This window comes from Mytilus edulis, chromosome 9, assembly GCF_963676685.1.
Source record: "Mytilus edulis chromosome 9, xbMytEdul2.2, whole genome shotgun sequence".
Taxonomy (NCBI): Eukaryota; Metazoa; Mollusca; class Bivalvia; order Mytilida; family Mytilidae; genus Mytilus; species Mytilus edulis.
In genome coordinates, this window is record NC_092352.1 from 24,794,483 (window position 1) to 24,938,661 (window position 144,179).

The 144,179-nt window shown below is 32.5% G+C and overlaps 6 protein-coding genes and 2 long non-coding RNA genes across 9 annotated transcripts; 2 read left to right on the forward strand and 6 right to left on the reverse strand.

The window, feature by feature from the left end:
• Positions 1-2,611: 2,611 nt before the first annotated feature.
• LOC139487876 (autocrine proliferation repressor protein A-like) lies at positions 2,612-13,318 on the reverse strand. The gene is made up of 14 exons (XM_071273042.1): positions 13,104-13,318; positions 12,710-12,824; positions 12,220-12,331; positions 11,617-11,733; positions 11,173-11,265; positions 10,467-10,556; positions 9,231-9,360; positions 8,672-8,792; positions 8,082-8,169; positions 6,392-6,430; positions 5,029-5,117; positions 4,128-4,221; positions 3,874-3,942; positions 2,612-2,865 (listed from the first exon to the last, which is right to left on the reverse strand). Exons 1-14 carry the CDS (start codon positions 13,279-13,281, stop codon positions 2,746-2,748), a joined length of 1,455 nt encoding a protein of 484 aa, XP_071129143.1. The 5' UTR covers positions 13,282-13,318; the 3' UTR covers positions 2,612-2,745.
• A 5,820-nt stretch (positions 13,319-19,138) lies between these two features.
• LOC139487875 (uncharacterized) lies at positions 19,139-32,133 on the reverse strand. 2 transcript variants are annotated; one of them, XR_011655895.1, is made up of 3 exons: positions 32,038-32,133; positions 22,694-28,563; positions 19,139-20,800 (listed from the first exon to the last, which is right to left on the reverse strand). XR_011655895.1 is itself a non-coding variant. In XM_071273041.1 (2 exons), exon 2 carries the CDS (start codon positions 28,553-28,555, stop codon positions 27,059-27,061), a length of 1,497 nt encoding a protein of 498 aa, XP_071129142.1. In that variant the 5' UTR covers positions 28,556-28,563; positions 32,038-32,133; the 3' UTR covers positions 22,693-27,058. The 2 variants fall into 2 exon arrangements, 1 of the variants encoding a protein (XP_071129142.1); XM_071273041.1 differs by lacking the exon at positions 19,139-20,800 and having other exon boundaries at positions 22,693-28,563.
• Positions 32,134-34,753: 2,620 nt separating this feature from the next.
• LOC139487877 (uncharacterized) lies at positions 34,754-40,019 on the reverse strand. The gene is made up of 3 exons (XM_071273043.1): positions 39,941-40,019; positions 36,211-38,964; positions 34,754-35,102 (listed from the first exon to the last, which is right to left on the reverse strand). The coding sequence occupies exon 2, from the start codon at positions 38,955-38,957 to the stop codon at positions 37,455-37,457; it is 1,503 nt and encodes a 500-aa protein (XP_071129144.1). The 5' UTR covers positions 38,958-38,964; positions 39,941-40,019; the 3' UTR covers positions 34,754-35,102; positions 36,211-37,454.
• Positions 40,020-52,205: 12,186 nt separating this feature from the next.
• Positions 52,206-61,243, reverse strand: LOC139487889 (uncharacterized). Its single transcript, XR_011655898.1, has 3 exons — positions 61,169-61,243; positions 53,090-54,642; positions 52,206-52,894 (listed from the first exon to the last, which is right to left on the reverse strand). It is a non-coding gene; the product is annotated as an uncharacterized lncRNA (long non-coding RNA).
• Positions 61,244-67,316: 6,073 nt separating this feature from the next.
• On the reverse strand, positions 67,317-69,890 carry LOC139487878 (uncharacterized). Its single transcript, XM_071273044.1, has one exon. The coding sequence runs from the start codon at positions 69,869-69,871 to the stop codon at positions 68,216-68,218; it is 1,656 nt and encodes a 551-aa protein (XP_071129145.1). The 5' UTR covers positions 69,872-69,890; the 3' UTR covers positions 67,317-68,215.
• A 2,060-nt stretch (positions 69,891-71,950) lies between these two features.
• LOC139487879 (uncharacterized) lies at positions 71,951-78,114 on the forward strand. The gene is made up of 2 exons (XM_071273045.1): positions 71,951-72,122; positions 76,580-78,114. The coding sequence occupies exons 1-2, from the start codon at positions 72,103-72,105 to the stop codon at positions 78,075-78,077; spliced, it is 1,518 nt and encodes a 505-aa protein (XP_071129146.1). The 5' UTR covers positions 71,951-72,102; the 3' UTR covers positions 78,078-78,114.
• Positions 78,115-81,285: 3,171 nt separating this feature from the next.
• Positions 81,286-105,287, forward strand: LOC139487880 (uncharacterized). Its single transcript, XR_011655896.1, has 5 exons — positions 81,286-81,395; positions 88,814-89,022; positions 94,885-95,123; positions 103,655-103,893; positions 104,709-105,287. It is a non-coding gene; the product is annotated as an uncharacterized lncRNA (long non-coding RNA).
• Positions 105,288-118,570: 13,283 nt separating this feature from the next.
• LOC139490279 (CD209 antigen-like protein C) lies at positions 118,571-133,605 on the reverse strand. Its single transcript, XM_071277123.1, has 5 exons — positions 133,173-133,605; positions 126,281-126,352; positions 123,980-124,065; positions 122,216-122,303; positions 118,571-119,094 (listed from the first exon to the last, which is right to left on the reverse strand). The coding sequence occupies exons 1-5, from the start codon at positions 133,552-133,554 to the stop codon at positions 118,937-118,939; spliced, it is 786 nt and encodes a 261-aa protein (XP_071133224.1). The 5' UTR covers positions 133,555-133,605; the 3' UTR covers positions 118,571-118,936.
• Between the last annotated feature and the right edge of the window lie 10,574 nt (positions 133,606-144,179).

Genomic DNA, 144,179 nt, shown 5'->3' on the forward strand with positions numbered 1-144,179 from the left:
TTGCCAACTTCTTAATATAAGTCAGACCGTACGCGTACGGTCCAAATACTCAGACGGTCTGGAACAGTAATAAATAAGTAAAAATATTTGGCAGTCTACCACATGTAGAGCCGTTCTAGAGCGTCATAAATGTTTGTGAAGAATAACCCCAACTTCCCAATTTCAGAAACTTTAGAAGTCGAACGTTAACTGTTTATACCCAGGGCCTAAACGAGAGGCCAATTTAGACGGATCTCAACCGTGCGACTAGGCAGCGGGAGTCTCATATAAGTGAAATGTGTTCTAAAGAGGGACACCAAACCAAACAGATCCGCCGAAATTAACAGCGATCGATGTTCAGATGTGTCACCAGGACACACGCTCCATTAGTACTTCACTACTGACCTCTATTTATACCGAAGAATGTTGTAGTACTTTCAGAGTGACGGTGAAAATAAATAAGATATATTGCAAAAAAATACGGAATAATTGTTTAAATAAAATACAAATGATCAATTCATATAGTACTCGTATTTTGTAATATCATTTTATGAAAGATTTTTTTTTTTTTTATAGAGAATACTATTTATATCGATATATTTGTAAACAAAACCAGAGTTACCTCCCTGTTAACATTTATAACACATTTAATACTTGTAAATATCGATTACCTCCCTGTTAACATTTATAACACATTTAAAACTTGTAAATATCGATTAATAAAGTAAGCGAAGTACAATGTATGAACATTTCAGTATTACAAAGTATTTATAAAACTATGTTATTAGAAGACTGGAACTAGCTACGATTTATTTACGGAATATCAAGGACGTATGTTAGTTATACGTCCTTGGGAATATTAAGCCAAAAAATAAACTTCGTATGTTTTTTTCGCAACTCTGATTAATTGTATTGTTATCTGATCAGTGCTGATAACATAAATCTATTTTCGTATGCTTCATGTAGAATGTTAGATTTTAGTATAAATAAATTTCAAATTTAATATTTGTATAAAAATCAAGATTGACTCGTCCCGAGATATATGTGTATATATATATATGCAACTCGTCTAAACATCAGCCCAACAATGTTAGATCTGTAAATTTGCTTTATTTTTTTGTTCTTCCCTCGCCGGGATTCGAAATCGTGCTTCTGAGATATCGTGACACCAATATATATACATGAGAGCGACTCTCTCGGGGTGGGGTAGGGGGTTGGGCGGGTGTCACTTCCTATATATACATGATATACATTGTGATAGGACGTGTCGATGAATCATAAATGAGGTAACTTTTTCCAGCTTGAAAATCTGAGAATAGGTGGGGGAAACACGATCAGAAATATATGATTTTAAAGGTCGATAAAGTTACAATTACTTGTATATGATGAGCCAAAAGGCCCGTCGTGGGTAAACCTGTATGCGTATCTAACTATTTAAGTTAAGTTTATTTTCCGAACGGACGGATTTGTCTGCATGTCCCGTGCGATGAATTAGCACTACGATGTCCTGCGATGTACTACGATTGGATAAATCAAGGATTTGTATAGTATACAAATCCTACTATACAAATCCTTGGATAACTTAACTTCAGTGGTTTTATGCATTTCAGCCCTGACACAAATTTAGTCAACAAAACTTAAACAGACATTGTGATTAAATTTCACGAACCAAAGTGAAATTTATTTTAAAATACCAGTAAAATCAAATGTTTGAAAGCCTTCAAAAAACAAGTGGTACTCAACTTTTAGTGATACTAGACTATTAAAAGATATGCTTTGTTTATAAAAGAGGGACGAAAGATACCAGAGAGACAGTCAAACTGATAAATCGAAAATAAGCTGACAACGCCATGGCTAAAAATGAAAAGACAAACAAACAAACAATACTACTCATGACACAACATAGAAAACTAAAGAATAAGCAACACGAACCCCACACTCCAGTAGACTATTGTTAACATCCGTTTGTGACATAAGATGACACAAGTATATAGTCTGTACAGTACGGGGAATCTGTATATGTCCGTGTTATTAAATATGAGTAATGGTATGCTATGTGATTACTTTTGGTGCATTTAACAATGTTATTTAAAAAGGTATGTTTCTCCTGTATCAACAGCTCCAGAAAGGACTTTGAAGTAAAGGGAAACAAGAATGTGTACCAAGTACACGGATGCCCCTTCCGCACTATCATTTTCTATGTTCAGTGGACAGTGAAAATGGAGTAAAAACTCTAATTTGGCTTTAAAATCAGAAAGATCATATCATAAGGAACATGTATGATACTTCATCAAAAACTACCCGACCAAAAACTTCAACCTGAAGCGGGACAGACAGACAAACAGACAAACGAACAGACGGACGGACGCACAGACCAGAAAACATAATGCCCATAAATGGGGCATAACAAATTAGGCATAAAAATTCTGAAACTCATTCAATGTATATCGAATTTTGGTATGACGATGTTGTTTCTTTGGCAAGTGTAGATATAATTTCTCCCTGTTCGTCATAGTAAGTCTCTTCTAGCTTTGTAACACACATGATTGTTTATTTGGTTGATATTAGAAAAGGTATGATCATAGAAATAGATGATATTAAATCCGATATTTCAATTTTAGTACAAAAGCAGTATATGTACAACGATTTATTATAAATATTCTAATCTAAAACTAGTAGCATAAATTATCAACAAATGAAATGAGCATTTTTTTTTAATTCTACAGTGTTATATAATATAACTGCATAGATATGACATGTTTCCCCTTAAACCAGTGTTCCTCGACAAGTCTTCCCAGAACAGTCCGGAAATGGAAAGGTGTCGGGTATGATCATGGTTTCTGTTGTATATTCATGAACTGATTCGTCTATTCCGTCAAATGTAGCCTATAGAAAACAGAAATAATTATATGGTAAAATGTTAACTGACTAATCCCACATTTATAGTTGTTTTTATTGTCTTATATTAAAAATAACACGTTGAGTACACATCAATAAGACAGCAACGTAATGACACTAAAAACAAAAAACACATGCATTTAGAGGTGAAAATTCGATTTAATAAAACCGGTTCGCCGATCTCAGAACAAATTAAAATTAATAAGTACAGGTTCACCGATCTCAGAATAAATTGAAAAAAGGCAACATGAAAAGGCTACCGAACACCTATCATCCAAGAACTTCTCGAAAGGATAAAACGTTAAGATAAAACAAAAGTAGTAAGTTCTTGATTTGACTCCGATGCACGGACATATTCCATACTAATGAATACAGTTCAGACAAACCGGGGTAATATACGTATAAAACAAAAACCGGACAGTTCATCGTTGATAAGGTCGGTAGTTAGCCTCAAACAACATTAAACTACTTAGTTTTATAGATATAGGAAGATGTGGTATGAGTGCCAATGAGACATCTCTCAATCCAAATAACAATTTATAAAAGTAAACCATTATAGGTCAAGGTACGGCCTTCAACACGGAGCCTTGGCTAACACCGAACAGCAAGATATAAAGGGCCCCAAAATTAGTAATGTAAAACCATTCAAACGGAAAAACCAACAGTCTAATTTATATAAAAACGAGAAACGAGAAACACGTATGAACTACACAAACAGACGACAACTACTGTACATCAGATTCCTGACATAGGACAGGTGCAAACATTTGTTTATAGCATGATTTCATAAGTTTCAAATTGTTATTTTCATTTATTAGCAATGGTTCCTGGTTCGATACTACTGCTGTTGGACTTTTAGTCCCCGAAAATAGTATCAACTCTGTAGTCATCAGCGCTTCGTTATTGTCATCATTTAAAACATACTTCTTTTAGTACATAAATGAATCTTTGCCACATGTAAAAATAAAATTCGAAATAATACATATACTACGGTACCTGAATAAAGAAAGCCAACCAGCGACCATTGGGTGGATTGGTAAATTCAGCCATGTAAGTGTTGTTACCCTAAATAATGAAAAAGTTAAATGTTGGTTGATGGTTAAAATAAGTCTTCTTGAAAATATTTTGCTATTGGGAAAGTTTTCTCAGCATTTGAATAATTTGAGATTTTATTAGTTTTCCTGTAATGTATGTTCTTTTGAAAATTATTGAATTATGTCAAGTGATAGAAGGTTAGCTAAAAGACTGACCATATCTTTTACATTTTCAGCAACCCATGGAACAATATGCGGAAAAGCTTTAGACGGATCACCAGGTTGTCCGATTACTAAACGGAAATCTCGCCTACAAAGAGAATTATCTTACTAAATATCATATCTAAATAATGATTACAAAAGAATCACCGAGTATTGATTGCATATAATTGAGAATAAAAGACACAACGAGAAAAAATAAATAAAAAAATATAAACGTAAATAGCCTTTATATTAAATGTGATGTCCTTTCAACAAATACATATCTACATGCAGATTCCATGTGGAGGACGAGTTAAACCACTTCTAATCTGCGAAAAGGTTTGATATCTCGCATCTAGAAACGCCATAAAAGTCGGGACTCAGTAGAGCATTTGTAAAAAAATAAACTTCGTTTGTTCGGTGACCTATAGTTGTTAATTTCTGTGTCATTTTGGTCTCTTGTGGAGAGTTGTCTCATTGGCAATCATACCACATCATTTTTTTAATTAATCATGTTATAATAATGACTTTCTATGTGAATGGAAATTTTTAACATACAGGTTACTGACCAGAAACATTTTTTGGTTTTATCAATACTTATACCAGTATAAGTCCTTAAAAAGATATATTGAGCTGACAGCTCTGTAACAATAACATCTCCATGCCTTATATATCATGTACTTTAGTACGCCGCTAGATTAAAACTGACGAGGAAAGGTAACACACGGCCACTGAAAGCTTTATTTTTGTAGAGCCCAGGTGGTCGTGTGGTCTAGCGGGACGGCTGCAGTGCAGGCGATTTGGTGTCACGATATCACAGTAGCATGGGTTCGAATCCCGGCGAGGGAAGAACTTTCGCAAATTTACAGATCTAACATTGTTGAGTTGATATATATAATGATAATGTTAGACATACCTTTTGTTATCAGTGGTTTTAGCGTGGTATGCCTGTACTGTTTTTGGTGTTCTGTCAGTTTTTAAGTATATTTTACCACCCGTAGGTGTCTGTAAATATGAAAAGGTAGAAATCAAACTAATGATTTCCTTGACTGTTATAAACCTCAACAGTAGCTATTAATTAAATGAAATAATAACTATCATTAGCAACATCGAACGTGTTCAATTTGTAAAGAAGACGTCCAAGGGATGGTTATATATCTGCCCCCAGTCAATCTTTTGGATTTCGGTCATTTTGACAAATGACAATGCAGTACTTATGAGAAGTTTTATTTTTAGAAATCCATGCAGATATATCATGCATGTAGCAATGCAGTTGAATTTTTGAACAAAACCGATCGACATTAAATTAAAAAAAGGTCACCCTAAATCTGAAGCGGTTGGCTTAATTGGAATTTACGGGTCAATTAAATTATAATGATGACATAAAATGGACATCTGTTATAATCAAAACTAGCTGTCTCATTGACACTCATTCCACATCGTCATATACCTGATCATTAGATAAGCTCTTCAAAACTCGTAAATGTAAAGCTCGTAAACCAAAGAAGTAAGAACTGAAAAGATGAGAATCTTATGTACACCACAAGGTCGCTCGTGCTTTTGATAATATCAAACAAGTGCAGGAGCAGTTGAAAATGCCTGTCTGTCCATCAACGGAGCTGTGTTGGACTAAAGATATAAACAGGTTTCAACCGATCATCGTCTTCATTTAATGAATACTGTAAATTTTATCTGGTAATTACCCTAAATTTTCCCTGAAAATCGTAATTACTCGAGATGTTTGACACATGTTTGAGTAGTATTTTGTATTTTTTCAAAATAAAGGATTTTGCACAATGAAATTCTCAGATTTTGGGTATCTTGAAGGTCCAAAGCCCCCGCACGAATAACTGTCTCCTCCATACCTATAAGCAGATAAGGATAGTTTATAGTCATGCCCTGGTTTGATGAAATTTAAAGTTACTAATATCCTTAATCAGTACTTCACACTCCTATGATGTGAAACATGTAATAGAGATTCAAATTTAAGTTTAAGTTTTATATAAATATAGCACTAGAGCAGCAAACACCTTCATTCAATCTGCAGTAAAAAAAAATAAAAAAATACATATAAAATAATTATGGGATTTTGCGATTCCAGTGATATTTTAGTAAAATTTAGCTTAATCTTTATTATTCTTCATCTCACTAGAAATGACTTGTATAACATAAAGGTTCATTTTTATTGTGACATTTGGACAGTTTCGTTTTTGTATATTTCAACCGAACAATTCTCCAAGACGTGTTTAACGTTATCTTTATTGAAATAAACTACTTACAAATTCTTTCTGCCAACCCATGCCTGGTAATGTTGTATTCTGTAATTAGAGTGATACCCAGTAAGGAATTTGTTTTAGCGACATAATTTACAATCATTTAATTAATGCCAAGTGCTAAAGGTTGCACTTTGTAAATACAGCTGTTTCTCAAAACACGCCTCTTTTGGGCTTGAATAGTCAAAGAAAATTAATTTTGTTTGCTCTCAGTTATGCTATCTGTGTTCCATCTCGCGGAGACATAATAACTTGGGAATGTTACCAGTAAATAAACATGTGCATATTGTTTACATTGAAATCTGTGGTAACGGTAAGATTTTTTTCAAAACTTCATAGTAAAATTGGTACAGTTTTTGCCGTAAAAGGAGTTCCTATGGGAAATTGCATTGTGAATATTTACAGAAATGCAACCTAAAAGTATTGTTCAGTTAAATGGCAAATTTGTTCTTGAGATAAACTATCTGTGGTAGCAGACCTGAGCTATCAATGAAGTGAGTATTGGTTTTTTTTTATGTTTCTGTGTTGATGGGCTCATTTGAACATTAAAATAAGGACCAACAATAAAAAACACTATTTTTTTGCTGTTGCTCTTCTTTTTATAGGTAAATTTTGAATCAAAGCTATCTATTATTTAAAAAAAATAAAACACACACAGTATATATATATATATTAATGTTTAAATGAAATTGATATAGAGTAATGAGATACAAACTTTATTTTATTATAACCATACCGTGATAACAGATAAGAAGAATGCCCTCAGGGAGAACAGTAGACCTATTTTATTATAACCATACCGTGATAACAGATAAGAAGAATGCCCTCAGGGAGAACAGTAGACCTATTTTATTATAACCATACCGTGATAACAGATAAGAAGAATGCCCTCAGGGAGAACAGTAGACCTATTTTATTATAACCATACCGTGATAACAGATAAGAAGAATGCCCTCAGGGAGAACAGTAGACCTATTTTATTATAACCATACCGTGATAACAGATAAGAAGAATGCCCTCAGGGAGAACAGTAGACCTATTTTATTATAACCATACCGTGATAACAGATAAGAAGAATGCCCTCAGGGAGAACAGTAGACCTATTTTATTATAACCATACCGTGATAACAGATAAGAAGAATGCCCTCAGGGAGAACAGTAGACCTATTTTATTATAACCATACCGTGATAACAGATAAGAAGAATGCCCTCAGGGAGAACAGTAGACCTATTTTATTATAACCATACCGTGATAACAGATAAGAAGAATGCCCTCAGGGAGAACAGTAGACCTATTTTATTATAACCATACCGTGATAACAGATAAGAAGAATGCCCTCAGGGAGAACAGTAGACCTATTTTATTATAACCATACCGTGATAACAGATAAGAAGAATGCCCTCAGGGAGAACAGTAGACCTATTTTATTATAACCATACCGTGATAACAGATAAGAAGAATGCCCTCAGGGAGAACAGTAGACCTATTTTATTATAACCATACCGTGATAACAGATAAGAAGAATGCCCTCAGGGAGAACAGTAGACCTATTTTATTATAAACATACCGTGATAACAGATAAGAAGAATGCCCTCAGGGAGAACAGTAGACCTATTTTATTATAACCATACCGTGATAACAGATAAGAAGAATGCCCTCAGGGAGAACAGTAGACCTATTTTATTATAACCATACCGTGATAACAGATAAGAAGAATGCCCTCAGGGAGAACAGTAGACCTATTTCATGACCAGCCATACTATGTTCAGCATTCGGCACTTTCCTAAAGGTAAACATTGTATATTTGTAATTCAAATAATAAATCTTTTATTCGTTAAGAACTCCAAGAACTTCATGATTTTTTGATATGTTCTGTTTCATTCCATCTGAAATAATTCACGAACACAGATATATTTCATTCAGTGAATAGTGAAAAATAAACATGCTTATAGTTCTGATAGTCAACCCTATTTTTAGTGAGGTGCAACAATTTGTGTTTATGAAGTAACTGTAATTCTTCAAATTTGGACGTTTCTAGATTACACTTCTTTTTTAAATTTCGTTTTATTTCCTACAGTGTAGTTTGCGCTGAGCATTTAACGTGTTTAACTAAATTAAAATTTATTGCATTTCTGTATTCGTTTTCTATTTTTATTTTCCAGATACTTGGAGTTGAAGTTTCATAACATGACAACTTTCATAATTAATCTTATAGTGGAAACAAAAACATCGTATTTGACTGATACGCTGTACTGGTAAAACTAAACAAAACCTTCTGTTTATACCTTAGCAGTTTAGGACCATCCAGCTCACCAAAGTAGTAATGAGAATCGTCAGGTATAAAGAACTCATCTCCGCCAGTTGTTACTATCATTTTGGGTATTGATGTGTACCTGCTATTATATGCTTGAAACAAACAAAAAAACAAAAATAATCATAATCATAATTATAATGATATAAAATTTTAAAACTTTCTTTTAAAATAATTATTTCGTTGAAAATGTCAACAGCTACAAAGCGGCAATTAAAACCCATAAGTCAATGGTATGTTTGAAACAAAAAACGATTATATAAATATGCACTTTGAAATTAAAATTATGATGAAAATGGGGAGAGGTATCCAAGGGGAATAAAAACTGACAAAAAGTCGACAAAAGACCGACAACGCAAAAAAAAATATATGAAGAGAACAACAGTAAATACAGCTTTACACTATATATTGTCAATTTGAGACTATGGACAATAATGCTACAAGTGGGTTTGGATAACTTCAGTCCTTGTTTTAAATCGTCAACATTTGGGAAAAAATAATGTAACTTATGTTGAAACATATGGAATACTTACAAATTGGATCAATATATGTGGCCATTTTAGTAGTGTTAGGATTATCCAGATCTTGAGTGAAATTTAAATGATAGTAGTCATCAAAGGCAAAAGTCCAACCACCTAAAGATCTGTAATGATGATGGAGACTCTATGGAAAGAAAACATACAATGTCATCTATTCCTGATTTCTTTATTTCTTATTTAAGTTATAGGTAATCCTCTTGGTATTTGCGCTGTGCAGGATTTATTGTGGTTTCGTTTTACAATAAATGGTATGGTTAAGCAAAAGCGATGGTATGTGTGCACTCGAAACTGACTTGGTCCCTACATATTGTGTGGATGTATCAAGTTATGCCGGCTATCTGAACCATTTGTTGTCCGTTGTTCTAATTTGTTTTATGTATGGTTGTTTTCCAGAAGGAATGGTGTGGTCTCTTTTACTGTGAATTTAGCGATTCATGTTATATTCATGTCATGTTTTGTAATAACATTAACGGTACCAATTTTCCTGCACCAGATGCGCATTTCGACAATACATGTCTCTTCAAAGGTGCTCGTGGCCAAAATATTTGAAATCCAAAGCTTATATAAAAGACGAAGAGCTATAATCCAAAAGGTCCAAAAGTATAGCCAAATCCGTGAAAGGAATCAGAGCTTTGCATGAGGGAGATGCATTCCTTAATTTATGATAATTTCTAACATTTTGTAACAGCAAATTTTAATAACACAAAAAAATCCGTATTGGGCTGGTGATACCCTCGGGGACTAACACTCCACCAGCAGAGGCATCGACCCAGTGGTAGTAATAACATTAACGGTACCAATTTACCTGCACAAGATGTGCATTTCGACAATACATGTCTTTTCAGTGATGCTCGTGGCCAAAATACTTAAAATCCAAAGCTTCGTTCGGATTATTGCATGATAAAAGTGCGCTAGATGAAAAAGGTAAAATTCCTTTGAGAAGAGGGAAATATTTTTGGTCTCTTTTACTGTGAATTTAGCGATTCATATTATATTCATGTCATGTTTTTTTTAACAGTTTTGTATACTTGGTTCGGATTATTTATTGCATGATAAAAGTGCGCTAGATGAAAAAGGTAAAATTCCTTTGAGAAGAGGGAAATATTTTTGGCCAAAAAATGTTTTGTTGTCTATCTATAAGAATGTTTAAAGTTTGTTTAACTTTAGTGCTTTTACAATACAGTAAAATATTTGTTATATATGTATTTGATACTTTTCAGTTATTCTTACCTTTTGCATGTTAAGAAGATCCATTACAAGCGGTGCCATAGCAACAACCCTCTTGTCAACTGCAGCTGTTGTCCATGTTGTCCAGCCTCTCTAGGAATAATTTATAAATTATAAATTAGTGTTGAATATTACCTGTTCACAATTTATTCAGAAACCATTTATAGGCTACATAAAAGGAAAACTGCTTTATTTTTGAACGATAAAAAAGAAAGCCCACATTTCATTGACTAAATAAAAAAATGTTTGTATTTTTGAGATAACTCATATTTCTGTTTCATCAGGAATAAAAAGTAAAATCACAAAAATACTGAACTTAGAGGAAAATTAATTCGGAAAGTCCATAATCACATAGCAAAATCAAATAACAAAACGCATAAAAACGAATGGACAAGAACTGCCATATTCCTGACTTGGTACAGGCATTTTCAAATGTAGAAAATGGTGGATTAAACCTGGTTTTATAGCGCTAAACCTCTCACTTTCTCATCAAATTCCGTTATATTTACATTGATTCGTTAACTAAATAGACACAATAAATAATGTTAGAGAGAAAACAAATCATATATTAAAGGTTTAACTATGGTAAAACATAATCTTATATACCTACATATATATACATTTTTCTGTGTTCTATAATGTAAATCACCAAAAAGTAAGACTAAATGGTTTGACTAAAAAAACGGGCTAAATTTTTGACTGATTTTACCTTAGATGCTCCAGCAATGAAAAATTTATTGATGACATTTCCAGTCTTTTGTTTTGAAATGGATGCTATGGTATCCATTCCCCTTACACTAGCCTGAAAATAATAGTTACTGTATAAGTGTTTAACAGAATGTGAACAAAAATAAAATGTATATTTAGTTTAACGAAATATGTTGTGGCAAATGGAACACTATACAGAGGTTTTACTATTATAAAAGACTGTCAATGTATTCCAATTAAAATATGCGGTTGTTTTCGCTAGTTTAACCCTCCAGTGGAAATTTTACATGTAAATCCATAGCTAATATAAATGTAGGTTTCTTTAATTAAAGATTTTATTTTGTATGGTTGGTGTGGAAGTTGATTATTTCATTCGAAAATTAAATAAGTCGTATTATTTGGTTACCAATAAAAGTTGTAGATAAGTGCAACTAATATAATATACCTTAGTCATAGGAAAACGTAATAAAAATTCTGGATCCGATGAATTCTTTTCAACAAATGTTTTCCATGTCCATGCGATAACAGCATCCTCTTTCCTCTTCTTCTGTTCTGGGTCATCCTGTTACAAGTCATACGACATTCACATGGGGAACATATTCATTTTCAAATTTATGCAAAGTGGTGCATTCAAATCAAAAGTTTCTATAACAGGATATTTATCTAAATTAAATTGAGGTAAACTAGAAATGTAACGGTGACTTGAAGTTGCTTAAACATTTGACCCTTGGTTTTTGTTGAATGCTTTTCTCATTTACAAGTACACCGCATATTCTTATTTTTGTATTGTCTTAAATTTAAGAAGGATCAGTTGACAAATCAAAATTTGTAATTTTACAAATTTTAAAATTGGAAAATTCATTCAATACTTAGTCCAAGAAAATAGACGGACAGACGTACAGATTCCTATCAACGCAAAAGCTCTTTTGTGGTAAAGATATAAGACCACTTTCATACTTCTATGAACATGTTTGTGTTTAAACTAGCCGAGCATCTGTTTCATCTGTCTAATCAAACACAATTTTTAATCTGAAACTAATTTGATTACCTTGAATACGATTGGTTGGTTAGGTATCATTTTCAAGTCAGCACCAATACAACCTGTCGACACAGCAAAGGCTATAGTCAGAGCCACAAAGTTATCACTTACAGTAGGTGGTCTATGGGAAGAAAAAAATCATAATGTTTAACTACTCAAAGAATGTGTCTTTAACTTTTTATTAAAGAATAAAATATCTTAATCTTTTATATAACAACTAACAATGTGTATATATGGATATAGAAAATACTGTAAACTGTTACAGGAAATATTATATGTATATGTATATGGTGACCAATCAAAATTCCATTGCACATTCAGTTCAGGGGTACTATGTTCTTGCATCAAGTTGTTGAAATAACCCGTTATATATCTTTTTTTTTTTTTTATAATTGAATAGATGCAATTAGTATAGTCACCAAACGTCTTTTTTGCTTCAGATCTTAGTTTTGGTAAGCGTATGTTTCTATGAGCTATTTATTCTCTTTTTGATACTCACGCATCGGTATTTGAGCCACCATCAATCAGCATGAAAGCAGCATCTTTATACACTATTTTGTCTGGTATTGTTATTGCTAAGTAATGCCACCATATCGGATGATCTAGTCTGTCCTCTAAAAAAGGCAACAAACATGATAAAAGATATTGTTAGATTAAACTGGCATTGCTATTTGTTAATTATACATCCAAGGAAATTGGTATAATAACACTAATAACATAAATGTTGACAATTTTGATTAATAATTTGAAACAGTCAGAATAAACTGTTTTGTTGAGTATTTCACAGTAAGCATCGTGCTTTGTTGATTGTTTTTATAAATGGTGAAAGATTATGAAAATAAATACTTAAAATTAAGTTACAGAAAAAAAAAAATGCATGTTAATATTTTTACCCGTTTTCCATTTTTGTGAAGTCATATTTATCATATACATGGTATATCCAGGCCCTGACTCTTTCCCAATCTCCTCAAACTTGTAATACGGGTCATTCCGATATACATAATCATCAAGAGCTGCTGGGAATGCTCCATGAATAAGAATGCCAAGCACAAATATACAGAACATGGTCATAGTCTTATTGTTCGGTACAGAAGCACGTGAAGTTGTATATCAAATTTAGATAATATTATTAGATAGGCGATCAGCTTTTATTATGTTTGTGTAATCAGTTATATTAAGATGTTACATTGACCTTTTTATTGTGATAATGGCATTAAACATTGATAACTGAAATATTTCAAACCCTGTTTTCTATTTCTGAGAGAGATGACTGAGTGCACACTTAAAAGTTTCGATAGTTGTGTTTCTGGTTATACCAGAGGATACTTTGTGGAGCCTTTAATGGTTTGACAAAACATTTTTTTTCAGATTGCCAATTTGCTTTTATTATGTTTGTGTAATCAGTTATATTAAGACGCTACATTGACCTTTTTACTGTGATATTAACCTTAAACATTGATAACTGAAATATTTCTAATGGTGATTTCTAGTTTAGAAAGAGACGATACTGTAGAATATTTCCACGTGCTTGTGATGTATGTCATTTTAGTTAGCAATAATTATGGGTTCCGTTTGCCTTTGAAATAGCTTTCCACGGTATAGGCTGTTCATATGATGAAATCATAATCTTTCAGTCAGTTTAATTGAAATCTGGAGCTGGCATGTCAGTTAACTGCTAGTAGTCTGTTGTTATTGATGTATTATTGTCATTTTGTTTATTTTCTTTGGTTACATCTTCTGACATCAGACTCGGACTTCTCTTGAACTGAATTTTAATGTGCGTATTGTTATGCGTTTACTTTTCTACATTGGTTATAGAGGTATAGGGGGAGGGTTGAGATCTCACAAACATGTTTAACCCCGCCGCATTTATGCGCCTGTCCCAAGTCAGGAGCCTCTGGCCTTTGTTAGTCTTGTATTATTTTAATTTTAGTTTCTTGTGTACAATTTGGAAATTAGTATAGCGTTCATTATCACTGAACTAGTATATATTTGTTTAGGGGCCAGTTGAAGGACGCCTCCGGGGGCGGGATTTTCTCGCTACATTGAAGACCTGTTGGTGACCTTCTGCTGTTGTTTTTTTCTATGGTCGGGTTGTTGTCTCTTTGGCACATTCCCCATTTCCATTCTCAATTTTATTTGTCCATTATTGAAGGCTGTAGGGTGACCTATAGTTGTTAATTTCTGTATCATTTGGTCTCTTGTGGAAAGTTGTCTCATTGGCAATTATACCACATCTTTTTTTTTTATTCATATGTTTATTATATATGTTAATTCAATATTATAGTGTATGGATGTAAACATACTCATCCACGCTTGCTAATACTTTTTACAAATTGGGTCTTAGATGGAGAGTTGTCTCAATCATACTAAAATTTCTTGGAATTTGAAGCGATTGTCATACAAGTGAGAGGTTTAGTATGCTTAAAAAACCAGGTGTAATCCTCCATTTTTTACATAACAAATATATGTACTAAGTCAGGAATATGACAGTTGTTATCCATTCGTTTGATGGGTTTGAGCTTTTGATTTTGCCATTTGATAAGGGACTTTCTTTTTTGAATTTTCCTCAGAGTTCAGTATTTTGTGATTTTATATTTTTTATATCTATTAAACATTCACAACTGAAATATTTCTAACCCTGTTTTCTATTTTAGAGAGAGATGAGTGAGTGCACCCTTGAAGGTTTCTGTAGTGATGTTCGAACCTTCTAGTTATGTCAGAGAATACTCTGTGGAGTCTTTTATGGTTTGACAACAGATATAATTTTTGATCAGATTGCCGATCAACTTTAATTATGTTTGTATAATCAGTTATATTAAGATGTAACATTGACCTTTCCATCTTTGATAATGACCTTAAATATTGATAACTAAGATATCACTAAGCTTGTTTGCTAATTTAGACTGAGATTAAAGATACCAAGAGGGATATTTAAACTCATATGTCGGCGACACGCAATGACATGGCAAAACGTGAAAAGCGATAACAGACAAACAGTTTCAAACACAAATCATAGCAATAAATACATAAATTTTAAATACGATTGAAAATAAAATATTTAAAAAAAAAAATATTCATTCATATTTTTTTTCAAATCTAGTGACCTCCATGGTGCGTCTTTGTTTTCAAACCACCAAAATGAAAGCTGTTGCCATTTCAATGTATACTATTGTGCTTCCCAACACCACATACATGAATGAATTCAAAACTAAAAATATAAAATAATTCATAGAATACTCGTGCTCAAAATGGTAGCAGTTGTCTTTTCAACAATGATTTTTTTTTATTATAATTGTCCAAGGGGCGTTCTACTTAATAAAGGACTACTAGCATCTTGTTTAGGCCTGTCAGATTTTCTTTCTCAGAAATATGATATCCACATACACATATAAAAATAAATACATATAATTTGTTTCGTATTGAACTCAGACCGACTATCTTAGTGAAAGCTAGAACCATCAATTTTATCGTACTTCAAGTTGGATGTGAAAACAGCTAGTAAGAACACCAACACTACCTAATATACTCTATCATATGCCCTAAGACCCATCGGCTTACTTAAGTTTAAAATCAAGTTCTCTTTGGTCGAAGGATGCTGTTCCTCGTCAGCTTAGTATATAGTTGTAGCACACTTCAACACGTATATGATGTCGGTAATTGTACATCATGCATGATTATATTGAAGGATGTGTTATACAGTGATATATGTATCACTACGACATATTATAATCTCCATTGAGAAGCCAAGCCGAATGAGTTCACTTTAGGTATTTCGACTCTTTTCAGTGATCCAGCAACAAATAAAAAACAAAAACAAAACAACAAAATTTGATTTTAGATTTCAAATAAACCGGCTGATAAAGCTGCTAATAATATCATTATTGTTTGACGTAAATTTTATATTGAGGTTCTGCAAAAGGAAATCACGAATTCACCAACATTCCAACTGACTTCATTTTCAGAAAATGACATCTTTTACAAACACAAACATTTAGCTACTTCTTTACAAGCAGAAGCAAATACAATGTACTGGCTTCTGAAGCTACACAAAAAACCTTACACATATAGATTTATTTCATCTTCAAGCCATTGTTCCACTACTAAATTGTATATTCTACTTACTGTACACTTGGTACAATAAAAAACCTGATAATAAATTGTTCAAATAAGGCCTTTGAAAATAGTGGAATTAATTACTTTTGGAGTGTTAAAAACTCGTTGAAAGTACTTGATAAATTGCATGCATATATTGATGATTTTTAATCTGTTCAAAGTTTTGATTTTTCTACCCTATATATCACTTTGCCTCATATTCTTATTAAGAAAAGTTCACATCCCTAATTAACTGGACATTTAAAAAGTCAGAATGCGAGTATATATGTTCAAACTCTTTTAGGTCATTTTTTAGTAGCAATAAGCAAAAGAACTATGTCAATTGGCCATGCTTTGATACTATATATGCGCTTGAATTTTTACTTGATAACATTTTTGTTCGCTTTGGAGATTCCGTATATCGTCAAGTTATTGGAATTGCAATGGGGACTTACTGTGCACCACTTATTGCGGATCTGTTTTTGTATTGTTATGAGTTGCAATTTATGACTAAAATTAACAAAGACCCATCGAAACAACATTTGATACAAAAATTTAACAACACTTTTAGATATTTGGATATATTGGCACTCAATAATGACGACTTCAGTATGTATACTAAAGAAATTAATCCTGTTGAACTTACTTTAAATAAAGCTAATACTAACAATTCCCACTGCCCTTTCCTCGATCTTGATATCTATATCATTAACAGGAAGCTTAATACAAAAGTTTATGATAAAAGAGATGATTTTTCATTTCCTATCGTTAATTATCCATTTTTAGATGGTGACGTTCCCTTGTCACCATCTTATGGTGTTTATATCTCTCGTACGATTCGTTCGTGTATGTAACAACGTATTAGATTTTAGCGAGAGAAATTTATGTATTACTGAAAAATTATTAATTTATAATATTACCAGGGTTTTCGATATCACAAACTAGTCAAAACATTTACTAAATTTTATCATCGGTATAAGGAAAAATTCGTAAATATAACTCAACATGCAGACATCTTATAAGTTCAGGTTTTTCACATCCAATCTTTTATGGTAATATTCTTTACAAAGCACAAAAATGTCAGTATTCACCTCAAAAGCTTACAACACCTTTAAACAGACTTATTAAGAAGGGATATAGTTACGATACTGTTGTCAGGTCATTAAAGATTGCATATTTTGGCGTTAATATTGATTCACTTATAGGGTCTTTGCATCTGAACTAAACACATTTATTTAAAAAAACAGTTGTTGGCATGACACGTGTTATGTTCTTCTCATATATTTTATAATAGTATGATACTAAACCCCTAACGGGAGGGATTGTGCCTGATATTCATATGATGAAGACATAATCTTTCCATCAGTTTAATTGAGGTCTGCAGCTGGCATGTCAGTTAACTGCTAGTAGTCTGTTGTTAATTATGTATTATGTCATTTTATTTATTTTCTTTTGTTACATCTTCTGACATCGGACTCGGACTTCTTTTGAACTGAGTTTTAATGTGCGTATTGTTATGCGTTTACTTTTCTACATTGGCTAGAGGTATAGGGGAGGGTTGAGATCTCATAAACATGTTTAACCCCGCCGAAATTTTGCGCCTGTCCCAAGTCAGGAGCCTCTGGCCTTTGTTAGTCTTGTATGATTTTTAATTTTAGTTTCTTGTGTATAATTCAGAGTTTAGTATGACGTCCATTATCCCTGTACTAGTATACATATTTTTTAAGGGGCCAGATGAGGGGCACTTACGGGTGCGGGAGTTTCTCGCTGCATTGAAGACCCAGTGGTGGCCTTCGGCTGTTGTCTGCTCTATGGTCGGGTTGTTGTCCCTTTGACACATTCCTCATTTCGTTTCTCAATTTTATGCATATATTGTGCATTCATTTATTTTCGTGGGTACCAATTTTCGTGGATTAAGGAAAACTTGCAGGTTCGTGGATATTAAATTTCGTGGTTTTGCCAGAGTCTGCATGCATGCCTACAGAAAATTTGTTATTCGTTGAATAATTGAATTTCGTGGTTCACCATTACCCACGAAAGCCACAAAAATTGGCATCCAACGGATAACAACGAATCCTCAGTACATCATTCGCTCCAGGAACGCCCATTGCCAACAACCTGATAGCAAGATGCATAAACACTGAGTCTGAGTCAAACCAGCAAAAAGGACATAATAGTACAAAGCCAAATATAGGGAAAAAACTCGATAAATAAGTATAACTATACCACGTAAACACCTAGAATCTAATACCCAAGAAAATCCTGTATTAATTGTGAAGTAGATACTAAATAATTCTTGGTATTTGACGACAAACTTTATAAGGAAATATAACAGGACGTTCTTCAACAAAATTCTGACTCATTAATGTTTGTCGAGAAACCGATGACGTGCGAAAAAGTCTGAGTACAATCAGCTGTAGGCTTTAGAATATCACATACGCGGGTGAAGTTTGAGTAAAAGACTCAAATTGGTGAAATATAATAAAAGGTACTAGAAATTTTTAGTTTTTTTAGCTGAATGACAATTATAAAAACGTCTATGTAATATGACAGTCTACTGTAGTGATATAAAGTTGTAAGAAAACGAAAAAGCGGAAGTTCACGCAGAACATAAATAAAAATGTATTCTGAACAGACTTTATCATAGAATTTGTCCTGTCTACTCCTTTGTATGGATGACAACGGTAAAGTATAGGTCATGTAGTGGTATTTCAATTTGATTCGATTAAACTGTAAATGTTTCAACATTTAATACACTATATTTTCAACAGGAAAAGTGTGAAACGGGTTGATATAACAGAATTTGAGAACGAAATATACAATACGATATGAAGACATAAAATTTTAACTTTTATTGAAATGAGAGAAGAACAATATGAAGAAACTTATCATCAATAGTCAGAATTTCATAGCAACAATGTCATTTTCTAAAGAAGTCATAAAATGAGATAAAACACTCGAAGTGGTAAAATATAATAAAAGGGAACCAGAAATGTTTAATTTTTAACCAGCTGGTAATTTCAAAAAAGTGTCTTTGCAATCTGACAGTATACTGTGGTGACATAAAGGTGTATGAAAACCAGAAACTGAAGTTTATGCAGCACATGAATAAAAATGTATTTTGTATAGACGTAATAGTGTTTGTTCTGTCTACTCGTTTGTACTGTTTCATTTGCAAAATAAATGACGTTTGCATAACAGTGCCAATCACACGGAAAATGGCATTAAGTATGATTTTTACCTCACCGTGGCGTAGATTCTCTACACATTCTGCTATAATATATCCACATGTAGCCATTGAACTAACTAAGATAATTACATGTTTCATATCCGTGACCGTTTGAACATTTGATTTAGGACGGAGTTGTGCAGAAAATGCGTAAAAACATTTTATGGTAAGCGGTATCCGAATGAAATTTCCACAAACATAAAACGCGAACGCTACGTGCAAGTAATTCTTTCTCAGTTGATCAATGTTAAGAAACAATGTCTGAATAACAAGAAATACAATCATATACAAGACACCAATAAACAAAACTATAATTGATTTTCTATTCCAAACTGTTCTAGTCGGAACATTGCTATTGCAACGTAATAACCACTGATGTTCTTCTGTTTCTTCCTTTGAAGAGGACTCCTGCAGTTGTCGACTTTGATGTTCGGGATATTTTGCTCTCGGCCACATCTCAGATAGGAGTATTACACACAAAAGACAATACTCTAAAGACACTGGATCTAAAAATGGTTTAAACTTCTCCATCGGAACAAAAGATTTTGTATCATTACATACATTTCCACTGATGTCACTGATGTTTAAAAATGATTTGGCTTCATGATATGTAAATATAGTTCGATGAGTCCACAGTGAAAAATTTGTGACAACCAGAACAAGAAATCCATAATAAAGGCACAGCACATTATTGAATATGAATTTGGAAAAGTAATGAAGGAAGAATGTTTGCAAAATTTGAAATATCCAAGTCGAAATGTAAAACAGTAGAACATCTGGAAGTTGGTCACATTTGCTATAAATTGCAAATTTCACTACTTCGAACGTAATATTGGCTACACAAAATAGCCAAAGGAATTTCAATTTCAAACTGTGACTACCTTTTGACCTTCTTGGCATTGTCCAGTGTTTATTCTTGCAAGCTGAAAGGCTCATTGAAATCAAGGTGAATATTGCAATGATCAACAAAACAGTCATGACTATTCGAGAAGTGGTTTTAGGGAAGAAAACCATAAGTTCAAATATCATGATAATAATTGTTGTCAAAATAACTACTCCAGCAATGCTGCCGTCATGTTTTGAAAAACCACCGTTACGATATTCTTTTATCAAACCAGTTGTCCATGGCATAACAAATGCAGCATGCAGGATTTTCTTCAAATTTTGTCTCATTTTGATGCTGTCGTCGTAAGATGGAAGTTGATCTTATAAAACGATTATTTAGTTATTGAGGTGACCATTGAACGGTGTCAATCATTTGTTTTCCTGAAATAGATAGTCACAGCACTTAATTTATAGGACAGTTATTACATATGTTCAAATGAGCTGATATCAGTCATTTGGAATTGATCAAGAATACCAACCATGCTTACCTGATCTGACTAATCAAAATGCTATAATCATACAAGAAAAACTTGAAATGATAATAGTTTTGATTATTCTGCTCTTTTCTTCCATTTACATATATGCATCGTTTGGAGTAAAATAATCAAAATATGCGTTTCACAACATCATTGTATCTAGTATGTTATTATGGCCATGGAATTGGCAGGTTGTGAAATTATTCGAAATAGTAAGTGTAATTCAAATTCACCGAGGGTATCACCAGCCCAGTAGTCAGCACTTCGGTGTTGATATGAATATCAATTCTATGGTCTTTATTTAATAAATTTCCTTTTACAAAACTTTGAATTTTTTGAAAAATTAAGGATTTTTTTATCCAAGGAATAGATTACCTTTAGGAATTTTGGGTCCTCAATGCTCTTCAACTTTGTACTTGTTTGGCTTTATAACAATTTTGATCTGAGCTTCACTGACGAGTCTTATGTACACGAAACGCGCGTCTGACGTACTGAATTATAATCCTGGTACCTTTGATAACTATTTTAGATTTAAAATGAATATTGATAGTTTTATCATGTATTGTTTTATAAACCAAAATGAGGAACGTGACGCGATTGGAATTATGTCAACTCTTTGTTTTGTTCACACATCGTTGTCAATATAATGGAATGTTACGCGACTGCTATACAAGTCAGAGGATTAGCTAGCTATAAAACCGGGTTTAACCCACCATTTTCTACATACAAAAGCCTGTACAAAGTCAGGAATATGACAGTTGATATCCGTTCGTTTTATGTGTTTAAGCTTTTGATTTTGCCATTTGATTACGGACTCTCCGTTTTTGAATTTTCCACGGAGTTCTGTATTTTTGTTATTTTACTTTTTTTATATCCATTTTTTAAGAGTGTTGCTCACCAAACGGACTCTTCAGGTGTATGTTTTTGAAAATATACCCAGAAGGTTATAGTTTCTGAAATGGTGAATATTGAGAACAAATGTTACTTTCATTTCTCGGTAGCAACATTCAAGCAGCGCCTGGATACGGAGTATATATCTCCCAATTGATATGATATTGCTGGGTTTGTGTTCCCTATCATGATTTCCTGATAGAGGATTGCTGCTCACAAGAAAGCTATTAAACCTAGAGTTCCAAAAATTGATGTTGAAATCACCCCTTCGTAAATTTTATGGACGACATCACGAGTTGGTTGACCGTTATGGAATTACAGTTTCACAGACGATATCTGATATGTTCCTTGTGTTCCCTTTTCACTTCTTATGTGACCTACCGAAATACTATTTATCGGATTTGTAATAACATGAACAACACGACGGGTGCTACATGTAGAGCAGGATCTGCTTACTCCTCCGGAGCACCCGGGATCACTCTCAGTTTTTGGTGGGGTTCGTGTTGTTTAATCTTTAGTTTTTTATGTTGTGTTTTCTGTACTATTATTTGTCTGTTTGTCTTTTTATTTTTTGGCCATGGCGTTGTCAGTTTATTTTCGACTAATGAATTAGACTGTCCCTCTGGTATCTTTCGCCCCTCTTTTTCTTAAGACAAGCTCATTTAGCAGCCATGTATAAAATACAGTTCGCAACCTTTGTCATTACAAAAATAGCACCATGGTAAATGTAAGTGGATTGAACCGGAACATTAATCTTCACTTCCTTTGTTAGATAAACCATGTTTAGACACTTTTGATATAAACAGATACAAAATAGAGATCATTACAATAAACAGGAAATACAATTATAATTTATTTTTCGTATAATATAACGCATCAAGATAATATGATACTTTAAAGTTCCTACCTTTTGTGTCGACTTTATAGTCTAGTTCTGTATAATCTCTATTGATATTTTTGTAGAAAAGTACGTTAAGCGATGAGTATTCTTCGCCTGTTTTATTGTGATTCACGGGAATTTTCGTTTGTATTTTGATCTTCAGTCATCATTATCTATATTGTTTCCTTGTGAATTAATCGAAACAGGAAGTTTTTAATAATTTTTACTCACGAGGACTTTTAAAAAATACGTGCAATGTGCAAAACTGTCGTTTATTAAATAAAGTAGAGTTGTTGATTTCTTTTACTTTTCAGTGAAAAGATATGTTCATTTTTTGTCTGATTATTAACCTCTTCTTCCACCACGTGTGTTTCTGTTTTTATTTCCCCAACATATCAATAAAACATTGGTGTATCATATTTAACAGCTAATCAGCTATTTTATTAAATTGTCAGTAACGTCTTGATGTCACACCAATATATTCGAATCGAAACGCTCTAGTTACCGTTTTATAAGTTGTGTCCCAAATATTCAAGTCAAGGTGTTTAGTAGGATAACTTCTTACCCAAACTTATATAATTAGCTATCAAAGGAAGCAGGGGCCTGGTTTCCGAAAGTATCATAAGATATGTCATAAGATATATCTTAGGACAGGACATATTTTATGATCATCTTATGACTATCATATGATATGTCATAAAATTGAGAATGGAAATGGGGAATGTGCCAAAGAGACAACAACCCGACCATAGAAAAAAACAACAGCAGAAGGTCACCAACAGGTCTTCAATGTAGCGAGAAATTCCCGCACCCGGAGGCGTCCTTCAACTGGCCCCTAAACAAATATATACTAGTTCAGTGATAATGAACGCCATACTAATTTCCAAATTGTACACAAGAAACTAAAATTAAAATAATACAAGACTAACAAAGGCCAGAGGCTCCTGACTTGGGACAGGCGCAAAAATGCGGCGGGGTTAAACATGTTTGTGAGATCTCAACCCTCCCCTATACCTCTAGCCAATGTAGAAAAGTAAACGCATAACAATACGCACATTAAAATTCAGTTCAAGAGAAGTCCGAGTCTGATGTCAGAAGATGTAACCAAAGAAAATAAACAAAATGACAATAATACATAAATAACAACAGACTACTAGCAGTTAACTGACATACCAGCTCCAGACTTCAATTAAACTGACTGAAAGATTATGATTTCATCATATGAACATCAGGCACAATCCTTCCCGTTAGGGGTTTAGTATCATACCATCATAACATATATGAGAAGAACATAACCCGTGTCATGCCAACAACTGGTTTTTGAATAAATGTGTTTAGTTCCGATGCAAAGACCCTATAAGTGAATCAATATTAACGCCAAAATATGCAATCTTTAATGACCTGACAACAGTATCGTAACTATATCCCTTCTTAATAAGTCTATTCAAAGGTTTTGTTAGTTTTTGAGGTGAATACTGACACCTTTGTGCTTTATAAAGAATATTTCCATAAAAAATTGGATGTGAAATACCTGAACGTATAAGAAGTCTGCATGTTGAGCTATATTTACGAATGATGTCCTTATACCGATGATAATATTTAGTAAATGTTTTGACTAGTTTGTGATATCGAAAACCCTGGTGTAATAACTTTTCAGTAATACATAAATTTCTCTCATAGGATGAGCTATGACGCTCTTATGTCTGTCGTAAGTGAACATTATGTTCAATTATTCTAAATAATGATTAAAAAGTGATAAATATAAAAATGAAAATGAAAGTTATGAACATATTAATTATTACCATTCTTAATATTTACGAATATTTTATTTATTTCATGTTAATGAACATGAAATTTTATACAAAAAGGAATTGAAATATGAGTTGATAATTTGTTTAAATTTAGTTTGTAATATATAATAAATCTTGAACTTCGCTTTCGTGTATTATCATAAATGCATTGTTATTTAACTGTGAATAATTTTTAGATTCGGTACATCGAGTACCCGCTTAACGAAATGCCCATGCACATACGTTAATACAGTACTATTTTAAATATACTAGGAACGAAATAATATGTATATTTATTATACAAAACCATGAGTTAGAAAAAGAAAATCCAAATTGTATGTCGCAGGAGATTCAAATTTTAATTAACGTAGTTGAGGAAAAAAAACTGTACTATTTAGCTAGCTGAGAAACACAACTAATATTTTTATTGCAATGAACATGAAATTATACATGAGAAGTAATTAAAATTTAAGTTGACAATCATATGACCATCATAAGTCATGCCGCCAGGGGTCTTAAGTTTACGACAAAAGTTATGACAAATCGGAACACTTTCGAAAACATATCTTACGTCTATGACATGTCCTAAGACCATCATAAGACATGTCTAAGTCATAAGATACTTTCAAAAACCAGGCCCCAGGCTTATAGTTGTGTGCCTTATTTCAAGCAAAGTAATTTGTCCTGAACTGTTTGAACTGTTTGAACATAATGTTTAATACATTGTAGTTCAGAATCAAATTAAAAGTTACATTATTGCATTAATAAAACAGATAAAATAATGTATAGTCTATCTACAAATATGCTTATTATTTACACAATTTATGTTCAAAGGGAAATAGCTCTAAATTATAAATAAATCATATTACTTGATCACTTCTTCCGATGAAAATTCTACAACTCAATAACGAGAACAGCTAAAGTCACGAAATTGAAATTGAACTACATTTCGTCGAACATGTCGAAGCAACATCTCCAAATTTATTAGTTTTCGAAATAGCGTTTTCATGTTAATAGACGGACACTGTTTGGCAGGCAAACGAATGTCCACCCGCCCCACCCGCCTGTCGTACATCCCCCAATCAATAACCGATCTTCCTTTAAAAATCCGGCTAAAAATAATTAAAGTTAAAGATTTGAAATTTAAATATCTTCAAGCAACCATAGACTACATGCAGTTCAAAGAATAATAATTTGATGATTTTTAGTTGAAAGCTTCTTATATCTAAGGGGCGTAAGCTCCGACGATATTGGAGGTTTCATCTGATTTACATAGAAGTGATAAATAAAGTCATATTTTCTCTAGTTTAAAAAGGCAATATTTTTGATAAAACAGAAATTGTCTCATCCCAACTGCGACAAGCGAACAATGGATAAAGACTAACAGACACATGGATGTGATATCTCACACTTCTTTTATTTCTTCCATATTGTAATCATAAGAAAAAAGCATTCAAACTGTGTCATCAAGATAAATATGAATTTATGAAAAAACAGAAAGACTAATGATCATTAATACAATGGCGAATTATAACTGTCATGTATTTATCAGATGCAGTAAAACTTTCAGAAGATGTTTAATTATAGCTATATTTTTCAGAATGACATCATAATTGTTTCTAAATTTCTGTCATTTAATTGATTCCTTATCATTGCTTTTGTATAGAACTGAGAAGCACTACCCTATCTTGTTTTCTTATTGGTTTAATTGCCAAAAACTGAACTTTAATTTCATAAAAGATCACACTTATATGTAAATATAGCCAAGGATAATGATCAACAATAATGAAATATTATAATGATGATGACTAGTTTGTGTTATGTACAAGTGTATTTACAATTTATAACAAATATCGGAACAATCAAAATGCCTTAGACATGACCTGTATTTGAGACAGTGAATCAAACTAATATCAAGACAAAAACATAAACAAAATAAGACAAACAAACAAACAAAAGAACAAGAACGAAAATGAAACAGAATAAAAGAAAAACAAAAAATGGTATTAACTTACAAAAAAAGTATATACACAAATATAACGAAAATATAAAAACCACAAAGAGGTGATTTTCAAAGATTCATATTTTAGCCAAAACTCGATATAAATGCAGAAAATAAATCACCGATATGTGCAATGAAAATGTAATTTCAATTAAACTGCTTCAATCATTTCCGTATGTTTAAGGTAGAAAGACGGTTAAAATGGGGTAATACGTTAAAGGGTGGAACTATCGAGCGCACTTACCAATGAAACGAAGTAAAAAAGTCACTACAGACAAACCCTGGTAATTCATCTAGTTATAGTTTCTTTGTGATCATTTTATTGGTGGGACCGGAATAAAATTGAAAGTATTAATATAAAATGCCAGAAAGTATATGTTCTATGAATTTATATTCACATTTCATGTGACATCCTTACTTATTGTAATACATTTTGTATTAATAGTAATAGATTTATTGCGTTGTGTCATTTAAACTGTAAAGAAACAAACTACGAAATGAATGCATACAATTAACATAGAATTTGGTAATATAATAATGACATGACAATGTTCAATGCATGTACGTTTGTTGTCATTTAAAAATCATACGAAATTTCCTTCACGCTCGAAAAAACTTGTAAAATGCGACAAAACATTCGAAATGATAGAATATTACAAATGGAAACCAAAAACTTTCCAATACAAAACTAGATTGTATCAAACGATATCTGGGATTAACAAAAGTGTAAGACATCCATATTCCAAGATTTACCAAGGACACAAACAAAAAAGTATTTTGAACTGAACAAAACGGCTTTTGGTTTCCTATCTTTTTGTAGTGTTTCATTTGCAAAATGAATAACGTTTGAAAAAGTGTAGCAAAAATACGGAGGACAGCATTGATTCGAAACAGGACTTCTAATGGTTTTGAATTTGGGTATACAACTCTGAAACAATCTGAAATATAATATCCACAAGTTGCAAAAGAACTTGTTATTATAACAAACTGATCTAGGCTCATCCCACTATAAGTTTCCTGTTTTGGCCATAATTGTCCGTTCATTGCATAGAAACACTTGATTATGAGTGGCGTTCGAACAAAGTTAGCACAAAAGAAGAGAATGTTCGAATATGTCCTGTAATCTGTCATTTGTTCCCTGGGTCCATATATGTAAATACATTGTAATAGCAGAAATGAAAAGTTGTACAGTAAACCAATCACGAGGACACGTACTGAATTTTTATGCCAGACACTACAGCGCGGCAGCAGTGGATGTTGTTCACTCTCCATGTCATCATTTTGTATCAATAATGTTTGATTTTCATCATCTGCGTCTGTTGAAAGAAAAATGTTGAGTCTCTCAAATTCAACCTTTTTCTTAGGCCACATTTCGGAAAGAAATATCAGACTTAGAAGAGAGTATTCTAGTAATACCGGTTGCAGATACGGAGTCAAATATTCTACTGCCTCAGAGAGTCCATCAACGTATAAACAATTTGAGACTGTGGTATTAATGAGATTGCTAATATTTATATCATGATTAATTCTATATGTATAGAAAGTTTGCTGTGACCACATTGAAATATTTGTCACAAATAACACCAATAAACCGTAATACAAACACAAAACATTAGCGAATTCAAATCTAGAAAAATAGTGTATGAAAACGGTTTGACATATCTGAAATGCCCAGGTGAACGCCCAAAATAGTGTGACTTGTAGATCGTATACCTTGCAAACGAGATGCATCGCTAGTTGCAATGCTTGATATATAATATTCCCGATACAAAACAACCACAGAAACTTCAGTTTCATTTTATCGCTAGGTTTTACAGTTTTTACTTCGACCCAATTAGAACGGCATCGAGCTGCAACACTGCACATCACTAGACAGATCAACGCCAGACCTGCAAGTCCTATCATCAACAATCTAGACTGATGCACTGGTAGTACAACTATTGTTTCAAATATGATGATCATAGCTGTGGTCAGTAGAACTATCCCTGCAATACTGCCGTCATGTATCGAAAATCCTCCATTCCGTCGTTCCTTTATCAAACCAGCAGAAAACGGAACGATGAATGTAGCACGCAAAATATTGCATAGCTGATTCATTTCACTTGCTGTAAAATAAATTATGTGGCTAAAAGTAGGACTACCTTTTGAATCATTTGTTAATTTCTTTGTTTTTTCTCACTGGATAAGAATTCATTATTTGACAATGAAAATAAATACTAGTAAGACAACTAACAATCAACCGTAAAATGTGTTTGCAGCCTGCTCATTGGGGTAACTTTCCGGATTTGTAATAACTTGAGCAACACGACGGGTGCCTCATGTGGAGTAGGATCTGCTTACCCTTCCGGAGCACCTGAGATCACCCACAGTTTTGGTGGGGTTCGTGTTGCTTAGCCTTTAGTTTTCTATGTTGTGTCTTGTGTACTATTACTTGTTTGTCTTGGTTTTTTTAAATTTTTTTAGTTATGCAATTTTCAATTTATTTTTCAATGTGCGTTTGACTGTCCCTCTGGTATCTTTTGCCCCTCTTTTGTAAGACGAAAACAAAATAGAACTATTTCTTTTTTGACAGTTTTAACAATATCCAGTAAACTGTAATATATTCAAAAGGCATGTCAACTCTCTACTGATGTATAACAGCCATGTGTACTTTGAGGGTCTTACATTATTGTGGTACAACAGATAACGAAGTTAAAATCGCCTCCAGATTAAATGAAAGCCACATTTTCAAAAACCTAATTTGATTATTTATCTAAAATGTGTATGATATTTAAAGTACATATTCAAAGAAAACCCAAGCCATTATATATAACTTCTGGATATAAATTAAATTAATTTTGGTTAGCGAGGTCTTTGATGCAAAATATTATAATAAAACATGTTTAATTGCAAAAGGGTACCAAAAAGGCTACAACAGATACATATATCACTGGAAAACATCTAGTCCTACAAGTTGAAACAAACAAAATCGTTGCCAAATGTTTTAAGTATATGATATATACCTTGATGTTCTACTGACAGTAATACATATATGGATTATACTTTTTGAATTTTCCTCGGAGTTCAGTATTTTAGCAAACAAATGCAGAATAGTTTTGCTCACCTTTTAGATAATAAGTAATTGCATTGTTATTGATGCGATTGCTAGTAAAATTCATTAAAATACTAACCTTATAATTCAATACGTCAGAAGAGCATGCGCCTAATTAAAAATCATCATTGGATCTCGAATATAACAGTTGGAAGCATACATCAGTAATGAAGTTGAAAACAATCAACAACAAAAAATTTGAAGAAGAAATTATGAGCCAATTTTGGCTCTTTATCTCTGGAGGGAGAACACTTAAGTGTTTAGAATAATTTGAATTTTTTTTTAAAATCGAATTTTCAGAAAATCAGTTATGTTCATGCATGAACATACGCGTCGATATGGGCTGGTTCTACCGTTCGAAACGAAATGCACCCAAACAGAACTGACTGTATTATTCCCCAGACGCCCAATACTTCGGTATTTGGTGAGTTAAACAAACATTATATTCGGTTTTTTTTCAACTAAAATTTTATGTTGTTATGATTACTTTAGGGTTCAACTCCTTAAACAAAATGACTATGAAGGTTCTCTTTTATCATCTATGGCAACTGTTTAAATATTGTTTAGCGAAATATTTAGCTTTTGGTAACGAAAGTAACTGAAGAATGCTATCCCAGCCTACGCGCAGAGTGCATATTAAAAAAAATAAATCTAATGGAGTATATAACCTACATCATAGTGCCCTAAATGAGTCAACTTTTTTAATGGCGATGGGTGATGATTTTCGTTGTCTGACTTTTAAGAACGTCATTATCGATATTGTGTAACGTAAAATCAATAACATGTGTTCAAAGGGAATTTCTCGAACTAAACTTTATAAATACGGATTTTTTAACCGGAATCGTAGCGAAGTTTAGCCATCGTTGATATCAACAAAAATGGCGAAGCACGGAAAAGAATTGTCAGATGACACCAAAACGGCTATCATAAGTTTAATTGAAAGTGGTCATCGACCAAGCACTGTTCAAAAACCTTAGGAATAGCTAAATCCCCAATTTCCAGGCTTTTGAAGCGTTGGCGGATGCGTGGTAATACCGAAAATGTTCCACGAAGCGGAAGGAGAAAAACTGTCACCAAACGGGCAGAAAACACTCTGTCACGGATTGTGAAAACGTCTCGCCGTTCAACCCTAAAGTATATCACCAAGGAATTTAACACTCGCACACCTGCTAAAGTGTCTAACGAGCTGTTCAACGAAAATTGCATGAATTAGGGTACACCAGACGATCTGTTCGGAAGAAAATCAGGATTGTAAAAAAAAAAAAAAAAGAGTGGTTTATTGTAGGAGTAAACTTCATTGGACTGTGAACAATCAGTGGAAAAAAGTCATATTTACAGATGAGATGATGATGGTGATCAAACCTGACGAAACACTTAAAGTTTGGAGGAAGACAAATGAAATTTGGAGACCCGAGTGTTTGGTAAATGTTGCACAGCGACCGTCCATCAATTTTAAAATTATGGTCTGGGGATGTATAACATATTATGGAGTTGGTACTTTAGCTATGATAAATGGTAATACGAACTCTGTCAAGTATATAGAAACACTGGACGATACTTTATGGCAAGTTGTAACCAAATATTTTGTCAATGAACCTTATCTTTTTCAAGATGATAATGCACCCTGTCATCGGTCAAGGGTTGTAGAAGAATGAAAAAGGCAAAACCAGATACCGCAACTTACCTGGCCTGCACAATTACCAGATGTGAGCCCAATCGAAAATGTTTGGCTTCTGATGAAGAATAAAATAAGAAAATAGACTTTATCTTAAGACCTGAATTACTGCGTGCCTGGTTAGAAGTGCCATTACTTTATATTTTTAGGAACTTTATTCAAGCCTCCTACGTCGTTGCAGACAAGTTCTAGTTCAGAAGGGTGGCATAACAAAATATTAAAAGTATAAAGCTTGTTTTGTGAGGTTAGTTTATATTCAAAGTTTATTCAACATTTTTGTTATTTTTAGCATCCATTAAAAATATTGACTCATTTATGGCGCTATGCTGTATTATAACCATCCAAATTAAACATTTAAATAATATCAAATAAGTGCACAAAGGTTTTGAACTTAACCTACCAGCAACGTTATGCTTGTTTACACTTTAAAAAAGATGTCATCTATTAATAAATTTCTTTTGACAACAAATATTCGGCCTTGGTAATCGACACAACACTATTGACTTTAATAGATTACAATTGAAAAGTAGATACATAGATTTGTGTTTAATTTCTTACCTTTTTGCATAAAAAGCAGTTACATATATAGCTTGATTAGAATTACTTCCTAGTATTAGTAATTCATTTATTTAAAATATTTTTCCAAGCAGAAGTAATTGATTTTATTTTAAATTTGATCATGACATATTGTCAACGTCTAATCAAAAACCAATGATATTTCAACGTTATCAAAAATGAACTAATACATATTCTTTGTAAACTTAGTTTGTTAACAATGTAATGCTTAATGTCTTATTGTCTTTGTTTACTTACTGTTGGTAGTGTTGAATATTCTTTCGATGTATTCAGAACGATGCGACACATTCGTAATATGGATAGTTGACCTTTATATCGACAAGTTCTATTGACATATATTTATATATATTCCTTATATTAATAGATTGTCGCGACATCACTTAAACCCCGGAGAAAACTAATTTGACTATGACTCATCATCGTGTTTATCAGTTTCCTTAATCGAACTTTTCTGCTGTAGTATATTTTTTTATTAAATTTTCAAATTGCTGCAAAGGTGTTGTGTCATTATAACTACTTACTTCGGTTGTTTAATTCTAGTTGTTTATCCAACTTGGGTACAATTCAACGAACATGCAATGCAAGATGATGTTAGGTTCTTGTTTTTTATTTTATCGAAAATCAAAAGCTATATTCATTCATCTACCAAAAAACATCCTTCAGATATTTAAAAGACACACGACTGCTGGATATAAGTATTTATATTTTTAAATTTTGTCTTACGTATTCTCACTTAAGTTTCAACTTCTTATATTTTGTACAAAACAGCAAAAACTGCCAAATAAAGGCAACAGTAGTATTCCGCTGTTCGAAAGTCATAAACCGATTGCGAGAAAACAAATATGAGTTACAAACTAAGACCGAGGAAAACATATCAACTATAAGAGGAAGACAACGAAACAACAGAAACACTGAAGTGCAACAAAACAAACGACAATGTAACACACTCAGAAAAGAAATATAAGATAACAACTGAGATTTTCCTGACTTGGTACAGGTCATTTTAAGGCAAAGTGGTGGGTTCAATCTGGTTTTGTGGCTAGCCAAACCTCGACAATATTAAATATAATGAAAACATTACATGATAGGACTACAGTAAAAATAAATTCAGTACAGAGAAAAACACAAATAAACAAAACAATAGTACATTTCGACACGCTATTGCTTATCAAATGTACCAGTCTTACAATTTAATACACCAGACGCGCGTTTGGTCAGCATAAGACTCATCAGTGAGGCTCAGTTCAAAATAGTAAGAAAGTACAAATTTAAAGAGCATTGATGATCCAAAATTTCAAAATAGTTGTGTCTAATACGGTTAAGGTTATTTATGCCTGGGATTAGAAATTCTTAAGTATTTTAAAATTCTTACTTTTGCAAACAGTAATTTTATAGAAATGACCATATAATTCATATTTATGTCAACACCAAAGTGCTGACTAACCACAGAATAAAAACTAATACGTAAAACAACATAGGACAGCACATAAAAACAGCACAACAGATCCACACATTGTCTGTCACACGACTGTCACACATATATATTTTATTATTACTATTTTGTTTGTACATGTGATTATTTTTGCATGCCATAAATAAACTCATCATAGATACCTGGATAAAAATAAGTACTTAAGACGCGCGTTTTGTCTACAAAAGATTCGTTAATGCCGCTCGAATAAAAAAAAACATGTTTGAAAGTAAGGTGTTTGTTCCGCTTTGATTATAGCTTAAGTTTTATACATTGTTTGAACCTTTGTTAGTTCACTGGTTGCTTGTCTTGTTTTGGAATTTTTGTCAGATGTTTGGAATCCTGTGGTTTTGCCCATTTGAATGCCTTAAACAATTTTTTTGTCTTTTTATAAATATTTTATATGTATAATGATAAGCCATCTGTGAAAGTCGTATAAAATTTTAATTATATTTTAATTTTTTGAGAACTTAAACTTTTCAATGACAAAGCATTGAATGATAAAAGTCAAAAGAGAACATTTTTCGCCAAAATTGCAATGGCTAATATCTCGAAAACAAGCACATTGGCCTATATATATATTTTTTTTGCTCTTATGATTCCTTTATTAATCCCCTATCAATATATACAAGTATTTTGAAAAGCTTATTTATTTTAAACTGAGAAGCGAACTCCCTGAAAAGGAGTGAAGATTCTGATCTGAACCTAAAAAATACTTTAACCCTACTGTATGGTTAAATAAACTCATCACAGATTCCAGGACCAAATTATATAATCACGCCAGACTCGCGCTTCGTCTACAAAAGACCCACCAGTGACGCTCGAATAACAAAAACATAAATAGGCCAAATAAAGTACAAATTAAAGAGCACCAAGGACCAGAATTCCTAAACGTTTTGCCAAATACTGATTAGGTAATCTATTCCTAAAAATGACTGTCCCAAGTTAGAAATTTCAAAAAATGCTTTAGATAGATATGGTTTAACCGTTACTTCAATAGTAATTTAAAACGCATGCTATATATTTAAATCTGTTTATTGCTATAAACAAGGTTAACAATTCTTAAATATAGGCAAAAGTAGTTAATCCGATGTCTAAATTTGATAAAACTGGATAAAAGTACAGACCAAAATTGTGGGAATCGCATAGTTCCTTAAAGTAGCGAAACAGGTTGCTACGACAGGGTAAGCTTATCCTGCTATGTTTGTATCCCCTGTCATGTGAAACATTCGGTTATAGTAAACAATCTAAGATAAAGACGACCAGTTTTATATATTTACAGCATAAGTAATTGGAATATTGATCAACTAAACTACACCTTTTGTGTACATTATAACACAGGTATCCTTACAATTAAAAAGGTTTTTTGATGATATTTGTTTTGTTTTGTTTGTTTTTATGTTTTGATTTTGAGGACAATTACTCGAAAGGAGAGGTAAGATAAAGATACTGTTAACCGATTAAAACAAAAATCAAATCAAACACGTGTAATAGTTATGTATTTACTTGATTTGATTAAATACAAAATAGAAATAATACAAGATGGCTAGTTGTTTTATAAATCTCCTTCAACTAATTGTGCATAGAGGTGAATGTTGTTAACATTTAAAATAGGAATATAGTTACTCCGACAAAGTCTAATAGATTAGAAAAAGTAAACTATCCAGAGCAAATTCACTTTTCTTATGACAGAGTAGAGAAAGTCAATAATAAAACAAGACCGTTGACGATACAGGTTAAAAGTTATTTCTAAATAATAATTGTACATTTCAAAAGTGCCAATCTTTGCTGCATATCAATCGATTCCTTTGTAAATTTTTTCAAGACTTTTCTGACATATGCAACTATTACAGTCATAATAACGTTCGATAACTCTGCATGTTACTGGTTCAATTAGGATTATGTAAAATTTACTGGTTACCTGATGAATGATTTAAAGAAAATTGAAAAATATATAATTATTTCGCCTCGGCTTATAACCATTCGAGGTCTTCTTTTATAAATATGAAATAATATCACAATGAATTTCATTGAGAATGGGACAACACTAACCTGCATAGATATTGTCAAAACTTAAATCTACATAGGTATTGTCAAAACTTACATCGTGATTAGGTGCCATGTTTGTTTTCTTTGATCACGTTGATGTTATGAAATAATTAATATCTCCTTAATTTGGCTATGTGCAAGGCTATTATCATAGTGACAATAACGTGTCATATTTAATTGCAATATAAACAGTGAAATTAAATTGATTTATGTGCATGGACAAAATAAGTGTCGAACATCCTCTACGTTTGAAAATTATATAGTCGCCATTTTTCAAAATGTTCTAAAAATAACAACAGCATGTTTAAGTTTAATCAAAAGGAACCCATGTTCGATTATATGCTGCTTAAAGGTAAGACAATGACTGAAAACGCGAGCATCCAACAGTTATTTCATTTTCATTGTAAAAATCTTACAAATTATATTTTTACCATGTCGCCCCACGCTGTCAATGTGGTCGCTTTCTTGAAAAATAATACCAGATTTTCTGAAAATAGCTTATTTTCAAATCAATTTGGAAGGGACATACTAGAAAATTAAACTATTCCATATACGATATTTCAAATATTTATGAATATAATAATAAGCATATATTCTCACAATTATTCCATCTGTTTTGTTTAAATAGCAATTTAAGGTTAAACACGACAGAAAATCAAATATTTATCGTAGTTGTATGATTTAATAGTGTGAACTATCGAGGCAACAAGACAAATTTTCAAAAGCATTTGGAACGGAGAAGATCAAAATTTAAACTTTTCCAAAAGGCATATTTATATTTCTAAATATATGAGGAATTACTATATATTCCCACACTTTTTGTATCATGAACTTAAAGTAATGTATTTTATCGATTCCAGAAAGCCACTATGCATTTCTATACATTTTACTTGGGCTGTATACATATACGAAAAATAGGCCTGTTCCAGAGAGGTAAACAGATAGTGAAAATAAAATTGAAGTTGGTACTCCAGAAATTTATTCTCATAGCAATATTTTTACCCCATGCATCTAAAGCGTAATGTACTCGTCGTTTAATACATAAAAAGGAAAATAATAAAATTGAGTGGAAGTTTTATTTTTATTTCAAATTATTTCTATTTTAACTATTTACATGAAAGTTATTCCGTTTAGTCACTAAATTTCCCATTTTATAAGAATAACAAATAATGAGCTTAAATGACGTCTTCATCCCAGAAAATCTAATACATTCACATGCATCTGTTGAAACAGTATATTAACAATGATAACACATCGTATTTATAACTTTCCTAATAATGAACACTTTATTAATATGCCTTAAATGAAGTCCTTAATCTATACAAATACTCGTCTCGCATCTCAGAACATACTTCTGTTCACATCTATTAGATACTCAAATCAGACAAACATTTTTGAAAGCTAATACTTGTCCTATTTAGAATTTAGGAAACATGAAACAGTCCATCTTTTCATTGACGAAACAATTCATTGACACAAGGTAAATTTGTATAATGACTCTTTGCCTGTCTCATCAAAACAAATGAGTATTCTGTTTAAAATATATTGATAGTAACTTTCGTAAAAAAAATATAGAATGAAATACATTTAAAAAACAGTATTTTTTGGTGGCGAGGTTTCTTTGTATAGTGATGGAAGGTGAATATTCAAACGTCTTTGTTTTTTCTGTTGAAATTTGTTCTGCGTCAAATGGCAATTTTACTGGACTTAACAAAGGGAAAAGTTAAATGCTTATTTGATATTTCTGTTTGATTCCCCAGCTTTTTAACAAAAGATCGGTCACTAAAATGATCATTCATAGATGAGAAAAGCAAGCAATGTGATTACTACATATGACGAGGAATATATAAATACAATGAGGATCGAATACATATCGAATGTAAGGTCAATGCATCCAGGGTAAAGGTCATAGAAGCTAAAATGAAAATAAATCAGTGTAGAAAATGGTTAACAAATGATACTTAGGGTTAATACTTTGCATTAGAACCAAAGTAGGATATACAGTCACACATTATTATTATATAACAGATTTATTTGGAGGTAAAAAATTCCAATTTTGAGTACACGGATTCCCAAACAAATCGATAACAATACAGGTATTTGGTTTTGTCCTTTGTTGAAAACACAATAAAAATCATGCTCGAAAAAATTTGTAAAATGCGACAAAACATTCGAAGTGATAGAATAAAACAAACGGAAACCAAAAACTTTCTAGTAAAAAACTTGATTGTGTCAGACGATATCTGGGATTAACAAAAGTGTATGACATCCATATTCCAAGATTTACCAATGATACAAACAAAAAAGTATTTTGTATAGAACAAAAAGGCTTTTGGTCTCCTATTTTTTTGTAGTGTTTCATTTGCAAAATGAATAATGTTTGAAAAAGCGTAGCAACAACACGAAAGAATGCATTAACTTTAAACAGAATATCTCCTGAATCGGTATTTGATGGTGACTCACTGAAACAATCTGAAATATAGTATCCACAAGTCGCAAACGAACTTATTATTATAACAAACTGGTCTAAACTCATTCCACTATTAGTTTCCTGTTTTGGTCTTAATTGTCCGTGCAATGCATAGAAGCACTTGATTATAAGCGGCGTTCGTACTAAATTAGCACAAAAGAAGACAATGTAGGAAACCGTCCTGTAATCTGTCATTGTTTTACTTGGTCTATTATATATGTATATACATTGAATGATCATGAATAAGAAATTATAAAGAAACCCTATCACCAGGACGCATACTGAATTTTTATGCCAGACATTACAGCGCGGCAGTAGTGGATGTTGTTCACTATCCAGAACATCATTTTGTACTAGTAATGTCTGGTTTTCATCGTCTATTTCTCTTGAAAGAAAATTGTTTTGTGTTTCAAATTCGACCTTCTTTTTTGGCCACATTTCGGAAAGAAATATCAAACTTAAAAGAGAATATTCTAGAAGTACAGGTTGTAAGTATGGATTCAAGTATACAAGTGCTGTTGCAAGTCCATCAGCGTAAAAACAGTTCGAGGCTGTGTTATTAATGATATTGGTAATATTTATCTCGTGTCTTATTCTGTTCGTATAGAACGTTTGCTGTGTCCACATTGAAATATTTGTCACACAGAGAACCAATAAACCGTAATACAAACACAGAGCATTTGCAAATCTAAATCTAGAAAAATAGTGAATGAACGCAGTTTGACATATCTGAAATGTCCAAGTGAATGTCCAAAATAATATGACTTGTAGGTTATAAATCTTACAAACGAGATGCATTGCTAGTTGTAGTGCTTGATAAGTGATATTCCCGATACAAAATAGCCATAGAAATTTTAGTTTCAATTGATCGCTCGGTTTCACAGTCTTTTCTTCCAGCCAGTTAGAACGGCATCGAACGACAATACTACACAATGCAAGACAGATTAACGCCAGACCTGCAAGCCCTACCATCAGCAATCGAGACTGTTTTACTGGTAATACAACTATGATTTCAAAGATAATAATCATGGCTGTGGTCAAAAGAACTACTCCGGCAATACTACCATCATGTACTGAAAATCCTCCATTTCTTCGCTCCTTAATGAGACCAGCAGAAAAAGGAACGATGAAAGTAGCACGCAAAATATCACACAGTAGAGTCGTCATTATTTTGCTGCAAATAAAATAAAATGACTTGAAGTATGGCTAACCGCTGAATTTTTATTAATTGAATATGCTTCCCAGAGATGTTTTATTTTTTAAAATAACAAGTTAGCAAACACCAAGCTATCAATTGTTGAATATACATTCACCCTAAACAATGGAAAATCAGGTAAACCGAGAACTATATAGTAAAGAGACTCATTTTTGAATTCATTGTTACCCGATTCTCTTCCTAAATATGCATGACATTAAATTCTCGACATCAAATTCTCCAAATAACGAAAAGTATTAAAATATGACACAAGACTACAGCACTTACCTACAGTAAGGTAATTAATCATTTGCGTATCTTGATTTTCTCTCGGTTATATTAAACAATAAGCAGCAAAGAAAAACGTTATGTTATAATCATATCAGTACAATAAATAGTTATTCATTTCATGAGTCAGACGCGTTTTTCAAGGTTTAAATTCACTAGGAACGCTCAAAACCAAATATTTGAAAGCCGGTGATGTATACATAAGGACGGAAACAGTTGAAGAGCAATATGACTAAACGTACTAACAAAATAGCCAAATCCATCTATGCTCAACTTTGCTTGAGGGAGTTGAAAAATAGAATAATTTCAAAATTTATAAACGTGAAGTTTTAGAAATGTTTGATATAAATCATGTCGGTACATAAGTAATCTATTATGACTACTGAGCAGATGATACCTTTGGTGAACGATAATAACTAATTTAAAACAAAGTTTGTGTGTTTGTCATAAGCAGTTGTATACATCATATTTTTTAAAATACTTTTCGTTTTTTGGAGAAATAGATGTTTAATAAAATGTGTCATGTTCTATGAAATTTTAAATGAATCTGGATCTCCTATCATATGCAAACTTGAAAGTCGTTTTCATAAATATGATGAAACAATTGGTCTTATATGAAAAGTAAGCACTTGACAGTTTAATATATATATGCGTTAAACTTTCTTACCTTATTGCGTATATTATAGTTAAAAATATGGGTTTATTTGAAATACTTCCTTCCAATTGATATTCATTTGATTATAAAAATTTACCATGACCTTTTGAACACGAGTTTAAAGTCAAATATAGTAAATTGTTATGAAATTTCCAGTACAGCATTTTTTGCAGACTTCGTTTGCTTCAATTATATGAATCAACTCACTATTCACTTTAATAATTACTTGGTGTACTTACGTTTGGGGTTTTATACACTATTTCGAAGTAATGTATTGATAACAATCAGACGAATTCGTAAAACTGATGATTTACCTTTTTCGATACATTCTTAAGATAAATATATAATTATTTTTAAAAGATTGTGGTGACAGTATATTACCTTTGTGGAAAACCAGGGTAATTGGTGTGATATGTGTATATATTTCATCAAAAAGATTTTTCTTTTTATTAACATATAAATTATATTGAAAATTGTGTGTTAAAGTTTAACTAAATAGCTAGGGTGTAAAAACTCTAACACAAAATATACAGACGCGCGTTTCGTCTCATCAGTGGCGTTCGAATCAAAATAATCAACAGACCAAATCAAATACTAAGTTGAAGAACATTTTCGGAAATTTAAGTTCGTGTAAGTTACAATAAATTCAAATTCTCTATTAACTTTACGGCTCATCAGTCATTAAATACATGTACAGTGTATATGTTACAGTAAATAGGTGAAATAAGGCATTAAATGTTATTACTAAAATTTAGGAATTACATGTAATTCCTGATGCACTTAGTAAATACAAGTAATTCTAAAATGAATTTTTACACCTATTTACTAACTGTTAAAACAATGTTGTAATATGGTCAACTGATCAAAAGGTATGGTAATACTAACTAGAAAATCAGTGAGTAAAACAGTGATGAGCCTAAAATGTACCTTTTTGCTGTAGGTGCTTTAGCTACGAGATTTAAAAAATATATGATTTAGGCTGTTTTTAAATCATTAATCAAGATGATAATTATATAGTTAAATTAAGCAGCCTATCTGTTTTTATTTTTTTGAAAAAGCTGAGAAACATGGTTGATGAGTTTTGCACTAGTCTTGCACGTTAATAATTGAACCTCATTGAATACATAACGGTATTCATTTGACCTTCAATTAAACCCCTAGCTGGAGAAGGGTTACCGATGTATTCAGCTATCATAATTGAAAGGGTTTCGCAGAATCCAGTGTCTCGCCTACTTTTGCTGTGACTTGCAGGCCAAACAAAAATATTATTCATGTTTTTTTTTCTAGATATTATCTTTTGACTAGTTCTGGAAGAAGCTTCTTTCCAAATTACTTCTTGAAATTTATTTTTTGATCATAAACAAGCTTCTGTTCAAGTTTGGTTGAATCCAGGATAATTTATGAAAGTTTTCAAAATTTAAAAAAACTTAATGCGGGGTTCACACATTGCCGATTATTGCTCTCGTTTGAGATCAGACAGCGATAGGACACGAAAAGTGAAAAAGTCGGATTAGTATCCTCAATTATCTGGAATGTCCTCTTATTGTCTGAACGCATGCGTTTTAGTTCGTAACAGATTCCTACTGGTCGGGAAGGGTCCGAATAGTTCGGCAAGGCACCCCGACAGTTAGATGCGTCCCGTAACATTCGGGGAAACTCAGCCGATTTTGTCTAGTCGGACTACAATCGTGCCTATATCGTGACAGATTCTGCTGTATCGGATCGAATTCCTAACAATGTTCTGTGTATTCGGGACGGTGTCCTGAGGAACGGGAATGATCTGGAGAAATTTTTCAACGCTGTTTTTCTGCCGATTAAGTCCAAATTGCACCCAGATTTTGTCGATTGCGAACCGTTTTTGCCGAAACCGTTCCGAAACAGTCCCGTTATTAATTCTAAATTCGTCAATGATACCCACGTCAGAGTCCCAATACGACTGAGACCAGACAAAGCCGTTTGCAATGCGATATAGCAGACCGTGATAGGATTACGTTCCGACAGTACCTGATCATCCCGAGTATGCCAAAAGTTTTCGAACGGATAACTTCCGTCAGAGTAGCTTCACTGTCTTGTCACTATCTGATCTCTGTCGGATTACATTCGGTAGAATCGGGACGCAGTCGTGACAGACTCGGTCGAATTTTACCTGACGAAAGATACAAATCGGATTAGAAGCGGATTTAGAACGGGATTATCGGGATAAATTCGCTTGGAACGGTTGAATATCGACAATTCCTGAACAATATCTGATATTGTTGTCGTGATTAAATTATTTTTTTTTACAAATTTTAATTAAAGTTTGAATTTCCTTCCACGATTCATAGGATTTTGATCAGACGTTTAATAAATTTTAATCGGGAATGGTCCTGTTAAGGAAGCACAATACAAAGATTTTGTCACTCCCAATCCGATAACTTTAAACTGATGTAATTCATTTCATCCTTCTTTATATTTTATAAATGAGGTACCAAAAGAAAGAAGAAAGATTAATCTTTCAAATTGTGATAATTTCATTATGACATAATTATTACATAATCAATTGATATGTAATTAGTTGCTATATTGTGATATCTACACTTGAATGAATTTAGCGTCTTTATTTTTCATAGCATTCCAAAATATTTTATAGATTCTTGTACAACACAGCTTGACCTCCAAAACTGTGTCTCAAATTTCCAAAAAACATCAATAGAACAAATTTTATACCCAATTGAATTTAGTGATCTCTTATGAATTGATGTTGCAAACTTCATTGAAGATTTATGAGAGAATGAAATACAATAGGAAAAATCTGAGACACAGTTTGGGAGGTCAAACTGTGTCGTGCAAGAATCTATAAAATATTTTGGGATGCTATGAATAACAAAGAAGCTAAATTCATTCAAGTATGGACATCACAATATAGCAACTAATTACATAACAATTAATTATATAATAATTATGTCATAATGAAATTATCACAATTTGAAAGATTAATCATTCTTCTTTCTTTTGGTACCTCATTTATAAAATTTAAAGAAGGATGAGTGGAATAACATCAGTTTAAAGATGTCTGATTGGGGATGAAAAATCTTTGTATTGTGCTACCTTAAGGACGGCAGTAAAAATCGTGAATGTGTGACCCCAGCTTAAACGACCGATTGAATATTTGTGGACGTGGCTGACGACGGAATAAAGTTTAGTTCGCTATGTCTCACTTTTGCGACAAAAGTCGCATGCTCGACGAAAAGAAAAAGAATGTTAACATTGAAAGTAAAAGAAAAGAGATAGACCATTTCGTTGACTTATTTAATCCACAAAAAAATCATTCTTATACAAGTAGAAACGATGATAAAATTTTGTTGCAGGTATGTAAGCTTCAGTTTAAAGGTCTTGAAAAACTTATAAAAAAGAGAAACACAGAAACACGGAAATATGAAAACGCCATCAATTTGTATAAATTTGTTTGTGAAGAATGTCAGTTTCATCACAAATGTCTGACAAAAGAAGTCGTAGTTAAAACTACTTTGTAAAAGGAATTTAAGTTATGCCATTGGCCAAGTTGATATGCAAAGTATGCGTGATGGAGATTTTAATTTTAAAAAGTTATGAGATTTTGAGATTTATCAAGATAATTTAACCAAATTCAGCATAATCTACTGTCTATCTAAAAAAAAAAAAGAGCTGGCTAAGTTGCTTATAAAATTCTCAAAAATGCATTTTTCAATTTTGGATTGATATCATTGTCTTGCATGCTGAAAATGATTTTTAGGGGTTTTCAAAACTTATAAAACAACAATTGTCCAGTTTCAATTCACAAACACTAAAGAGTATGCACTTTTAATGTGCCTTATTATCCTTAATCCTTACGAATGCTCTAAAAATCCATACTCCTTTACTTTCTTATTTGATATCTTGAATTATGTCTTTAATTTTTAAACAAAAATATCAAGTTAGTAAATAGCTGTAAAAATGAACAAAAAAATCAGTTAATACCAGAAATCACTGAAACAACTAGTAAATACATGTAATTACTAAATTGACTAGTAATTACAGGTATTTACTGAAATGTTTAGTAACATATACATATGGTATACTAAAATATTAGCAATATGTATAATCATTACAAAATATCTTTTATAACAAATAACTAATTCTTAATTTTAAAAAGTTACAAAGCTTTTTTTGTTGTCACCACACAATGATTTTATTAATTTAAAAGTTGATGGCTAGACCAGTTATATTTTTTTATATATTGTTTTCGCAAATCAATATAGCTGCTTCATTGTAGGATGAAATGAAATTCATTCTCTATTACTCCTAAATCACAAAATAATACAATTTCTTTCATTTCTATAAGTACTAAAATAACGTCCAGTTTCAATAAAAAGGTTATGTGAAGACAAACGAATCAGTGTTATATATTTACGAAAATGTATAGGAATGCATTTCTGTAAATAAAATGGCAAAACTACATAAGTTACCGTATACTTATTCGATCTACACTTTGCTGAAGAATCTAATAGAAATGGAGCTCTTTGTTAGCCTGATCAAACAAACACTGTCTTTTCAAAGGTTAATATCAGCTGTCTACATTCAACAACCTCTGATTATCCCACAAATTTATCATACCAAGACTAGTATATATCAATCTTTTTACATATTTTGCCCAGTTCATACATTTTGAACAATAAAACACAAGCTCTTAATATACATTTGTCACTAACTAAAATGTTGAACCAAAATGTAATGATATAATAAAATATGATCACTTCGGTGCTTTATTCATGATCGTTCATCCTAATTACCTTAATGAACATTTAAAGTAAAACGAAGCAAACTTGCTACATTTGATTAGAATAGATATTATAATTACTTTTAACTTAGCTTTTAAATATACGGAAATGAAAGAAATGATTTCATAAAAAAGTACTGCCAATAGTTGATCTTCGCTTAGTTTGGCTACACATATTAAAAGTCACACACATCACATGTACAAAAAAATCCCAAATTTACAACGATGCAACAGTTAGTTTTAGTGGAATATCTTACTATGAATTCGTAAGAAACTGTGTGAGACAAACTTCAGATATATTAGAATTGATAACTAGTAGAACGTAAATACTATGTATTGTAGACACACGGAACAACAAATATTCCACTGAAACGACATGCTACAAGATTAGCAAGATAATGTCGGTATGAGAACCAAATAATTGAACATCAATTCGGACTTTTAATTTATTATTACGTCAGATTGGACCTTGATTTCAGCTACAGACGTCTTCGCATACAACCACTTTTAACTTTTAGATTAAAACTGAATGTTTCATTGATTATATTTGTATCCTTTAATTTCAAATGTTGATCACTAGCAATTAAAAGCTACAAATATTACCAATTTATCGTAGCTTTGTGCATTTTTCCTTTGATCTTTTTTGTGATAATTTTTCCTATCATGCTACTGGCTTGAGATGGAAAATTATCGCTAGAAACTAAGGAGGCACGTGGCGTTGCAAATGAAATTGACATGAAATTGACAACGTCGTCATAGGTAAAATAGCGATAAACAGATTATCATTTGTCATCTCAACTCGATTGCCTTTCTCGCTTTTGTCGTACCGGCTCAAGCGAGAAAGTCAATCTCGTTAAGATGATCAACGATAATCTATAAATATAAAACATCGTTCGTCGATATCATGCTGTACCCTCGATACTAGCGACATAAACATGATAAGTATAATAGTTAACAATAGAAATCATTTGAGTATCGTCGAATGGAGGTAAGCTTAATACCAAAATTTATGATAAAAGAGGTGATTTTTCATTTCCTATTGTTATTTATCCATTTGTTGTTGCTGTAGTTCAGTTGTCACCATCTTGTGGTGTTTATATATCTCAATTTGTTCAATTCGCTAGTGTAACAACGTGTTTGATTTTAACGAAAGAAATATCTGTATTACTGAAAAATAATTACACCAGGGTTTTCGATATCACAAACTAGTCAAAACATTTACTTTATTTTAATATCATTGATACAAGGACATCATTTGTAAATATAGATCAACATGCACACATCTAATACGTTCAGGTATTTTACATCCAAAAGTGTATGGTACATGAAAAATTGTTTACAAAGCACAAAAAATATCGGCATTAACCTCAAAAGCTAATGAAACCTTTAAACAGAAATATTCGGAAAAGACATAGTTACGATACTGTTGTTAGGTCATTGAAGAATTGCATATTTTGTTATTAATATTGATTCACTCGTAGGGTATTTGCATCGGAAATAAACACATTTATTCTAAAACAAGTTGTTGACATGATACGGGTTAAGTTCTTCTCATATATGTTATGATGGAATGATACTAAACCCCTAACGGGTGGGATTGTACATGATTTGCATAGATGAAGATATAATCTTTCAATCAATTTACTTGAGGTCTTGAGCTGGCATGTCAGTAAATGTTTGTTGATTTATGTATCATTGTCATTTTGCTTAGTTTCTATTCTGACATCAGACTCAGAATTCTTTCAACTGAGTTTTACTGTGCATATTGCTGTTTGTTTTCTTTTCTACATTGGCTTTTTGTTAGTTTTTTTTTTTTTTTTTAAATGTTGGTTCATTTATATGTTTTGGAGTCTAGTGTGACGTACATTTTCAATGAACTAGTACACAATTTTATTTAGGAGCCAGATGAGGGATTTTCTCGCTGCGTTAAAGATCCGTTGGTGACCTTCGGCTGTTGTCTGCTCTTTTGTTGGGTAATTGTCTCTCAGACATATTCCCTATTTCCTTTCTCAAATTTATTCCAGTATTTTGTTTTTAGTTTGGCCAATGATATGGTGCGTCATTTTGGTAAACATATTGTGAAACTATTAGAGTGTCAGCCGCCCATGAGCACACATTCATAAAAGACATTAATAAACAAGTGTATTCAACAGACGTCCACGAGGATATATTAAAAGCCTTCGAATATTTTTTCATTTGTAAGATGAAAACTGTTTAGAAATAAGCTGCGATAATATCAATAACAAGTTTATAAAAACCTATAGCATATGTAGCTTCAGAATTGACATTGTAAATATTTGACATAAGTTTTACTGTGTAATATGATATTGCTGCAACTGCACTTGCAATTAGGATGTAATCACCAGAATCAAAAGAGGGACGAAAGATACCAAAGGGACAGTCAAACTCATAAATCTAAAACAAAATGACAACGCCATGGCTAAAAATGAAAAAAGACAAACAGAAAAACAATAGTTCACACGACACAACATAGAAAACTAAAGAATAAACAACACGAACCCCACCAAAAACTAGGGGTGATCTCAGGTTCTCCGGAAGGGTAAGCAGATCCTGCTCCACATGTGGCACCCGTCGTGTTGCTTATGTGATTACAAATCCGGTTAATAGTCTAATTCGGTAGGTCATATTCATGAAAGGGAAGGGGATTGTAGTTACGACGTAAGGAACATATCCGATATCATTTGTGAAACGGTTATTCCATAACGGTCAACCAACTCGTGATGGCGTCCGTAAAATTTACGAAGGGATGATTTCAACTTCACCATTTGGAACTCTTGGTTTAATAGCTTCCTTGTGAGCAGCAAACCTCTATCAAGAAAATCATGATAGGAAATGCAAGCACGGGAATATCGTATCAATTAGGAGATATATACCCCGTATGCAGGTGCTGCTCGAATGTTGCTACTTAGAAATGGAAAGTTCACAATTGGAAAGCTGAAATCATCTCTTTTGTCGTATAGTTTTGTTTTGTTTTCAAATCAAGAGAGGAACATTCCTTTTGTTGAAAGGTTGACATTGCGTCTGAAGAGAGTAAAAACATTTCACGTACAAAAGCAGCTCAATGGTATCTCCTAAAGCAATTGATATTGTTAAGCTTAAATGTACAGATGGTATTTTTGAAATGTGTAAACAGTATAATATTACTGACGGCAGATATAAAAGAATAGGAAAAGATATGCTTATAAATCTTCTAATACGGTGTTGTCTGTAGTTTGTTGTGCTTTCAGGGTTGTCTAATAAAGGAATGCGCTCATTATTCCGCCTGCTATTTGTCGAATCTGACCTACCATTTATCGACCCTCTTAAATTGCTCGTCGACTCTGACGTTTCTCTGTTTACGTCAAGTGAAATATCATCAAGCACAAATTCGTCATTTTTTAATCCAAATTTTGGCCACATATTCATAATAAATGTTATTGAAACAAGCGAATATTCACAAAATGCCGGTAGCAAGAAAGGATCAATCTTCATCAATACCGCGTACATACTTGACTTGTAGAAAGATGTATTACTCGGAGTATGTTGGGTATTTGTCGTCAAATTAAAAATGTCAACCATGTCAACTTCCTTGGGTTTAAAAGTAAAAGCCAAGGCATAACATATTACAGAAATATTTGTCAGGAATATAATAAGTAATCCATAATAAATACCAAGATGTCTGGTAAATCGCGAATGCGAAAAATATGTTATGAATGCAGTTTGTACAACGTAAAATACTATACAGACGAGATCATACACTAAATTGTCAACTGTAAATTTCAATGTCATTGAGTTAGTTAGACAATCAATATAAAAATTCATGTCCAATGTTATCGAAATAATACAGCTGAAACAAAAAATCGACAAAAACCTTAGTCTTATTGTATTACATGTGTTCCATGGTAAAATACGAAACACACTGTTCCCTTTTGATGACACGTATAAACTGATACATACGCAAAGTACAATCGCTAGAGCAGATAGAAACGATAAGACTGCTAGTCCAACGCTGAATTTAGACGAAATAGTCTCGTTAGTTGAAAACCCAATCATCAGTATCTCAGAAAGGATAGCGATTGAAGTAGTCATAAGTAAAAGTCCTGCCAGGCTGCCGTCGTGTGAACCATTCTCCTCGTCTACATTACCGGCCGAAAACGGTAAAACAAATGCTGCTCGAAATTACTACTCTTTTTAAGAAATCCATACTTTCCTTTCTAATGTGAAAAGAAACTAGCAAGTTATTATTTTTGTTCTGTAGCGAAAAATATGATCCATTGAAAAATAAACTTTTTTTAGCACATTTGTTAATTTAAACTCATTTTAAAATTATGATCTAACAACTAAAAAAGCATAAACACGCATTGTTAGTAAAAAAAATTAATCATACAACCGGAAGCTTATTTGTCAAGTCATTTCTTTTTTTCAAATCACCTGTCAATATGCGGAACTTAACAAGCAAGGAAATATTAAAAGTCAAAACTATGTTAAAAGTGGCTGGCTGACCTGGAACAGAGGCCAAAATGACAATTTAATCTCTTCTATCAATAAAAAGAGACATTGTTGATGTATTGCAAATTAAAAAAAAAGTATAATATTTTATTTCTTTAAAAGGCAATTTAGTTTACCATCCTATTATATTCAAACAAGTAATTTTAAAGTCATATGAAATATGCATATATTTTTTTTAATAACAAAATGGATAGTTGTCATTATTAAACTTGTGTACAAATATTTTTTTCTGAAGAAAATCCTTTAATTTGTCCACAATTCTTTTAACCCTGTATACCAACATTACCCATGTGAAATTATTGAAAAAACATTGAACGGCAAAATTATTTTATATTTTTCCCTATGTGACGTTTAGTTTGTTACCCCGATTTTGTTTTTGTCCCTGGATTTATTAGTTTTGAACAGCGGTATACTACTGTTGCCTTTATTTACATTTTATTATCGCTATAAAACCAGGTTCAATCCACCATTTTCTACTTAAGGAAATGCCTGTACCAAGTCAGTAATATGACAGTTGTTATCCACTCGTTTGATGTGTTTGAATTTAGATTTTGCCATTTGATTAGGGACTTATATCTAGAAATTGACTATGAAGGTCGTTGGAAAACAAAACTTTACGACAAAAGAGATTATTTCAGCTTCCCAATTGTTACCTTTATTTCTTAACCAAGAGATCCAAATGTTGTAGTTGTTTTCGTCACTTCGTAAATATTACGGACGCCATCACGAGTTGGTTGAACGTTATGAAATTTTCGGTATACAGATTTTATCAGATATGTTCCTTATGTCGTAACTACAATCCCCTTCCCTTTTCACGAATGTGACCTACTGAATTAGACTATTTACCGATTTTGTAACAACATGAGCAACACGACCTGTTTCCCCTGCCATAGCACCTAATATCATCCCTAGTTTTTGGTGGAGTCCGTGTTGTTTTTGTATCCCTGTTTCTGACATTTTGTTTATGCATCATTGTCAATATAATGGAAATTGGTACGACTCTCGTACACGTGAGAGGTTTAGCGCTATAAAAGCAATTCACCATTTTCTACATTTGAAAATGCCTGTACCAAGTCAGGAATATGACAGTTGTTGCCCATTCGTTTGATGTGTTTTATCATTTTACTTTGCCATTTGATTAAGGACTTTCCATTTTGAATTAAGTATGTTTGTGATTTTTCTTTTCACATAAACCGATTAAAAGACATATCAAAGTCTATTCAAAAACTGCAGAATTCGCATTAATTCCAAAAGGAGCAAGATAGGTTGCGTCGATATGATAAGCATATCCTGCTATGCTTGTATTACCTGCAGTGCGATCCACACCAATTATAAATGGAATGTCACAATCGGGAAATTTACACAATCTGAAAAAATACCGATTAGTTGAATGTTTACACTTCCATGTCTGCAGACATATACCGTTACTGAGTTTATACACAATTATTGATTGTTACAGTAAATCATATGTAGTTTAAATTTCAGCCCAGTAGTCAATAATTCGGTGTTGACATGAATATCAATAATGTGGTCATTTTTATAAATTTCCTGTTTACAAAACTTTAAATTGTTCGAAAAACTAAGGATTTTCTTATCCTAGACATAGATTACCTTAGCCGTATTTGGTACAACTTTTAGGAATTTTGGATCCTCAATGCTTTTCAACTTTGTACTTGTTTGGCTTAATAAATATTTTGGTATGAGCGTCACTAATGAGTCTTATGTAGACGAAACGCGTGTTTGGCGCACTAAATTATAATCCTGGAACCTTTGATAACTATTTACACCACTGGGTTGATGCCACTTCTGGTGGACGTTTCGTCCCCAAGTGGATCACCATACCAGTTGTGATCAATACTTCGGTGTTGACATGAATATCAGTAATGTGGTCATTTTTATAAATTTCCTGTTTACAAAACTTTCAATTTTTCGAAAAACTAAGGATTTTCTTATCTCAGGCATAGATTATCTTAGCCGTATTTGGCACAACTTTTAGGAATTTTGGATCCTCAATGCTCTTTAACTTTGTACTTGTTTGACTTTATAAATATTTTGATACGAGCGTCACTGATGAGTCTCATGAAGACGAAACGCGAGTCTGGCGGACTAAATTATAATCCTGGTACCTTTGATAACTATAATCAGAGAGTTTGGTACGTTTTCTATTTTTCCTATTGATCCATTTGTTTTCACTCATTTTATTGTTGATATACTTTTTGTATGTTTTGGAAAAATATCCCATGTATCTTTTTCATGCATGCTTTCAATATCCGAATTCAAATTTTTTGAACGTTATTCACCTTTTTTTTTACAATACACATTATCGCTACTCATTCAAATTCGAATAAGTTTTGAAATCACACAACCAGTTCATTCAGTTAAAGTTTCCTGGGGCCCTGTGTTAAACAATGTAAGAGATAAGAAACATGTTAAACCATCGAAAACACTAAAAAAGGCATTTGTTTGATTTTAATATGTGTTTATAAAAAATTTTAAAAAGTGGATAAAAGTTTCACAATGTTCGCTTTCTGTAGTTTTCCCTCACTCATCATAAAAGATGACTTTTTTGTTTGAATAGTTCGATACATGTATTGGAGACAAATTGTAATGATTGTTTATTACTTGTATGTACATTGATTCCACAGCTCCACCTATAACATATAATCAGTCACTAACGTGTATACTGATAGAAAGAGAAGCTAAGTTACACATCAATATAACGAGGAAGACATCTCGTATCGAGTGTTAAATCAACATTTCAAAAGGTAAAGGTCATAGAAGGTAATATTAATAAAACTAAATCTGTAGAGAAATGGGTTAATGGATGGTACTTTGAATGTAAATAGTTTCAAATTGTAAGTTCAACATATAGTAAAAACAATGCAGAAATGTGTTCTCCGAATGATAGTTCACAACAAGAAGATTGTAACCCTTGCATAATCGAATACCGTTTTCACGAAAAAAAAATTATACATGCAATTATAAAAAAAAATGTTAGTGTAAAAGGATAGTTTTATTCTACAATAAAGAGATTGGTCCTTAAACAGAAAATAGTGGACTTCTGCATAAGGACCAATGTTACAAGTACAAATGTATGTGCAAAATTCAAAATGATTGGTCTATAAAATATTAACAATACTTACATATGTTTAAAGATGCATTCAGTTGTATCTGAAAAAATTCACTAACAAAATGATATACGTGTGTAATTGGACCAATCAAACCTAGTTAATATGTTTTTCCAAAGACAGACAGTGTATTTTGCATTTGACGTCATAACTACTAAAAATGTACAGTCAATTATCATTTATAAATTGAGTTTTATTTTGACATCAAATCACCACTTCTAAATCTAAGATATAACGATTCACAATCAAAAGCTGCGTCCTTTTTATTTAATGGAAAAAGAAAACAAAATAATCCATATATAACCTATATAAAATTCGATAATATAATGATGCTTGCGAAATTATTCTTACAGTTATTTTTATATCTATATGTTACACGTTCAAACATTTCTATCACCCAAAACGTTACCAACTCCCGATCAAGTGTCTACTTCGCCTAAATGTGTCCGTTTAATCCCAATATCACCAGAATTTATAAGTGTTAGATAAACATGTATAACAAATAATGGATTATCCGATTGCTACTTAAAATTTAGAGAATTATTTCATGAATGTCTAGGACAAAAGATTGATTGATTATTGGATGCTTAGAGTCTAGTGGCAAATATTTCCTACATGTTTAGTACGACATCAAATTTACAAAATATTCGTTAGGTAGGACACGCCTGGGCGTTTTTTTGGTGTTTTTTTTTTTAAATATGAATACCATTGATTGTTAACAGAAAGGAGACGTTTAGATTTCAATAAGACAAGTTTGGGAATGGAACATTTTCTTATCGTTACATATATGTTACAATTATACTCGAAAAAACTTGTAGAATGCGACAAAACATTCGAAATGATAAAATAAAACAAATGGAAACCAAAAGCTTTCCAATAAAAAGCTAGAGTGTGTCAACCGATATCTGGGTGTAACAAAAGTGTAAGACATCCATATGCCAAGATTAACTAGGGAAAGGAACAAAAATGTATTTTGAATTGAACAAAAAGGCTTTTGATCTCCAATTTTGTTGTAGTGTTTCATTTGCAAAATGAATAATGTTTGAAAAACTGTAGCAACAACTCTGAGGATAACATTGCTTTTAAACAGAATTTCTCCTAGAGTGGTACTTGTTGGTGCATCACTCACTCTGAAACAATCTGCTATATATAACCCACAAGTTGCAAAGGAACTAGTGATTATAACAAACTGATCTAGGCTCATTCCTGTATGTGATTCTTGTTTTGGTCGTAGTTGTCCATTTAAGGCATAGAAGCATTTGATTATAAGCGGTGTTCGTACTATATTAGCACAAAAGAAGATATCAAAGGAAACTTTCCTGTAATCTGTCATTTTTTCCCTCGGTCCATAAATGTAAATGCATTGAATTAGCATGAACGAGAAGTTATATAGAAATCCAATCAAAAGGACACATAACGAATTTTTGTGCCAGACACTACAGCGCGGCAGTGGTTGATCACCATCTTGGTTACTGTTTCGTACCAGTAATGTCTCATATTCGTCGTCTGTGTCTCCTGAAATGGAATTGTTGATCCTCTCAAATTCAGCATTCTTTTTGGGCCACATTTCAGACAGAAAAATCAAACTTAGAAGTGAATATTCTAGAAGTACAGGCTGCAAATACGGATTCAAAAATTCAACTACCGTTGCAAGTCCATCACCGTATAAACAGTTTGCGACTGTGCTATTAATGAGGTTGCTTATATTTATCTCGAGCCTAATTCTGTTCGTATAGAAAGTTTGCTGTGTCCACATTGAAATATTTGTCACACAGAGAACCAATAAACCGTAATACAAACACAGAGCATTTGCAAATCTAAATCTAGAAAAGTAGTGAATGAAGACAGTTTGACATATCTGAAATATCCAGGTGAACGCCCAAAACAGTGTGACTTGGAGGTTGTAGATTTTACAAAGAAGATGCATTGCTAGTTGTAAGGCTTGGTACGTGATATTACCGATACAAAATAACCACAGAAATTTTAGTTTCATTTGATCGCTCGGTTTCACAGTCTTTACTTCAACCCAGTTAGACCGGCATCGAACAACAATGCTACACAACACTAGACAGATTAACGCCAGACCTGACAGTCCTACCATCAACATTCGAGACTGTTTCACAGGTAATACAACTATAACTTCAAAGATAATAATCATGGCTGTGGTCAAAAGAACTACTCCAGCTATACTGCCGTCATGTACTGAAAATCCTCTATTTCTTCGCTCCTTAATGAGACCAGCAGAAAAAGGAACGATGAAAGTAGCACGCAAAATATTACACAGTAGAGTCGTCATTATTTTACTGCAAAAAAATGAAATAACTTGAAGTATAGCTATTTGTTGATGTTTTATTACCTGAATCTTCTTCCTAAAGATGTGTTATATTTTTTTACAAGAATAAGTTAGCAAACACCAATCTATCAATTGTTAAATATATATTCAACCTAAAGATAAAAGATGAGGTAAGCCGAGAACATAGTAAATTTATTCATTTTAGCATTTATTGTAACTTGTTTTTTCCCCTGAATATGCATGACATCAAAATTTAATTCTCCTAATATCGAAAAGTATTAAAATATGACATATGTCTACAACACTTATTACTACAGTACAGTAAGAATTTTTTTTTGCGGATATAGAGTTTCTATCAGATTTTTTTCTCTGATGTTTTTAACAATAAGCAGGAAAGAATGAATCTTTTTTATCATATCAGAGGGTATTGATGGGGGGTCTGTTATTCTGTAAACATTTAATTTTCACCCCATTTTTCTCTAATCTTTAAAAAAATAACCCCTTTTTTCTCTAATCTTCCAAAAATTAACCCTTTTATTCTCTAATCTTCTATTTTTTGGCTCATTATTCTCTAATCTTCATTTTTTAAGGGCATTATTCTTTAATCATTTAACCCCATCCAAACCCTCATATCAGTGAGACTTATTGAACAAACATTTTCATATGCTTGTTCCAATTAAGCAGTTGTATATGTCATATCTTTTAAAAAATACTTTTCGTTATTTTAAGAAATGGATGAAAATATGGATTCACAGTTTTTTAATGCCACGCGACGATTTACAGCTTGGCATAAAGAATGTCTCCTGCATTTGTGTAGTCACCAATCCATTTTACCCTCCGCCAAGTCATGCATTCTTCGGTATTGATATGATGAAAACAGTAAATTTTGTTTCAATTAAAAGTAAGATGAATGGATATCTAAGTATTATTGGCATAGCTTCTGTGACCTTTAACATGGCTTTTTATAATATAAATAAAATGAATGAGAGCTTGAATTAATATTAAAAATTGGTCATGATACCGATTTTTTATTGTGATGGTAGCTCCATGTTGGTAGCTCGTGGAAGTTGCTTTTGGTCTTGGAATATTATTACATTGTGTCCAATATTTGACTTACAACGGTGAACTGGCAAGTATGCTGATCTTTAGCAAGCAGATGCGGATCCTAGAATTGGAGAAATTTGGAGGGCACACTAATAGATTTGATTCTGAGTGGAACATATAAAAATATTTGCATTATTCGTATATGCAGCTTCATAAAAAGGAGGTTTAGGTTACCTGTCTCCCTAAACCGTCTTCTGATAAGGATATTAATCATTATTTTAATGACGAAAAGTTTGGTTATATTGTGAGATTTGAAGATACTATACTTATATTTTTATTTTACAGTTTTATTTCATTTGAATTTGAAATGTGTGTGAATTTTTATTTTATTTTTTCGTACAAACGGCTTGTTATTTTAATTGATTGAGTAACTTAACTACGCAAGCATTTACAAGAACATAAAATAGATTTAAAATTTAGCGAAAATTTTAACCACATATTTATTCATCATTTCAAAACTACTATAGGATATTAAGTTTTTTTTAATCTTTTGTAATGTTGGTTAATAAGTGGCAAAGTTTACAAAAATTTTACAAATAGATTTTTCTCTCGTTTATATTAGTTCAGCTTCCTAAATAATTGAGAGGAGGATATATTTCAGAAAATAATGATAACAAAAATACATAACCCTAAAAACAAATAAAAAAAGAAGCATCTTACAGAACAATTGAAAAACAAATGCCATATTCATGACTTGGTCGGGCTTTTAGAAAATGGGCTGAAGCTTCAGCCATGGCATAAAATCAACACGAAGTTTGATATGTTGTATCATAGCCAAGCTCTCCCTACTTTCCTCTAGATTCTTGTTTCGTGTCTCATTATAATAATAATAAATAAACCAGGGCTTTTCCATTACACACCTTGTAAGCAACCTACTTCATTTAACCATCCAAAGAGAAAAAAAATAATCTGATAATCCTGTCTAGTAGTTGGTTCTTCGTTATTAAATGATTTAAGGAAGCACAATACTCCAACCTTTAATATACTGCTATTTTCTTAAGACTGCATATAAATTAATAAAAGAGGTATATATAGATAGATAAAAGATTAATCTTTTAAATGAACGCAATATTTTTGTTATGCGATCATTATGTAATCAATTATAATGCAATTAATGGCAACATCTTAGTCAGTTCACTTGAATGAATTTAGCTGATTCATTTCTATAACTATACAGGAAATTTAACGAAATATCAACCAACACAGCAGGAGCTACAAAAGGGTGTCTCAAATTATCGCTATCGTATTCCATTCTCTCATACATCTCTAATTAGTATAAATTTTAACATCCTTACCCCATAAAAGTAGATAATATTTGATTAGGTGTAAAATTTTATCTATACGTTCTATTCAAAATCTGAGACACGTTTTTGAAGATAATGGCCCTAGGAACAACATATAATAAAATCAACCCTGTCGGAATATCCATGAAGAAGCTAATTTCACGAACGCCATCACGAATTGGTTGGCCGTTATGGAATAACCGTTTCAGAAATGATATCGGATATGTTCCTTACGTCGTAACTACAATACCCTCCCCTTCATGAATGTGACCTACCAAATAAGACTATTTACCAGATTTGTTATCAAATAAGCAACACGACGGGTGCCACATGTGGAGAAGGATCTGCTTATCCTTACGGAGCACCTGAGATCACCCCTAATTTTTGGTGGGGTTCGTGTTGCTTATTCTTTAGTTTTCTTTGTTTTGTCATGTGTAATTTTGTTTGTCTGTTTGTCTTTTTTATTTTTAGCTATGGCATTGTCAGTTTATTTTCGATTTATGAGTTTGACTGTCCCTCTGGTATCTTTCGTTCCTCCTTTTCAATTGAAAGTGGAAATTTCTTGTAAAACATTGTAGACACAATGAACAATATAATTGATTACATAATTGTTGTATAATACTAATATTGCATTAATATAAAATAGTAATCTGTTAGCTATCCATAAATACCACTTTTATAAATTTTCAAGCATTATAAAGAAAGTTACAGCATTTTAAAACTAGGGAATTGGAGGTATACAATTCATTATTAGGTCTTTCCACCTTTCCGTGGAAAGACCTATTGAATTTGTTCTGATTATTAGGTCTTTCCACCTTTCCGTGGAAAGACCTATTGAATTTGTTCTGATTATTATTAGGTCTTTCCACCTTTCGTGTGGAAAGACCTATTGATTTTGTTCTGATTAATTTTTTTTTCTTCCGCCTAATTTTTTTCTTGCGGTGTAAAAATGTTTCAAAAGATGTCGCTTAGTTTTTTTGTATATGAGATCATACAGTCTATACGCTTTTGAAACTCACCCTGTTTAACCGAACACTTTTCTTTGTAAGAGTTATCTCCCCAAACACTGTTTTTCTTGTTATCAGATCTCCTCCGCAACCGTAAAAGAAAGCGACAAATTTATTTTTCCAAATTGCTCGTTATATCCTCAGAATGTTACGTTTTATTTTGACCGAAGCTTTACGAAGACCCCATATGAGAGTAATTTCCCCTTTTGTATTGAATTAAGTGAAATAAATTTGTAACTGGAAAACCATAAGTGATAGAGGCCTAGGGTCTTTTGATTTGAGGCCCTTGCTCAAAAAGTATGAAAATGAGGTCAAGGTCAAAGGTCAAGGTCATGTTCAAATTTTTGATTTTGGCTTGTTATCTCTTATTTTCAGAAATCATACAAGATATCGACAAAATATTTTCACACAATTGTTAGTTACGACATGTCGTAACACATGAATTTTAGTTGAAAGGGTACGAAGACATTTGACGCGAGTTTTCCCCCTTTTTATATCTTATATCATACGTATGGTAATATAACTCATTAACAATATAAAGTAGAGGACTAGAGTCTTTTGATTTGAGGTCCTTGGTTTATGACCTTGAAATTGAGCTCAAGGTCATATGCTAATTAAACGTTCTAGATTTTGACCTTTGCTTTTACCTCATATGTACACATGATAAAGCCATGGGACTTTTTGCATTAAGTTGTATTAGCAATGTGACCTTAAAAAACACAACCGGAAGTGACCTTTTGTAAACCGGAAGTAGCTATTTTTTGTACTAAATCAATGTTAAAGTATATAGAACCATATATTTTTGGAATCAGTGTCAAGTAAACTATCAAACAATACCGGAAGTAAACTTTTTAAACCGGAAGTAAAAGATTATCTCCCTTTAATATATATTTTTTTTTTATAGAAACCATATATTTTTTTAATAAGCTTTCAAAAAGCTGTCATTTGGCGCTAAAATTGACATTTAAAGCTAAATTTTAATATTTTCATTTAAAAAAAGGTCTTAACTGGTGGAAAGACCATCAATGGTTCTCTGAACAATTGGTTTTTAATTATTTTTTTTTCTTCCGCCTAAATTTTGTTCTTGCGTAGTATTGATGTTTCAAAAGATGTCGCTTAGATATTTGGAATATGATGTCGTATAGTTTATTCGCTTTAAAAATTTACAACTGCGTAACAAAATACTTTACATTGTAAGAGTTATCTCCCCAAACACTGTTTTTCTTGTGGCCACTACTCCTTCGCAACCGTAAAAGATTACGACAAATTTATTTTAACAAATTGCTCGTTACTTCTTCAGGATTAGGATATTCATTTGGACCGAAGTTATCCGGAGACTCCATATGAGAGTTATTTCCCCTTATGCATTTGATATAAGTGATATGCGTTTCTTACTGGTAAACCATCAGTGATATAGGCCTAGAGTCTTTGGATTTAAGTTCCTTGGTCCATAAAAATGAAAATGAGGTCAAAGTCAAAGGTCAAGGTCATATTCTAAATTTTGATTTCGGCTTATTTTCTCTTATTTTCAACAACCGTGAAAGATATTGACAAATTATTCTTACTAAATTGTGAGTTGCGACATGTTGTAACTTATAAATTTTGGTTGGAAGGGTGCGTAAACAATAAATGAGAGTTTTCCCCCATCTTATATTTATATCATGCCTAAAGTGATATAACTCATTAATCATACATATTACAGACCTATGGTCTTTTTATTTGAGGTCCTTGGTTGGTGACCTTGAAATTGAGGTCAAGGTCAAAGGTTAATAGGACGTTGTAGATTTTGACCTTTGCTTTAAATTCATATTTATACATTATAAAGTCATAGGAACTGACATTCTAGATTGATTTTTAATATTTTGATAATAAAATAGATCTTTACTTGTGGAAAGACCTTCAATTGTTCTTTGAACAATTGGTTTTTAATTATTATTTTTTTTTTTATTCTTCCGCCTAAATTTTTTCTTGCGTATTGTTGATGTTTCAAAAGATGTCGCTTAGATATTTGGAATATTATATCGTATAGTTTATATGCTTTAAAAATTTTCAACCGCATAACAAAATACTTTACGTTGTAAGTTATCTCCCCAAACACTGTTTTTCTTGTGGCCACTACTCCTTTGCAACCATAAAAGATTGCGACAAATTTATTTTACCAAATTGCTTGTTACATCTTCAGGATTAGGCAATTTATTTGGACCGAAGCTTTCCAGAGACTCCATATGAGAGTTATTTCCCCTTATGTAAATGATATAAGTATTATGCATTTCTAACTGGTAAACCATAAGTGATAGAGACCTAGGGTTTTCAGATTTGAGGTCCTTGGTCCAAAAAAATGAAAATGAGGTCAAGGTCAAAGGTCAAGGTCATGTTCAAAATTTTTGATTTTTGCTTATTTTCACTGATTTTCAAATACCGTATGACATATCGACAAATAAATTTTCATAAATTGTTAGTTGCGACATGTCCTTACTTGTATATTTTGGGTGAAAGGGTGCGCAGACAATAAATGGGAGTTTTTGCCCATCTTATATTTAGGTTTACCCGTAAAGTGATATTACTCTTTAACCAAACATATTAAAGACCTAGGGTCTTTTGATTTAAGATCCTTGGTATGTGACCTTGAAATTGAGGTCAAGGTCATAGGTTAATAGGACGTTCTAGATTTTGACCTTTGCTTTAAATCGATATTAATACACCATAAAGCCATAGGAACTAACATTTTAAACTGATTTTTCATATTTCAATATCAAAATAGATCTTTACTAGTGGAAAGACCTTCAATTGTTCTCTGAACAATTGGTTTTTAATATGTAACTGTATTCAATCTTTAGTTGTTACTCTCTTAGGCAAAGTTGATCTGATGTTTTTGATTGTTCATTATAAAATAAATGTTCCTTAAATTTCTGCTAAAATTTCTACCATCATTTACACGCATTTTTGGACTTTCCGTTTTTAATTTTCCTCGGAGTTCAGTATTTTTTGTAATTTCACTTTTTTCAAAAGATGTCATGTAATATGAAATTCTAAATGAATCTGGATATAATATTTAACCTTGGAAGTCGTTTCCGTAAATTTGACGAAACAATATTGACCAATTTGAAAAGTAAGCATTTATTTATTTGTTAAATTTTCTTACCTATTGCGTATGTTGAAGTGACATTTATGGGTTTGTTTGAAATACTTCCTTCTTATTGTAATTCATTTGATTAAATAATAGTTTTACCATGACCTTTTGAACACGAATTTAAATTCAAATATAGCTTTAAATTGTTATGAAATTTCCGCTACAGCATATTTTGCACACTTATAGTTTGCTTACAATTTTTTGCTTTAACTCACTATTTAGTTATTCACTTTGTGTACTTACGTTTGGAGTTGTGTAGAGTCACTATTTCGAAGTATTGGTAACAATCAGACGCATTCGTCAAACTGATGATTTATCTTTTGCGAAACATTCTAAAGATAAATGTATTTATAGCTTAAGTTCTTATTATTAAAGATTGTGGCGACACTACTTTTAACTGTTTGGAAAACCCAAATAGTTGATGTGATTAGTGTACTTGTATATAACTCAACAACGTGAGTTTGAGATTCTCTTAGTTACATATAGAAAATATTGGCAAATATGTGTTGAAGTATACTCAATTTGGGTGTAAAAACTCAAGTCTCAACAGTTCAACAATAAGATAAAAGAGGGACGAAAGATACCAGAGGGTCAGTCAAACTCATAAATCGAAAATAAACTGAAAACGCCATGGCTTAAAATGAAAAAGACAAACAGACAAACAATAGTACACATGACACAACATAGTATGGGAACATTCTAAATACATGAATTTGCATTAATGCAAATGAAAAAAATATGTTCAACTCAATAATTTGACTTGTCAACTTTAGTTCTTAATAGTTTCAACCTAAACGAGTATCGCACTCGGTAAAAGAGGACTGCAAAATATTAAAAAGGGATACAATCTCCGGCGAGTTGATATCCGTTCCATATATGCTCCGAAATACTGCGTAGTGTTTCGAAGTATTGAACGGAACGGATATAATCTTTGCGCCGGAAGTTGAAAGGGATATTCAAACTCATATAAGTCGAAGACAACGATGTACATAACATAAAAAAACTAGTGACCGCATTGGAAATTCGGAAGTGAAATCAGATGTTCCGTGAAGCATATACTCTCCACATTTAGCATTCGATGGTTTACACCGGAGGTGAGTCATTTGTGAGAATTAAGTCAACAATTTGATGATATACATGTATCTCTTTTCAATTAAAGAGAAGACTAAATGGTAAGGCACCAGTATCATTTTCACCATGAATGAAAATAAAAGATAAAGCGGGAAATACAACAATGCGGTAGCAAACAAAGTTGAACAATACATTCAAGATTAATAGTGTGTTGTCCAATCTTGTTGTTGTTGATCTTCACAGGAAGATTCAAATATAACAGTTTTCAAGTTGCCTTTACTCAGATTGAAGGGCTGTCTTTATGATTAATTTTATATTATTTGTTTGCCTGGCTGCTTAATCTCGGGGAATCGTAGCTGTATAAATAAAAGTGTATATTTTTTATTACTAGTAGATTAAAAAAACTAGAGGCTCTAAAGAGCCTGTGTCGCTCACCTTGGTCTATGTGCATATCAAACAAAGGACACAAATGGATTCATGACAAAATTGTATTTTGGTGATGGTGATGTGTTTGAAGTTCTTACTTTACTGAACGATTTTGCTTCTTACAATTATATCTATAATGAACTTTGCCCATTAGTAACAGAGAACTATATTTGGTAAAAATTTACATAAATTTACCAAATTAATGAAAATTGTTAAAAATTGACTATAAAGGGCAATAACTCCTTAAGGGGTCAATTGACCATTTAGGTCATGCTGACTTATTTGTTGATCTTACTTTGCTGAACATTATTGCTGTTTACAGTTTATCGCTATCTATAATAGTATTCAAGATAACCAAAAACGGCAAAATTTCTTTAAAAATTACCAATTGGAGGGCAGCAACCCAACAACCAGTTGTCCAATTTATCTGAAAAATTTAGGGCAGATAAATATTGACTTGATTAACAATTTAACTTCATGTCAGATTTGCTCTAAATGCTTTGGTTTCATAGTTATAAGCCAAAAACTGCATTTTACCCCTATGTTCTATTTTTAGCCGTGGCGGCCATCTTGGTTGAATGGCCAGGTCATCGGACACATTTTTCAAACTAGATACCCCAAAGATGATTGTGGCCTAGTAGTTTCAGTGGAGATTTTGTAAAAGATTACTTAGATTTATGAAAAATGGTTAAAAATTGACTATAAAGGGCAGTAACTCCTAAATGGGTCAATTGACCATTTTGGTCATGTTGACTTATTTGTAAATCTAACTTTGCTGAACATTATAGCTGTTTACAGTTTATCTCTATCTATAATAATATTCAAGATAATAACCAAAAACAGCAAAATTTCCTCAAAATTACCAATTCAGGGGCAGCAACCCAACAACCGATTGACTGATTCATCTGAAAATTTCAGGGCAGATAGATCTTGACCTGATAAACATTTTCAACCCATGTCAGATTTCCTCAAAATGCTTTGGTTTTTGAGTTATAAGCCAAAAACTGCATTTTACCCCTATGTTCTATTTTTAACCGTGGCGGCCATCTTGGTTTGTTGACCGGGTCACGCCACACATTTTTTTTAACTAGATACCCCAAAGATGATTGTGGCCAAGTTTGGATTAATTTGGCCCAGTAGTTTCAGAGGAGAAGATTTTTGTAAAAGATTACTTTAATTTACGAAAAATGGTTAAAAATTGACTATAAAGGGCAATAACTCCTAAACGGGTCAACTGACCATTTTGGTCATGTTGACTTATTTGTAAATCTAACTTTGCTGAACATTATTGCTGTTTACAGTTTATCTCTATCTATAATAATATTCAAGATAATAACCAAAAACAGCAAAATTTCCTCAAAATTACCAATTCAGGGGCAGCAACCAAACAACGGGTTGACTGATTCAACTGAAAATTTCAGGGCAGATAGATCTTGACCTGATAAACATTTTTATCCCCATGTCAGATTTCCTCAAAATGCTTTGGTTTTTGAGTAATAAGCCAAAAACTGCATTTTACCCCTATGTTCTATTTTTAGCTGTGGCGTCCATCTTAGTTGGTTGACCGGGTCACGCCACACATTTTTTTTAACTAGATACCCCAAAGATGATTGTGGCCAAGTTTGGATTAATTTGGCCCAGTAATTTCAGAGGAGAAGATTTTTGTAAAAGATTACTTTAATTTACGAAAAATGGTTAAAAATTGACTATAAAGGGCAATAACTCCTAAACGGGTCAACTGACCATTTTGGTCATGTTGACTTATTTGTAAATATAACTTTGCTGAACATTATTGCTGTTTACAGTTTATCTCTATCTATAATAATATTCAAGATAATAACCAAAAACAGCAAAATTTCCTCAAAATTACCAATTCAGGGGCAGCAACCCAACAACCGATTGACCGATTTATCTGAAAATTTCAGGGCAGATAGATCTTGACCTGATAAACATTTTTATCCCTGTCAGATTTCCTCAAAATGCTTTGGTTTTTGAGTTATAAGCCAAAAACTGCATTTTACCCCTTTGTCCTATTTTTAGCTGTGGCGTCCATCTTAGTTGGTTGACTAGGTCACGCCACACATTTTTTAAACTAGATACCCCAAAGATGATTGTGGCCAAGTTTGGATTAATTTGGCCCAGTAGTTTCAGAGGAGAAGATTTTTGTAAAAGATTACTTTAATTTACGAAAAATGGTTAAAAATTGACTATAAAGGTCAATAACTCCTAAACGGGTCAACTGAACATTTTGGTCATGATGACTTATTTGTAGATCTTACTTTGCTGAACATTATTGCTGTTTACAGTTTATCTCTATCTTTAATAACATTCAAGATAATAACCAAAAACAGCAAAATTTCCTCAAAATTACCAATTCAGGGGCAGCAACCCAACAACCGATTGACCGATTCATCTGAAAATTTCAGGGCAGATAGATCTTAACCTGATAATCATTTTCAACCAATGTCAGATTTCCTCAAAATGCTTTGGTTTTTGAGTTATAAGCCAAAAACTGCATTTTACCCCTATGTTCTATTTTTAGCCGTGGCGGCCATCTTGGTTGGTTGACCAAGTCACGCCACACAGATACCCCAAAGATGATTGTGGCCAAGTTTGGATTAATTTGGCCCAGTAGTTTCAGAGGAGAAGATTTTTGTAAAAGATTACTTTAATTTACGAAAAATGGTTAAAAATTTACTATAAAGGGCAATAACTCCTAAACGGGTCAAATGACCATTTTGGTCATGTTGACTTATTTGTAGATCTTACTTTGCTGCACATTATTGCTGTTACAGTTTATCTCAATCTATAATAATATTCAAGATAATAACCAAAAACAGCAAAATTTCCTCAAAATTACCAATTCAGGGGCAGCAACCCAACAACCGATTGACCGATTCATCTGAAAATTTCAGGGCAGATAGATCTTGACCTGATAAACATTTTCAACCCTGTCAGATTTTCTCTAAATGCTTTGGTTTTTGAGTTATAAGCCAAAAACTGCATTTTACCCCTATGTTCTATTTTTAGCCATGGCGGCCATCTTGGTTGGTTGACCGGGTCACGCCACACATTTTTTAAACTAGATACCCAAATGATGATTGTGGCCAAGTTTGGTTTGATTTGGCCCAGTAGTTTCAGAGGAGAAGATTTTTGTAAAAGCTAACGCCGGACGACGACGGACGACGGACGCCGGACGCAAAGTGATGAGAAAAGCTCACTTGGTCCTTTGGGCCAGGTGAGCTAAAAACAGCAAAATTTCCTCAAAATTACCAATTCAGGGCCAGCAACCTAACAACCGATTATCCGATTCATCTAAAAAATTCCAGGTCAGATAGATCGTGAACTGATCAACAATTTTACTTCCTGTCAGATTTGCTCTAAATGCTTTGGTTTTTGAGTTATAAGCCAAAAACTGCATTTTACCCCCATGTTCTATTTTTAGCCATGACGGCCATCTTGGTTTGTTGGCCGAGTTACCGGACACATTTTATTAACTAGATACCCCAATGATGATTATGGCTAAGTTTGGTTAAATTTGGCCCAGTAGTTTCAGAGGAGAAGATTTTTCTAAAAGATTACTAAGATTTACGAAAAATGGTTAAAAATTGACTATAAAGGGTAATAACTCCTAAAGTGGTCAACTGACCATTTTGGTCGTGGTGACTTATTTGTAGATCTTACTTTTCTGAACATTATTGCTGTTTACAGTTTATCTCTATCTATAATGATATTCAAGATAATAACCAAAAACAGCAAAATGACCTTAAAATTACCATTTCAGGGGCAGCAACCCAACAACGGAATGTCCGATTAATCTGAAAATTTCAGGGCAGATAGATCTTGACCTGATGAACAATTTTATCGCTGTCAGATTTGCTTTAAATGCTTTGGTTTTTGAGTTATAATCCAAAAACTGCATTTTACCCCTATGTTCTATTTTTAGCCATGGCGGCCATCTTGGTTAGTTGGCCGGGTCACCGGACACATTTTTTAAACTAGATACCCCAATGATGATTGTGGCCAAGTTTGGTTAAATTTGGCCCAGTAGTTTCAGAGGAGAAGATTTTTGTAAAAGTTAACGACGACGGACGACGGACGCCAAGTGATGAGAAAAGCTCACTTGGCCCTTTGGGCCAGGTGAGCTAAAAATTGATTAAGCCATGGGTTACAAAGAAAAGGAAATATAGACAAATAATAGTACACAATATACAACTTAAAAACTAAAGACTAAGCAACACGAACCCCACCAAATACTGGGGGTGATCTAAGGTGCTCCGGAAGGATAAGCAGATCCTGCTGATACAGTGTCGAGAACAGAAGCATGTTAACGCACAACACTACTTTTCACTTTGGGACAAAAACTCATAGTTTGAATGAATCATTTGCGAATAAAAGATACAAATATGTGTCCAGCATTGTTCGTCGATGTCTAGGTGTACGCTCGAAACTACATACACAAACTTGATAGGTGCAATAGTTGAATATAGAGCTCTAACAGTACGTCCCCTTGGAATGTACATTTTGAGTATCGTCTGTACGGAGTTTTTGCTATACCGATTTTTTTTTTAAAGATTAGCCAATATTTTCAATTTGTTACTATTAACGTGCTATTTTCAAACAATTACAAAAATACTAAACGGGAGAATATAAATGGAGTTAGTATTTATTAATATCATGAGAATACAAAAAAACATAAACATAGAATATTCAAATCAATTTCAAATTATACATATTTTTAATATATTACACACAATAAAAACACTGTGCTCCCGATTAACATCCAAATATGACATCCATCACAATTAATATATATGAATGTTAAAGGAGTTTATAGGAATGTTAGTGTATCACAGTCATAGCTTTTATTGATGCAAACACATGCAAATGAAGCTTCATTCTTTTCATAATTTCTTGTTAGGTAAAAATACAATCTAATTAAAAACCGATCTCTCATCGCTCCTGTTTCTGATATGTCGCGTGGGAGATCTAACGAAACCCGCTTTGAGGTCACATGTGAGTGACCTCGTAGGTGTGTCTTTTTCGACCAATGAAATTGAGTCTTCCACGATCTTGGAAGTTTAACGTAAGGCAAAGGGATGTAACTCATTTTATTTACGACGAAATCGTCAGTCAAAATAATTCATAAACTTTTTTGATTGGCTTATTAATAGGTCGTCAACTCATTTGCATATCTTTATAAATTCATAACTTTTAGTTCACTCACATGTGACCTCAAAGCCGGTTTCGTTAGATCTCCCACGCGACATATCAGAAACAGGAGCGATGAGAGATAGGTTTTTAATTAGATTGGTAAAAATAGGACCTCAGGATCAACATACCCTTCTTCACATAGACAAAGAGTGAATATAATTTAAGAACACTCGTGTCATGAGTCAGTCGAAAGTCCTTAATGAATGCGATAAAAGTCCGTCCATTATTTTTTGTCATTCCTGGTATTCATCCTTTTAATGTTTGACTTTGTAAATTTATCTTTTTTCAAACGTTGATAAAACCAAGTATTTATGTCATCAAATTGTGCCGCCTTCTATTTAAGTCAAGTTAACGTTTCAATCTATCATACAAACCATAAAAGGATACGAAAGCATTGAATCTGTAAAAGATCACAAATGGGTACAAAAATCCAAAGATTTCTGTCCAGTCAGATGACCCAAAGAAATGATATGGTGCGTCATTCTGATAAACATATTGTGAAACTATTAGAGTATCAGCCGCCCACGAGCATAAATTCATAAAAGACATTAATAAACATGTATATTCAACAGACGCCCATGAGGAAATATTAAAAGCCTTCGCATATTTTTTCATTTGTAAGATGAAAACTGTTTGGAAATAAGCGGCGATAATATCAATAACAAGTTTATAAAAACCTATAGCATATGTAGCTTCAGAGTTGACATTGTAAATATTTGACATAAGTTTTACCGTGTAATATGATATTGCTGCAACCGCACTTGCAATAAGAATGTAATCACCAGAATCAAGAGATGTACATTCCTTTTGTTTCAAGGGTTTACATTGCGTCTGAAGAGAGTAAAAACATTTCACGTACAAAAGCAGCTCAATAGTATCTCCTACAGCAATTGACATTGTTAAGCCTAAATGTACAGATGGTACTTTTGAAATGTGTAAACAGTATAATATAACTGACGGCAGATAAAGAAGAATAGGAACAGATATGCTTATAAATCTTCTTATACGGTGTTGTCTGTAGTTTGTTGAGCTTTCAGAGTTGTCTAATAAAGGAATGCGCTCATTATTCCGCCTGCTATTTGTCGAATCTGACCTACCATTTATCGACCCTCTTAAATTGCTCGTCGACTCTGACGTTTCTCTGTTTACGTCAAGTGAAATATCATCAAGCACAAATTCGTCATTTTTCAATCCAAATTTTGGCCACATATTCATAATAAATGTTATTGAAACAAGCGAATATTCACAAAATGCCGGTAGCAAGAAAGGATCAATCTTCATCAATACCGCGTACATACTTGACTTGTAGCAAGAAGTATTACTCGAAGTGTGATGGCTAATGGTCGTCAAATTCAAAATGTCAACCATGTCAACTTCCTTGGGTTTAAAAGTAAAAGCCAAGGCATAACATATTACAGAAATATTTGTCAGGAATATAATAAGTAATCCATAATAAATACCAAGATGTCTGGTAAATCGCGAATGCGAAAAATATGTTATGAATGCAGTTTGTACAACGTAAAATACTATACAGACGAGATCATATACTATATTGTCTTCTGTAAATTTTAATGTCATTGAGTTAGTTAGACAATCAATATAAAAAGTCATGTCCAATGTTCTTGAAATAATACAGCTGAAACAAAAAATCCACAAAAACCTGAGTCTTATTGTATTACATGTATTCCATGGTAAAATACGAAACACACTGTTCCCTTTTGATGACACGTATAAACTTATACACACGCAAAGTACAATCGCTAGAGCAGATAGAAATGATAAGACTGCTAGTCCAACGCTGAATTTAGACGAAATAGTCTCGTTAGTTGAAAACCCAATCATCAATATCTCAGAAAGGATAGCGATTGAAGTAGTCATCAGTAAAAGTCCTGCCAGGCTGCCGTCGTGTGAACCATTCTTCTCGTCTACATTACCGGCCGAAAACGGTAAAACAAATGCTGCTCGAAATACTCCTTTAAAGAAATCCATACTTTCCCTTCTCATGTAAAAAGAAATCTAGCAAGTTATTATTTTTGTTCTGTACCGAAAAATATGAGCCATTGAAAAATAAACTTTCTTAGCACATTTGTTAATTGAAACTCATTTTAAAATTATGATCTAACAACTAAAAAAAGCATAAACACGCATTGTTAGTAAAAAAAATTAATCATACAACCGGAAGCTTATTCGTCAAGTCATTTCTTTATTCAAATCACCTGTCAATATGCGGAACTTAACAAGCAAGGAAATATTAAAGTCAAAACTATGTTGAAAGTGTTTAGCTCACCTGGAACAGAGGCCAAAATGAACAAAATGTAATTTCTATCAATAAAAAGAGACATTGTTGATGTATTGCAAATTAAAAAAAAGTATAATATTTTATTTTTTTAAAAGGCAATTTAGTTTTACATCCTATTATATTCAAACAAGTAATTTTAAAGTCATATGAAATCTAAAATTAAAAAAAAATTATGCATATATTTTTTTTATAACAAAATGGATAGTTGTCATTATTAAACTTATGTACAAATATTTTTTTCTGCTTTAATTTGTCCACAATTTGAAGAAGTTAACTTTTTTTTATAATTGCTATATATTTTTCGTATTCAAAGTGACCTTAGTGTGACCCTCTCGTAAAAATCCGGTGAGCGCAATACGCACGGATCTGTCACTGAAATAAACTATTATCTGATTGTACATGTTATGCTCAATTTCCATGCTTCTTTGTTGATTGTTTACTAAAAGATGACAATCGGTAAATAACGGATTCAAAACACGACAATTAATGAGTGGCCATATTTTCCCTTCATAATAGACCGAGAGAAAAACAAAATGACGATTATACGATATTTTTGCGTAAAAAATTATAAAATCGTGCACAGAAGACAAGTTTATGATATATACATGCATTGGTTCAAGAATTGGATAAATATAAATTTTTCACCAGTAACCCGTTTCATATAACTTTAACTATATGGTACTCTTGTATGAATATAAATTGAAAAAAAGAGTTTTACACTCGATTCACTAAGTGCGTGACACATTGTACACTGTATCAACACTTGTCCGTTGTTAAATACCTTGTGCGGACCTCTAACATTCTTTTGTAGAAAGTTTTCTTAGTGAAATCGACGTCAGGTATATACAATGTCAGGTAAGCAACCAGAATGTGTTCCAATTGAAAATTTGGACCAATAACTCATAATTTCTTGGTCAGATATGAAAATAAAATAAAATAAAAACGCCCTATTTGGACAAAAATTCTGATCTGATGAGTTAAGCCTTTTCAACTGATTTTTATAGTTTGTTCTCATGTTATACTGTTACACCACAGTCCCATGATAGGGGAGGGTTGAGCGCTTACAAACGTGTTTACCCCCGCCACATTCTTTATGTGCATGTCGAATGTCAGGATCCTTGTATTCCAGTTGTTGTCGTTGGTTCACGTCTTACATATTTGTTTTTCGTATGTTGATTTCTCAGGCCATTAGTTTTCTCAATTGAATTGTTTTATCTTATTCATGTCGGGGTCTTTTATAGCAGAGTATACGGAATAAGTTTTTCTGATAGTTGAAGGTCGTATGGTGTCTATAGTTGCTTTCGTTAATCTCATTTGAACTTTGGTGAATAGTTGTCTCATTGGCATTTATACCACATCTCCATTTTTATATTCTACCGCCGAATAATAGGAACGAATTGTCGTGATTTTTTATTATTTTTTTTAAATGTGATATTCAAATGCGAAATATTGTGTATCTACCAAGTAAGATGCATTTTGGTGCATTAACAAATTCGAAAATGTATTTTATACTCATGAACGTGACTTGTATTTGTACCATAATTTTAGCCACATTCTTTACAGAGTGTTCTTGTTGTTAACTTGTGTTTTAATATGATGTATATTTTATATGTACATGTAACAAGTGGTGGTGAGGCTTTAATGAGGTATTTGTCTTGTCTTGCATAAGATTCATCAAAATTTTAAATTATTTATGTAAGGACAATTGAAGATTTAAGAGAAAATACTGTCTTAATTTCCTCGTATTAGAAATAAAGTACATTCACACCTATTTCCACAGTTTTATTATGATAAAGTAATTAATGCTATAATGAGGAAACATGTGCATTGTTCAAATGAAAATTGAGAAATGAATTGAAATTTAGGGAAATATTTTATTGTTTTGTCCAAACAACTTTTATTTAATCATGATAAAGAGAGGAAAACACTAGTTCTTATGAGCATACTGAACTATCGGTAAGTTTTGATTTCGGTTATTATGGGGGGAGGGGAAGGGAATCAACAGAAGGCACATACCGCAATACCTGTGGAAATGTAAGACATGAATGCATTTGTACAAAAAGGGAAAAAACCGAATTCAAGATTGAAATTACATTTACGGTGACACGTTTACTGCAGCATGATGCGCATTTCGACAACTAGTGTCTTTTGAAAATCCAAAACCTAATCCTCAAAAAATCGATAAGAACCAATAGTAAATCCAAACAAAGACAATACATCAGCGATATTTAAGAGGGAGATACATACCTTAATCTAACATGAATGACTTGAAAGTTACTAGCGCAATGTTATATATTTTTTTTGGTGTATTAAATAAGAACAAAGATTTGGGATTTCTTAAGAGAATGATTACATTTTTCACGTGGATCAAAATACTGTTTCAGAGAGTCGGTTTTGGATTTCAATTGATCAAAATGAAATTATTTAAAAAACAATTGAAATTGTAACACAAAACTATCTATCTTACCACTTTAAGATGTGCAACAAGTGCTAGTCGAAAAGGGGAATATTATCAAAGGTTATAATTAGACGGAAAATACTCTCTATATATTTAAACTATAAAATATTTGTAGGTTGCTTTTAAGAGATATTGAGTTTTAAGATTTTTTTCTCTCCATTGCTTAACAATATGCAACTTTTCAATGATCTAATATACATGTATAACACGAAATAAAACAAAAAAGAAAATATAACACGCCAATATACAAAAAAAAAATATATTAACAACAATATCGAACTTCTAGGAAAATCTAAAACGGAAAGTCTTAAATGGCAATATCAAAATCTCAAACAACTGTCATGTTGCTGAAGTATGGTCATTTGGTCTCCTTCCGATCGGCAGTAAAACGCTTGCCAAAAATGTGGCGTCCGTTTGGTCTGCAGGATATACAAGTATTTAACCACGTCCGGTCAGAATGGGAACTTTAAATCCGATGCCTCGTAAAAAGATAGTGCCGTACGCTCTGAACGTTAAGAACCATTGCAACAATATTTTGAGGGATCCGTATGTGGCCTGTTGCAAGGCAAAATTTCTGTCCCTACCCAATGTGTCCTAATTTTTCAGTGGCAGTCCAAATTTCCTCGACCTTCATCCCGGATGGTCTCTTTTACGACCTACCTATTGTTCTCGTCCTGAACATGCATGTAATATTTGCCACTGTACGTTAAGCAACCAACAATCAATCAAGAAATAACGAGTTATCATTATTAAAAACTAGAAAAGACAATCTTCCCCAAATGAAGTAAAATTTTCAGTTACGGTATAACTTCTTATTTAAAACAGACAGTTACCGTTCTTTAAAAGGGTATTTGAGAGGATACAGTTTGAAACAAATCATTCACTGGTAATCGTTATAAATCGTATTCAGTTTAAACTCCTCAGAGTTTAAATATGCAGCAGGAATCCTGTAAGAGAAGACTTTAGAGTCTGTATACAAACGGAAAACTCATAACCTTCGCATTATAAGTAGGCTGTATGAGAAATGTGACGAGGAAATAATTCTTTTTAAACTTTGTTGTTTATAAATTAGTTCGAAATACAACATTAAAACTAGTTTCATTTTACAGAAAGTGAGTATAAATAAAATTTGCTTTTGAAAAATAAGGAAATGAAAATAAATAATTCCTTTCAAAATAATTAGGTCTTTCCACTTTTCTGTGGAAAGACCTATTGTTTTTCTTCTGATTATTTTTTTTTTCTTCCGCCTAATTTTGTTCTTGCGATAAACATTTGTTTCGCAATATGTCGCTTAGATATTTTGTATATGATATCGAACAGTTTATGCGCTTTTGAAATTTACCCTGCGTAAACGAATACTTTTCTTTGTAGGAGTTATCTCCCCAAACACTGTTTTCCTTGTTATGGCATCTCCTTCGCAACCGTTAAAGATTATGACAAATTTATTTTACAAAATTGTTCGTTACATCCTCAGTAATTTTTGGCGTATTTGGATCGAAGCGATTCGAAGAAATTTTATAGGAGTTATCTATCTTTTCAGAATAAATTTGTCGGTATGTTTTTTTAACTCATAAACCGTTAACCGTATAACCCTGGAATGTTTTTATTTGAGTCCCCTGATTCCTAACTTAGAAAATTAGGTCAAGGTCAAAGGTCAAGGTCATATTTTAGATTTTCATATGTCTTTGATTTCCCTATAACTCTTGAACGGTTATAGATACAAAAAAATTAAGCAGTGAAAAATGCTTGGTACTTCAAGGGGCAACTTTTTTTACATTATGACTATATTGATTTTACCATCATGTAAGGGACATAACTCCCATCGATGGTTTTTAAAAGGCCATTTTTAGGCAAAACTCTTAAACAAAAGGTCCTTGACCCATAGGGTCTTTTGCAATGACCTTGTGGAGCAATGACCTTGACGAAGGTTACAAGGTCAAAGGTCAAGGTCATCAAATTATGTGGTTTTGGCACTATTTAAACAGTTTTATGTGTGTTTGAATTTCAACCAACCAACCAACCAACCAACCAACCAATCAATCAATCAATCAATCATGATCATGATCAATCAACCAATAATGATCATGATCAATCAATCAATCATGTTTCCGTCTCATGTGTTTCTTATAGGGTTCAACCAACCAACCAACCAATCAACCAATCAATCAATCAATCAATCATGATCATGATCAACCAATCATGTTTCCGTCTCATGTGTTTAAATATAGGGTCCAAGATCTTCTTTGTGTCTTTTTCCGTGTTTCAATTGACCCTATCCAATGTGTTTAACCAACCAACCAACCAACCAACTAATCAATCAATCAATCAATCAATCAATCAATCATGATCATGATCAATCAATCATGTTTCCGTCTCATGTGTTTAATATAGGGTCCAAGATCTTCTTTGTTTCTTTTTCCGTGTTTCAATTGACCCTATCCAACGTGTTTAACCAACCAACCAACCAACCAACCAACTAATTAATCAATCAATCAATCAATCAATCAATCAATCATGATCATGATCAATCAATCATGTTTCCGTCTCATGTGTTTAATATAGGGTCCAAGATCTTCTTTGTTTCTTTTTCCGTGTTTCAATTGACCCTATCCAACGTGTTTAACCAACCAACCAACCAACTAATCAATTAATCAATCAATCAACTAATCAATCAATCATGATCATGATCAATCAATCATGTTTCCGTCTCATGTGTTTAATATAGGGTCCAAGATCTTCTTTGTTTCTTTTTCCGTGTTTCAATTGACCCTATCCAACGTGTTTAACCAACCAACCAATCAACCAACCAACCAACCAACTAACCAACTTATCAATCAATCAATCAATCAATCAATCTGTATGACTGTTTAATCATGACAGTTTATTGAAGGAACAAACTCTCAATTATTCAAGAAAAATTGAAATTTAATATTGTTCTTACGTCACTTCTGAAAAAAAAATCCACATGTTCTCTGAAACTACAAGTACAATCGACCTCAAAATTTGCAGTCAGCAGGGCATACATGTACTAAACGTTTATAAAAAAACTTGGTGCAGATATCTCTCAAAGCTTTTCCTAGAGAAAAGAAATGGCAATGCCGTAAAAATAGCTTGCTAGGTCCGTAAATCTCAGTAAAAACCTACAATAAAATGTCCGCTCCGAGTTTGAAATACTAATCTGTGTTACAAACAGGTGCTGAAAAATGTACATTATCAGAAAATAATCAATAAATGTGTTTTAAAGTTACACCGGATCAATTAAATCCAAAACATGCACTACTTGTGAACTGTCATCAAAATGTCAATTTCCTACAATGACAAAAGAAATTACATTGTGTACATTCCATCTCTATAGATGTTGTCTGTTTAACGTCCCCACCTAAAAAGAAATAAAAAGACGATCTTTTCGTTATTATAAACCCGTGTCACGTGATGTGGCGCGCGCGCTGTACCTAAAATAAAAGAAAAACTTTCCAAACTAAACATGAAACTTCTCCGGTAACAATAATATAGACCCCATACAGAAACAAACAAACAAACAAACAAACAAACACCCCCCAATTCAATTAATTTTACAGGGGGAAAGACCCCCTACAATTGCTTTTTTAAAGCAATTGATTTATATTTGTTAATTGTTTTTTTTGTTGTTCAATTACGATAATTTCCGAAACACGGAAGTACTTATGTATAGCCACATTCCGTCTTTTTTTCTCTAGCACCCCATGTTATTCTCGGTTTCAATTAACAGACTCTCATTCAACCGCATAAAAGTTTTTATAGATTAAAAATCTAGTGGGGAAATGTTTAATTTACTGCGAAACCATATGCAATGATAGTTGCACAAGAACTTAATTGAAAAAAAAACCGAAACAATTTATTCAATATTTCTAAGGATTTTCTTTAAAGTTTAAGAAGCAAATAATTTTGAATTCAATGATTTGTTTTCTACATGCAGATACATCACGCCACCAGATATGCTACGAAGGGTTTTACATGCTGCACTGTTAATGCCTTTTACAGCAGGACTAGTGACTAAGCGGGAAAATGGCGGATTTTCGGTTCATGATGCAAGTATATCCGGACTTGTACTATTAACTACCCTAGTTATAGCAATTCTTGAAGTGATGTTGATATTTCCAACCAAACATTCTAGATGGTTAATAGTTGGATTACTAGCTCTTGCCATATGTTTGTTAATCGCTTGTAGCTTACTAGTTCACATAAAAAGTCATTGGAAGGTTTTTCATAGACGACAAGTTACACACAAACTGAAATTAGCGTTTTTGTGGCTCTTTTGCTTCGGAAATATCGTATCACAGGCAATGAAATTATCTCTTCATATTCAATGTAATATACGCGAGTCATTATCACAGAAAGCAGTCTTCTATATAATTACTTGGCTTTTCGATCTAGGACAAACCATATTCATTGTATATTTCTCAAAATTCAGATTTGCAAATATTAAGTGTTTCTATTATATACTGATGTTTTTGTTTGTTGCAAATATTTCTTTGTGGACACATAAAAATGTAGACTTGTACTTTGAAGACAAAAATGACATTCTGAATACATCTGGACACCTATGCAACAACGCAACAACTCTGTATAAAGCAGAAAGAATACTTAAGCCATTTCTGGATCCAGTGTTACTTGAATATTGTCTGTTAAGTATGATATTCATTTCTCAAATGTGGCCAAAGCAGAAAGTGGCACTTGACACTATGAATTTATTAGATTCTTCTTCCTTTTCTCAGGAAACTGGAGAACATTTCCAACTTTTATCGGGACATATAACAGTTCGTAACAGGCATATGAATAGAAAGTCGAAGTGTATAGTCGGACTTGGTATATTATTTTGTTTATCTTTCATCATAATCCAGTGTATTTTAATGTACATTCCAAAGTATAACCAAGCTGGTGGTCCGAATACATACTATCTTGTCGGAAACATTTTGCGAATACCGCTCACAATAAAGTGCTTTCATGCATTAGCTGGAGAACTACAACCAAAGGAAAGGCCACGGAAAATAATCAACATTCAACATTTTATAATCCTTTCAACATCTCTTGCTACTTGTGGTTATTATATTCTGGAAAGTCTCGGAAGTCGTAATCGCGCACAGTTTCACGACATCAGAATCCATCTGAATACAGTTGTTAGAGTAATTGTCACGATTTTACAGACAACTTTTATCCTACAGATGAAGCAATATCGGAAGTTCAGCAGTTCTAATTCTGTATTATCAATCAGAAACATTTTTCTTGTAATGTGTTTTGTAAATTTCAACACTTGGTTTTCGTATACCTTTATTTCTGTACCTTACCATGCTTACACTAATCAACCAGTTTTTAACAGTAATACTTGGCTGAAATTTAAGCATTTCTGGGTTCCGTTTGTTATGTTCTATCATTTTGAATGCTTTATAATGTTTTATCATTTTTACAAAGAATGAGATTTCACGATTTGAAATAAAATTTAAATGAATAGTCTACATTTCTTGGCAACAATTCACATTGTGTGTCCAAGCTATTATGAAAATTTCATTGTCAAGAAAATATATTGAGATAAATGTTAAGTGTACCTATACTAAGTATTGTCAAACAACTATCATAAACTGTTATCTCAGAATATATATATATTGTTGGGTTGATGTTTAGACGAGTTGTATATACATTATGTACACAGCCATGTATCACCATCATTGATGGCGATCCGATGGATACATCTGTTGTAGAGTTGTCACTGACTCAGACGTACTTATAAATATAATTATTCTCTGTGACTGTATATGACATTACTTTGTAGGATCCTTTACTATAGATAATTTAGCTGATCTGTAACAATAACATCTTCATGCCTTATATATCATGTACTGTAGTACGCCGCTAGATTAAAACTGACGAGGAAAGGTAACACACGGCCAGCGAAAGCTCTTTTTATGAGAGCCCAGGTGGTCGTGTGGTCTAGCGGGACGGCTGCAGTGCAGGCGATTTGGCGTCACGATATCACAGTAGCATGGGTTCGAATCCCGGCGAGGGAAGAGCCACAAATTTGCGAAAGCAAATTTACAGATCTAACATTGTTGGGTTGATGTTTAGACGAGTTGTATATATATATATATATATATATATATCAATTAGATACTTCATTGTCTCAAGTCGCCATCCAGGTAAAATGTAATTTTAATATTTATTTTTCGATTTTATGAATTAAATAATTCTATAAAAGAACATATTTGTTCGTTAAAATAAGAGAAAAACATCCAAATTGTTTCAAAACTCACCACATTTACCAAGTTTAAAATAGTTTAGACAAGACGCGCGTTTAATCTTCAAATTACTCATCAGTCAGTGGCTGGAATCAAAAAAGCAAAACTTAGCAGGCATCACAAAATTAAAGAATTTACTAGTTTAAGAGTGTTCAAAATAACTCACTACTAGTCAAAATAAAATCACAAAAATACTCCGATGAAAATTCAGAACGGAAAGTCCCTAATCAGATGGCAAAACCAAACGCTCAAACACATTAAGGAAACTTGATTGTCATGTTTAGATTTTTTTGTCAGATTTTCGAAATCCTCTGGTTTTATCCATTTGAAGCTTGAAAAAATTTGGCCGGTGACCCCATTTTTCTTTTTGTAAGTCTTTACATGTATAATGATAAGCCATCTGTAAAAGTCTTATAAAATTTTAATTCCTTTTTAACAGTTTTTGAGAACTTCGACTTGTCAATAATGAAGCTATGAAAAGTCAAGAGAAAAAATTTTTCCCGCCAAAATTTCAATAGCTAATATCTCGAAAACAAGCACGGTGACCTATATTTGTTTTTGCTCTTTGGATTCCTTTATTAATCCCCTATCTATATAAACTAGTGTTTTGAAAAGTTGATTACTTTGAAACTGAGAAGCGAACTCCCTTAAACGAATGTATAACAACTGTCATATTCCTGATTTGGTACAGGCATTTTTTAATAGTAAATGTTGGATAAAACCTGGTCTTAAAACTAGCTAATTTAACAACGATGTGTATTCAAAACAAACAGAAATGAAATGGAAAAATGTCTCAAATAGGGAAACAGCAGTCAACATTGTGTTATAATCTTAATAACTATAAACACAAACAAATGTGTAACAAAGAAGCCCAATAAGGCATGTAGACAACATTTACAAAAGCACAATAACGGGATGTAAAAGTACAGATCAACGTCATATGTATCAAAGAAACACAAAAAGGCGTATAAACAAAGTACATAAGCAAAACTAAAGACAAAAATTATCGTATGACAATAACACTTTGAGGGATGTATAAGTACAGAGCCACGTCATATGTTTAAAAGAAACACACAAAGGCGTATAGACAAAGCACATTAGAAATATCAAGTCAATATCCGAACACGATTAAATTAATGGACAACGACTCCAAAAAAGAGTATTTATTCATTTGACAATTCTTATGTCCAATGCTTTTTTTCATTGCACTTTATCCAAGCCAGATTTGAATGTGTTTTCAATACGCCTGTTCCAGGTTACGGTAGTAAATTTAATATGACATGTGACTTCCATCAACACGTGACAAAAATGTAGACATCCTCACTTCCTACACATGTTGAGAGAACGAAAGGAAAATTTTGATCTTTAACTGCATGGAATATTGGATATTTAAAATTTCATAAGCTAGTCACCCTTTTTATTCGTACGGGAATTGAGATAACGTCACTGCGGAACAAAAATTATTATATACTAGTACTACCCTACAGAATGACGATTCTGAAAGTGCTTGAAACTTTAACAGAGCAGGGATACAGGCGGAAGATGTATCTGGTAAAAGACGTCATAAAGGCGTGCAAAATTGACGATATTTTCCAGTAAAAGAAATGAAGGCATCATACCCTTATGTTATGTCTTAGTCATTGCGGTTATGATGACAGATAAACAGCAAAATAATGCATAGTCTTTTTGACGACAGTGATAGATAAGACTTTTTTTGTTTATTCCACTTCGTTATGTTCTTACAGGGTAAAGATACAGTTTAGTTAGAGAACATCGTCTATATAGCAGAAAGAACATCGTCTATATAGCAGAAAGTAAAGGTAAAGGATATTGCTACCTTCTTTTGTTTAATCCTAAGAAGTTCCTGTATGAAGTCAGCCTCATACAGTCATTGTCATTATAGATTGAGTTTAGAGTATGAACATTCGGGCACAAACATTTCAAGTTTTCAAATTGTTCTCTGAACGAGTCCTATTGAACGCATTCTTTCTCTGGAAGATGCATTGTATTTTAAAAGTTTGAAAGACTAATTGAATGTGGCCTAGGAGCGAAATAAGTTCAAAACAAAATTGCATTCAATATTAACGTTATTTCAGGACTGTTTTACCCGATTTCTGTATCAAGAGAGACAACTGTCATTTTCTGGCGTTTAAATTGTATACTAGTTTACTTTTCCCACATACTGTTAATTGTCAAGTCAATTGATAGTTTATCATTTATGTAATATATACGTCACACGAGTTGATTAACTATATAAATTGGGTAAGTACTGTATTTAATACACATGCAAGTTTAAAGGTTTATACAATAGTTCAGTTGAATAGGATATTATATGCATTTCAATGTTTGCATATATCCAAACAGGTATGCACCTTGATAAACTACATATAATATTTCCTTTTAAATTGATCCTCATAGTGTAATACCATAATGGTATTTTTAGAAAATATAGCAAAAGATAAAGGCAGTAGGAACGGTGGTGACTTCAAGACACCCATATCGGTAAGCTATTTCATCGGATTAATTGAGTGTGAATTAAATAGGTAAGGGATACATTTTTACTTAGGGACATTTTGAATATATGCATGCGAGGAGGTGTGGGTTAGTGTCAACGGCACATAACAAAACAAATTCTTAAGACTTATGAGGCTAACTTCATACAGGAACTTCTTGGAAGAAAAAAACAGAAGTTAGCAATATCTTTTAAAATTACTTCCCGCTATATAGATGATGTTCTCTTAAATAATTCAAAATTTGGTGACTACGTTGAACTCATCTATCCCATCGAACTAGAGATAAAGGATACAACAAATACAGTTAAGTTTGCCTCATATCTTGACATACATTAAGAAATGGACAATGAGGGTCGGTTGAAAACAAAACTTTTCGACAAAAGAGATGATTTCAGCTTCCAAATTGTGAACTTGCCATTTCTATGTAGCAACATGCCAGCAGCGGCTGCATACGAAATACATATCTTCCAATTGATACGATATTCCCGGGCTTGTATTTCCTTGATAGGGGGTTGCTATTAAACCAACCGTTCCAAGAGGTGAAGTTAAAATCATCCCATGGTAAATATTTCGGACGCCATCACGAGTTGGTTGACCGCTATAAAATAGCCGTTTCACAGACGATATCGGATATGCAGATTTGTTTTTGTATTCCTATGAAGCAGAATTTATCCAAGAATTGTACAGAAAGGAAAAAAGAAATTAGCCCATTCTTTTAATTTCACCTTTCGGTATATTGATGATGTACTGTCTGTTAATAATAATAGATTCAGTGATCACCTACATTTAATATATCTAAGTGAACTTGAAATTAAAGATACTACCGACACAGATAAATCTGCTTCATATTTAGACCTTTTTCTCAAAATGACTACTGATGGTAGGTTAAATACCAAAATTTATGACAAACGTTATGATTTTAATTTTCCTATAGTCAACTTTCCTTTTCTGTGTAGCAACATCCCAGCGGCAACAGCATATGGAGTATATGTTTCTCAATTTATACGTTACTCTAGAGGTAGCTCAAAGTTGTTGATTTTGTTGAAGGAGGAATACTGCTTTCTCAAAAGTTGCTAAGACAGGGCTATGAATCAATCAAATTAAGGTCATCACTCAAGAAATTTTACGGTCGCCATCATGAGCTGATTGGCCATTATGACAAAAGTGTGTCAGAAATCATATTTGATATTCTTCCTCAGTCATAATAACCTTCCATCATTACCGAACTGAACAAAGAAATAACACGACGGGTGCCGTACAAGGTGCAGGAAATACGTACCCCTTCCGGAGCACCTGATTTCACTCCCGGTTTTTAGTGGAGTTCGTGTTGTTTCTTATTTATTATATGTAACTGTTGATGCAAATGTCTTTTGGTTTTATGAGTCGTTGTTTACTCCTTGGTTTTGATTGTTATTGTCTTCCTTATGTCGTTACTACAATCCTATTACTTTAACTGTTTTACTATTGCTTAGTCTTTAGTTTTCCATTGTAATGTCTTGTTTACTATTATTTGTATGTTTGTCTTTATCTTTGATAGTCTTGGCTTTGTCAGTTTATTTTGGATCTATGAGTTAGAATGTCCCTCTGGTATCTTTCGCCACTCTTTTAAGACTAAAACTGCTATCTGTGCACTTTGATATATTCTTGGTTACTCATCAGGGGTTGCATTAAACACTCCAGGTAAATAAGAAAATGGAAGGATTTTGTAAATGATGCACATATTGTGACAAATCTGGACTTATTATTGTTATTATTTAACGTATTATTTATTGTATATGACATATATTTATTTGAATATTGCCGGGTGGTCAACTTCTCGGGAGTGCACAAACACTGATAAATGCATTGACTTTCATACTCATGATTTAAACTATTTGTACTTTGCAAGTGATAAGGGTCAGTTTTATATGTATATCTTGGTAATGTTTACCTATGTAATACTTTGATTATCCCGTCATGTAGTGATTTATTTTGACAAATATCGTCGTGAAATTCAACTTGTTTACATCTGCCATGACACCGTTCTGTACTTTCACTTTGCGATCTCATATTATTATTTGTTTAAGTTAACACTTTATCAATGCATGTGAATTGCGTATTTATTATGTTTGTGCCTCCCTTTTCATTAACATTGTCTTTATTTATGATAGAACAGGGTTTTCATTGATCTCATTTGAGTGTAAATTCACATTGCGATAAGACGTGTCACGGTACTTGTCTATCCCAAATTCATGTATTTGGTTTTGATGTTATATATATATGTTATATTTGTTATTCTCGTGGGATTTTGTCTATATGTGTTACATTTTAGTGTTATGTCGTTGTTCTCCTCTTATATTTAATGCGTTTCCCTCGGTTTTAGTTTGTTATCCCGATTTTGTTTTTTGTCCATGGATTTATGAGTTTTGAACAGCGGTATACTACTGTTGCCTTTATTTATTAAGCATTATATCTAATGCGTAAGGTTATGTAAATTACACCCAAGTTCATACGCCGTAGTGAGAAAGGAATTTACTGTCCGTTTAATTATAGCATTATATAGAAATGTCCTTTTGGTTTTATTTGCTTTTAAAAATAATTCGGACAAGAAGGACAAAATGAGGACAACTCAATAATGAGTATTTATTTAATAATAACGAAATCTGATTGTCCTCTTGAACATTTCAAGCCACAAGACGTAAGAAACGTTGCTTTTGATTGGATGATTTGATGTTTACTCTAACGTCATAGTAAGTGCCAAAAGACATAAATAGGAGTCTGTTGACAGACTTGTCATTCTGAATCAATCTCTAGAACCGTCAACTACCTTTTATATTGACCACCCGATTTATTGCTTTATCTGTTGAATGATGAATGTGTATTTGATGTTTATTATATTGAAAGAAGAAGTCAAAATACTACTAAAATAAATATCATTGTTATGTTTATTACAAATCTGTTTCTCCACAATGCCGCCACTGGACGTTAAGCAACAATCAATCAATCAATCAATCTCCACAATGCCGTTGATTCCACTCCTCCTGAATGATGGTTAAACAGTTTATAGTAACCCTAGGTTTGTTACAGTTTGGTGTCAGAAGTGGGATGACAAACATAACTGTCATCCAGTGATCGAATACCTCGCCTGTGATTTTTAAGTTTGATTAGAATATTAAATTTTCAACGATTTTAGTGAACTAGTAATAATTTTCAATGTCTGACGAATCTGATTCAGAAATCGAGTTTAATATGGATAAACGTGAAACGGTCGAGAAAAATAATGAAGACTCTGCATTAAATACAACAAAACAGGGACAAGGTGATATGGAAAGTGAATTTAATGACAACGTACGAGACGATATGGTTAGACAGAGAAATACAGTCGAGACGGAACGAAATTTTGAAGTTAATCCAGGTGTTTGGTATTTTGAAAATAATAGCGGTCATGAACGAAAATTGGGAAATGCACCACGATTTTGCCGTGAACAGTTGCCGATTGCTGGACATCCTGCTACAATTCGCCCAGATGCTTATAGTGGATCAGATGACTGGGAAGAATATTTTTCGCATTTTCAAGATTGTGCAGAACTAGGCAGATGGAGTATGGAAGATAGAGTATTGACACTTGCTGCAAGTTTAAAGGGCCCTGCGAGAACTTTTTATATGAGTATTCCTTCACATGAACGCCGAACTTACAGTATCCTTGTTCGACGCTTAGAAGAAAGATTCGGAAGTGCACGTCAACAAAACCGATGGTTATCACGTTTTGAAATGAGAACGCGAAATTCCGGTGAAACAGTTGCTGCTCTCGGTGATTACCTCCGACAGATGGTACAAAAGGCTTATTGTAATTTAGATTCATTGGCACAAGAAGTGTTGGCGCTCAATCAGTTATACAAGTCGATTCCTATAGAAATGAAATGTCGATGTGTAGATCGAGAATGTAAAACGGTCGCTGACGCTGTAGATATAATTGAAAGATATGAGGCTCTTTTGGGGGAGTCAAGTCAAAAGAAAACTAGTGTCCGCTCAGTATCCTATGAAAATTGTAGTGAAAATAACTTAGATATGGAATGGCAAAATAATGGTGACCCAAATGTCAGATTAATTTCCCAACAGCCAAATAATGACAAAACCATTCAAATGCTTTTAAGTAGAATGGATAAGTTAGAAAATCAGATTCGGAATACGAACAACCGATCCAACTTTAGATTTGGCCGCAACAATTACCAAAACGGGAGTAATACACAGAATCAAAGGACCTGCTTCATTTGTGACTCGCCTGATCATTTTTATAGACAATGTACTATGTCTAATGGTCATGAATTTAGGGAGAATAAACCCCCGAATTCACAGAATTTTAGAAATGTCAGACCAAATACAACTATGGAAACGGTTCAGTGAGACAACCGTCCGTTTATTCAATAGGTCGGGAGTTGACGGTTACAGAAGTCGTATTTTATGTTAATTAAATGATTTTTAAGATGTTGGAAATGAAATTCAGACTCAAATTATAAATAGCAGAATAAATCAAATAGGGTGTCAAGAAAAATAACAGATAATGGATTCTATATGCATGGTTCAGTTTATGGACAAACATAAGAGAACTCTGGAAAAATATGTTTTATGAAAATAATGTGATTATTTGTGATATTACCTTGATAAAATGTTGGAACAAGATTCATTATTTAAATTCGTACAGTACCAGTAAATTATCGAATATTAAAGTGACTAAGAAGGCAGGAAAAGTATTTCATATAGATAGACTCGCAGAATATAATGGAAACAGTTTAAAGTGACAAAAGAAAGTGTCTCATAATCTAACAAGAAGTAAAGTTAAAACCAAAGAAGAGGACAAGACGCCATTCAAAATTTATTGTGCTTATGTGTTTAAATGTGTATCGCTCGTTATTTTTTATTTTTTATGAATAAGATTATTCATGTGTTGAGATATAGTGTATATGAAGAAGTATTGGTGCAGTGTTGTGAATGCATCCAGTTGTTATGTGATATTTCTAGAAACGTAGCCCAGATTTGCCTATAGGGACTGATCACCCCAGAGTTGGTTGAAAAGAGGGGGTTTTCTAGAAAATTTGGTGGAATATTGTGATATTTCCAAGGTAGTTAATAATTATAGTTGCAGCGTCAACAAAAATTATTATTTGATGTTAAAGTGATACTGTGTTTTTGTAGATAAGTGGAAGAAATTCGTGAATGGCTCTAGTGTTTCTCTATGGTATTTAAAATGTGTCCGATGTCTTATCAGAAATTGCTATGAGTGTAATAGTGAAAATTATCTACAGATGACAGAAAGATGATTTCTCTGAAGACACAGAAGTGTGGATGATATAATTAAACAGTGTGAATATATTCCATTGAAGATTGAAGAGCATAGAGACTATAAGTGAAGAATAAAAGTACTGGTATACTGTTACCCCCAGAAAATACAGGAGTATTTTAAGACTTGGGTGGGGGAAATTGTGACAAATCTGGACTTATTATTGTTATTATTTAACGTATTATTTATTGTATATGACATATATTTATTTGAATATTGCCGGGTGGTCAACTTCTCGGGAGTGCACAAACACTGATAAATGCATTGACTTTCATACTCATGATTTAAACTATTTGTACTTTGCAAGTGATAAGGGTCAGTTTTATATGTATATCTTGGTAATGTTTACCTATGTAATACTTTGATTATCCCGTCATGTAGTGATTTATTTTGACAAATATCGTCGTGAAATTCAACTTGTTTACATCTGCCATGACACCGTTCTGTACTTTCACTTTGCGATCTCATATTATTATTTGTTTAAGTTAACACTTTATCAATGCATGTGAATTGCGTATTTATTATGTTTGTGCCTCCCTTTTCATTAACATTGTCTTTATTTATGATAGAACAGGGTTTTCATTGATCTCATTTGAGTGTAAATTCACATTGCGATAAGACGTGTCACGGTACTTGTCTATCCCAAATTCATGTATTTGGTTTTGATGTTATATATATATGTTATATTTGTTATTCTCGTGGGATTTTGTCTATATGTGTTACATTTTAGTGTTATGTCGTTGTTCTCCTCTTATATTTAATGCGTTTCCCTCGGTTTTAGTTTGTTATCCCGATTTTGTTTTTTGTCCATGGATTTATGAGTTTTGAACAGCGGTATACTACTGTTGCCTTTATTTATTAAGCATTATATCTAATGCGTAAGGTTATGTAAATTACACCCAAGTTCATACGCCGTAGTGAGAAAGGAATTTACTGTCCGTTTAATTATAGCATTATATAGAAATGTCCTTTTGGTTTTATTTGCTTTTAAAAATAATTCGGACAAGAAGGACAAAATGAGGACAACTCAATAATGAGTATTTATTTAATAATAACGAAATCTGATTGTCCTCTTGAACATTTCAAGCCAAAAGACGTAAGAAACGTTGCTTTTGATTGGATGATTTGATGTTTACTCTAACGTCATAGTAAGTGCCAAAAGACATAAATAGGAGTCTGTTGACAGACTTGTCATTCTGAATCAATCTCTAGAACCGTCAACTACCTTTTATATTGACCACCCGATTTATTGCTTTATCTGTTGAATGATGAATGTGTATTTGATGTTTATTATATTGAAAGAAGAAGTCAAAATACTACTAAAATAAATATCATTGTTATGTTTATTACAAATCTGTTTCTCCACAATGCCGCCACTGGACGTTAAGCAACAATCAATCAATCAATCAATCTCCACAATGCCGTTGATTCCACTCCTCCTGAATGATGGTTAAACAGTTTATAGTAACCCTAGGTTTGTTACAATATGTTAAATGCCGGTCCTAAGAGCGGAATTGTGTGTCAGTTGGTGTATATCTTAAATTAATGTTAAAGACCACTTAAACAGATACCAGACATCACCCCTGAGATTGTTTACTGCGATATAGTACATGTACACTGATCTCCAAACACCGCTTACTCCGAGATGTACAAACAAAGATATACAACAAAAGTAATGTTCAGATGGCTTGGCATAGTATAGCCAAATAAATGTTTTAAGCTTGCACTTCAAGTACAAATAAACTTAAGTGTATCCGTGCTTTGTGTTCAAATGTATTTTGCAATCTGTGCATGTTGTAGTCTTTTACGATTCTTTATCCCCTTTATCATTCCGAAACTAATGGAACATATTGCTGGTCTTCTGATAAATTTATTTTGTAATATCTTCTTCTGAACGTATACAGCTTACTAAAATGGCTTACGTAAATATTTTAAAGTGGACGGTTAAGTATAAACGGAAGATGACGTAATTCATGAAATAAAAAAAATGATCAATTAGTATAATTTCCTTATGTTATCCATTGTATTAGATTAAATTCAAATCGAAGTTTTTATTATAACTCTAAATTATAAGAATATATTTCTTTCAGGCTTCATCAAAAGCCATTTATGGAAATTTCTGTAATATGTCAAGACGTTATGACCGATGAAACAGTCTGTATACCATGTGGTCACAAGTTTTGTAATAGTTGTATTATAGAATGGAATCTACAAAACAACACATGTCCAAATTGTAGAACTCGTGTGATCTCACTCTTATTATCTGTCAGTATATATAACTGGTTAAGACGTACATTAAGTAAGTTTATTATTAATCATTGCTTTCATGTTGCTATGCAATTAAATTGCAACCTCACACATTTAGTAGATAGTTTGATTAGGCATGCTAGAGTAATCCCTCTACGTCTGTAATTGTAGTTGAACTTGGATCCTGAACAATTAAATCTTGCAAAATAGTTTCCACGACAAGTATGGTTAACTATATGCACATATGTTTGTTATTTGAATATCTGAGTATATATATAGTTACAAAGTAATAAAATAGCTTAGACTGCAGTGGCGGATCCAGGAGTAGGGTTCAAACCCCCTTTTTTGGAAGATCAATGCATTTGAATGGGGACATATAGTTGGAACCCCCTTTTTTGTCCTGAATTGGAAGTCGCCCTTTTACATGTAGTAATTTGCTTTTTCGAATCATGTAACAGGATATTTTTTTTAAATGATTGATGTTTTTCCGAATAACACTCCTTAGGTTTGTTGAAAAAAACGACCGGAGTGTACATAAACCAGAAAAACAAAACTCAATGTCAAATAAGGCTGAGAGAGTTGCAGGTTCACTTTTATCGCAAAAAAGGTTATTAACTGGATTTTACAGTCAAAATAAACTGAAACTGGCACCCTTTTTTTTTTTAAGTGGTCAAAATAATTGTAAACATTTGCTTAGAGGAACAAAATGATACGTAATACAATTGTTAATTCTTTCTTACCTGTATTATTCTGTTATAATTTATGGTGGAATGATATCCTAAATCTAACTTATAATAATGATAATGATCTTGACCTTTGATTAAGAACTGAAAAAAGATTCACTTCAACAATCAAATTAAGGGAATACTTTCAAAAAAAAATTCTTTGATATGTAAAATTTTATCTGTATCCTTTACTCATAAGGCTTCTTCTCTTTCCGTACATCATCCATTGGTATTGATAGTTTCGTTACAATCAAGGAAGGGAGCATTAATGGACAAAAGCATTCATTTAAATCATTTTATTATGGTTCAAAAATATCTGACGCAATCTTGTGTGAGAATCCGAAAACTGTTTTTGTTCTTTACCTTTTTAACCTTTTGTCCTCGAATCTGCATCGAATTAGACTTCTTTATATAGTGTTCACACACATACACTTGTTTTTATCTTTTTCAGACATGGTTTATCGACGTCATCATGCCAATGAATCTGTAATTAGTAATCCGGCCATCATATGTTTTATTACATGCGCTGTTCCATTTATCTTAGTATATGGTGATATGGGCATCCGATACATGTATTCCCCAATATCCAAAGGATTTCAGTATACACTTCAAACGACGAGAAACGTAACATTTGAGAAAACAGGAATGCTGTTCAATGTAACACTCGTTTCGGTACAAATATATCCGGTTTTACAAAATGCGGTTGAATGTTTTGAAATATATTTCCACGAAGAGTTAAGTGTATTTTTTTCCGTTTTGAAATTTATTCAAGAACTCTACCACGTGCTCTTACAAATTGCCAAACTAATAACAGATGGAGTCTTCAATGAATTGTTACAACTATATGAATTACTATCTCTTATTGCAACTGATATGTATCACTGTTTAAAAGAAATAATATCTTATGTGGTTTACCTAGTGGTTGACGTGGTTTATGGATTATGGGATGTTATAAAAGTACTATGGGAATTTGTGAAAAATGTTACTCCAGTACTTGGCGGGTTTATAGTTCATGCTTGCATGGTTGGATTACGCATGCTGATTTATTACAACATAACGCATTTGGTATTAAACTAATAGATTATATACTTTAGTTAATTCGTACATTATTATGAATATTGTTCATTAATAAGACCTTACAACTGGTTATTGTGCAGCAATGAAGTAGGGTATATTTTCGAGGAAACGGACACCGTTAATCCTAAACCAGGATCCTTGTCTACTTCAACGATCGCGTAGGTTCTATCTACACTAACAGTGATCAGAATTCGTAAAACCATGTGATAACCAAGGATGGGAGTTCGAATAAAAATTCCGAATGCATGTTCCATGTAAATGCCATATACATGTATATAAATATAATAAACATATTTATATATAGTAGTAATAAAGGTATAATCATTAAGATTCACCGACTACTGTTTTTGTTTTTTTCGATATTTCTCGATGTATTGAGTGATGTGTAAATATGGTTAATTAAATTGCATCTGTCTTGGTACTGTTTTATTTTTCCTACTACATGTAGTATGTGTCACAGGGAATGTATGACACAGGGAATGTGATATATTTTAACTACTCGATAGTCGTTTCGGGAGAGTAATTCCGTACGTTCTCATGTTATATTCTTGCAGTTGTAATCACTTGAAATGTGTTCTTGCTACCATTGCTGTCTGTATTCATGCATGCTACACACACAAAGTCATTATTTCTGTTAATAATTTCCATTTCACTCTAGAGAATTTATTATGTATTGAACAATAACTCCAATCTAACTGGAATGTTTAGTTCTTTCCCTAATGCTTATGAAATTGTCATAATGCACACTCACTTCCGTCTTTTCCCTTATATTACTACTATCGCAAGACTCTTTTAAAATAATAGCTACTCGTAATTGTTTCAGTTCCCTGATTATACAATGAGCGTACAATCAATTTCTTATATAAGTTTTTGAGGTCTTGACTCACAACAGACATAACGAGGAAAAGCTTGAATAAACGAATTTTAGCTTCTATAGGCACTACTCTAATATAAAAAAGTACATATACGCCTTGTCAAATTTCTATGTTGGTCTCTTTGGTAAAGCCTATGTAAAATCCACTCCAGAATTTGTTAAGGGGATACTTCCTGTAATCTGATATACAGTTAAGATCGGCTGCATGAAAAGTACGATTTTCCAATATCTTTGCAGCAAATAACGCATGTTGTGAAGAATATCTTGACAAATCATCGTGTTGTTGGTATCCAAATATTTTGTGTAATGGAAGTAAGTGACCGTAACATTAACTCATATACAAAGGAATTGTTGATGTTTGTCAAAGCCGTCAGTTTAGTTAACGAATGATTTGCGTGTTGTAGATTCAGCAATGTTCTGGAGTCTACAATGCTTGAGTTGGGAATCATCTCGTTACATTTGATATGACCAAAATGCGTCTATGAAAATTTCTCATTGTCAAACTAGAAAAACGTTGTACGTTAATGTGTAGTGCTATTTGAAGACATTACATTTCATCTGCAAGTGTAGACTCCGAACACTCCGATTCAAGTATTAACTGCTTGCTGTTTTAATTGCAATATACAATAACATCTTGCAATCCCTTAATCCTACCTATATTGTATCCAAATTCAATTCATACGTATGATGTAGATATTTGTTTTGTTTCGTGAGTCTCTATCTCTATCGTAATATATACATGTTTCAAACTTTGAATAATTATTATATTTTTAAAATGAAATACAGTAAAAAATACAGTGTGTGTAAATACAATATCAAACACAAAGGTTAAGGTTCATTCATTATCTGCCTTTCTCGTACTTTCTGTTTACATGTAGATATTTAAATAAACTAAAAACAGTATTCACGTTTACGTTTACCTTTAATACCTATTTCTGGAAAATACAGGACAGATCGAAGTCCCAAGCAACACTGGTATTTGATAAATCGCACATCTGTAAGTTATTCTACAGGAATTATTCTGTGTTTTCATAAATTACGTAAGGATTGCACCGTTTTAACTTTTTTGGACTTGGAAAGTTGAATAGTTTTCCACGAGTATTCAAAACGTAAATATATGTGTGTGCTGCGCTTCTTTTTTTAGCTTAATTATACTTATGTATCACCTTTTAAAGAAACGAGAATAACAGGATCACAACGGGAAAAAATATATAATTCCTAACCAATGTTATCTGCAATTTTTATTTTGATTGATTAGTGTGTCCTTGTTAATAAATTTAACATCTGCATTATTAAAAACATCCGGTTTGAATAAGGCGGATTCGGTATACTCAAAAGCAAGTATTTTAAGCTAATGTGTAAATGCATGTACAAATGCTTATTGTTTTAGCACACGTTTAAAATCATGTACCAATGATAGTGCTTTTTTCGCAATATGAACAAACGGTCATGTTTAACTGCATGTGCAGAATCTAATTTTTTGTCAAGTATGAGTATTCACGTTTTTAACAGTCTGAACCAATGCTAATCTATGTCAAGTATTGATATCAAAAAAAGAAGATGTAATATAATTTACAATGAGACAACTCTCCTCAAGAGACTAAATGACACAGAAACGAAAAAGCACATGTTTAGCATCATATACCAAGGGTATATTTTTGTTAAGTATGAAAAAGCATAGGTTTAACTGCCTCCACTAAGGGTAGTTCTTTGTCAAGTATGAGCAAGCACATGGTTACCCGTATGGGCCTAAAGAAATCTTTGTCGAGTATAAAAAGTTATACGCCAAACTACCTATATATACAAAGGCAAATTCTTTCTCAGTTACGGTCTTTGTTTATTTTCATAATATCTCACAAATATAACAGTAACGACTCAAATATTGAACAGTAAACACATCAGTCAAATAGACTACACTACAGACATATCTGAGACAAAGAAAAACAACAACAGTAAATAACACATGGTCGATTTAGTCTAACTTGGTAGCTTCACAACATTTGGCGGGATTAACCACGTTTACCATTTGCATTGACTTCTCCTTTGCATATGTAGATCGTATATATAGTAAATCAATAAGAAAAAACAAAAACGTGCATAGTGAAAATAAAAATGAGAAAGGAAATGTGGAGTGCATTTACCAAAAGAATTACCACGAGCTTAAACAAGGAAATAAAAAGGCTCATAATTTTGAAACAGTTATGAAAAACAGTATTTATAGTTTTGATGATATATTGTGTATTTAGCTCACCTAGCAATAAAGACCGAGTGAGCTTTTCTAATTACTTGCCGTGACACATGACCCCCTCTGACACTACTGGGACATATTTCACTAAACTTTGCCACAATCATAGGGTATCTAGTTGAACAAATTGTGTTCGATGTCCAAACCTGCCAACTATCACGGCCGACATGGCTCAAACAGAACAAAGGGATAACATGCAAGTTTGGCCCATAAACGGCTATATATATATTATTAGTGATAATCTGAAAGCAATCAGAAATGTTCAAAAGATGAGGTCTACCAAGTGTCTATTTTCTGCAAAACTTTCAGACGACTTTTTATAGAAATGATGAAGTTTACTGATAATGGTCTTTTTCCAATAAAAACTAAAATAGATAAAACAAAAATTTAATTAACAAATAATAATCGTTTGGATTGATGTTAGTTGGTGCAGATCTAACTCTGTATGAGCATTTTATGTGACAGTAAATGTTATCTTTCATGAAAGACACAGAAGTGGACATAATCTCTTTAGACATGCATAATTATCTACACTAACACGGGTAGGAATGTGTACTTTGTCACTCAAATTTTATTCATATATACTTAAATCATGACCGATGTCAGTACTTCTTGTAAGGATATATTTTGCTATCTAATGAAATATATAACTCATAGAATGAAAGCGTATTTTATTGCTGGTTTTTCGTATTCATGGTTAGAAGATAAAAATTTTCATTAATCGTTTCGAAACATGTGCTAATATAAAGGTCTTTGAATATATCATCTTTGAACCTATTTTAAGCAACAGACTTTAACAACCAAGATAACTTTACAAACTATACTACAAGATAACTTTACCAACTGAGTTGATGATCAACACTATATGTGTTACTAGATCATTATTTAAATTGTGGATAAGTTTTAAAAAAAATTGTAGATCAGGTTTTTTTTTTAATTTAATTGTTTGTATTTTAAAATATGAGGCTATGTACTTAGTACATTCTCTTTCAGGCTTCAGCATTTGGGATTTATGGCAACATGTGTAATATGTCCTGAGACCATCACAAATAAAACAGTCTGTATTCCATGTTATCACGAGTTTTGCAGCAGTTGTATCCTAGAATGGAATCTCCAAAACAACACCTGCCCACTTTGTCGTACAAATGTGGTTAATGTACAAATAGTTCCATCTTTACTCTCTGAAAGTAATCAATATTTAAATAATATATTGAGACGTTTACGAAATTTTAGTAAGTATATATTACTATTATGGAAAAGATTGTTCGGTAGTCTTAATATGCCGACAAATAATATATTTGTAATTGTATTTTGACTAAAGGGACATATTAAGATAGCTAATATCTGAGCTAGTTAATGAAGCGCTTTGGTTCTACTTATAAGTTCTACAGCTCCGTAAATTTTTATGACAACGTAGTAATTGCTTCTCTTATCAGTCTTAACATTAATTCCGTTCCTGTTGAATTTATTGTTGTCTACAATATTTTGTCATTTGATGATATTATGAAATGTTAAAGAAATTACATCCTCAAGAGGAGCAAACATTTTGAAATAATCAATAAAACTCAAGCCTGATTTTTATCATGCAAGTTCACATGGTAGAAAGACATGTAAAAACCCAAGACGCGTACATCTTATTCCAACCCGACCAGTCTTTTCCTGAACTACTTAAAGCTGTGTCCTTAAGTAAAAGGCCAGTCTTTTGTTTGACCGGCCAATTATTTCAACAGCAACCAATTCTGAGGCAGTTCAAATTCATTAAACAAAAGTATGAAAATATCTGTAGTCGACAAAATAACTTTAAAATGAACTGCGGTGCGGATTAATATTATTATGAATGTATACTATTTTGAATTTTTTCCAAGAAAATAATAAAAACGCATAACATTTAAAATCTACTGTGGTGTTTTCCTTTTTTAATGCATTGTTATATTTGTTTGTTTTATAGTGATTAAGATAATAACACAATGTTGGATTGCAGTACCCTTATTTTTGACATTTTTATCCATTTTGTCTGTTTGTTCGCACATCGTTGTTAATATGATGGAATTTTAAGCGACTGTCATACAAGTGACATGTTGCGCTAGCTAAAAACCCAGGTTTAACACAACATTTTCTACATTAGAAAATGCTGGTTTCCTAGTCAGGAATATAACAGTTGTCCATTCGTCTGATGAGTTTGAGCTTGTGATTTTGACATTTGATTAGGGAATTTCCCTCGGAGTTAAGTATTTTTGTGATTTTACTTTTAACTCTTTCAAGTCGAACTTATTAGTTTATAATTCTTCAAACAGTTTGTTTAGATTTTCCAAAACAGGATATGAAAAAAAGGAAAATATACATAGAAAAAAAGGAACAAATACATAAAAAAAAATGTTTGTCTGCCTTTTTATTTCACGCTAAAGACCAATTGATATAACTCTCGATAAACCGAATCACCTTCTTTAAAGAAACACTAGGTCTTTTCAGACACAGCTTTCATTCATCAATATCAGTACCATTTAAGAATGAGCGATGATTCAGCCATCGAATATGTTATTATTTTCGCTTTAATTCCATTTATCTTAGTTTATGGAAACATGGGCGTCAGATATATGTATGAACCTATTTCCACATGTTTTCATTATGGGTTTGAATCAACGAAAAACTTTTAAAACACACGGAACAGCAAATTTGTTTTTCAATGTGACCAATATTATGAATCAGCTAAATCAGGGTTTTCAGAATGTTGAAGAATGGGTAGAAACATTTTTTCAAGCGGAATTTTGTGTGTTATCTTCCTTTTTCAAACTTGTTCAAGAAATGTACATTTTACTGCTACGAATCGCAAATTTGTATACAGATGGAGTCCAGAACCTAGTGTTTAATTTCATGAACGGAATATGGGATGTCTTAAAAGAAGTATGGGAATTCATGAACAAAGTTTTACTAGAAGTTGGCTGGTTTGTAAGCAATGCTTGCCGGGTAGTATTACGAATGGTGCTTTATTTCAATATAAATCGTTTAGTAATTTATCTCTGTAAATAGAAAATAGAAATGTACATTTGGTGTAAGTATGTTCCGTACGCAAAAGTATAAAAATGTTTATTTTTAAAATTGAGATCAAGTGGTTTTTTTTTTAACATGCACATATCTTTTTATTAGTTGTTTGTTCTGCGGTTTACATGTTGTTATGTACTTTATATTTTTATTTATGCATTTCTTTGTGCTGAGTGTTCTTGTGTTTGTTTTTTGTTTTGTATTTCTGTCAAATAGTGTTGTCATTTAACATTGCCATATTATTTTGAGCTTTGCATTGGCTGTCCATAAAACTAGTGTTACGAATTTACAGTTTATGAATATTGTAATATTTTTTCAGTTATGTATTTTTCAATGTATCTCTGAATTTACCCATTTGACCCTCTTATCGTTGAAAACATCATTGGAAATCATCCCTTTATCACAGGTTGTTATAAGACGCTTCAAATAAAATGTTTTTGTTAGGGTGCTATATTCGAGGTTATAGTTCCTAGTATAAATCAGTCATTTCAAAATAAAGTACAGTATAATCTAAAAGTCCGCAGATAGTCTGTATGTTAAAAAAAAACCATCACATTTCTTATTTTCTAAACTCTCAAAAAATGTTTGTCAGCAAAAATCTACTAGTATGTCCCTTGTCAGTGATATGAAATGAAAACTTAGCCAAATGATCAATTATGTTCATAGTCAAAATTATTTTACACATTTTTGGGCAACATGAACGCGAAATGGCAGTAACAGGTAAGCCAAGGAAGTAACAGTTGAGACTCAAATACTTGGTCACACAAATCTATAAAAAAAAGTTTTAGTATTTCATAGGGATACAAACCAGAATATATGTATTGTAACATTGTATATGTACCATACATTCATGTATCATCTTCCGTTTCCTCGCTTACCCTGAAGTACGGGCAATATCTAGTTGACCCGAAGTCATAAAAATGGGTATAAGTCAGATGTCATTTCATTATGTGAGTTAGTCCTTTTACGATTGTGCTAAGAATGTTGGTTTTTATCTCGTTGTCATATTCTCGTCCAAATATACATTTAAATTGCAACTGGGCGATTACCAATCACCAATCCCACCTTCCGTCATACCATTTTAGATAAGGTTAACATTGTAGGAATGAAGAGCAAAACCAATTTTATCTGTTAAACCCTTAGTGAAACATTTTAAAAGAACACAACAATACATTTGAACAATAAGCGAAAAGAATATTTTCAATTGTCAATGATTAATACTGTAGTCTTGCCAAGGTTTTTGACCACATGTCCGTTTCCACTTCATAATTACTCGGAAGAGTCTTTGATTTTGTTTTGCTTAGGAATGATAGCCAATATTCTGCAGTGGTTGTACTAGCATTTGTTCTTTAGTGATTTTAATCAATCAAAGTTATTGTTCTTTACATCTCCTTCAATTCTATGCATGCACACTGCATATAAATCTGAGGAATCTTTCATATATCCTGAATATGTTTTGCTCTCATAATCTACAATGACGTACTTGTGAAGACAGATTCAGGGATGATTTCATGCTCTATATCAAGTTCTCCTTAGTTTTTATTCCTTTTCAGCAGGCTTAAGCTTGTTTTTTCCAATAAGGACACAAAATGGTTTGAAACCCAGAAGGCATAGTTCACATCGAAGCGAGTTGAGATCAACCTCATGAACAACGGACGACCGGAATCTTTTCCAATGACTCAATTCTCCAATGAAGATCTTTCCGTACATAACATGCATAAGGATTCCTTTTTTTGGGATACATTGACACTATTGGTCATCTGCCAAATGCCCATGCATGTTTTGAAATTTCTTATCTGCACTATTGAGGGTGTATTCATCCGAATACGTTTCAAAACTTTTCAAAATGTTTTTTATTCTGGCTTATTTTAAAAGCCTTTCACGAGTAGTTTTTATCTAGATTTTTTTGTTTATTTAGAGCTAGCTTTTTTTCTAATATAAAACCTGTTTGGTTGTCATCAGTAGGAATATGCCGTCATTACTATAATCGTGTCAGGTTGGTAAATTAGTTCAACATATTTGCTATCAAACTTTTGAAAGTCTCGGTAGAGTTTAGCCATTGAATTGCAATGCTGTTATACGACACAAATATCCATTCTCGGATAACTAACAGGTGAATGAAGCCGGCAAACTCATCATGTGCCGATGAGTGCCGTCATTAGATCTTCATCTGTTGATATAATAGTAGTTCTCTTAAGTGAATTTATATCGAGGAATGATGATAATCATTGCATTTTCCATTTCCACGGGTAAATCTATGCTTGTAGTCTTTTTCCGTTCTCTTGATTTGTTTGAGCTTTTGATTTTGCCATTTGATTAAAGACTTTCCGTTTGGAATTTCCGTCGAGTTTAGTATTATTGTGAATTTACTTTTTAAAATGGGGAATCGGTTAGTCCATTCAAAATTAGATTAACATAAGTCATGTTTGTTTTTTTTTTTGCACTAATTGTCACCGGATTAAGTAAACCAAATGGGTCGTATTATCTTTTATCAATATTTACGTTTGGTTGCATTTTAGAATAGTCCAATCTCATTTGTTAAAGTGTATAGAGATACCTCAGATGGTTTTCAAAATAGACAGCCTCTACTGACACAAATAAAATTGCATCTAATGATGTCTGTAAATTAACTTATAATGATTAATGAATAAATTAAAAAAATATGTATTTTGAGAACAACACACTATATACTTATGTAAACAATGTAGTCTAAACTGATAGCACCACTGTGGACGGGGCTTATTAATATGTTCATTATTTTAAATATTGTGAACTAATTAAAGAACATGCATTGCTGAAATACTATTGAAAAGGACTCTAGAGTGAGAAAAAAGATCAGAGGAAATTAGCCATGTTTAAATTTGTTACGTGTTTACGAACAGGATCTTAAGCGTCGATGTATTACAGTATTAAAATATTGAAATGTAAAATTAGACGTTTTTTTGGTTAGTACTTTCTTTATAAGAACGTTTTTGTTGGGGTATTTGTGAGTTTGTCTGTTTTAGTTTTTTAAATTTGGTCTTGTTCTATATCTATATGATGTATGTATCTAACATTTTGTTATTGAGTCCCAATTATTGTCACTTCAAGAATACTTCTGTTTGGGTTTGTCAACCTAATGAAACTATAAACAACTGTCATACAAGTGGAAGGTTGATACAGCCGAACATTTAGTTTTGTCAGTTAAAATGGACTTCCCCCTTTTTGAATTTACCTTGAAGTTCGGTATTTTCAATACTGTTTTCATAATATATAACAAACGTCATGTAGATTACATGTGTTCTATTTAACAGTCCAACTCATGACTTAATTTCAAGATTGGGAGAAAACATTTCCTAAATCCCTTTTGTATAAGTTATATTATAATGCAATTCTTACGTATACGGTACATTAATATTTTCTCATGTTCTTTCTCTCTCTCGATTTTGGTATTTGATGAGGGACTTTCCGTTTGAAATTTTCTTAGGAGTTCGGTGATTTTACTTTCTGTATTGTGTGAATCAAGTAATCTGTTTGCATCAAACTTTGATTGAATATAAATGAAATCATCATAGATACCAGGATTATTATAATATATATCAGAAATGAATATATATCTAATCGTTGTGGGTAAACACAGAAATTATTTACAAAGTTTCGAAGTTCATTCATTATCTGCCTTGCTTGTAATTTATCATTTTTAAAAAGGCTACTGTTTGCATGTGTACATGTAATAATATTTACAAACAGAACAATTTCCAGAAAATATAGGAAAGATTGAAATCCAAGGCAACATTGCTATTTTCATAAATCAATTGTCCGTCGTTAGCTATCGAACGGAATAATTCTGAGTTTATACATAGGTAAGGATCTCACTTATTAATGTTTATGGGACTGGCACAGTTGAATACACTTTCACAAGTAATTACTGTTTACAATTTTTATTTAATACCACATTTAACATAAGCCAAGTTTTATGTGTACAGAAATTTGAAAAGATTTTGATTTGACTGAAATAGAACGAAATGTATAGATAATCTTTGAAGAAGTACAAATAAGAACAGATATGCGTATACGTCAACGAGACGTTAACATAGCTACACAAATAATTCAAAAGTATAACAGGATTTTCCAAAATCATTTGACAGTTACACAAACCTAATCACCGACTCCTCTCAGACAATGAAACACAAATAAAACAGCGAAAAAGACATGCATGGCCAATGTTGGCTTACTTTAGTATAGGAAATAAGGTGGAAAAAAAGTCCATATTATAATGCATTTACTTTTCTTTTGTGTATCTAGACCATATTTTGTTAAAGTATAATACATTATAAAAACGTACATAGTGCAGACATGTGTTTGTTTTATAATGATAAAGATTATAGCAAAATGTTGACTGCTATACCCCTATTTTTAACGTTTGTACCGATTATATGTTTAGCTGACACATCTTTGTAATGAATTTTATGCCACTGTCGTCCAAGTGAAAGGTTTAGCTAGCTTTAAAACAAGGTTCAATCCACCATTTTCTGCAGAAGACAATGTCTGTACCAAGTTAAGATAATATTCAATTGTTATCCATTCGTTTGATGTGTTTGAGCTTTTGATTTTGTTATTTGATTGTGGACTTTTTGTTTTGAATTTTCCTCTGAATTCGGTAATTTGTATTTTATTTCTTCTAAGATGATGACCACTAGAATTAAAAAGCAGAGAAGTTATGAAAAGCACTCCTAAAGTTTTGATAAGATATCGAGTATTTGTCTCTACACACTTTATAACATGACATAAAGCATGGCTGACTGTCGTTAATTGTGGAACGTCCAGTGGAATTACTTTTATTCATATTCAAGACGACAACATTTCAACAATACAATAGTAAGATTCAGACTATTTGGTGTACCTTCATGAAGGGCACGAAACTTTAATATATTGTATAGGCTTCGGAATTATTTTAGGCAAATGACCTGATGCGAAGTCCTCCGAGAATAATTGCAAGGCTTTTTCAACATCAAAGATCCGGTTGAGATTAATCCAGGGATAACCATTATGTTTATAATATAGATCAAGAGATGTGGTTAAATATTTAGGTATGGCTACATGTTTTACCCAATTGCTGTCAACCATTTTGCTTTCCCCCTATTTGAAATGAAAATGTTTCATATTTACGTTAACTTCAATTTTTGGCGAAAGTGTCTAAAGTAGTATTGTTCGAACAAACATAAATCTACAGAATACAAAAAACTTGTTTTGATATCTTCAAGTTTATCATGACAATAAATCATGCATTTCATTTTTGTTTTAGTAAAATCATAAATGGAAAAGTATGCTAAAAACTACTTAAATAATGAAATGTACAGAATAGAAATTTTAACATTAGATCAATTTCAAGTTTAAATTTTAATTTTTATTGTGCATTATTAGTATGTTAACAATTTTCACATTAGCACATTTTATTATGTTTTTTTTTTAAAACTTAGGTGAAAGGTTTAGCTAGCTATAACACCATGTTTAATCCACAATTTTCTACATAATAAAATGCCTGTTCCAAGTCAGGAATTTGATAGTTGATGTCCATTTGTTTGAATTTTCCTCGGAGTTCAGTAGTCTTTTTAAAGGGTTCAATATGTCTTGAAAAATTATCAAATAGGGAATGGATTTTGTTAGTTTTAAATGTCAGTTAATTGACCTCATTTCCCTTTCATAACTGCCATTCTGCAGAATTAAAAAAAAAGTAAAGACAGAAATTGCTTGTTATGACCCAAGTTCTCCTGTTCAGTAAAAATCAAAAACACGTATATGTTGTCTCAATCTTCTGTGCAGAGTTATCGGTTCTTTCTCTCTCTGCATGGGAGAGAGATGTTGTTTTTGTTTTGATGGGTTAGACTTTTTATTCCTAATCCATCAAGTATATAATACCTCAAATAATTAAATCAATATAGAAACATCATGGGCAACTCATTTTGTTTTATTCACCATCAAATTGTGATTTCTGCTGTTTACAATGTAACTTAATTATTTGATAAAAATGATGATATTAATAGCCAGGGGTGGTATATGCTATATATTAACATACATCTAGTAAAGAATAATTGGTTAAAATACATGGATTTTAAGGCATTTTTAGTGCGAATTTATAGAATTCAGACGACAACACCTACTATCAATTTGGTAAAAGGACTCGAGGAACTGATGAACTTATGTCTAATCACCCGAACACTTAGTTGAATTGGTTGTGTCGTAAAGAACTCATTCGTGCTAGCAACCAAGAAACGTTATCATTGATGTGTGTTTGTGCTGATATAACCCTCTGCGAACAGAAGACACAGTGGTGCACAGAATCTTTATAGAATTGTATTATGATCTACACCAGTGCATGCAATTTATCACGTTAACTGTGTAACTAAAAAAGGAGAATTTTTTTAATGAAAACTTAAATCATCACGGCGGTCAGTGCGTTGTTGAGTTCTTAGTTGACTATCGAAAGTTACATGTATAAGCCAAGTCTTATAAGTTTTTATTGATCGTTTGGAAACAAATGATAATAAGAAGGTATTTGAATATAGTATCTCTTTTAAACAACTTACTTTAACAAACGAACTTAATATGTTTGAAGTAGAAGTTTCAACTGCGTAATGAACAACACTTTATTTGTTTATCATTAAAAAATCAGTATTTTAATTTTAATAACTTCTTAGTGTATAAACATAAGATGTCACAGGTTCCCTAATTATCTCTTTTTCAGGCTTCAGTAGTGACGATATATGGCAACATGTGTAATATGTCTCGAAATTATCACTAATAAAGCAGTCGGTATACCATGTGGTCATGAGTATTGTAAAAAATGTATCCTAGAATGGAATCGACAAAACGACACATGTCCAATTTGTAGAAGAAATGTGATTAACGTTCAAATAGTCCCGTCCGTACTTTCTATCAATGAACATTGCGTGAATACTAATTTGAGACATTCACAAAATTTAAGTAAGTATTAATTAAATAATCTTTCTTGCAAAATTTCACCCATAAGGGTCAAGCAATACAAACAATTAAACAACTATATAATTGAATACAATGCAGTACAATGCAATAAAAATACAATACAATAAAACATATTTTAAGAGTTCAATTATCAAATTTATGTAAAATACACAATCATAAGCTTGTCTGACATGGGTCTGACCCCTCAGCTTCAAAGACTGCTTAATAGAGACTCCAATATAAGAAACAAGTTCAGGGGTGGATTAAGAATGTGTTTTAGTTTAATAAATGCGATTTATGTTGAAATAATGGTCTTTTAGATAAGCAAAAAAACAAAAATGAAATGAAAATGCAATGCTATGTTAATTTCACAATACAAAAAGAAATGAAATTCGTCATTACTAACCATTAAACGAAATGTGAGTTTGGTAACCTTTGTCAAAATTTTAACCATTAAGGTTGACCATGGTTATCTTCAGATATCATTCATATTTTGTAAAATGTTTATTACAACTTAAAAAACATATTTGAATTTTTATAAAGTAATCATCCTTATTTCAATTCGCTGTATACCAACTTTGTACAAGGTATGATAATCCTCCGTTTTGGCCCCCTATTTTCTCACTTTTAAATAATTTTTTTTGGAAGGCTACATATTATGTTGAAATATTCCCTTAGGTTTGAAGTTTGTTTGGATGAACTTCAAACCCATTACTTTTTCAATGTTCTTATTCCCGACAGCCTTATACATTTTTTGCTAAGTTTGTTTTGATTTGTCTAATTAAGAAATATTTTCATTTGTTTTATTGTCTTTTCAGACAGTGCCTACAGGCATCAATATCAGCACCATTCAAGAATGAGCAATGATTCGGTCATCACAAATGTTATTTTGTTCGCTTTAATTCCATTTTTCCTAGTTTATGGCGACATGGGCGTCAGGTATATGTATCCACCAATGTCCACCGGTTGTCGATGTGTGTATGAATCAGTTAAAAACTTAGCATACGGAATTGCAGGAATTTTTATTAATATTACACATGTTATGAATAAACTAAATCAGGGTTTTCAAAAAGTTATGGAAGGTTTTGAAACATTTTGTCATGCGGAATTAAGTTTGTTTTCTTCCATTTTAAAACTTATTTGGGAACTTTACATTGTTCTGTTACGTATCGCAACTGTGCTAACAGATGGAGTCCAGAATCTAGTGATTAACTTTTTATATGGAATATGGTATGGAATATGGGATGTTATGAAAGAATTATGGGAATTTGTGACAAAAGTTCCACCAGAAGTTGGCAGGATCCTAAGCGATGCTTGCTGGGTAGTATTACGAATGATGCTTTATTTTAATATTAATCGTTTAGTAAGGTACCTAATAAAATAGAAAATGAATACGTACATCTTGTGTTAGTATATTTCGTTAGAAATCTTATAAAACTGTTTATGTTTCAAATTGAGATCTAGTGGTCTTTTCCTTTAAATTAGGCACATATCTTTATATTAGTTGTATAGTTGCATTTTATGTTTTTGTTGATCTGATAAATTAATATAGTAATAAGAAGAAGTGCTGTAATTGCAAATGAGACCATGCAACTCTCGACACGAGACCAAATTATTATAGGTTTGCAACTATAATGGTCACAGTAAATCCTTTAACAATGAGCAAAGCCCGTACCTCACAGCAAGCAATAAAAGGCAAAAAATGTCAAATGTAATAACAGAAGTTATCATCTATAGCATTAAGCCCCAAATATAGACAGAAAAAAGTCTGATAAAATCTTAACTTGAGGAAAACTCAAAATCAGCATTTTTTATTTCCTAGGGAAATTAACATTGGAAAGGAAAGATAACACCGCAATAATAATTTTTTTTTGCCAGTTTTTTGTTGATTTTCTTAAAATTCATGTAAAGCGTGATACTTTGATGGGTTTATAAGTTCGTATTTCACTTAATTGTATCATCTTTTGCTCATGAAATGTACAAAACCGAGGTGTAATGAGTATTAAAAAATAACATATTTGTCATTAAAGAAATTGCAAATTTGTAGCTTTGTGACCATTTTGAAAAAATAATGTGAAAATTTGGTACTGTTTATATCTGTAAATTATATTTTTTTTCAGCATCTACTTTGTTTAAAGAAACTTTAAACGACAAAAAGAACATCATATGCTCAATCATTTTCATAAGGTCTTTCCACTTTTCTGTGGAAAGACCTATTGTTTTTCTTCTGATCATTTTTTTTTCTTCCACCTTATTTTGTTCTTGCGATAAATATTTGCTTTGAAATATGTCGCTTAGATATTTGGTATATGATATCTAACATTTTATGCGCCTTTGAAATTTACCCTGCGTAACCGAATACTTTTCTTCGTAAGAGTTATCTCTCCAAACACTGTTTTCCTTTTGTCCACTACTCCTTTGCATCATTTATTTTATGAAATTACTCGTTATATCTTTCACATGACTTGTTGTATTTTGATCGAAGCAATATGCACACTCCATATGAGAGTTATTTCCCCTTATGCATTTGATATAAGTGATATGAATTTCTATCTTGTAAACCATAAGTGATAGAAACCTAGATCTTTTGATTTGAAATCCTTGGTTCAAAAATTAAAATTAGGTCAAGGTCATATTAAAAATTATGAATTTGGCTTATTTTCACTTATTTCCAAAAACAATATAATATATCGACATAATTTTTACTAAATTGTTAGTTTCGACATGTTATAACACGTAAATTTTGATTGCAATGGTATGTTGAACGTAAAAGGGAGTTTTCTTCCTTATTGTATTTAAAAATACGCGTATGTTGATATAACTCATTAACTAAATATAATTAAGACCTATGGTCTTTTGATTTAAGGTCCTTGGTTAATGATCTTGAAATCGATATCAAGGTCATAGCTTAATGTTCTAGATTTTGACCTTTGCTTGTACCTCATGTATACATGATAAAGCCATGAGACTTTTGGCAATAGGTATCACAACCATTCAACCTTTGATAAAAACTACCGGAAGTGACCTTGTGTAAACCGGAAGTAGTTTTTGTTTTGTACTCTATTAATATAAAAGTATATAGAACCAGATAGTTTTGGAATCAGTGTCAAGTAAATATTCAAATATTACAGGAAGTAACATTTTTCAAACCGGAAGTAACAAATTATCTCCCTTATTTAAAAAACATTGTATTGAAACTATATAATTTTGGAATCAGCGCACAATTAGCTATCATATGACGATTGAAATGACATTTTAAACCCAATTTTACTATTTTCATATTAAAATACATGGTTTTTGGTGGAAAGACCTTCAATTGTTCTCTGAACAATTGGTTTTTAATTGTATTTGTTCTGATTCTTTTTTTGTCTTGCGATAAATATTTGTTTCGAAATATGTTGCTTTGATATTTGGATTATGATGTCGAACAGTTGATGCCCCTTTGAAATTTACCCTGCGTTTCCAAATACTTTTCTTTGTATGAGTTATCTCCCTGATCACTGTTTTCCTTTTGACTGTATCTCCTCCGTAACCGTAAAAGAAGGCCACAAATTTATTTCATAAAATTGCTCATTACATCCTTCACATGATGTTTACAGAAGCAATATGAACCCTCCATATGAGAGTTATTTCCACTTATGCATTTAATACAAGTCATATGCATTTCTATCTTGTAAACCATGAGTGATATAAATTTATTTTTAATTTGGCTTTTTTTCGATTCTTTTTAAAACGGTATAAGATATCGACAACATATTTTTGTTAAAATGTAAGTTGCAACATGTCACAACACATTAGTTTTGGTTTAAAGGATACGCTAACATTAAATTGGAGTGTTCTCCCCTCTTATATTAAAGATTAGACATATAGTGATATAACTCATTAACCATATATAATTAAGACCTATGGTCTTTTGATTTGAAGTCCTTGGTTTATGAACTTGAACTCAAGGTCACAGGTTAAATTGACGTTCTAGATCCTGACCTTTGCTGTTACCACATATGTATATATGATAAAGCCATGGGACTTTTTGCATTATGTCGGAAGACACTTGCATTAGGAAGTACACCACTAATTAATGGCCCCATTGCTTTCTATGTTAAATTCCTCAATTTCGAGTGGTCACAGCTCTTTTATCTTAAGTTCAAATAAAGTGACAATCATTGCATGTCAAAGCAACACCTTCTGGTGTCCTGTACTGAAAAAATCAACATACCTTACATTGCATATAAGAAAGAACTGGTTCCCAGAACTTCGGATGTACCAAAACAGGTACTTCCGATCTGACAAAAAGGCAAAATGTACCCTCCTTTTTAAATTTCATGCCATTTTTTTATTATTCAAATTTATCAGTCAAAAATTGTTCTGCAATGATCACCAGTCATGCAGCTTTCATTTGATACCAAAATTAATAAAATATTCTAAATATTTTGAAAGTTATGTTCATGCGTAGGAATTACTTTGTGTTAAATATGTACTACTTTCTGGTATGTGCTTTCTGGCCGGGCCTGAATTAGTGGTGTTACACCATTATGTTGGAAGACATCATGGAAAAGCCAACCTGAAGTGACCTTGTGTAAACCGGAAGTAGCTATGGTTTGTACTTATTTAATGAAAAAGTATATTAAACTATATATTTTTGGAATCAGTATCAAGTAAACTATCAAATAAAACCGGAAGTGACATATTTCACACCGGATGTAACAATTTATAATATAAAATGTATAGAAACCATATATTTTTGGAATCAGTGTACAATAAGCTATCATTTGACGATGAATATGATATTTCAAACTGAATTTTCATAGTTCTATATTGAAATTGATCTTTAAGGGTTGAAAGACCTTCAATTGTTCTCTGCACAATTTCTTTTTAGTTATTTTTTTTCTTCCGCCTAATTTTTCTTCTTGCGTAGTATTGTTGTTTCATAAGATGTCGCTTAGATATTTAGAATATGATATTGTATAGTTTATTCATACAGTAACTTCTTTGGACGAAAGATGACGTTCTTTCACTAAATAATTCAAGATTTGGTGACTATGTTGAACGCATCTATCCCATCGAACTAGAGATAAAGGATACACCAGATACAGTTAAAACGGCCTCAAATCTTGACTAACATCTAGAAATTGACAATGAGGGTCGGTTGAAAACAAAACTTTACGACAAAAGAGATGATTTCAGCTTTCCAATTGTGAACTTTCCATTTGTAAGTAGCAACATTCAAGCAGCAACTGCATCCGGGGTATATATCTCCCAATTGATACGATATTCACATGCCTGAATTTCCTATCAGGATTTTCTTAATAAAGGGTTGCTGCTCAAAAGGAAGCTATTAAACCAAGAGTTCCAAATGGTGAAGTTGAAATCATCCCTTCGTTAATTTTACGATCGCCATCACGAACTGGTTGACCGTTATGGAATAACCGTTTCACAAATGATATCGGATATGTTCCGTATGTCGTAACTACAATCCCCTTCCCTTTCATGAATGTGACCTACCGAATTAGACTATTTACCGGATTTGTTATAACATAAGCAACACGACGGGTGCCACATGTGGAGCAGGATCTGCTTACCATTCCGGAGCACCTGAGATCACCCCTAGTTTTTGGTGGGGTTCGTGTTGCTTATTCTGTAGTGTTCGATGTTGTGTCATGTGTTCTATTGTTTGTCTGTTTGTCTTCTTTTATTTTTAGCCAGGCGTTGTCATTTTATTTTCGATTGGAGTTTGACTGTCCCTCTGGTATCTTTCGTCCCTCTTTTATACGCTTTAAAAATTGACTACCGTTAAACCGAACACTTTACGTTGTAAGAGTTATCTCCCAAAACACTTTTTCTTGTGACCACTACTCCTTCGCAACTGTAAAAGATAATGAAAAATTTATCTTACCAAATCGCTCGCTACATCTTCAGGATTAGAATATTATTTGGAACGCAGCTTTCCGGGGACTCCATTTGAGTTATTTCTTCTAATGCATTTTATACAAGTAATATGCATTTCTAACTGGTAAACCATAAGTGATAGACACCTAAGGTCTTTTGATTTAAGGTCCTTGGTCCAAAAAAAATGAAAATTAGGTCAAGGTTAAAGGTCAAGGTCATAGTATATTTTGATTTTGGCTTATTTTCAAAAACCGTATAACATATTGACAAATTATTTTTACTAAATTGTTAGTTTAATTAAGAGTTTTCGCCCATCTTATATTTAGAATTATGCGTTAAGTGACATAACTAATTAACCATACATATTAAAGACCTAGGGTATTTTGATTCGAGTTCCTCCGTTTGTGGAAATTGAGGCCAAGGTCATAGGTTAATAGGACGTTCTAGATTTTGACCTTTGCTTTAAATTCATATATATACATCATAAAGCCATAGGAACTGACTTTAGACTGATTTTCAATATTTTAATATCAAAATAGATCTTTATTGGTGGAAAGACAGTTTTTAAATTAATTTGAGATTCCTTACCTTGACATGGTGAAAAATTTAATAAATGGTCATCTTATGAATTGCGAAACTGTTTTTTTTATACTCTAAAGACGACTAAAATATCAAGAATTAATACATTGTGCTGAATAGAAGCAGTAAAGTTATGTTTTTTTTTATTAATTTTTTTTTATCAACTTTGATTATTGTCGATTCATTTATTTTCTTGGGTATCAATTTTCGTGGATTGAGGAAAACTTGCATTTTTTTGGATTTTGATTTCGTGGTTTGCCATCCATTGAAAACAAAGCCTATCATAAATTTGAAATTCGTTGAACATATAAATTCGGGGTTCATCTGTACGAAACCCAGAGAAATTGATATCCAACGAATTATAATGAATCCACAGTATATGCCACTTTCTGTTTTTTTAGCTTAAACCAGTTATTTGTTTTCATATTGATTGATATTATATTACAATGTTGACTGCTGTACACTAATGTTTTGACGTTTTCACCTATAATGTTCTGTTTATTTTACTCATTTGTTGTCAATATAGTGAAATTCAATGCGACTGTCGTACAAGTGAGAGGTTTGGCTAGCTTTGGAACCAGGTATGACCCACTCTATTCAACATGGGGGAAATCACAGATGTTTTTCATACGTTACATGTGTTTGGGTTTGGGTTTTGATTTTGCTATGTTATAAAGTACTTTCCGTTTTAAATTCCTGTCGGATATCAGTATTTTTGTTGTTTTACTTTTTACTTTTTTACTGAATATGTGTGTACCATATGTACTTTGGATTAAGGTTTAAGTTAATGTCAAAGCGGAATCAAAGGTTTCCTCTTTTTAAATTGGCGCATATTTTTTCATACCTGGCCTTACCAAGATACTTTTTGTGCTCATGAGCGAATACCTATTATTGTTCATATCTTTGGTTTCGGTCAAAATTAACCAAATCATCTTAAATAATTGTTTCCGTGTAATACTCAACCGTTGTATAAATTGAGAATCTGCTGAGAAGAAAGAAACGTTTATTTGTTAATAAATCCTAAATAAAGACATTCAAACTTCTGAAACTTTTATCTGATCACTCAGACACAATACATACGCGACCTGACAGAAAAAGCAAAACTACATTTGTTACATCTTTTTGCTTTTGAGATTAAGATTATAGCACAATTTTAACTGCTATATTTTTGACATTTTTACCTATTATATACAAAAAAGAAGATGTGGTATGATTGCCAATGAGGCAACTCTCCACAAGAGACCAAATGACACAGCAGTCAAAAACTGTAGGTCACCGTACAGCCTTCAACAATGAACAAAGCCTATACCGCATATTCAGCTATAAAACCCCGAAATGACAATGTAAATAGTTACCAAAGGTACCAGGATTATAATTTAGAACGCCAGACGCGCGTTTCGTCTATATAAACCTCATCAGTGACGTTCATACCAAAATAGTTATAAAGCCAAACAAGTACAAAGTTGAAGAGCATTGAGGATCCAAAATTCCAAAAAGTTGTGCCAAATACGGCTAAGGTAATCTAGGCCTGGGATAAGAAGATCCTTAGTTTTTTCATAACATTTGAAGATTTGGAAACAGGAAATTTATTAAAATTACCACATAATTGATATTCATGTCAACACACTAGGGGTGACTACTGGACTGGTGATACCAACGGGGACGAAACGTCCACCAGCCGTGGCATCGACCTAGTGGTGTAAATAGTAATCAAAGGTACCAGGATTATAATTTAGTACACCAGGCACGCGTTTCGTCTACATAAGACTCATCAGTGACGCTCATATCAAAATAGTTGTAAAGCCAAACAAGTAAAAAGTTGAAGAGCATTCAGGATCCAAAATTCCAAAAAGTTGTACTAAATACGGCTAAGGTAATCTAGGCCTGGGATGAGAAAATCCATAGTTTTTTTTTTAAATTGAAGATTTGTAAACAGGAAATTTATAAAAATGACCACATAATTGATATTCATTGCAACACCGAAGTGCTGACTACTGGACTGGTGATACCACCGGGGACGAAACAACCACTAGCAGTGGCATAGACCCAGTGGTGTAAATATTTATCAAAGCTACCAGGATTATAATTTAGTACGCCAGAGGCGTGTTAAAACAATTTAAACGAGAAAACTAACGGCCTAATTTATGTACCAAAAATGAAAGAAATTTTTGTTTGTAACATATACACAAACGATAACCACAGAATTACAGGCCCCTAACTTGGTACAGGCACATACATACAGAATGTGTCGGGGTTAAGCATGTTAGCGAGACTCCAATCCTCCTCATAATCTGGGACAGGGTGTAAGCTTAACTAATCAGATGGATAAAAATACAAATAGACGAGGCCGGGTACCTGTACATACCAACAACAAAAAGACACTCAGTACAGATCTGAGAGCACTCGCAGTTACTGACAACTATTTCAAAGCCACTATCAACTAATAACACAAATCATGCATATAAGACTAAATTATCAATCAGTATTCATCCATCATCAAATGAATTTAGTGTAAAGACGTCATAAAAAGTGAAGAGAAACACATGACCTTGTGCAATGCCATGATACAGGAATCGACATATTTTAGATCTATGAATGTTTACTGATAACAAAACCAAATTTATACCAATAAACACAATATTCAATGATCTTATTACAGTGTCGAATTGATAAACTTTTAGAATAAGTTTATTAAAGGATCGATAAGTTTACCAGGATCGTTAATAAATTTTGGGGCGCGGTAAACAACATTTCCGTAAAAATGAGGATGTGCTAGATATCCCGTTTGAAAAAAGTTTTCTACAGGTACAACCAAACTTCAAACCAAATATAATAATGTCTTGTTTGTTTTGTTCACGCATCGTTGTCAATATAACGGAATTTGTTGCGACTGTTATACAAGTGAGAGGTTTAGCTAGCTGTGAAATCAGGTTCAATCCACCATTTTCTACATAAGAATATGACTGTACCAAGTCAGGAATATGACAGTTGTATCCCATTCGTTTGATGTGTTTTAGCTTTTGATTTTGCCATTTGATTGGGGACTTTCCGTTTTAAATGCCTTCGGGGTTCTGTATTTTTGTAATTTTACTTTTTAAGAAAAGAATTGATTAAATTGTAGCAGCCTCAAAATTACTAGTTTCCCCCCTTTAATAAAACAGTATGCCTGCTATTTATAAGGACTGATGTAGTGTTAATAATTACTTAATAAAGGCAACAGTAGTATACCGCTGTTCAACAAATAAAATATGTTTATTATTTTCAAGAATTAAAACAAATTCAACACATCAAACATACACACTTTAATATTAACAATACATTTGAATATCTATATTTTTATAACAATAAACACGGTGGTAAATTCATGTTTATATTAAAACAGAATATAATTACGGAAAAAAAGAAAATTTGAGTTAAAATTATATATTATGTTTTCTTTTTACTTTAAGTATTTGTATAAATTAATGTCAACATGAATTATTAAAATATCTGTATTATCACTCCTCATGGCATCAAAGTGATCTTGTCTTATATGTTTGACTGACATTAATTTTTCTATATATATTCTATTTTTCATATAATTCAGCTATTCTTTAGTGGAACTGAGTGAAAGATCTTTTGAAAAACATCAGTTATTGTATATATATTGTTTCATGTATAGAAAAGTCATATTGTATGAGTCACCTTTTCGAACTTTTGATATATCTCCAAAAACCACCAGATAAAAACCAATAATCAATATCTTAAAAAAAGGATAATCTCACTATTCCACAGAATATTTTCTACAGTTTCATTTTCTAATATACAAAACGTACATTAAGGGTTATCAACAAGTTTGATTTTACATAAAACATAAGAGTTTTGTGGTTGATTTTGTAATAAAGTCACTGTAGTCTGGTATTGGCAGTGACTTTAAAAGGTAGTTTAAATAAATGTTTCCAAATGAGATCTTCGGCTAAGGCAGCAACCATTCGATTTTCTATTTTTTTGGCGACAATTTGTTTTCTTTCAATTTTAGCATTACATCATGTAGTGACAGCTGAGGGTGAAACAAACAATTTTTTTTTCTCAGGGTCAAAATTTTTTTTTTCTCCAAAAAATCCATAGCCCCCCCCCCCCCCCCCCCCCCCGAAAATCAAATGGTTGCTGCCCAATATTTCATCCCACTTTAGTTGTCCTGTTTGAGTAACATTGTTATTAATGATTATTTTATACATATATTGTGAACCTAATCTTTTAAAGGACTTGTTAGCAAGGTGGAATAAGTAGACAACATAACTTATGAATCTTTTTTGTAATTATTAAAACATCAATTTTCATCTATTACATCATTTACAAGGCAGCACTCGCAGCCGCAAAGTGGAAAGGGATTAATATAAGTTGCAAAACTTGTTTCCCAATCCACTATAAATGAACATGTTTAATAAAGGCAACAGTAGTATACCGCTGTTCAAACTCATAAATCCATGGACAAAAAACAAAATCGGGGTAACAAACTAAAACTGAGGGAAGCGCATTAAATATAAGAGGAGAACAACGACACAACACTACAATGTAACACACACAGAAACGGACCAAGCATGAGACAAAATCCCACGAGAATACCAAATATAACATCGAAACCAAATACATGAACTATTTCATCCTTAACATATTGTAAACCATGATTAAACCAATGTTGATAAACAAAAAACCAGGTTGATTACCAATTATGATCATATTGGTAATCCAAATATTCATTGTCCATATTTATCTTTTACTCTATATGCATTTCCCAAGCTCTGAATATATCTTTCCAAAAACTGTTTCTGATTAATGTTTTAACTTGTTTGATATATGTGTTATTTTGGTCTCTTGTGGACAGTTGTCTCATTGGCAACCATCTTCTTTTTTATATGAACACCACAAATTAAAATATAAGAAAGATGTGGTATGATTGTCAATGAGACAACTCTCAACAAGAGACCAACATGACACAGAAACTAATATATATATAGGTCACCGTAAGGCCTTCAACAATGAGCAAAACGTTTATTCATATCAATATAAGACATCAAAATACTTAATAAACTAATTTGCCACTTATTACCTCTCTAAAAATATTCTTCTTATCGATGATGATTTTCTCGTCATAGTAAAACTATAAAGATTTATCATTTTTATTCTTTAATCATCACGCCCTTCTTCACACTTTGTATAGGAAAGTTCCATATAAATGAATAAAGTATTTCATTAACTGTCAGAAGGATTGAGTAAAGAAATAACAAGTGAAACTGTGAGCTACTGCTCACTGATGATACCCCCGCCGCAAGTGGATAATTTTAATAGTGTAAAATATGCAAGTTTCGGTAAACAGGAATTGTCGAGTGATGAATCTGAAAACGCATCACACGGTATAGCTGACTTGTATAAATCCTGAAACCAAATTTCAGAAATCCTTGTATTGTAGTTCCTGACAAAAATGTGACGAAAATTTTCAACTTGGTTATCATGTGTAAAATAGTACAAGTGTTCGGTAAACAGGAAAATGTTGAGTGATGAATCTGAAAACGCATCACACGGTATAACATACTTATATAAACCTTGAAACAAAATTTCAAAAATCCTTGTATTGTAGTTCCTGAGAAAAATGTGACGAAAATTTTCAACTTGGTTATCATGTGTAAAATAGTACAAGTGTTCGGTAAACAGGAAGTTGTTGAGTGATGAATCTGAAAACGCATCACACGGTATAGCATACTTATATAAACCTTGAAACAAAATTTCAGAAATCCTTGTATTGTAGTTCCTGAGAAAAATGTGACGAAAATTTTCAACTTGGTTATCATGTGTAAAATAGTACAAGTGTTCGGTAAACAGGAAAATGTTGAGTGATGAATCTGAAAACACATCACACGGTATAACATACTTATATAAACCTTGAAACAAAATTTCAGAAATCCTTGTATTGTAGTTCCTGAGAAAAATGTGACGAAAATTTTCAACTTGGTTATCATGTGTAAAATAGTACAAGTGTTCGGTAAACAGGAAGTTGTTGAGTGATGAATCTGAAAACGCATCACACGGTATAGCATACTTATATAAACCTTGAAACACAATTTCAGAAATCCTTGTATTGTAGTTCCTGAGAAAAATGTGACGAAAATTTTCAACTTGGTTATCATGTGTAAAATAGTACAAGTGTTCGGTAAACAGGAAATTGTTGAGTGATGAATCTGAAAACGCATCACACGGTATAGCATACTTATATAAACCTTGAAACAAAATTTCAGAAATCCTTGTATTGTAGTTCCTGAGAAAAATGTGACGAAAATTTTCAACTTGGTTATCATGTGATAAATAATACAAGTGTTCGGTAAACAGGAAGTTGTCGAGTGATGAATCTGAAAAGGCATCAAACGGTGAAGCAGACTTATATAAACCCTGAAAACAAATTTCAGAAATCCTTATATTGTAGTTCCTGAGAAAAATGCGACGAAAAATATTCATTAGACGGACGGACTGACGGAAGGACAGACAGAGGTAAAACAGTATACCCCCCCCCCTTTTTCAAAGCGGGGGTATAATAAGGTGGTTTAAAATAGGTAAAACAGGAGTTTTCATCACAGTTATTCTACATATTACTGTAAGGTTCCTTTTTAGCCACTCTTTTATTATGTTCTTAATCTGTGTAATTTTATCATTAAAGCTGATTTTGACAATATTTTCTAAGTCCACATCAAAATTTATTCCAAGTAATTCAATATGTGTCTAACCCCATGCAAGATTAACATCAGGACCTAAACATTTCCTTACTATACTTTTTACTACCAATTCAAATAACTTGTGTTTTGGCAAAGTTTATATATAACCAGATATTTTTGCAAAGGAGTACAATTTACATAAGGATTCATATAAAGAATTTTTACTACCATATAAAATCAATGAAGTGTCATCAGCAAACTGTGACAACATAATTATGCTAAGTTTGGGTAAATAGTTATCAAAGGTACCAGGATTATAATTTGGTACGGCTAAGGTAATCTATGTCTGGGATAAGAAAATCCTTAGTTTTTCGAAAAATTCAAAGTTTTGTAAACAGGAAATTAAAAAAAAAATTGACCTCATTATTGATATTCATGTCAACACCGAAGTGTTGACTACTGAGCTGATAACATCAATACCGCCAATTTCTTTGTCATCTTATTTTTAGTGCAAAAATTTCAGCACATAAGATGGAAAAAAAGGTGGAAGCGGATCGCCTTGTTCTGAAGGGTTACTACCCCCTCTTTTATCGAGTTGGTAATTGATTCCCCAAAATTTTAAAACCTTTTATAAGAAATCTCAAGAAATAGAATCAAAAGCTTTTTCGAAATCAATATGCCAAAAAAGCCCAGGCATTATATGATCTTCTGTGTATAATTGCATATCATATAAAAGCCTTATATTTTCTTCTATGTACCTACCACTGATTAAAGCAGTCTGATCAAAATTAAGAAGTTTTTAAAGGACACTCATAAATCTGATTGCAGTAACTGCTGACCTAATTTTATAGGCAGTGTTTATAAGTGAAATAGGACGAAACTTTTTCAAAAGATGACGAGGTTAATTTTCCTTTGGAAGACGCGTAATAATTCCTTGCTTTTGTGTTACTGACAATTATCCCAGTTCTGTACCATAATTTAAAGATTCAACCACAAAATAGGCAGTTGAAAAGTCATCAGAGCCAGGAACATTTATCTTCTATCAGATCAGCTACTTAACTTGAGCTATCACTCTTTTTATATAAATTTTTGAAGAAAAGTTTTACTTCTTTTAAAATTTTGTTCTGAACAGTAATTTTTACCCAATTATCTCTTTCAATTTTTGGTATAATTTTACTCATTTTTTTTACTCCAGTCCACAAGAATAATTTGTTGTATTTTCTCCTTCCTCTATCTATTGAACACGTGATCTGACTATTTTACCCCTTAAACTTCTTAATACGTAATTGTTCAAGTTCAGTTTTTTTTTGCTCCCAAGTTTAGTAATTAAAAGTTCGTCAACGTTATCCTCAAACTGTCTAATTTCATTTCGTAAAGTTGTTTCCTTTTTCAGTGGCTTCAAACTCATAGATCGAAAAAAAAAGTGACAACGCCATGGCCAAAAAAGTAAAAGACAAATAGACAAATAATAGTATACAAGACGCAACACGAACCCCCCAAAAAACCTTTGTGATGGGGCTCAGGTACTCCGAGTTCCTATAACGTTATACATGGTGGTTTAGAATACGAATTACAAGAATTCAGCGACAATTAATCATTACTTTTTAACTTCTGAAAAGTAAGATTTTGTCTTAAATGTTTCAATATTACACGAAAGACTACAAAAAAAGGTAGTTTGTAACGAGAAATGGGTTCTAAAATAATATTGTTTTTGAATGAGATCTCCCAAGGAAAAATTAAGCAAAACATCATTCATCATCGTCATAATTTTCTCTCTTGTTTATAAACAAACCAGATAATATATTTTTTTAAAAGCACGTAAACATAGTCATCCATGCCGAAATCATCTCGAAAGTTAAAATGTACATATGAAAGGATGTGTGGACGAACAAAACCAGTCATGCCATTGATAGACCTCTCCCTTTGCTTTTGTCTTTTGTAAAGTGTCCCTCTTCCCAATTTGCTAATACTGGGTTTAATAAAGTATTTGATTGATCCCATCTCCATGGCCCTCCATTTGGTAAATTTGTCAGGCCAATCCAATAACGTCCAGTATCTGTTGTGAATAGATAATATTTGTAGTAATTTCCTGTATTTTATTTCACCTAAATGATTATGTGGTACTATATAATATAAATATCATGTAGATAGACACCAGCAAGAACAATAGTATTACAAATTGATCAAACTTGCTTTTGCAGTTTAGACTTTCTTTACTTTCAATCTGGTGTACATCATGTACATAAATCAAATTTCATGTTTAAGCTACTATAGCTATAAATAAAGGCAACAGTAGTATACCGCTGTTCAAAACTCATAAATCCATGGACAAAAAAAAACAAAATCGGGATAACAAACTAAAACCGAGGGAAACGCATTAAATATAAGAGGAGAACAACGACATAACACTAAAATGTAACACACATAGACAAAATTATATAGTACCACAAAATAAAGTTTGTTTTGTCCATTATAAAAGTGAAGCTTCAATCTTTTGTCAATATTCATGTGTTTGGTGTAACTTTTAAATAAATTGTTTAGATGCTTTCATAAATAGAAACATTCGTGAGATGTATGCTGTGTTATATAAAAATAATGATTTGTAAAAGTAAAATAACAAACAAAAAAACGATCTCCGAAGAAAATTCCACACAGAAAGTCCCTTATCAATAGCAAAATCAAACTTTCAAGCGGGTGAATAACAACTGTCATATCGAATGTTGTAAAATGTTAAGAAATAAATGAAATTTCTGCACTTATGGGACACTTCAACTTGTTTGGCTTTACAAATATTTTGATACGAGCGTCACTGATGAGTCTTATGTAGACGAAACGCGAGTATGGCGTACTTAATTATAATCCTGGTAACTTTGATTACTATTAACATTTTGAGGCTTATACGATACTGTAAATGGAAGTTTGCTTTTTCTTAATGCCGGAAAAATATTTTACTTTTAGAAAAATATCTCACTCGGGCTAAAAGTAAAATCACAAAATACTGACATCCGAAGAAAATTCCAAAAGGAAAGTCCGTTATCATTTGATATTGCCATTAGATTAGGGACTTTCCGTTTTAAGATTTCTTCGGAGTTCATTATTTTTGTGATTTTACTTTTTTGCCTTATCAAATGGCAAAAGCTCAAGCACATCAAACGAACCGATAAAAACAGTCATATTCCTGACTTGGTACAGTCTTATATAGAAAAGATCTGACTCCCTTTCCGGAGTTTTCTATGCTTAAATACACATCCACTTCATTTGTTGATGGTGTCTCATTTAAGAAATAATTGATGCAAACTATACTTTATTATTGTAGTTTGAACATGGGTAGGCATTATTTAAAGGCAACAGTAGTAAACCACTCTTTAAAATTCATAAATCGATAGAAAAAAAATTCGCGTTACAAATTAAAACTGAGGGAAACGTATCAAATATAAGAAAACTACGACACAACAGAGACACAACACCGAAATGTAACACACATAGAAACGAACTATAATGTTACAATGGCCATTTTCCTGACTTGGTACAGGGCATTTTATGAAAAAGTAGTGGGTTGAAACTGGTTTTGTGGCAAGCCAAACCTTCCGCTTTAATGGCAGTGTTAATTATAACATTAAAATGACAACATTACACGACAGGGTTACAATAAATAAACAGATAAATTGGGGAAAATATAGGACAGAGAAACAAACGAAAAATAGCCATCAAAAGGTAACAGGTTAAAAAATATTTTTATACGCCAGACGCGCGCTACGTCCACACAAAACTATGATCAGTTGTAAAAAGTTTAAAAGCTATAACAACTACAAAGTTGAAAATCGCCGAGGACCAAAAGTTCCAAAAAGTTGTGAGGCCAAGGTTATCCGCCTGGGACAAAAACATCATTATTATCAAGAATAATACATAGTTTTGCAAACAGTAAATTTTATAAAATGACTACATAATAGATATACATGATTAAACTGACTAGTTATAGAATTAAAACGAATACATTACAAAATCACAGCCTTGTTAGCCATAGTCAATGCAATGCCCTAAGTGACGTCACATTTAAATTTCTAAAACTTGTTATAGAGTGTAGAGTGTTTGTGTAGGCTATTCCATGAAACTCCCTTTTTTGTTTGTAAACCAGCAAACTACTGGCAATATGATTTTTCTGAGGGAGGAGTTTGAACAGCCAGCATGATTGGTTGTCGTATCAAATCTGTTCAAATATGTCAATTTGCAAATGCAACACATTCCAGTCATAACAAATGAATTAGTAACAACATGTGCATCATTTATGAGTTTGGAAGTGTTTTAAATTAATAAAATATATTAAATGCATGACAATTAGATAAAATTCACTATTCTGCAGTAGTTAATATATGCATGTGCAAACACATCTTATTGAATTTAGAGCATGGGTTTATCCACAAAGCGAAAGAAGCACGTCATATTATAATGGTAATTATATACCAAATCTTCTTATTTTTATATTAAGTTTCACTTTGGTTCATCTGTTCTACAGCGTTTGCAGAAGATTTTTGGTATTCAACATTTAGGGCTCGGGCATCACGTAAATAAACCCATCAAAGATACGAGGACTTAATTTTATACTTACGACAGACGCGCGTTTCGTCTACAAAAGACTCGTCAGTGACGCTCGAATCCAAAAAAGGTTAAAAGGCAAAATTTAAGAGACATTAATTTTAAAACAAAGCACATCGTATAGAATAAAACTAGAAATGTAAGTGTTTTTTACATGGCTTTGAAAAAAAAAATACCGATTTTTTCCCCCTTCAATATCAGAACACTCAAAGTTGTTCACCAAATAATCTTTTATCTTTACTCGCACACAAATATCCAAGAAATAACCAAGTATTACTAATGGGAAGAATTAACCAGGTATAGCTAATAAAAATGTTAACGTATTCAAGTGGTTCACATTAAACGGTATGATTTACTTCAATAAATTGTATTACTAATATCTTTGCTGCGTGCGAAACCCTCATATGTAGTAGACTATCTACCCTAGTAGTTATCACCGAGCTTGAAACTGTTTTACTCGTTTGGCATTTCTACAGACTAAATAAAACATTATTCAGCTCTACATTTTATCCTTTCGTTCGTTAAGACAATAACAAATTGTAAAATATGCCTTAAGTAAAAGCATACTTGAAATATGGCTATACCTCGTGTACTGACCAGTAATTGTAGAAATTTATAAGTAAAATTTGTTTTAATTTCTACAAGATATCCACTTCGATTGCTGCAAAATGTCTGAAATAAAGATATCTTTAACTTTGAACAAAATAAAGCTGTTATAACACAACTTATTCATAACAACTTTTAATATACTAAAAAAAATGTTATCTTAAGAGCCCAAACCCCTCGATATATGCACATCTTCATAGATTGTCAAATGTACCGCTGAAGACTAGAATATTATTGATGAATACAATCTCCTTTTTGTTGATTGTGAATTGCCGATCGTTTTGAATTGTTTACCATTTTTTCTTAAAATGTCCTGTACCAAGTCAGGAAAATGGCCATTGTGATATAATTATAGTTCGTTTCTGTGTGTATTACATGTATATTTAGTGTTGTGTTTCTTTTGTGTCGTAGTTCTCCTCTTATACAGTGTTATTTTGTAACCTGGATTTGTTTTTTTCTAGATCGATTTCTGAATTTCGAACAGCGGTAAACTACTGTTGCCTTTATCTACAGCATCCTTCTATAATCAAATTGAATTTTGTCCCGAACAAAAAGGTGTAAAAACAATTTATTCGACGGCAATTGTTTTTTAAATTTACCACGTTACTGAGATTTTAGTGTTTACTGCATATTTCAAGATCTTGCCCGAAACATCACTTTTTATATCTATAGTTTCTGTTTGTTTTACGTCTGAAACGTACTCGACCAATAACCACATTTATTTTTCTAATTTTAACAGTTTGTATAACTATCTTTTTAACTGATATGACAACAGCCACAATAAGGTAAAGGTATATTTACAGTATTTGACATCCTTAATTAATCATTCGAACACAAATGCTTTATTAAAAGGTCATCAAGGAATATTGATATAAATAAATTATGTAAAAATTAAATTCTTGGTGTTACAAAACAAGGGTGTAACTTTCAAAATTTATGTGTATTTTTTTTATATACTATTTAAAAAAAAGTTAATTACATTACTAGTATTAATTAAACACAATAAATTTAGAAAGTAAAATAGAAGTCATTATTAAATACATCGTGGATTTCAAACTATTGTACAAATTTATAGCCACGGAAAATAACTAAAAAACAGGTCCTAAACTGATGAAATAAAACAGATATATACAGATATAGTGTAGATTGGTTAATTTTTTGTTTAGTGTGGTTCAGACTATATCGACCATGATTCAGAATTGGTAGACAATGGTTCAGACACTTATACAATGGTGAAGTACTGGTCGAGTAATCGTCCAGAACAAGTTTAGATTGTTATATGTAAGTATGGTTCAGTCCACAATTAAATATATAAAATAGATTTAAGAACTATTCAGATAGGTCGAATAAAAGTGATGGGATAACCGTTTTACAGATGATATCGTATATGCTTCTTATGTGGTAACTACAATCCCCTTCCCTTTTCACTAATGTGACCTAACGAAGTAAGACTATTGACCGGGTTTGCAAAAACATGATCAACCAACGGGTGCGACATGTGGAGCTGGATTTGCTTACCCTTCCGGAGCACATGAGATCACCCCGTTTTTAGAGGTGTTCGTGTTGATTAGTACTTCGTTTTCTATGTTGTGTCTTGTGTACTTTTATTTGTCTGTTTGTCTTTTTTCTGTTTTAGCCATTTATTTTGATGAAAATATACGGACCTGAAACACACTTGCGAAAAATTTGATTTGAATATCACAAACATACTCAAATAAATATATATAAATATAAAATATTACCTGTGCGGTTGTAAAATTACTAGAGTGGTTTGATATCCAGTAATGAACACCTTGAAATCGATCCCAGTAACCTGGAAAACCAGGACCTATAAAATAAACACAATAAAGACGTGATTGTTTATATAAAATAAGATGACATCTATTAATATTTTATATTTATAAAACAGAAACTATGTAATACTATGAAGAAACCCACAACGAATAAGCTTGATATGAATATTATATATACAATAGAATGTCCATTACTGGCACGAAATACATAAACGTATAGTTTTCTTTTGAATCCGAAACAGTTACACATAGCTTATTATAATTAAAACATTGTTAATATCGGAGATTAATCCAAGTGTTTGGTATAAAGGAGGACATGGGCGGCTAAATTGGTCTGACAAACACGATTTCAGAATTGATATCTAGCCTATTAAAAAAAATGGCTTTGCCTTTTTATGTCCCAACTCGCCATATAGTCACGATACTGTTGTCATGTCATTAAAGATGACATGTTTTAATATTAATATTGATTCAATCATAGGGTCCGAATACACAGTTTTCGTCCTATGATTTTCTTTTCGTTGTCCACGAACATAGTCCCTAGTGTGGACAGTGTGTTGCTTGCCAATTTTTTTTATACCCCTTTCCAATTGTATTTCTTCGTTTTTAATGCCTCAAATAGCAAGTAATGAGATGAAATTACACTGATAAAAAAAATGAGTCATATATCTTTTGTATAGTCATTTTATATAATTTACTGTTTCCAAAAGTATATAAATTATTCTAAATAATAGGGGTGTTCTGGTACTTAACAGAAAACCCTGGCCGTTTTTGGCACAACATTTTTGAACTTTTGGTCCTCGAAGCTGTTCAACTTTGTACTTGTTTCGGCTTTCAAACTTTTGTATCTGGGCGTCACTAGTAAGTCTTGTGTGAACAAAATGCACTTCTGGCGTATTAAATTTTAAACTTGTTGCCTTTTGTTAGCTATTATTCGTGTGTTTCTTTGTCAATTATGTTCTCCTATTTATTTATATTGTAGTCCTGTAATGTTGTGTTGTAATTTTAATATTATATTTCACATGGTCATAAAAGAAGAAGATTTGGCATGCCACAAAACCAGGTTTAACCCACCATTTTTTTTCTTTAAAAATGTCCTGTTCCAAGTCAGGAATAGGGCCATTGTTATATTATAGTTCGTTTCTGTGTGTGTTACATTTTAACGTTGTGTTTCCGTTGTGTCGTTTGTTTTCTCTTATTTTTTTAGTGTGAATTCACATTACTATAAGACGTGTCACGGTACTTATCTATCCCAAATTCATGTATTTCGTTGTATATGCTATATTTGTTATTCTCATATGATTTTGTCTAATGCTTAGTCCGTTTCTGTGTGTTTTACATTTTAATGTTGTGTCGTTGTTCTCTTATATTTGATGCGTTTCTCTCAGTTTTAGTTTGTTACCCCGATTTTGTTTTTGTCCATGGATTTATGAGTTTTGAACAGCAGTATACTACTGTTGCCTTTATTTAAAGTAAAGTAGTGATTTGGTCCAGCTGAAAAAGGTAGAACAAAAACTAGACCTTCGGAAGCTGTCAAAAGATTTCAAGTCCCCCTAAAAATAGAATTGTCCATACTAGTATTTTGAGTTGAAGCCGAAAATGTTTTTGATGGTTTTGATACAATTTGTCCAAAAAGTAGTACAACGCACTGTAAATATATTATGGAGAAAGCGCAGGTGTTTTTATTTTTTTTATTTTTCAATTGTCTAAAAGAAATGCACTACGAAATAACTGTGTACTCGGACCTCAGATCTTAGCATCAGAAATAAACACATTTATTCTAAAACCTGTTGTTGGCATGATACGGGTAATGTTCTTCATATATTTTATGAAGGTATGATACTAAACTCCAATGAGAGGGATTGTGCTTGATATTTATAAGATAAAAATATAAATTTTCAATCAGTTTAATGGAAGTCTGGAACTTGTATGTCAGTAGCCATTTGTTAATTTATGTATCATTGTTATTTTGCGTAGTTTCTGTTGATACCTATATTCTGACATCGGACTTGGAATCTTTTAAACCGAGTTTTACTATGTGTTTGTTTTTCTACATTGGCTACAGGTTTAGGGTGACGGTGGAGATCTTACTAAACATGTTAAACCCCGTCACATATCAAGAGTCTCCGGCCTTTGTGAGTCTTGGATGATTTTTAATTTTAGTTCATTTATATGTTTAGGGGTTAAGTATGACGTCCATTTCCACGAAAACAATCTAACGAGAAAAGGTTCAATTTCAGTATATCTTACGATCAGTCTTCATCCTTTCTCCCGAAATTCTGTCATCCCCATCAGAATGTTTTTCAGTTGTTCCAGGTGTAACTACAATGTAGTTTGAATATTGAACTTATTTCCTAACTATTACAACAAACTGTTTTATACATCCTACCTTTATAATGCATTAAATCAATGACTATGATGTTTCTAATCCATATACTTGTAGACAATGTCATGAAAACATTTAAAACCATATTATACATGATGCATTTGTTATGCCAACCAAGATTGAAAGGCGTGAATGAATTTCATTCATTTTTCCATGGGCAGTTCATTGTCTTTAATTAAATAAACTCATCATAGATACCAGGATCAAAATTTCTTATTAACGCCAGACGCGCGTTTCGTCTACAAAAGACTCATCAGTAACGCTGGAATAAAAAAATGTTTAAAAGGCCAAATAAAGTAAGAAGTTGAAGAGCATTGAGGACCAAAAATTCCTAAACGTTTTGCCAAATCTCCTAAGGTAACCTATTCCTGAGGTAGAAAAGCCTTAGTTTTTCAAAAATTCAAAGTTTTGTTTACAGTTAATTTATAAAAGGATTTATGTACTTATAAAAGCTTTATAACATCTTTTAGATATTTGATCCTTCCTCCGCTGTTTTTTTATTTCACAATAGGTCTTCTATAAACGTTATCCCTCCGTTGATTCACGGCAGAAAAAAAATGCTTTTCCCTTGGCAGCTGGAAAAAATCCGCTCTGTCGTAATACTTCGTTGTCAGTCGATGTTGAGTCTGTCCTTTTTAGGAACAAAGGGGATGTTAGTTTGACAGTACTACACGTCAAGTTACACATTCTCCGGAAAAAATTCTTAGGTTATTTCCGTAAAGTTTTTTCTCATTCTGGATGACATTAATTTTTTAAACAAATACTAAAGCAATACCACTATAAAACACTGTATTTTTTTTTATTTAATTTAATGAATATGGTAAGTTAAAGAAATTGACCCAAACAACTTTTGCAAAATTATATTTCCATTGTGAATCCTGTCAAATTAACTTGATCGTTCAAGATAATATTGCTCCAAACATTTTAACATTACGATATATAGGAACGAAAATGATTGCGAGGAAAATGAGCTCCGTATTTGCGGTGGAAAATGATGAATGCGTACAAAATCACAACAAATCAGAATAATTCAATTAAAACATATGTATAAAATGCATTATGAACTTGGAATAATTACTAAATATGCAAAACAACTAATAGAAATTGAAAACAAGGTGGTTTTTTTTTATGGATATTGACAAAATTGTTACAAAAAAAATCTTCGTAAAAAACACAATATAATTATATTTTTTTAAATATTGGTTATACTTAAATTTGTAATGCGCACAAAATCAATACACTACATTTAAAGAAAATGAAACTACACCTTAATGCTTTACATTTAAATACTGGTTGTAAGTTTGAAAATATTTCGTCACTTTCATTGTTTTATAAACATTGCACAGTATTATTGTGTAGGGTGGGAACATTTAAGGGAACATAAAGTAAAAAGCTAGAAAATTAACAGGTAGTGAAAAAAGAATATGTGTTGTGTAATGTAGCGGAAGGTGAAGATGTGAAAGAAGGTCCACAAAGCTTATAGAGAGCGACCTAGATCACTGCATTATTCTTCGCGTTTAACTGATTATTTTTAACTCATTTTCCCCAAGAATTTAAAACATATATTTCAGTATATCTTCGATCAATCTTCATCCTGACTCCCGAATCTGTATCATTAGAATACTTTTCCGTTCTCCAGTATGTATCTAAAATGTATATTCAGTGTTCGAACACCACTCTTAATTTTAAACCATTACATCAATGGTAACACACTATGTTATTTAATGACTCCAACATTTATAGTGCATTACATCAATGACTATAATATTTTTAATTGCAAAAACATTATTTGCTTTGTGGACATACAAGTCAACAATGTCATCAAAGGCTACATCCTTTCTAAAACCTTTAATAGTAGACAAGTACAGCACAAGCTACCTTCTTTCTAAACCCTATACTAGTGGACAGCTATATCACAAGCTACTTTTATTCCAAATTCCATATTCGTTTTTTATATGTTGGTTTTCCAGTTCGAATGGTTTTACACAAGTCATTTTTGGGGCCCTTTATAGCTTGCTGTGAGTCAAGGCTCCGTGTGGAAGACCGTAATTTGACCTATAATGGTTTACTTTTATAAATTGTGACTTGGATGGAGAGTTGTCTCATTGGCACCCATACCACAAGTTCCTTTATTCCTGAATCTTATACTAATAGACATTATTATCAAAATACTAAAATTTAATTTCTTTCTCAACATTAAACTATAAAACAACTATACCAAACACTATTTTTCTAACCTATGAAGTAGCAGACAGCTATATCATTAGCTACCTTCTTTCTAAATTCTATCAAAGTAGACCATTACATAACCATCTACTATCTGTCTAAACCATACATCCAGTAGTTTCTGTCTAAATCCTTTAAAAGACACTTACCTACTTTCTGTCTAATAAAATTGAGAATGGAAATAGGGAATATGTCAAAGAGACAACAACTCGACCATAGAGCAGACAACAACCGAAGGCCACCAGTGAGTCTTCAATGCAGCGAGAACCCCCCGCACCCGGCCTCTAAAAAATATGTTACTAGTTCAGTAATAATGGAAGTCATACTAAACTCCGAATTATACACACAAAACTAAAATCAAAAATGATATAAGACTAACAAAGGCCAGAGTCTCCTGACTTTGGACAGGCGCAAAAATGCGGCGGGTTAAACATGTTTTTGTTATCTCAACCATCCCAGTATACCTCTAGCCAATGTAGAAAAAACAAACGCACAACAGTACTCACAGTAAAACTCAGTTTAAGAGAAGCCCGAGTCCGATGTCAGAATAGGAAACAAAATGACAATAATACATAAATAACAACAGACTACTATCAGTTACTAAGGGACGACATCAATAGATCAATGTAAGATAAAAAAAAAACAAAAAAAAAACTTAATTCAAATAGTTTGGGGGTGGGGGTTGAACTGCTGCAAGATTTGGTTATCCGACATTGATATTTACATATATCCATATGGGTCAATCAATTTTTCCCAAACTAAGTTAATAGGGGGTAGGGGGGTCAGTGAAAAAACTATTTGAATTAAGTTTTTTTTATCCTTCATTGAAATTTTGATGTCGTCCCTAACATGCCAGCTCTAGACCCCGATTAAACTGATTAAAAGATTATATCTTCATCATATGAATATCAGGCACAACCCCTCCTGTTTGGGGTTTAGTATTATACCATCATAAAAGATATGAGAAGAACATAACCCGTGTCATGCCAACAACTGGGTTTTAGAATAAATGTGTTTAATTGAGATGCGAAGATCCTATAAGTGAATCAATATTAAAGCCAAAATATGCAATCTTTAAAGACCTTACAACAGTCTCGTAACTATATTCCTTCTAAATAAGTCTATTTAAAATACCCTATATAAGTAGACAAGTACTTCAACAGACAATTATTTTCTTAATCATACACTTGTAGAAAATTACTAAAGAAACATTGATTGTCGAAATGCGCATCTTGTGCAGAATAAATGGCACTGTTCATGTTATTGCATCATTTGCTACTTTCTTTTTAAACCGTATAAAACATTAAAGGCTGTTTTTTTTATACACTCTAACGTAAGGGTACCTAAAGTGCACCTATCTGTGAAAAAAGAGCTGGAAATCGTGTTATCTCTAAAGAACGTGCAACGACTGAATTTTCGTCATTTCCGTCTTTTTTAGCGTCTCTGGAAGTAGTCGGGATGGTTTCAGCGTCCACGAAGCGGACAAAATATACACAATACAAAGAGTAAGTCCTTACGAAAATGATGCTGCACTGATACATCCTTCGTGTGACGATTGTAAAAGTACAACTTTTATTCATTAAATTGCTTTAATGTTAGTCTAAACCTACTCAATTTTAAAGTATGAAATGTTTCGTCACTAAAAAAATCGTCAGTAGATAAACCCTTAAGATATAGAAAAAACACCTTGGCGTGTCCCCAAACCCGTCAGTTCCGCCATTATCGATAACAACACACAGGTGCCCTAGGACGAGAAGCATGAAAAAAGTGGTTTCAACCGGGAACCATTTTTATACACTGAACACAATTAAAACTACAACAATGAAAATCAATGAATAAATTTGTAAAAGGAGTAGGTCCAGTAAGACCCCTTTTTGCACCCAAAATATAGCAGTTTTGCAAAATTGTTAAAATGTAAATTTTTAGTTATTTATTGGAAAGTAGAATGCTTCTGCTACATAAATATGCGCTGGTTTTTTTTTTTTGACAATACAATGCACATATATCGGGTACTAGCATCATTAAGTCATGCTAAATTACTGAAATCTTCACAATTTTTACATTTAGTTGGTTTCGGTCTTGAATGAAAGTGGCCGCATTTGTGATGATAGTACATAACATATTTATAGGTTGAGGGTGAACACGGAAAAGTGACATTTTTGGGATTTAAAAAAAAATCATATTTAAGCTTTAATCGGAGCGTATTTAATGAGTAAATCAGTTAAAATCTTTCCCATAAACTAATTGAATCAACTGAAATAGACACTCACGTGTGGGGTTCGTGTTGTTTATTCTTTAGTTTTCTATGTTGTGTCATGTGTACTATTGTTTTTCATTTTTAGCCATGGCGTTGTCAGTTTGTTTTAGATTTATGAGTTTGACTGTCCCTCTTTTAAAAAGCGTCCAAAATCTTTCGGCAGATGAGCCTAAAATTTGAGGCCAAAATCAGCCCTTACCGGACCTTCTCCTTTAAAAGAAACTGTCAGATTTAATTTGTATTCCTATTAAACTTTGTTTTTGACATGATACATAGAATCAGAAATAACATACCAAAAAAAAAAATGAAATATAAACTTTTAAAGAAAAAATCCCTTGGGAAATTCCCTGCAAGTAAGCTGGGAATAATGAACTTTAATTCCAGAAAATAGTAAGAAAATAAATTTCACTTATAGTTGGAAAAATAAATATTAAATAGCAATCAAACATGAGCTATGCGGATTAGTTTGCTTAAATATTATATGAAAAAATAGTCCATAAAAAGCCCTACAGCATCAAGAAAATTACAAATAAATAAATGCAATAGAATGCATATATAATTTAAATCAATTTGCCTTTTTTCTGACAACCTACTATAATTTATGGTCTGTTTGTCTCTTTAAAAAGTTTCCATATTTGTTTGGTGTTTTTAATTTAACAAATATGAAATATATTTCTCTTCTACATGTATCTTCAAAATAAAATAGTTGTTCTTAAATAAAGAATAAAATCTAAGAATACCATGAAATAGCATATACATGTTTTATTTAATTATAAAAAAGAAAATATGCCATTGATTGATTTCAGAAAATTACACAGTATAGTCCAGAGAGATTGAAAAGGGCGATAAATGCTGTAAAAAATGGAAATTCTTTCTATAAGGCTGCAAAAGAATTTAACATACACACTTCTATTAAAGAAGAAATTTAAGGAAGGGAAACACCAACTTTCCAACACGAGTCTTGAATAATGAAGAAGAGCAAAGCCTAGTCACATACATAGAATACTGCTATCAGAGAAACTTTCCCTTAACAAGGAAAATGATAAATTGTTTGTACGACAAATAATGAAAAAGATGGCAAGAGAGATACCTAACCAAAAAAGGACATCCAATCCAATAAATTGTATATATGAGCTTTTTAAAAAGACATCAAGACCTGTCAATGAAGAAGCCACACATAATAGATGGAGGGCGCCAGAGAATGGCAAATCTAACTGTAGTGAATCTTCTTAAAGAAACTTTAAAAAAGCTCTAAAGTCATACACCTAATCAATAATTAATGGTTGCATATACCATATAAAAAGTAATTACTGAGGCCCTCATGTTGTGGTCTTAGTATTCTCATAATTACAAATGCTTTGGCAATGCAATCACATAATCCCTAATTACTTTTTCAATTTGGTACTGTTGTAACATTTATTAAATTAGGAAATGGTGTAACTTTAATTTTTTTACATGATTTCATTTGTATTTTGGGAATATATATTTTTCTTTTTATCTTCTGCCAATGCTTATATGTATATATAGCAATTATGGTATACATTTTGTATGATTACATGTTTAAAAGAAAGTAACTAATAAAAAGAGCCAAACTATAATTAGGTCACTTTAACCTACATAATACACATTCAAGATTGTTTCTATTAAAACTTTAACTTTGTGCATCTTTAGGTATCTTTGACAAACTTGAGGACAATTCATTTTCAACATGGTCGAAACAGGATTTTGGAAATCCACTGTGTTAGACAAAGTTTGCACACCAAAATCATCACAATCTTATACAAAAATGGTCACAACAGCTGTTGTATGTCATTGTGTTACTATGGTCCCAATTAAAACAAAAAATCAGTATCAGCCTCTTTTTTAAGACGTTTTCTTTTTTCAATATCCTGTAACGTCTTTCAGATTTCCATGGATGAACACTTTTTAAGAAAGTGACCATGACAATATTTTATGTGATGTCAATAATTTTTACTAACAATGTTACCAAATACACAATCCCCCTTTGCAATTTTTTTTTCTTCCCCCATTGGAAAATAAAATAAAAATAGTTGAAGTCTAATGTGTGTTTCTTACTTCATAGTAAAATAAATAAATTTACTTGTAAACAATCTTTAAAAAAAATTAATCATAGTATTAATCTTCCTTTTCAAATCAGACTTTTTTTTTAAATTTCATACTACCGTTACGATAGTTTAAATATTCATGCGATGAAGAAATCAACAGTATAAAATATTATTTCTCCATCTGTTATATCCAAAATAACACTTTACCTAAATTTTCTTGGTTAAGCTCCCCTTCTATATTGGAAATAGAGGTGTAATACTTCAAAATCAAGAAAACGACAGCACCGGAAATCAAGCTTCCAATGAAAAGTCCAACTAAAACTCCAATAACCATTCTTTTGTTACGACGAATCAAACGCGTATGTTGTACATCCCCATTATTATCATTAGCATGTTTGGTGTTCATAACATCATTTTCATAATGATGCTCCTTGTTTGCAAGTGAAATTCTGCTCATGACTTGGTCAAGATCTTCATAATGATTATTCAGACCATCTCCATTTGTGTTTGTAATATGGCAATGTTGCGTTCCTTTCTTGTGTTTTCCTTGATCATATGGTTCACCGTAAATAAAAGTATTAGCAGCCATCGTTTATTAACGTGACAAGAACTAATGCTAAAAAATGGGAGTGATATCTGAATGTTTTAATATCTACTATTGTTGATTACAAACTTGAAATAAATAAACAATGTAGATATATTTAGAAACTCTTAACTTTAGACTATGGTGTGAGATCATTCGAATTTGAACTTTTCATTGTATTTAATTTGGGTTTTCCCGACTGAAACAATTAACTAAAAGCAGTTCTACAGGAAATGCATTTGTGTGTGCTGAACAACAAGACTTGCTTAATTGAGGAAATATAAAGTCGGTCACTTTTAATTTTTGGTAACAAAAAAGAAAATAATAAGATGAAACTTTGAATTGAAATGGTGTTTCTCGGATACTCGAGCTGCTTGGATATTCACCACAAAAACATGTTTTGCTGATTGCAGAATGAATGTAAAAAAAAACCTGAACATCAAGATATATACAAGGAGGGATAAATTAATAAAACTGACAAAATTAAAAGTTCGACTATATCAACCTAAGGCACGACTGAAAAAAATCTGTCATATTCCTATCTATGATCATGCATTTCCAAAGAAAACTTTGCGTCAATTTTACCTCGTTTCATAGCTAGCTTAACCTCTAACTAGATTGCTTATTGTATATAGTTCTGTTACATAATAACAAAATGTGATCAACCAAAAACAGGACACAAAAGCTTAATGTAACAATAACTCTCATACGATTTACATATCTACAAATACTTGAATTGGATTGGTCCGTTTGCATTTTTTCCTTGATACCGAAACTATTTTCTTAATTATCATTATGATCTTTGCATGGGCGATGCAGATCCAATGGATTATGACAAAGGGTTTATGCAAATTGAAATGGAAAAACAAATCCATAGTATTTCTATTCTAATGAATAATAAAAAGAAAAAATACATTAAAGCTTGGAAAATGTATCAATTTATAACAAAATGAAATTCCGCGAAATTTCTTGAATAAGCTTGTCACGTGAAAGCTTGAGACATACGAATGAAAACTCTAAAGAATAAGATTATTCTGTTTCTTTTCGATTCAAATTTTACGGGTCTTGCTAAACGTTGGAAACGGAAAACGGAACGGAATACGGAAGAACGTCTTCACATAACGAAATCGTTATCTAAATTACATATGATCACAAATATCGCAATCTAATTTAAATTCAATCTCCGCATTCGCTCATTGTTTATGCTTGGTCGCTGCGAGAGATTTATTTAATAAGATTGCAAATATCGTCACTAAATAGCGACGTCGAATATACTGTTACGTAATTACCGCACTAAGATATTTACCAATTATAAAAATGTCTTTTATAAAACAAAAAATTACAACATTGTTTGGGGCCTCAAAAATAGTTTACGGTTCATATTTCAGGAGGGACTAGTTTAACAATCGGCCGTGTAGTAATATTAAAGTCCATTTGATATACGAATCTTTGCAACACGAACAGGTCCATCTAGTCCTGTAATCACATCTTCAGAAACAACGTATTTCCTCAATGTTCTTTCCTGTCACACGATGATACTCTCTCATTCCGGTATGGTATTCAATTCTCCACAGTTTACAAAAATGTTCGTTTTCATTGTAGTTTATTAGCTTCTGATGATGATATCATATTGTCCACTGTGTTTATAACAGTCTCTATCGATATTCTCCTCCCTTGTTATAAATGTGAGGCTGTCAATTGCTCTAGATATCAGATATTCCGCGAAATGTACGTTATTGAGCAATAATTAAAAACGCTTTCAATTTCCGTAAGATCTGTAAGATCTGTTCGTAACACATCTGCATTAACGGTGGGTGGTATGTAGTGAATACGGCTAGTATAGCTTTCCGATGACTTAATCTTTGGACTAAAATTAACACAGAAATATTTCAAGTTACCCACCTGAAAATGTAAATGTAGCTGACCGAGCCCCTGTTCATCCTACTTCTGTACCTTACCTTATTTTCCTGTTCCGTCTATAAATGTCCCACTCTCACACCGGCCGCAGATCTCCAACCTCAAAACTTAAGCGTGTACATGTGTTACAAAAAAAATCAACGATCAATGATTAGAGAATGTCACAGTGTGTGACTTAAAGGACAAGCCATACATTTTTGTCTCATACTGGACAGTGTTCTGTTACTTTATTTTACTGTTGAAATTAGTCGATATATTGTTATAAATAAAAAATTCAGTTTGAGCGATGTATTATTGTTGTTCATGTAAATTATTTTCGGCGTACCATTGTGTGATTTAATTTATATTACTACGAGGGGCCATAAACAGGTGAAAAAAAACCAACTTATGCATTTTAAATGGAAAATAAATGCAATAAATGTAAGTTTCTTTTGTCTTTGAAAACATACAAATGTACAAAGTTATTTACAGGATAAAGACAATAACTGTTTAGCGTCTTTAAACATCATTAATCACCAATTAGACCTGTTTCTTAGCCTCGTACACATATTGATGATATTTAAAGACACTAAACAGTTATTGTCTATATATTAGACCGCACATTGTTAAATAGTGCTGTGAGGGTTAGTGTTGAAAAGTAAACTGTCCTGTACAGCTTCTCCCTGTCAGATTCCTGGATAACTCGATAGCGTTCAACGTTTCCTTATCCAAATCGTTTTAGTTCGGCGTTGCAACATCATGTTTGGATATCTAAATGCTGCATCTCTAATAATGTTTAGGTCCTTATTGTTTGAAGGTTCTTTAAGATGGCATTTCAACCCAGGTGTTTAATTGATTCAAAGAAAGAGGTTTCATTCATGGAATCATCTGTTTCTCTAGCATCAAGATGACATGTAATAACGCTTCGCCAAAACGTTGTATGTAATATTATAATAGGTTAGCTTCGTGATTTTTACTTGCTAGATATTCCCTAAACAGTTTTGTACACCCCTGAGTAAATGTTCCGATTTTTATCGTTAATGTCTTGACGTGTTGACGTCCAGAATCTCTCAATTATGTTGCAGACGAAAATATATACTGATCAACAGGGAACAACTCCCAAATAATAATATTGTGAGAGACATATCGATGAGGTATTGCGTTTACAATACCGTTCTAAACTTTTCAAGCGGTATATCAATCAACTCACCTCGCCGCCATCGGGGGTCACCACGTGACGGCATTAAAACCAATCATAATGTAACTATTTATTCGAGGTGCGATATAGTCAGTTTAAGTGTCATTCCTACTGAAATACTAGGTTTCTAAGAAATAGTTCTCGACTCGACAATGTCCAGTCATCCATATAAAACGGAAATAAAGCAAAATAAACCTGAAAATATTACTAGTATGCATGATATGAGGACCATATTTGTAAAAGCTCCTTTAGAATTAATGCCTGCTAGCATGCGTCATTAACACGATTTATTACCGATTTCTCATTTCACTGAGCTATATCTCCTGATGAGTTTATTTCCTAGGGTCAATAGGTTTCATAGACTATACCACTAAGTTGGTGGAAATTTTCCCCTTTAAAGAGCAAACTGGTGCTGTTTATTGGAAGTCAAGAGCAAAACAGACTACCTACAAGAGGTTTGACATACAGTAGAGAGGTTGAGATTGGAAACTTTTACTTGTACGGGTACTTGTAGCCACACATTTTACACGTACACCAAGAAACGTCTAGATTTTTAGTTGAGATTTTGCTGTCGCACGTGCACTTGTACGTGTACCTAGATGTACACGGAAGAAATTTCTAGTGCTTGCTTGAATATTTTTTACGTGTACGGATTCTTGTATGACTGAATTGCGGTTTTGAAAACAACAATTTTATTGGCTGGCTAATTCGCGCAATATGTTTTATGCCGAGATTCTCTTGTTGTCTGCTATTGAAGATGACGACGAGTTGGTCCTTACTTCAACTGAAATGAACCAGTCTCACGGCAATGTATACGGTGGAAAAAATAATTTTGAGGTTCTCACTAAAGAACAATGCAGGTTTATGTTTTGATTTGAGAAACAGGACATAGATAGACTGCGTGTTTCTTTGGGAATCCCACCAAAAGGTGTATGTTAGAATGGAACAGTGGCAAAGAAGGGCTTTGTATTGTTTTGAGAAGACTTTTCATATCCTAATAGACTTGAAGATATATTTTTCAAAGGCCGTTGTATGAATTATCTTACATTCTTTACAAGACGCAAGACATACTTTATGAGAATACCAGTCAAAAACTAACTTCACTTGATCAAGATTGGCTGTCTGAAGAGTACCTTCGTACATTTGCAGAGGTCATTTTTTTTTGGGGGGGGGGGGGTTAGAATGCAGGAGACATGACTCGGGTATGTTGCGGAGAGCGGTCTCATGAATCAGCTGATTGGCACAATGAACAGGGTAGATGGAATGCCATATTCCCTTTATGGTGACCCAGCGTATCCTCTGAGGCCCCATTTTATTGCACAATACAGAGGGGCAGTATTTACTGCCGAAGAACAAGACGAAGTTTCGTCCCCGAGGGTATCACCAGCCCAGTAGTCAACACTTCGGTGTTGACATGAATATCAATAATGTGGTCATGTTTATAAATATACTGTTTGCATATCTTTGAATTTTCCGAAAAACTAAGGAATTTCTTATCCCAGACATAGATTACCTTAGCCGTATTTGGCACAACTTTTTGGAATTAAAAGCATTGCATATCTTTGAATTTTCCGAAAAACTAAGGAATTTCTTATCCCAGACATAGATTACCTTAGCCGTATTTGGCACAACTTTTTGGAATTGTGGATCTTCAATGCTTTTCAACTTTGTACTTGTTTGGCTTTAGAAATATTTTTATATGAGCGTCACTGATCGAGTCTTATGTAGACGAAACGCGCGTCTGGCGTACTAAATTATAATCCTGGTGCCTGTGATAACTATTTAAACCACTGGGTCGATGTTTCATCCCCGAGGGTATCATTAGCCCAGTAGTCAACACGTCAGTGTTGACATGAATATCAATAATATGGTCATTTTTATAAATATACTGTTTGCAAAACTTTGAATTTTTCAAAAAACTAAGGATTTTCTTATCCCAGGCATAGATTACCGTAGCAGTATTTGGTACATTTTTTTTTTAATTTTGTATCCTCAATGCTCTTCAACTTTGTACTTGTTTGGCTTTAGAAATATTTTGATATGAGCGTCACTGATGAGTTTCATGCAGACGAAACGCGCGTCTAGCTAACTAAATTATAATCCTGGTACCTTTGATAACTAATAATAAACTCATGTCAGCAGTCGTGTTTCTGTTGATATTTGACCAAATGCTTTCCTTATTTGCATTTCTTGATTTCAAGAAAAATCTCAAGTTGTACTTGCAGCCAATTGGCAAATATTACTTTATAGCAACTATATTCACCAGCTGTCATACTTGTTTATATGGCAGCGATATAGAAACATTCTTTTGGTTAAATCCACCGACCCTAGAAGAGTACCTCCAAAAGGCATAAATGTATATCGATATTTGCGTTTTTTCAATGATTATTTACATAAATAGCTTTTGTCTCATTGAAAGTTATTTGTTTTATCTTAAGTAATATAAGTTCAGAATGATATTTCTTATTATGTTGATGGTCATCTGGTCCCATTACTCTCAATAATTATTGACTTTTTAGAATTTACTAATTTTTCCAAAAAAAATAGAAAAACTTAAATAAATATCACCCCCTTCCACCCTCCGACGAGAATTTAGAAATTGTTGTTTCGTGGTAAAATTATGAGGAGGTTTAAATTCTCACAAGCAAATTAAAACCTTTATGTGCCTTGTTGTTTCGTGGTCAAATAAGGAGGCGGGTTAAATTCTCACAAGCAAATAAAACCTTTTATGTGCCTATTCCAAGATGTGACTGCCTGCCTTACATGATTGTATATGTTTTTTTTCTGTTGCAGTTTTTAAATTAAATCAGGCTGTTAGTTTTCTCTTTTGAATTGTTTCATATTTTGTCATGGCTGGGCCTTTGATATATGATATGTTTTGGGTTTTTTTTATTGTTGAAGGCAGAGTATTACCATATAGTTGTTTGCATCCTCGTCCTCTGGTGGATAATTTTCTCATTGGCAATCCTGCAACTTATTATTTTAATAAAAATATTTTAAGCGACTGTGGCCATCTTGGTTTTTTAAAAATAATTATACCAGACGTAAACTGATGACTGTCTGTGCTTTAAATATGCTGCCCAAGTAACTGTGTTCTTTCTTTCACTCTCATAGATGGTATATTAAAGACTTGTCAATACTTTCCTTCACGTTTTTGGCAACAGCTTCTCATTTTCCTTACCGTGTATGGATTTCAGTCAACACCTCCTCTAGAAGGTTCATCTCACCTGTGTTTTCCGAAAAAAAATTGGGTAATGCCATGCCTTTGCTACAATAAAAACATGTATGCAAAATTAATAATGTTAAGATTTGATTAAAAAAAAATAAACAGGTTCACAACTTGAACTTTTACTACATTTTGACATTTCAGTTTAAACTTAGCACATAGTTAACAATCATCAAGACACAATCCTCTGTTTTGTGTAATAATTTATTTTCTTATCCTGAAATTGCCCTATATGTCATGAAATATTATATAATATAAAAAAGAAGATGTGGTATGATTGCCAATGAGACAACTGTCCACAAGAGACCAAAATGACACAGACATTAACAACTATAGGTCACCGCACGATCTTCAACAATGAGCAAAGCCCATACCGCATAGTCAGCTATAAAAGGCCCCGATAAGACAATGTAAAACAATTCAAACGAGTAAACTAACGGCCTTATTTACAAAAAAAAATGAACGAAAAACAAACGACAACCACTGAATTACAGGGTCCTGACTTCGGACAGGCACAAACTTAAATAATGTGGCGGGGTTTAACATGTTAGCGGGATCCCGACCCTCCCCCTAACCTGGGACAGTGGTATAACAGTACAACATAAGAACGAACTATAAAAAGCAGTTGAAAAAAGCTTAACTCATCAGATGGACAAAAATACAAGTGGACGTGGCCGGGTACTTGTACTTCCCGACAAACAAAAAGACAGTAGGAACAGATGTGAGAGATCTCGCAGTTATCTGACTGCTAGCTAGTTCAAAGCCACTAAAAACTAATAAAATAAATCATGCATATAAGACTAAACTATCAATCCGTGCACATCCAATAGAAAATGGCAAATAATGAAGGAAAACAACGTCCGGGGAAAGGACTTGGAGAAAAGTGATAAACAGTACAGAAAGGTGTGGATGTAAAGCACAATGTCAATGGTAAAAAAACCAATCAAATGAAGATGGTTAACAATTTTTTTGCCAATTTATAAGAGCACTGCAACACCCTACAAAAAAGTATCATGTTATGTAGGCACTATTATTAAAATGTTCAGTATACTTGAAAAGGTCAATTCCATATATAAAAGCAACCAGTGTTTTAAAGTTTGATAGAAAAAAACATGATTGATTGTTGGTTGCTAAACGTCCAGTGACAAGTATTTCATGCATGTTCAGGACGAGAACAAATTTACAATATGTACAATAGGAATGACCTGTAAGTGTAATAGAGGCCGTTCGGGGAAATTTAGACTGCCACTGTAAAATGAGAAAAAAAATGGATAGGGACAGACATTTTGCCTCGCAACAGATCGACTACGGACCCCTCCAAGAGTTGGTGTAACAACTCTTACGAGCAGAGAGCGTGGCACTCTCTTTTCACGAGGCATCGGATTAAAAGTAAATTGGTTACACGGTTTTCAAAATTTTGTGGTTGTACGTCTTCGAGCACCTGTTTACTATTAGAGATTTATGACTGTTGACACCGACTCTGACAGGTAAAATGAAAGGGGGTCATCTGAAAATAGAAAAAAAAAGTACTAAATGATTAATTTTGCAAGTAACAATATAACAAAATTTTACACAATTATTCAAATAAGGTTTGTCTCCTGTTAACAAATCCTGCACAAGTCTCCACAATCAGTCTGAGTTTTTGTCTTGGGTGCCTTCACAAAGTACCCATCACTTCACATAATTTTTAAGTTCACCTATGGCATGTTCAATAAGAAATCTATATTCTATAACTCTGTTAAATTTTCTATTCTTGCGTTTCTGGAGATCTGGTTTTCTAGTAATTTGTTGTCGCGTAAATGGCCTAGTTACGGGATGCCGATTAGGATTGATTTTATCTCCCAACAGCACACATTCTTCTGGAAAATTTAGCGGTGCATTGGCTTATAATTTGTCTCATCATCCTATACTGCTGTGCATCATTTTGGTGGCCTAAAAATCCGCTTTCAACATAGCAAAAGCTTTCAGTACAAAAACTGCTGACATCTGTGAAACGGTGATGCATGACTGTCAGATTCAGCGGAAGAGTTAGAAGTAGCCCGAGTTGAAGCAGAAGTAGAAGCGCCTAGCCTAATGTTGACAAAGAACCTGGAAATGAAGCTGAATCTTAACAAACACCAGAGAAACACAAACGAAAGGCCAAATTCGAGCGTCGATGAACATCATCCGCGAAAACCAGATTGCATATAACAGATTTATTACAAAAATAAATCCAAAAATAATGAACGTTATCGGAGTTTAATAGTTCTTCTTAAAACGAATCCGATTGATTGTAGATTAAGAAAAAAAATAAAATGTTATTTCCTTCATTTTTTTTAAAATTTATATATATTATAGTTAGAACATTCACAAATCTTATTCACTGGTTCTTAGCTCAAAGGTTTCTGTGAGTTATAGTCCTGATCACTTGACATCTGTAGTTTTTTTCCGTCATCTTTTGCGATTGGAAAACATAACGGTTGTTAGCTTTACATTTCAACAGGTATCTGTCCACTGCGCAGTAAAACATATGTCAACCATCTGTAACGCAATATTGTGTCTCAGGCCGAATCACAGTTTTACCTGTATATAACACGTTCTCATCTAAAATTAGAAATTCTCATATGCCACTTAACTTATTTTTGTGTGAAAAGGCTACAACATTTGTGATTATTGATATATTACGCGTTAAAAACTCACTGTATAGCATAAATGATATTTGTTTGTCATCTTTTGGCAAGATTTGTGATCTTTCTTTGTAAATGCGAACCAAAATTTCATTTTTTTTTATCATAAACCTTTTTCATAGGATGCTAGAATGAACTTTTTTAACACCAAGGAAATAGTTCACGTAAATAAACCCTAAAAAGATACTCATTCTGCATTTTTGTTATACTTTTATGTCATTTTTGAAATATATACATTACATAGCATTTACCCATCTTTATTTCAGATGTTTCAATGAAAAGAATGCTAAATTAAGTCTTTTTTCTCTTACTTGTATTTGTCAGGTCTGTATGCCTGCATACCACCCTGGTGTATGCTAAAACCTCACTGTATGCATATACAAGTATCTTTCAGGTATGTATACTAGCATACCGACCTGGTTAATGCTAAACTCTCACTCTATGCATATACAAGCATTTTTCAGGTCTGTATGCTAGCATACCGACCTGGTTAATGCTAAACTCTCACTCTATGCACATCCTAGTATTTGTCAGGTCTGTATGCTAGCATACCGACCTGGTGTATGTTAAACTCTCACTCTATGCATATATACTAGTATTTGTCAGGTCTGTATGCTAGCATACTGAACTGGTGTATGTTTAACTCTCACTCTATGCATATACTAGTATTTTTCAGGTTTGTATGCTAGCATACCGACCTGGTTAATGCTTATTTTTCACTCTATGCATATACTAGCATTTTTCAGGTCTGTATGCTAGCATACTGACCTGGTTAATGCTAAACTCTCACTCTATGCATATCCTAGTATTTGTCAGGTCTGTATGCTAGCATACCGACCTGGTGTATGTTAAACTCTCACTCTATGCATATATACTAGTATTTGTCAGGTCTGTATGCTAGCATACCGACCTGGTGTATGTTAAACTCTCACTCTATGCATATATTCTAGTATTTGTCAGGTCTGTATGCTAGCATACCGACCTGGTGTATGTTAAACTCTCACTTTCTGCGTATATAAGTATGTGTCAGGTCTGTATTCCTGCATACAAATCTGGTGTATTTAGAACCTTATATATATATTTGTTTTGGTATAGTTAAGGTCTGTATGCCTGTATACGAACCTGGGATATGTAAACCGATTTTTTTTTATAATTTTGGCTTTTTTTTCTGCTAGGTACTTGTTTGCCTGCATGGATTCTAAAAAAAAAATTCTGGATTGTATTGGCAAGTCTGTATGCCTGAATGCTAAGTATTTTCTGAGAAGTAACATTTCTTATTACTTATGTTTGCATACCTCCCTTAGAAAATAAGGAGATGTGTATGATTGTGAAATGAAAAGGTCGAATTCCATCGATGTAAGGAATTACTTATGTATAGCCTTCAACTTCATTTGAATTTGAATTTGAAAGAAAGCTCTTAATTCTTTTAACTGCAACACTCAGGGGTTTATTCTCGTATACCAACCCGCTTTTCAATAAACCCTTGTAAAACAATGGAATTCATGAGTTTAATTGTCGGCATAACAACATATAATTCTATACCCATTGGAACATAAAAGTTTGCATATTTGTTTGACATTTTCAGTTCACGTTATTCTTGCATACAACACTGGTGTACGGTGAAAACTTATTTTATTTTCCTTGC

What these genes read in the sequence shown, in the direction of transcription:
- LOC139487876 (XM_071273042.1), bottom strand. Translation starts at nt 13,281, where the DNA reads ATGACCATGTTCTGTATATTTGTGCTTGGCATTCTTATTCATGGAGCA. An exon ending in TACGTTTTCCTATGACTAAG is followed by an intron (nt 11,266 to 11,616) that starts GTATATTATATT and finishes TATTATTTTCAG; the next exon opens with GCTAGTGTAAGGGGAATGGA. An exon ending in TCTTCTTATCTGTTATCACG is followed by an intron (nt 6,431 to 8,081) that starts GTATGGTTATAA and finishes CTCTAATTACAG; the next exon opens with AATACAACATTACCAGGCAT.
- LOC139487875 (XM_071273041.1), bottom strand. Translation starts at nt 28,555, where the DNA reads ATGAATCAGCTATGCAATATTTTGCGTGCTACATTCATCGTTCCGTTT.
- LOC139487878 (XM_071273044.1), bottom strand. Translation starts at nt 69,871, where the DNA reads ATGAGAAGGGAAAGTATGGATTTCTTTAAAGGAGTATTTCGAGCAGCA.
- LOC139490279 (XM_071277123.1), bottom strand. Translation starts at nt 133,554, where the DNA reads ATGGCTGCTAATACTTTTATTTACGGTGAACCATATGATCAAGGAAAA. An exon ending in GCTTAACCAAGAAAATTTAG is followed by an intron (nt 126,353 to 133,172) that starts GTAAAGTGTTAT and finishes ACTACATTGTAG; the next exon opens with TTACACCTGGAACAACTGAA. An exon ending in ATTACTGGTCAGTACACGAG is followed by an intron (nt 119,095 to 122,215) that starts GTATAGCCATAT and finishes TATTCACAACAG; the next exon opens with ATACTGGACGTTATTGGATT.
- LOC139487879 (XM_071273045.1), top strand. Translation starts at nt 72,103, where the DNA reads ATGAGCATACTGAACTATCG. An exon ending in ATGAGCATACTGAACTATCG is followed by an intron (nt 72,123 to 76,579) that starts GTAAGTTTTGAT and finishes TTCTACATGCAG; the next exon opens with ATACATCACGCCACCAGATA.
- LOC139487877 (XM_071273043.1), bottom strand. Translation starts at nt 38,957, where the DNA reads ATGACGACTCTACTGTGTGATATTTTGCGTGCTACTTTCATCGTTCCT.